Source organism: Nipponia nippon, unplaced genomic scaffold (genome assembly GCF_047370975.1).
Source record: "Nipponia nippon isolate SJK-2023a ecotype South Korea unplaced genomic scaffold, ASM4737097v1 scaffold_5, whole genome shotgun sequence".
Taxonomy (NCBI): Eukaryota; Metazoa; Chordata; class Aves; order Pelecaniformes; family Threskiornithidae; genus Nipponia; species Nipponia nippon.
This window is the reverse complement of record NW_028262369.1, coordinates 18,413,441-18,553,953: the sequence shown is the minus strand read 5'-3', so window position 1 is coordinate 18,553,953 and position 140,513 is coordinate 18,413,441. Positions and strand designations below refer to the sequence as shown.

The window sequence follows — 140,513 nt, the reverse complement described above, 5'->3', positions numbered from 1 at the left end:
GCTCACAATGCAGCTCTACAGACCTGAAAGCAAGGACAATGGTTCATCCCCCGGTGCGACCGCCTGTGATCTGTCCTCACGGAGGAGATAAGCTCTTTGCTGTAGGAAATGCAGAGACTTCACAGGTCCTGCCTGCTTTCTGATCAGGCTGTGCATTAATGACACGATCGATGCTAATTGATTGTTCAAGGCCATAATATCAGGATGCTATCAGCTAAAGTGGCAATTGCACAGAGACCCGGTGTCTCTGGCAGTCGCAGTGCAAAGCAGAGATAACAGAAGTCCCGTTCAGCACTGTTGAAATAATTGTTCAGTCTGTGCCGCGCAGGTGAATGTGCCGCTGCACTTCGTGGCTGTCTGGGTGAGTGATGCCGTGCTCCTTCCTGGCCGGGGGTCCAGGCACAGCAAAGGGACAGAAGAGGTTCCTGCTTCATTGGCGTCCTAGGGTGAGTTGCTGGTGTGCAGAAGAAGCAAGAGTCATTCAAGAGGTCACTGAAAGGAAATTTTTCTGCCTTGAAGCATATGGGGATTCTCCGCTTGGACACAGGATGCTCTGCAGTCTCCTTCTGACAGGAGGAACTCGTCAGCATTTGTCTCTCGCCCTCAGTTATAAGAGGTGGGTGAGGCAAAGCAGACCTCAGGGATGCGTTTGGGCAGCCGCATCTCCGGGGCCTGACTCCCACTGGAGGCTTGAGGGGGCGGCTGAGCCCCTGCCCCGCTCCACCGCACAGGGCTGGGCACTGCCCTCGCGCGGGGCAGCACCAGGCTCCAGGCGTGCTGCCTCCGCTTTCCCCCTTCCTCAGGTGCCTCGCCCGGCTCCCTCTCGCTCTCAGAGCATTCAGCAAATGAGGCGAGCAGCAAACAGCCTCGTTTACAAATACCCTGGGCATACCTGGAGCTTACACACAACTGGATCAAGAAAAAAATGCCCACAAATGTGCTTTTACTGTATGATTTCCTTGTAAGTTTTAGAAAACAGCCCCAGTTCTGTCCCTTCCAACAACAACAAACAGATCCTCTAGTAGGTAAGGCAAGAAAGCAGCAAATTGGAGCGATTTCCTGTAGAAATGGGCTGGTTTGAGGCTACAGATGTTGGCACCAGTCTGTCTAAAATAAAAATAATTGCAGACCATTAAAATAAAGCGATCTCTTCAGATGAGAAATGATTATGCTTTTCAAAGCCAGCACACATGTCTTTACACCTAGTAATTATCAATTGCACAAGATACCTACTCTGTTATCTCAACAGCATCTCCAGTTATCTTTTCAGGGCTAATTGCAATGGATTTAATTCAGAACTCAAACACTAATGATTTTGACCTTTACGCTTATTCCTGAGGTGAGATAACACTTTAAAGGCCACGCAAAACTGATCTGCCTGTTGTTTGCATGGCGCTTCCCCACCTTTTAACAGGGAGAACCCCCCTTCCACCCCAGTCTGTCCTCCCTGACGGCTCTGGCTGCTGCCGGGGCTGGCAGGGAGGCGGCAGGGGAGGCGGCGTGTGGGCCCCAGCCCGCCGGGGCGAGCTGCCAGCTGGTACCGCCTGCCCAGGGGATTCTCTGCTGCCGGGGCCCTGGAGCGGGTCCGTCCCAGCCTCCCCTGGGGTGTGCGGCCAGCAGCATCCCCTGCCGCCCCAGCCAGCCCAGGCTCCCAAGGGAGAGCTGGTCTAATGGCAACACCGCACAGCTATGGTCATTCCTAACTCCAGATTATTTACAGTGAAGTTTGTAAATGTCCCTGCAGACTTCCCCAGTCAAGCAGGGATGGAGAGAGGCTGGAGAGAAGCTCTCTCATTGCACTCTGTCACAACCCACAGCGGCCTTTGTTCATAAGTACTTCTCTTGTCACCATGTGATGTTTAAAAACCACCTTTTAAATCACTTTGAAAAGCATCCATTGAAGTCTGGTCAAGCAGCAGCTTTGGGGAGCAGAACCGTGCATGGTGCTGCAAAAGCTGCACACAGAGCAGTGCGAATCATTGATTTATTGTGTTTCACCGCTTTGTCTATGCATTAAACGTGGACAAGCGTCTCACGGGGCCCCACAGCATTCACTCCTGGACAGTGTTTACCAGCCTCTTCCTCTCATTTAAATGTTAAGAGGGTGGTATCGGGGGCATCAAGGGATGCGCAGAGCACCCAGTGGAAGATGAACATCCTCCGGGTATTGCTGGACTCCACAGTCTCTCCAGCTGGATACATCTGTGGGCGCACTGGTTGTTCCCCCGGGTGCCGTCTCCTGTGCCCCGGCGGAGGCCGGATCCTGGCTGCTGACGCATCCCTGGGCCCTGAGGCTGTGGGCTGCTCTGTGGAGCAGGCACTGTTGGCCGGAGCAGGGTGGCCCCGCGCTCTGCAGACCTGGGGAGGGCTCCAGGCTCTGGTGTGGCCAGGCAGAGAGGCACCCAGCCCCCGGCATCGGCGATGCAGCCAGGGGCCATGCGTGAGAGTTGCTGCTGGAGGCTCCACAGGAGGTGGAGGTGGTGTTACAGCTCTGTGTGGCTCGGGAAGCGAAACTTTCTCATCTGCTCCTTCTTTAAAGCAGATTTGATCTCCACGTTTAATAAGCACATGTCCTAGCTAAATTCCCTTTTTAAAGGGCCTGATTTCTTTTCTGTCTTTGAGGAAGATGCTTCCCTCTCACCTAATTAAAGCCTCATTTCCATGAGAAGCCTTAGAGTTAGCTGGAGTCTCTACCGGTGCTGTCCCCCAGCGGGTCTGCGGCTGCTGCTGGTGGCAGTGCTGGGCTGTGCCAGCCGGCACACTCTCCACTCGGCCCCACTCACGTGGGCAATGCCACCTCCGCATACGGCTCCTTGAGTGAGGCTGAGCCAGCTGCGGGAAGGGGAAGGGAAAGGACTGCAAGAAGGTCCCTGGGAGGCAAGAGGTCCCTGGGTGGGAAGGAGGTCCTTGTGGGGCAGGAGGTCCCTGGAGTGCAGGAGAAGCAGTGGGTGGTCAGGAGGTGCGGTGTGTCTCTCCCCATGCCTTGTCTGCTGCCTCCAGCACCTGAGGAGCAAATTCAAGCACAGAGGAATTGCAAAGCAGACAAATGTCAGGAGTAAGTGTGCAAGAAACCCCAAAGGTAGGTGGATTTCCATCACATCCTTAACACTGTCATTAGCATCGAATGTTTTCATTATAAATGAGCTTAGAAGTTCTTCTTTAATCTCCAATACAAATCGTCCTTATTACTTGCAGATGGTGCAAACCTGTTCACACTGGGTCGAGCGCTCAGCCCTGCCTTTGGAGCTGACGTGTGCCCCCTTCCCCTCTCCTGCTCTGCATTACATTTGTGAGTTTTAATATTTAATTGGTGTTTTTTGCTATTTTCGTCTTCTGGCACTTTGCCGCGGTTGAGAGCTGGAGGTCAGCAGCCTGGCAGAGTGGAAGGGAGGCTGTGTATTAGTTCATCAGGTTTTTATAATTTATTTGTTATGGATGCTACACCAGGCCTTTCCCAGAACCCTTGTCTGCCTCCGTTACCTGTTATTTATAGCCTTCTCTTTTCCTCCCCTTACACCTTGGCCTCTGTCAGCCTCAATGATGGAGCCTGCCTCGGGGGGCCGGGACCCCACAAACCTCCCAGCCGCTCGCCAAGACCTGTGGGGAGACCAAGGGGGAGACCTGGGGGGAGACCTGTGGGGACACCTGTGGGGAGACCCGGGAGCATGGGTGGTGCAAGCACTGCAAGCGTCCCCAAACGACAGCTCAGTGCCCAAGGGGACAAACGCCCTGCAGCTGGAGGTGCCACCGCTTCAGCCGGCAGCCCCCGAAGCGCAGCTGCTGGGCTGGCTCACTGGCGGGACTCGAGCGCCGCAGAGGCTCGTGCCGTGGCCAGGGGCTGAGCAAGGTGCCAAGGGCAGCGCGGGGGCTGTGGGCGGTGACTCACCGCACTTTCCCCACAGCTCAAGTCCGCACCGGAGCTGAGCTCCTTGCACCAGCCTGGCATTGTGCCTCTGTTGTCTAGGCAAAGGTTTCCATGACGCTAAATAAAGTGAAATATGATTTTGCACAGCTGGATTCTGTCTTAGATGCAGGTTAGGGACAAGAAATGTACATCCAGCAGAGAGCTGCAGGTAGCAAATTATAAGGGCTGTCATCCGTGATGGTGACAAGCAGAAAAATACCAATTTTTAGCAGTTATTCAGCTGGCTCCCAACCAGATGTTTACTTCCAAAGCTGCGCCTTGTTTGTTGGTCTTACGTAATTGGCTTATGCCGCAAGGAAGGAGAGTGTTCAAGCGATGTCATATAATAAATGAGGAACCAGAGGGGACGTATATCCATGCCTAGGCAACGCGCCGGGTGCCCCCACCCAGCGAGCCCATGTCTTGCCCAGGATGCAGCCAGCAGCCCCAGCAGTGTGCGTGTGTCTGGCGAACCTGGCCATGGGCACCCTGGGTTTGAGCTAAACTGGGCTCAAACTAAACCAGGCCCATCCATCACTTTTCAGCACCCGGGGCAGTCTCCAGGCTGCGGTGAGGGTGTCCCCCCAGCACCCCGTACTCGGGTGCCTGAGCCCCAGGGACCTGGCGGGAACGAAGGCAAGTTCACCTGCCCTTCAGCTCCTTGCCCCACTGCATTCCCCCGGCAGCCTCCGCCGAGCCCCGCCACGAAGGCAGCGCTGCTGCCAGTGCTCGCTGGCTCCTGGGGAGAGTGGGGGGAGCCGGCAGCAGCTGGCGGCCACATGGGACCTCCCCATGGGAGACACTCTCCGCTTGTCCTCATACACCCACTTGATGCCTGCAGGCTGATTAATCAGCCCAGTTTATTAACAGTGGTACCTGAAGATCACCTCTGCCGTGCTTGTGCACTTCCCTGCAGTAGGCTCTGAAACCGCTGCTTGTATAAGGATTTTATTTAAATACCTTTAAGGTGCGGAATCCAATGGGATCATCTCTGTGAAACTTGGAGGAGAGCTTTACAGATCTTATTTTAAGAGGCTTAATTAAATGTTATGGGATATCAAGTATACTGTGTTAATTGGTGTTAATTTGGAAGTTGTCTGAATTCTGGAGACTCAATTAGAAGTAATTAAAATCCATTATCATTTATTCTTGCATACAAAATATACGCTGCTTTTCTACTCCTCTTTTTCCATTAGAAGTAAAGGGTCTGCCTGGGCCCAGGGTGCACCCAACTTTCAGGGAAGAATTTGGTGGGCAAACCCAGACTGGGAGGAAAAATCAGAATAAAACTGCATTACAGCCTCACTGCTTAGGTAAGCAATTGGAAAAGAGCTTTCTGTGGTTACAGCTCAACCCATTTCCACCAGTTTGGGAATAAGCAGCAGCTCCACATGCCTGCCGGGCGGGGATGGGCTGGGCATTGGGTGGGCAGTGGCTGTGGAGGGGCTGCGCAGCAGAGGGGGACCTGTGCCAGCACCTGGCAGCCCTGGGACCCCGGTGGGGGGAAAGGATGGGGGGGCTTGGCTGCTTGAGAGCAGGCGAAATGGGGACAGGTGGGAAATGAGCAGGCCCCTCAATCCCCCCTCCTGCCCGGCATGCTGACAAACACCCGATGCTTGCAGAATAATAATGTGAAAGTGAAGAAATAAATATATAACCACAGGAGGTGAGCTGCGGGAATGCCCCGGCCGCTGGGGCAGCCTGCCCGCTGCCCGGCCCTGCGCCTGCAGCGCTGACGGTTACACAGGCGATGGCTCTACAAATTAGCCATGAAATTGGGACCCTGACGGGAGCTTTGAAATTAGGAATTTGGGGGAGAGTTTGTAAAATGTTTAAAAGGCAGAAGCAGCACAAAGCCTCAATTTTAATTATTGCTGTTTTAATCAGTGGAATAGTTTTTTCTACCCTGAATGGTAAAGTAATTGGAAATGTGAATGGAGTGTGATTATCGTGTAAATTACAAAATCAGAAAGAAGAGCAACGCAGCCCGAAACAGGCTCCTTGCTCAGGGGGAGGGAAGGAGTGCTTCGGCTGCACCGGGCGCAGGGAGGGGGCTGGGGGGCGGCTGACAGTGGGGTCACTGCAGCGGGGACGGTGCACTGGTGCTGGCCATGTGCCAGGGTGATGGGTGGGCATGGGGCCTCTGCACCCCTTTTTGGGGAGCTCTGCCAGCTCTGCCTCCTGGCACATGCAGCTTCTGCCTGCTGCTGTCCTCGGTAGGCTGGTGGGACGCGCACCTGTCCCGCAGATGGCCATGGGCGGCAGGTGGTGGCAGGGCTGCAGGACACTGCACTGCATTGCTCACTGCAGGACCTGCTCAATGGTCACGATGCGCTGCAGGCACTGGTTATCCCTGCGAGCTGCCAGCACAGGTGTCCTGGATGGAGACGAGCTGGGGCAGGCGGATCACATCCCTCCTCCTAGCCTGCCCACCCAGACAGCAGGGCTGGACTGCCCAGAGGCAGGATGGCTGCACTGCCCGGAGTGATGCTGAGCCCATCGTCCAAGGGCCCTGCTGGGCAGGGAGGAACCGGGACCATCTCTGTCCCCAGGTCCCCAGCGCCCTGGAGACCTGGTGGTGGGGGTGAGCTCCGGCTGCAGGCAGTGCTGCCCGGCAGGACTGGCCGCGGGCAGCGGGGTGAACAGCTTATCGGGATGAGCAATATGGAAGTCATTTGATAGTGAGGAAGGGACGTACCTGCTCTCAGTCATGTTTAGGTAATTGGAAGTAAATAACTCCTTTCATCCTTAAATCGGGTGACTTCATGCACTCGGTAAATGGAAGAAACAAAATCCCGATTTTCGTTCGCGTTCCATTCACGTAGTAAAAATGAACCTTCGTCTGCAGCAATTCTGAGCTAATGAAAAACGAATGAGGTTTTAAATCAACCCAAAACGCAGAGCTCTGCTGCCATAGTCGCACACTGCTGCTGTAGGACAGCCTCTATTTCCAAGGCTCCTCACAGAATCCTGAATAATTTTATTAGATTTTGAGCAAGGCTGTTGCCAAAACATTCATTACTGCACCCAGCAAACAGCGGGGAGACAAAGGGGTGTTTGAGGGGCTCGTGTCACGGGCAGTCATTGCTTTCTCTTCTCTTTCCGAAGTTTCAAAAGGCTGAGGTTTATTTTGTGGTGTTTGTACATCGCTCATCTGGTCCAGAGTGACCAGCCCTGCCTGCTCACTTCTCGTGGAGGGGTCCCTCTTGCGTGGCCTTTAAATCATGTCTGAACACGACATAATTCTCCCATGTGCCTGGTGACTTCTATGTATTTGATCAGTTCAGATTCCATAAAAATGTAAATAATCAAAGCCCTTCTGCTATTATTTATAACGCCTCACTCTGGGCTGTAATTTATGTATTAATTTCAGCTGCAAGTTTCTGAAGGGAGGGAAAAAAGATTAATAATCGGATGTGTGGCTGCCACTAAATGCCATTGCTGCCAGTGTCTCCTCCACTGCACACAGCAGAAAGCTCCACAGACCTGATTACCTGCTGCCAGGGGACTGGGGGGGCCAGTCCCTGCCCTGGGACCTGCTGGCAGGGCAGCTGCAGCGTGTCCCCGCAGGTGCTGGGAGTCCCTGCCAGCCTGGGCAGGGGGAGGTTCCTGCAGGCTGGGGATGCACTGCGTGGTCCCAGCTGTTCTGGGCGCTGCCTCCAGCTGTGGGTGCTCCTGGGCTTCGGGAGCCTCCAAGGGAGCGGGCAGGACCCGCCAGGGCTCTATCGGCGCGTCGGCACAGTACAGTACAGCCAGGGAGGAGGATCCATTCATAAGCACTTCTCTGTGATGTGTCCTATAATCTGCCGGCTTGTAGGCTGAAGCTCATGATGGTCTTTAGAGCAAATGATCAACCCGGAGCTGCTGGCAGGCAATGTAACACGGATCTGTTTAGGGCCGTGCCAGCAGCTTTCCATTGCTGCCCTGCGCACACAGCGCTGCCCGCCAGCCCTCCAGCCACCTGCAAGGGAAGGGAGCTTTTCCCTGTGTTAAATCTCCTCTGCAGCCCAGAGCAGGAGGCAGGACAGGGCTCTGCCCCCTCGGCCCTGGAGCCACCCAGCCCACTGGAGGTGCCCGGCCAAGGCCGAGGGCTGCGGTATGGGATGCTCGGGGCTGGCAGCGGCTGGTGAGATGAGCCCCACACAGCATCAAGGAGCTCCTGCCCTTGCAGAGACTGCTTTTCCTTCACCTGTCACAAGCAGCCCTTCCCTCCCACACACTCATGCACGTTGGACCCTCCGTTAGATTATATCGAAGCAGTCATAACTGGGTTCTGTGGAGAGCAGAGGGGTTGATTGGGATGTTAAGGACCAGTCCCACCCTCTTCCCAGAGGGAAAGGGGGAGATGAGGAACATGAGGCTGTTTGTGGTGCTGTGCTGGCAGCTCTGGGGCTGCAGAGGGATGGGACAGCATGACTGCATGGGATGTGCTGAGACCTGGCAAACTCATGCCACATGGGGCTGCCTGGGGTGCTGCTTTCACAGCCCCGTGGTTCCGCAGCTCAGATCTGTTGTGCCCGGGAGCAGACATGCCCTGCCAGGCCAGCGAGGAACTGGAGCAGAGGGATGGCAGAGGCGGCTGCCATGGGACCCCGGCCCTCCTGCTCTTGGTGCCATGCTGTGCCCCCAGGAGCGGGACCAGCACCAGCTGCTGGCAACGCCGGCTCTGCCCAGCCACACCAGGCAGGGAGAGGCAAGCTGGCCTGGCCACACTGGCAGTTCCTCAGCCCCCGCTATTAGCTATCTGTTAAGCATCGTATCTGATCCAGACATAGCATTATATGCATTTCTCTGGGAATAAGCTCCTGCTTGACACAGTCTGTGATTGCTTTTTTAAAACCATGCGGGGAGGATCAGTTCCTTCATCCACTGATAAGGTATCAGGTGACAGAGGGATCAGCATCCACCACATAAATCTGCAACTAATCCTTTGGAATCAATATTTTTCATTAAGAACCTGTGAGAGTTGGGCCATTATAGGGAAAAATCTGTTTAGGTTGACACCTTGATGAAGTTATTCAGTTCAGGGGCTTAAGTCATTGAAAGGTAATAAAGAGCAAAGAGCACAGAAAGATCGAGGTGCTGGTTATGAGAGCTTGCGACGGGAATAGGGGCTTTATTGCAGAGAGAAATTACCATACTGATTTATCGTGGAATTACGAGAACTTTAAAAGGCTGGCAGCACTGCCCAGATGTCAACACCGGCTGGGGACACTGCCCAGGTGTTCCCTCTCGCGCCGAGGACTCTCCCCTCCCACACACCGCATGCCTTGCTGTGCCACAGTGTGCTGCGGGTTTGCTTTGTCCTCCCAATGCGTTGGGTGCTGGCTGAGGCACCGGCTGTGCTGCCCCAACCGCTGCCGCCAGCATGGGCACTGCTGCGGGCTGGAGGTGGACGAGCCCAGGACTCCACGGCCAGAGCACAGGGACCCCCTTGCACTCAAAAGCTCCGGGTGGCTCCTCGGGGCTGTCAGCACCTCATCAAAGCCAGGGTCCAGGATGAGGTGCTGCTCCTGTCGCCCCGGACCCTGTGCCATCTGTGCCCTATGTCCTTGATGTTCCCCAGGAGAGGAGGTCTTGCTGCCTTCCCATGCTGCTGCAGCCAAGCGCCCCATGCCATCACTGCTGTCTCCGTGAAGGCCTTCCTGCCACAGCAGCAATGTCCACTGCGGCTCCCGGGTGGGATTTGCTCCCTGTCAGCTCCTTTCCCGGCAGCGTGACCATCCCTGCTGTGGCGTCTGGCTGAGCACGGCCCCAGCTGCGACAGGCACTGAGCAGTGGCGCCAGCATGGGGAACAGCCCCACAGCCGCAGGAAGGGTGCGGAGGCATGGGGAGCCGCAGGGGCATGGGGAGCCGCGGAGCCAGGGCTGCACGGGGAGCAGCGAGGGGCCCGGCTGGAAAGCAGAGTGCAGCCAGGCAGCGGGGGCCTCTTATGCCTCTTTGGGAGGAGAGGAGCAGCTGCCCACAGACCTGCCGCAGAGCCCCATTGGGCTGCTGAGCTCTGTCACAGCTCAGCACAGACATTTAATCCCTGGATAAACTGTCAGAGAACGAGTGTACACAAGCACGTACACAGCTGGGAGGCAGGACTGCTCCTAACGCACAGGATGCTGCTGGCTCCTCTGTACATGATACTTAATAGCGTGAGAGAGCTGGGGCACCACGGGCTGCCTGCCGCTCTTCCAATCCCTGGCTTTAATAATTGGAGAAGTCAAATTTATCCTGAAGTTTTCTTTATAGGTTAACCAAGGTTAATTGTGTGAGCTGCAAATGAATATGTCTGGCCCATAAATCCCCGAACCTCATTAAAGAGGATTAAATGATACGACTACTTTGTAAATCCTAAAATTTCATGCAAACCTCTCATAAACAATAACATGAGACCCCTGACATGCTCAGTCTCTGCTAATCCTGGTGCTCGCTCCAGGAGCGAGGAGGAAACGAGCATCCATCTCCCTGCAGCTTGCGAGAGTGGGTGCTGCCAGCAGCGGTGGCACGGAGAGGTCTGCTGCCCGCACAGCCAGAGAAGGACAGCCGGTGTCTGCATCCCAACCACCCCCGGCCAGCAGCCACTGTGCCTGCGGCACAGCACCCCGGACGGCCCGGTTCCCCTGGGCAGGGTGGGTGCTGAGACAGCACCCGGAGGCCTCTGCCGAGTGCAGAGATGGTGCCAGTTCTGCCCCAGCGCTGAGCACCCTGCTCCAGCCAAGCCAGCAAATGGAGGCAAATCATAATCCCTCAGATCTGGGTAATGCTGAAGAAATTCTGCAAAACTACCTTGGCTCTGAGCCACGACTGATGTATTTTGTCCAAGAAAGATTTTGTTTTGCAGCTCCTTCAGCAATCATTTGTTTCCATTCTCGCTGACTATCCCTAACCAACACTGAAATAAAGCAGGGAAGGGGAGATACGGAGAGAAGCACCCAAACCAGAGGGAAGCACTCAAGCCAGAGAGCAGCAACCCAAGGCGGGCTGAGCAGGCAGAGCTTTCCCAGCAGTGGGATCACTGCTCTCCGGGAAGAGCCTGGGTTTTCTGGCTGGACATCACTGAGGCCCTGCAGGGATGCTCCTCCTCTGCCATGCAGAAAAGACATAAACCACCCAAATCTTTATGAGCAATTAAAAGCTAATCAAAGGGAAATCTGTCAGATAAGGATTGTTGTGTGGTTTTATACTTGGCTTTGCATCTGTTCGTGGAACAAAACATATTGTCAGCGAGATTTGTAGCTCTGAGATTTGCATTGTGGTTCCTGGATCTAATTCAATTCAGAATTGATGGGTTGGGAAGGATGGGATTTTTATGTTAACAGCAACCTTTATCTTAGATTTAAGCTAACTGCTACGTGCTCTGTAAATACGTGCATGTGCTAGACACATTTCCTTAATTTATAATCATGATGAGAACTACTATCTGTTCATCTTCTTCTCTCCAAACATTCCCTTTCACCCAAGCACTGGAGTAGGGATTTCAGTGTCCTAGAGCACAGCTCGGCTCTGGCCATGGGCCTGTCCCCCCACCCTGTCCCTGCCTTGGCTTTCAGGGGCCAGAGTTGCCCCATTTCTGTCAGTGGAGATGAGGTGCCCCATAACAGTGGGGCACATTTCAGTATCTGTTTGATTTTTATTTTTGACTGACTGACTGAAAAAAAAATCTCAAAAATTTTCAAAACAAAAGCAAATTTTGCAGGCATTTTCACAAACCATTTCTCTTGCTCTTTGCCAGTCGCAGAACTGCTTTAGGAATGTTTTGGCTAAATTTCACATTTGGGAAAGGAGGAAAGGAGGAGCTGGGGTTGGCAGTGCCAATGCTCCTGGTTTAGAGTCCATGCAATCCCTCCCCAGCCTTTTTGGACCACCCTGAGGGATGCAGAGCTGGTGCATCCTTGCCTCGTGGGGCTGTCCCATGTGGCAGGAGTTGGGGACAGCCATGACTCCCCTAGGCAGCCTGGCAGCACCCGGCTGCAAGCTCTTGGGCTCTTGGCAGCTCCAGGCTCCCCAGCGGCCCTGGGTCCGGATGCCGACCTGGGACATCCCAGAAGGGAGATGCGGGCATCCAGCCACCAGTGCCATCCAGCCACCCAAAACCCAGGGACACAGGGGACAATTGCTCCCTGCAGCACTTGGGCTTCATCCAGCTGGCTCTGAAAGGTCTGCAAATGGTGCAATCACGGCCGTAATTACTTGCCAGGCAGGGAGCTGAGACCCGCCTGCATTATGCACAGTTAAACGCTTGGTGATTCCGCCCCAAGCCTCTCCGCTCCACTGCAGGCCACCCACCCTCCGGTCACCACGATTAACAGATTATGACATTCCCACTTCAGAAGACATTGGTATCCCCAGAGTTTTGCTGAGCAAATGCTGCTCTCAGAGATCTGAATAGAAACTAATTGTTCCAAGTGTCTTTCGCGTTCCTGATCTATTGATTAACCACTGGGAGCGGGAATCCCTCTAGAAATACTCTCCCAACTCACTCAGTCCACATCACTTCAGCTTCTTAACTAAATCCCTTCCAAATCCTTGCAAAAATCTAATTGAGAGCTCATGCTGCTGAGCGGAGGTGCTGCAACCTGACTCAACCAGTAAATGGCGTGTGAATAAGAGGGAGCCTATTGTTGCCTAACATGGTCCCATCAATAATAGATACCAGCAAACCTCCAAGGGAGCTAAAAATTTCTGCTTTAGGTATGAATTATGGATGCAGTTTAGTGTAATGTAGATGTATCTCAAAGGTTTTTCCCAGTTTATATGCTAGTAAAAGCTAGCAATTTGCTTGTGTTCCACCTATAGTTTTTTTAAAATAAAGAAATTCTCTCTTCTGCAATAAATTCCATCATTAATGAAGGTGAAGACAAATTTTTAACATGCATTTCAAGCACAGAATGACCGTGTCCAGGTGGGAGGTGTGCGGGGCTGCCAGGGGTGCTCCGGCACCACCAGAGCCATGTGCCATGGGCAGCTGGGGGCTGAGGGGCGCACAGGGCTGGGTCCTCCATGGCCGGAGGCGTCCCAGCCCCACGGTGCCCATCACCTCCTCCCCAGGGCAGATGGGCAGGGAGGATCCCTGGGCTCGGCTGCCTCTGCCTCCGGGTAGATTTTGGGTGCGGTGGGGCAGGGTAGTCAGGCGATCCCAAAGGGTGCTGAGCGCAGCTGGCTCCAGAGGGGCTGCCAGGAGCAGGAGGCACCATTGCTCCATGCAGGGCAAGGAGCTACTGGCAGGGATGGCCCCCAGTGCGGAGGCTCAGCTCCACAAATGAGCAGTGCCGGCACCCATTACCTGCGGCGCCCATCCCTGCCCTGATGAACAGCCTGCAGCCCTGATAGATCTGCGGGAGACACTTGAAAAGCCCATGTGCATCTCCCGGGGTCAGAGGGCTAATTTTTTTTTTAATATCCTCTGATAATTAATACTCTACATCTACAATGAAAGATCATTATAAAAAGATTTGCTATAACTACTGTAGCTCCTTCTCAAACACGTAATGAACAGCAACCCCGAGTGGTCAGCTTCTGTCAAAAAAAAATCCATAGCTGCAGATTCATGTTGGCGTTTCCTACAGCTCCAGCAACCACTGAGCGACCAGTGGTAACGAACTGACGCCGGTAGCCGCGGGCCCTGGTGGGACCGGCATGGCAGAGCTCCTCTGGGGCCTCCTCTGGGGTGCTGCTGGGTGCTGCTGGGTGCAGTGCAAGCCAAGCAGCAATGCTCTCCGCCTTGGCTCTTGCTCCGATCCCCAGCAGGAATCCCAGCCGGTCCCTCCACAAGGGGCTGAGAGAATTCCCTATGGATCCAGGGCATCGCGGTGCCACTACGGTGCTAACCCCAGCTCTGCCTCTGGATGGTTGTCCCCTCCTTGCTGGCCGTTGCCACCAAACTAGGGGGCACCAGCAGCTTTGCAGCTCCCCCAGCCCTGTCAGAGCAAGCATCACCTGTCCTGCTGCCCAGGGCAGCGGGGGGGACCCCGGCGGGTGCGCCGGAGCCCTGGCACCTGCTCTCGGGCACCCAGGCCCATCTGCTCTCTTCCATGGGAGAAAGCATATGGCAACTGCAGTGTTTCCACAATGTGGGACCTGAACTATCAGGGAAATTCCCACTTTTCCAAAGGCGTTGGCCCGAAACACAGTTTATACACAAAATCCCTGTCATCTAATGCGAGCGATAAAAAGGCTCTTTAAGCACATCTTTTGCAGACATAATGTTTCAATTTGCAAGTTTAATTTTTTTCTGGTTTTTTTCAGAGAGGCATTGACATATCTGTATTTATTTTTTAAAGAAAGAACAAACTTTTATAGACCTTCTGCAAAACCTTGTAAAAATATAATCTCTTCTTGTGCCAGACAACTGGTGCCTGCTGACTCAATTGCTTTTATATATGACAAGGCTTGAAAAAAATGATTGCCACTGCCTAACTCTGAACAGATTGGAGTGAAGTGCAGGACTCATCAATCAGAGGTGCCATGTCAGGCATGCAGAATACAGCACCCTGGTGCCGGGATCATCGTGATGTTTTTTTCCTAAATCTTCCCTTTGCTTCCAAGCACTCCTGGCTGTTGCTGAGCGGCTTGAGCACCATCATTGCAGGGTAATACAGAAAATGCGAGTGCTGCGAGCCAGACGCCACTTCCAGCCGATGGCGGCTGCTTGTCAGGCAGAGTAATCGCTGATACACTTTCATAGGAAGAAACTGTCTTCAATTTAATAAATATGTAAAACGGTGTTTAACAGCCCTGAAATAAACTGTTGAACTATGGGGTCCACAGAGCTCATCTCATCCACTGCTCCTGACAGCTCAGCCGTTTGCATCCCTGTTTAAGCGAGTCACACGCTTTGCACCTGCAGACCTGTCCCCACACCCCACTCCTGCTTCTCTCCACGTCCCCAGACTCAGTGTCTGTGATCAGTGGGCTCCTTTCCCCTGAACTGGGAGCAAGGCCAGGCTCAGGGGCAGCATCGTGCTCACACAGGGGCTTCTGCAGGGGCTCGTGCCAGCAGCGGGGGGCAGAGGAGCGGGGCTCTGCTGCTGTGGGAAGGGCCAGGGCTGGAGGCGGGTGTGATGGGAGCGTTGTCAATTAATAAATTTAGGAGGTGACAGCCCAGTGTTGTGCGAAAGTGTAGGGGTGGTATTTCTTGAAAGTTTTGTGGTACATGGACTTAAGCAGGATTATTGATTTGAGCACGTATGTGGCGCAGCATTGGAGCCAATCAATATGTGCATTATTAATGTGCTGTACTTATACCTAGTGATTACTCATGAAGAAGTGGCCTTCACTGGGGCCAGAGTTCAGACTGATCTGCTGTGATAGATGCTTTTTAAAATTGCTGGATTTGAATCGTCAGTGTTTCGCTCCATGGGTGCTGTGAGTTACCTGTCCTTCGCTTTCCGCTTTTCCACTGGCTTGGCTTGGCGAACAGAGTGCACAGAGCCACACTGTTGCTGCCACTTTCCACTGTCCCTCTGCCCTCAGAGCGGGGCTTGTGTCCCAGGACAGTCCCCATCTCCCCTTGGTCACCCATTCCTCCGCACAGGGCCATGGCTCTCCCGCTGCAACCAAGCGAACCAAGGGCTGAGCAGCTCTGCGGCATGGGTTGGCATGGCCACGGAGCCCAGCCCTGGGCTGCAGCCTGCTGTGGGGACAGTGGCATCTCACAGGGACTCAGTTTGGTGCTGAAGCAATCCCCCCTGTCACTGCAACTGCCTTCTTGCTCTGAACCCTGCAAATAGCAACCGCTCCAGTGTCGCCGGTGCCTGGCGGGCTGCTCACCCTGCCCTTGTTCCGGGACCAGAGGCATAAGGTATGGGGTGAGAGGGGGGATGTGAGACCACTCGGCCCATCTTTGCTGCTCTCTGAGGGGGGGGTAAAAATCATCCCTAGAAAGGCTACTCCCTGCTCCTGACCCCCGCCATGTCTGAAATTCAGTGTGCGAGAGGCCTCCCTGTGCTGGCTGAGCCAGCGGAGGGGAGCAAGGGCCACGCCAGGCTGACGACTACCTGCAGTGTGCAGTCTGGGCAAGGGGTGTCCATCCCACTGTTCAGCTCCCCAGGCTTTCAGCTCAGCCCTGCCACGAGCCCAGTGCCATCCTCTGTGCTTGGGGGTGTCTGCAGGGATGCGCAGCATGAGAGGACTTGAGTTACAACAAGCCACTCTGAACTCTGGAGTATTTAACTCACTAATTAAGCACAGACTTTGCAAGCTGGGACTTACTGAAAAGGGAGATGCCAGGGGGATATTTCTGAATGCTGCTTTACAGCTGAAAATTAATTCTTCGAGATGTTGCATGGATTAGAAGGCAGAGCCAGGCTGGAGCTAGTAATTAGCAGCTCTGGGATCCTGCAGTCGCAGTCAAAGGAGCAGCTAGTCCTGGGGTAGACACCTGCCTGGAAAGCAACTCTGCCCTGGCCAGCAAGGTGGCAGGGAGATCGGGGGCCGCTGGAGTCATGTGCCCACCATAGCCTGCAGTGCCCGTGATAAACAAACGCATGAGACCAGAGCTGGGCAAACCGGCAACAGAGCCCGGTCCCCAGAGCCCTGCTCACGGGGGGCTCAAACCCACCGCAACCGAGGGCAGGGAGCTGCCACGCCAGGCTGGCCGGGAGGGTGGCAGGAGCAGGCAGGAGACAGCCCCCTCCCTTTGGGGGTGAAGCACGCTGTCAGTGTCGGCTGGCGCTGCCACCAGAGCTGGTCGAGATCCTCTCGGCCAAACACCTCCCACCGCCAGCCCTGGCTCGCTGACACTGAGGTGTTCTGAAGGAAAGTGTCAGCACTGATGAAACTCTCAGCAGAAAAACTGGAGATGATTTGAAGTATAGATGCCATCTTTCATTACAGTTCTCCCTCGTTGTTTTGTTCCAGCTTTCCTGCAGTATTTTCTCTTCTATGAGACACTGTCACATTCATGTTACCCTGCTGAAATGTTCCAGTGGGATCCTTCCACAGCCTCTGAACTCACTTTCTCCCCAGCCGTCCAGTCCACAAGATATCTGAAAATTTTACTTTGTCCTGATTTGTGAGTACCAACAAGCAAGGAAGATCTTTGCCCGGGAAGGGAAGTCTGGGTTCCTCACCGGGGAAGCAGCCGTGCAGCGCTGGGGGCTCTGGGTGGAGCTGCTGCAGGGCTGGAGACGTCCCCTGCCCATGGGAGGAGAGGGGCCGCGGCAGCGGGGGCGTGAGGCAGGGTCAGTGGCTAAGCCACCAGCAGCCACACACGGGAGGGCAGTGGAGGCAGGATGGGAGCTGCCGTGGCCATGGCAGAGCTCCCACCCTGCCTGCCCGTCACCCATCACTGCCCTGCACTGGGCACTGGCAGGGCCCTGAGCAGAGCAGCCCCCGCGCTCCCTGCATGGGCAATAGGCAAGCTCTGGCCAGAATTATTCCTGTCTGCATTTGACCTGTGTTTTGTTGCTTGCAAAGCTTTGAAAAGGCAAATAGTTACCTCGACTGATCTCCTTTTCTTGTTAGTTTGGAAATACAGCATCAACCAGCAATCCAGGTCCTATCGCTTTGCAGCACATCCTCATTAGAAACACCAGTACAAGCTCAGACTCCTCAAATCAAAGGCACCAGATCTGTGCACACATCTGAGGGATTCAGCACTGTCACAGGTTCCTGCATGTTAAACGAGCACATGCAGGAGCTGCAGCTGAGGATGCTCACACCACTGCCGGTGGGGGACGGAGGTCCCCAGCCCAGCCCTGAGCTGACAGCACGGCACAGGACTGGGGCCTGCCGGCAACACAGACCTGCGTTCCCTGGTGCTTCGGGAGAAATATGCCTGTGTGCCATGAACAGCTCATGTTTCACCATTCCCGAGATATCCAGTGCCAGCAGCAGCCAGCAGCACTCATGTTCTCCTGGGGAAAAGAGCTAATTCAGCCTCACATTCCCCTGTGAGGAGCGTGGGATGCTTAGTGGTCCCGTGGACCCCGGGGTTAACAGCCACTTGTCTGAGCGTGCTCCAGGCAAAAACCTTCCTGGGAATTTCCATGCCAAGCAGATGATCACAGCTGTAAATCTGCTCCATCTCTCTCTCTCTCTGCCTCCCGTTTACATATTTTTTCTTTCATCTTGCAGCAGAAATACCAACTTTGACAAGCCCCTTCCCCAGAGGACAGCCTGATTAAAGTGGGAATATTCAGAAGTGGCTCTGGTTCACAGACCCAAGTCAGCTCAAATCACCCATGACCGAGGAGCTCAGCATGCCAGGGACTCTGCAAAGTGCTTTAAGCTGGAGCCCTGCAGATGCCTGCGAGGCCAGGGGTCTCACAGCTCCAGGCAGCCCCAGCACCGTGGCCCCACGCGCAGCATCCGCCCACGGGCCGGGGCAGCTGCGCCGGTGCTGAGAGGATGTCCTTGCACACGTGTGTGCATGCATGCGGGCACTTGCAACAGGGAGGGTTTCGCCACCCTCCAGCAAGACAGGGTTGCTGGGTGCCTCTGCTCCCCTCCTGGCTTCTCTGCTGCGGTGACAGATGGCAGTGTCACCCCCACCTGACAGCACGCAGCTCCCCATGGCTCTTGCCGCTCTGCCAGCGATTTGGGAAGGTGCCATAAGGTGCCCACTGCAAGCCCGGTGAGTGGGAATTTGCAAAGCTTTAATAGGCAAAGGAACCACAAGTCTGTGGAGCTGAAGGACAGAAAAAGAAAGGGGAAGGGTGTTTCAAAGCAAAGACTGGGGGATCCACTAACACCCACAGGGAGTACGGAGGCTGCTGAGCTGCTGCATGATGAATGAGAAACCCAGAGATTACAATAATTTTGTTAAAGAGTTCTTAGCTCTGCTCTGCTCTTCTGATTAATGGGATTTCATGGAGAGTGCAGGGAAAGGTCATCTGACACGTGTTCAACAGCTGATGACATTATTCAGCTCTGCCAGGGAATTGCTACTCCTAAATACCCGCAGATGTGCTTCACCAGCAGCTACAACGTGCTCTGCACAGCGCAGACCCAGTAGCATCACTCCAGCGGCACCGGAGCATCCCAAGCACTTTCACAGGGATAAGTAAACGTTTCTGACAAGGCTTGTACCTAGATCTGCAGAACGAGGTGGCACAGCCACCCTCACCACCCTCATTCCCCTTCTTGAGACAGGCCATTAAATAACAAACTGTCTCTGACTGTGCTTCCTATCACAGGCAGATGAGTGGTACATTATAAACATTATACAGGGCCAGTAAATGTCCGGCAGGTCCGTACCTGTTTGATCCCCTGCTGCAGCTGCCTGTGCGGCTCGACGGCTCAGCTCCCACGCACTGAATGCAAGTGGTTTGGCAGAGGGCCTGCCTTGGGCAGAGGGATGGGTGAGATGTCTCCTCGAGAACCCTTTGCCTCCCAGGGCCCCGCCTGGGGAAGTGAGTGCCCAGAGAGCCCCGGGCCAGCTCCCAGTGCCCAGGACTGCATGGGACATGGGCTGCAGAGCAGTCTCCAAGAGTGGGCAGCGGGTCCCAGCTGGGTGACCATGAGCCTGCAGCAGAATCTGCAGGGCCACAAGGCAGCGCCTGTCCTGGGGCTGGGACCGCAGCCCCTGTGCAGCCCAGCCTGGCCCAGGTCCCCTGGGGCCGGCCAGACCCTCGTCCTGGTGCTGCTCTTCCTGACCCAAGCTGAGCTGCTCCTGGGTCCCAGCCCCATCCCTCCTGATCCACGGAGCACCCTCCGGAGCACATCCCAAAAGTGTGAGGATATTAGACAGTTATCACCAGCCCTGTGTGTAAATCTCAGCTAATGACAGCCCTTGATGACTGCTCCTAGCAGAGCTGGCTGGGGCAACTGCCATGCCTTCCACACACTCAGTTAATCACTGCATTCCTCCACCTCTCCAGCCACTGCTCAGCCTCAGATTTATGAGTCGTGCCGCCAGGAAGCGCGGTGCCAGTGGAGCCACGCCTCAGTGCCAGCCACCGCGCAGCTAGTCCTCGCGCCAGGCTTGCGCCCTCAGCCCGCAGCCTGACCGCAGCGCCTGCTGTTTGGGTGGTGCCCCTACACCCTCCATCCCCTCCGTGGGGACGGGGGCACAGCCACGCTGCTGGGAGCAGGCACATCCCAGCCCTGCCCTCGCGGGGAGCCTGATGCAGCTTGGGTGCTGCTCACAGGGCAGCCGGGAAGAGGCCGCCGTGCCACTTGTGCCTGCTCACAGAGCCCACAAGTGCTCCATCAGCAGGTGCTGATGCCAGAGTATGTTCAAAGGCAGCACCAGCACAGGTTGGCAAACATATTAATTACGGGTTGTTTTCCCGGGGGTGCCCATTTCTCTGCAGGAATCAATGTTTAGCCTGAAGCCAATTGCAAAATCACAATAGCTCTTAAAAATGGAGCATGTTCGCTGTCTGGGAGTTCCCATTCTTCCAGGTCAGGACATTCTCAGCAGCTGGAGGGTTGCTGCCGCCCATCGCGTGCAGGGCAGTGCTGCAGCAGAAACAGCACGCAGCAGTGGCCCCCTGGGCAGAGGGCAGAGGGCAGCGGGCATTGACCGGCGTCCAGGCAGACTGATGGCATTATTCCTCATTTAGCCCATCCTGCACCCTAGGCTGTGTCCCTGAGGGGTGCTGTCCCCATCCCAGGGGCTCGGCACCAGCGTGGTGGAACGAGGGCGCCCCTTCCCCACTCTGCCCCCTTCATCTAGGTGTGCCATAGTTTCGACTGTTTTTCTAGTAATGAAACCTTTTTATTGTTATATTATAATCTGCTTGGTGTAAATGGCTTGTCCAGTCAGCCCTGCAAATCACCTGTTATCATTGCAGTCAATGGTCTGTGTCAACCCAATTTCACAGACAAACGCTTCTCTCCCTGACCATGGTCACTGACATGGATAACTCTGATTTACAAAGCCAATAAAAATAAATTCACTGAATTACTAAGAACCACTGACTTAATATAGGAGATTAAAATCTCCAAATTTAGGGTGACTGGAAGCCATTTAATACATGAACAGTGGCAAATGGGTTATAGAAATGTCAGCCTAGCCAGGGTCAGATGCCACAGTACAGTGATTTATTGGTGAGAAAAGGGCTAATTGATAAGTTACCTTTAATGTTTTTTTCCAGAGGCCAGGTTATTTATATCATGGTTTGTTTGTCATCTTTTACTTTTGGGGTCAACCAAAATTTTTTACGGTAAGAAAAATCTCAGTGTCCTGTTCATTAAAGTAGCAAGGTCAGGCTGAAGGGTGGAATTTAGCTGGAAATAATCAGGTTGGTGTGATTAACTACAGCCTCGCTGCCTCTCGGAGCAAGCCACCGGCGAAGCCAGCCTTCAGAGAGACAAAGTGTCGGCCACCGGCCACTGGCAGACGTGTCAGTAAATAAGTGGAGAGAAGGCGATGGGCAGTAACGAGATGAAGCGCCTGTCTTTCCTACCCCATTCCTTGCTGGGTGCTGCGGTTGGCAGCACCTTCCCCCTTGCCCTGTCTCTCAGGGGGCTGTGGGCAGCAGGCTGGCTCCCGCAGCCCCTGCCCCTGCCTGGGGAGGGTCCCCAGGGTCTCCCCGTGCACCCCGAGGGGGGTGAGAGGGCACCCAGGGGGCTGCAGCGAACCTCCGGGAGCTTCCCCTGGGCTCCCTCTGGGGCTCAGCCTCTCCCTATTTCTTTGCATGATTTTTGCCCTTAAAGATCTTCCCCGTTTGTGTCTCTGCCCCGCATGCTGTTTGCAGATGTTTGCAGATGTTGTTTGCAGTCACAGCAGGGTCTCCACGCCAAAGCCTGCCCTGGGTGCATGAGCCGGCGCTGGAGCAGAGCAGCCCTCCCGGCCCCTTGTTCACTCAGTCCTGCGCCGAGGTTGGGGGGCTGCACCCCCCCACGAGGCACGGGCACAGCCAGCAAAGGGGATTAAAGAGCCAGATGAAAGCACAGCTCTCAGAAGCCAGTTAGGAGGGATGTGAGATTACAAATGAAAGGCTTGTGTAGACTTTAAACTTCACTCTGCCTTCATAAAGGTGTCAGCTGGAATTATTTTGGGCATTTACTTGCGTGGTCTAGTGCATCACTAGCTAAAACAGTTTTTTAAATAATGGAATTTGCTGCTTGGCTCATGCATAAAAAATAGCAAGAACACGACCCAGTTGCATATTTTTTTAGTAATAAATAGCGTCAACATTGTTTAGCTCAGCTGCTGGCGCAGTGAGAACACCCTGTGCACGGGGACACAGGGCAGGGAGCCCCGGGCAGCGGGCAGTGCAGCCCTTCATGGCCTTGGGCCAGCGCAGAGGAGACAACGGGGGAGACCCTGGGAGATGCAGCACCTTGGCTCTTCGTGGTGGCCTGCTGCCTGCAGCCATGGTCCTGTGCCACAGGAGGGGCGCTTCCCCGCGGGGGCTGCCCCAGCCTCGAGTCACTCCTGCTGCGTCTGCGCGCCCCGCACAGCTCAGCCCCGGCACTCCTCGTGGTTCAGCACAGCAGCACTCCTCTTCCCGCTCCAACTGCTCCGTCTCCAGGAAAGCTGCTCTCCTTCTGGACAAATGCAGAGCATGAACTGTTTTACCTCCACACTGTTAAACAATTGGTGCATGAAATATGTTTCTATTGGAACCCCTACAGATGTTAGCTAAGCACAGTCCGGCATGGACAGGAGGTGAGTCACCAGAGCCTGCACGCAGGAGAGTGAGATGCGGCAGGAACGATGTGGCCAAGGCCTCAGGGCCCCTCTCCCGTGCCCGGGCACTGCTGCTGGGCTCTGGCTGTCAGACCAGGCTCAGCTGGGACCCACTGCTCCCAGCCCGCACTCCCTCTCCTGCAGGCCCAGGACTGGCATCGCTGAGGCTGCTGGGCTGCCTGCATGGGCTGCCAAGGGTCTCTGCAGCTGCGAATGCTGCGGGTGGACGCAGGACAAAAGGGACCCATTTACCAGCCTCCTGCTCACCTGACACCACCTCCTGCCCCAGCACACTGGGAAACGCGCTCCTGTTGTTTTTCTGACAATTAAAAAGGTTTGCAGCAATTAACATTACCTGTGATGAGCCTAGAGATAGGCACAGGAGCTGGTTATGGCCCCTGAAGAAGCCATCCCGTGCCTGGCCCCTGGAGCGGGGCTGGGGGCCAGGGCAGGGCGCAGCGGGACCCTCCACACGACACAGCCACCGACCCCAGTGCAGGAGCCCGGTGCAGGGCTGCCGGTGCCAGCTCCACACGGGACACGGGACAGGCTGGCCCTGGCCCTGGCCCTGCTCCCCTGCGCCGTGGGGTGCCCAGGATCCCGGGGGACCGCAGCTGGGGGGATGCCCTGCTCAACGCGCAGCACAGCCTTGGGCGCAGGGACAGAGCAGCCTCTCCTCCTGCACAGAGGCAGTTTTACAAGAAGTGGCATTTTGATTGATGCCATTTGACATACGGAGAATTCCCCACAGCAGGCAGTCACTCACCCGGCTGATTACGGGCTCTGACTTCTTTCTCTAATTAAAACTCTCCCTCACATTTTAATTCCTTTGCCCCCGAACTCCCTGTTCTGGATCATCTCCTAATGTGACACTAACTGCCTGCGACAGGCAGCCAGGGATGCCCCATGCCCGGACCGGCTGGGGCTCCAGTGCTGGCAAGCACAGCTGCATGGCAGCCCAGAGCCACGGGGTCAGGGCATGCGGGGACACCCCTGCCCACCCCTGCCCACCCCTGCTCCTGCACAGGCTGCCCGTGCACTGGGCAGCTGGGTCCCTGCCCTGGCCAGGTGTGTCTCAGCCCTGGCCATATGTGCCCCTACCCAGCCAGATGTGCTCCTGCCCCTGCTCCAGCAAAAGGCACGTCCTGATCTGCCCCTGACTGTTTTCCAGCTGTGTCCATGGGCACACACAGACTGCAGCCTGGTCCTTGTGAGTTCAGTCTCTGGATTTTTGGCAGGCATCCCTTTGCAGTGACCTGGCCAGGGATATCCTCACCTGCGTGGCAGGGGTCTGCTTTTCCCACGAGTCAGGTTTTCCTGACTAAGTTGCAACCGTTTCCCCCCCTCCCAAATCCCACACTGAATAGGAGCCATTCAAATGAAATCCCTTTCCTTAATGCATCCCACCAGACCACAGGCAGACACCTGTCTGCAGCTCGCTGCAGCCCCTGCACGGGCAGCTGGGCTGCCCGCATCGGGCAGCACTGGTGGGGTTTGCTGGACACAGGGACAGAGCCCAGAGCCCTGCCTGCACGTGCTCCCGGCAAAGCCATTTAGACAAGAGGGGCCACAGAGAGCACCCAGTCCCAGCAGGGCAGGGCAGGCAGGGTAGCCAGGGCAGGCATCCAGGCTCTCCTGCAGACCATACTCCAGCTTGTCTCTGGTTATAGCTGACCAAAGCGGGACGAGTAAAACGGGATATCTGAAGGAAGGCAATAACTTGCCCAGGGAGCTAATGAACATAAAAGGTCCCACTTGGATTTTCTTGGCACTCTGGGACTCATTTTTAATGTAACTGAAAGGAAAATATGTTTAAACACAGGATTTAACCTTCTGACATGAGCTTTATTCTGGATGAAAGTAAATCCCTGAGGAGCAGAGCCTGGCACAGAGGCGCGGGAGCTGCAGGGGAGCCCGGGACCGGGAGCAGGGTGCAATGCTGCTGGACCAGACCCCCCCCGCAGACCCCTCCCCAGGGATCCACAGTCGTCTTCTCCTCCCTCTCTGTGCTCGGCACCCGCCCCGGGCCTGGCTGCACACCTCCCTGGTGCCTCTCCTCTGCGGGGGATGTTTGCTGTCCCAGCTACATCTGTATTCAGTCCCGATACCCACCAGATTGGAAGCCGTTTGCCACAAAAACATGTGCAGTTATTTTATATAAACAAGTTACCAAGCTGGAGTTTTACTGCAGCGGGTAAATACTGGGTCAGGCCCTCTCGCAGCAATGTCTCTCTCACTGTAATTAATATTGATTTTGTGCAGCTGAAATATAGCTACAAAATTTAATTTTGCTGCTAAGATTTTTGACATTGCTGTTCTTAGAGATTAATGTGGGATTTAATGAAGGATTTGGCCTCTCATCTGTGATGTTCCCTCATCCCGTCGTGTGCTGCAGCCCCACTGCCGACTGCTCCATCGGTCAGCTTATGGCCGGTGTGCCTGTGGGTGGCGCGTGGCTCCGTGCCCGCCGAGCCAGCGGGGCTGGGAGGACCGGACTGGGCACATGGGTCCTGTTTTGCTGAGCTGCTTTAGAGGAGAAATAGGGCCCCGGGGTGCTGGGTACACCAGACGATGGGGTGCAGCCCCTGGGACAGCACCACGGCTGTGCCACAGGCAGGGGTGGTTTCATAGCCACTGCCACTGGCACGTGGCCAGTCGGTGGCTCTGCCCACCCCAAGTGGGACAGTGGGACAGGGAAGGCTCCTCTCCTCATGCTCTGAGGTGTTCAGTGGCTCCCGAACTCAGCCCTGAAACAGGAGTGGGAATTGTCCTGCCTCAGCTGCAGGTCCAGTGAAGAACAAGCTGGGGGGCACATGGTCTCATCAGCCTCTTTGCTCTGGGCTGGGACTGGGGCCTGACCCCTTTAGTCCTGTGCCTGCACCCAGCAGGTGAGGCCAGCGTGGTCCCCTGCACCTGCTCCAGCAGCTGGGCATGGCACAGCACGGCACGGCACGGCACAGCACAGGATGGCACGGCACCGCACGGCATGGCACAGCATGGGACGGCACGGCATGGCACAGCATGGCTGGGCAGGACCCCGGAGTCCTCTGCCCTAGGGAAGAGCAGTGTGACGGACTGGCCCTCGGGCTTGGGGACGCAATGAAAAGAGCACAGGGTGGCACCCATCCTTGCCAGTGCTTCCGAGGGGAGATATCGGATGGAACAAGGACCATGTGGCCAGAGCAGATTTTTTGCTTATCAAATCAAGGAGCAGCTGGATTAGAGGATTAGAAACCAAATTAATTACTAATGACTTCCCTGGGCCCCAGGCGGTTCTGACATGAGTCTCCCAGGCAGCAGCAGGCAGCAGCCATGCCCATAGCATTGGGCAGGCAGGGAGGGGACCATTTGTCAGCGGGCTGCAGGACAAGTGTGTGGAGCCAGAGGACGGGACCTGGTCCCCACCGGCAGCTGGTACCCTCCCGGTGGGCTGTGTGTCGCTCTGGCAGTGCCCTGCTGCCGAGCCTAACAGCCGGTGGCTGCTGCACCTGACCGGCAGAGCTGTGGTCGGGGGGAAAGTGCAGCCCCTCACCTTTGGCTCCTTCTTAGGACAAGCTGGAGCGTTTCTACAGGCAAATCTGAGATGTGCCCCCCCAGCCCGGAGAGAGGTTTGAGTTGGGGGTCTCACCATGGCCGGACCCTGCTCCTGCCCCCGGCACATGCTGCCCCACCTGCCACAGGATAAGTCCGTGCTGCTCCAGTTTCCCTGCAGGATCTTGCCCCCAGGGCAGTGCGTGGCCCAGGGTGTCTGTGCCATCCCTCCCTGTGCTGTGCTCCCCACGTCACCGGCCTGACCTGCTCAGCTCTGCCAGGAGACGGAGCAGGAGCAGGAGGGGGCGGGTGGCTGGTTTTGTTGGCGCAGTTAATTGACTCATTAAACAAGCGCTCATAAACAACTGTTCCTGTCCCCATTAGCCAGGACAACTGGGCTGGTTTCCATCTGTTTCCTGACCTGGATATTAAATTGCAGCAGATGATGAAAATATGTCAATGGGAAGAAAGTTTTCTTCTGCCTGCCAGAGCCTTTTGCTCAAGTGTGTAAGTGCCAGGCAGAAGGACGGAAGGACAGAAGGATGTCGTGGGGAAGCACGAGCAGGGCAGCGGGCTGACCGTGCGTGCCGTCCCTCTGCCAGGCACTGTGTCCCCATGCTCCAGCCACTGCTGGGGCACCCTGCGTTGCCACACTTGTGCCACAGCTGGGAGCTGCCAGCACAATGCTGGGGACATCCATGGGGACTCTGGGCAGCCAGCATGGCCATCATCTTGGCTCTGCCAGTGCTGCCTGGGAGGGCATTTCTGCAGTGGCTGCGAGCTCTAGGGGATGTCAGTCAATCAAAGAGTGGAAAGGACTTTTTAAACAGGATCAGACCCTGCCTCTCCCTCTCTCTGGATGGAGGCTGGGTTGTATTTTTAACCAGGCACATCACAGCTCGCAGAGGAGCTCCCCAGGGACATGGAACCTGCCCGGGGTCCCTGGGGAGGGGAAGGGCATGGGGACAGTCCCAGCCAGTGGAAGTGGCTGCAGCCACCCCTCACTGCAGCCTCCCGGCATCGCTGCGCCCCAGGGCCAGGCCCACTGCCACCACCCCGTGCATGGGATGTGGGACACACAGTATGAGGACAGCTCTGCACGGATGGCACTGGCTCACAGGGCCCTGTGCAAGGCTGGCTGCTGGCAGCCACCGCTGCCCACTCTGCCATCCCCATGGCACAGCCAGTGCAGCCCAGCCAAGCGCAGCCATGCCAGAGTGCCGTGGGAGCACCCCTGCCTGCTGGGCAGCTCCGGGCTCGTTTCACTTCTTATGCTGGGCTAATTGGTGTAAAAGAGATTGCTGGGTCACTAATTATGGAACCTATTGAACAGCACGTCTCAGCTTAGGGATACAATTAAAAGTTCACCCTAATTAATCAGGGGTAATTAACAGACCTTGCATTTCTCTGAGAGTAATTAATCAAGGAATCCAGAGCAAATCAGTGTGGGCAGGAGGGAAGCAGGGGAGGGAGTGAGCGGGTGCCGCAGGGGCGATACTCTGCCTGACCCACTTTTCTGGGCTGGGAGCAGAGCCGGAGTCCCCATACCGGCTCCCGCGGTCCCCAGGCTGTGTCACCCCTCTTGCCCACTGCCACAGCTGAGACCCCACTCTGCCCCCTCCTCAGCATGGGGGTCTGCACAGCCACAGTGACACGGGACCTGGCTCCTGCCGCGGGTACGGCCAGCGCCAGCACCACGGCATTGCTGCCAGCACCGTGGGGGTCCAGCCCCGCGGGGTCCTGTGTCCAGCCCGCTGGGTTCAGCCCACTGAAGCCTTCGTGCCCCACACTGCCTGGGCCTCGGCCACCGCACGAGTGTGACCGTGCACATGTGGGCAGCAGTGCCCAGGTGGGGCCACGTGCCCGGCAGACATGGGGACAGTGGCTGGAGCACTGCGGTGTCCTCAGCTGAGGGCTGCTGCAGCCGTGCCAATTGCTAACGGTGGTTTGGCTGCAACTGCTTTATCTCCAGCTCCCCAAGGAGAAGCATATTGAGATAATCCAGACAAAATGATAGATGTACATTGGTGTCTTGTGTATGGATCTGGCTCGGTGTTTGTAATATTTTGTTGCTAAGGAAGCCCTCGTTTGTGGTGTGATAGAGGACCCCGTGCCAAATCACGGAAATTGATGTGCTTGTAGTGGAAAACTTAATCACCAGAGGGGAAATGCCCACCTCGTTTTTCTCATGAAAGAGGAATGCAGTGCTTTGATTTTTGGCTCCAGTATAAACAGGGTGTGATTAAATATTGTTTCCCCTCTCTTTCTTGTCATTAATCAGGATATAGCTGTGAGCGCTGGGTGTGACGTGGGGACACTTGCTTTGATTCCTCAAGTTCTTAAATGGTTTTGTTCTCTTTTCAATCCCATTAAAAATAGAAGGCGGGGTGTTTCAAAGTGCTGCTGCTGGAGAGCGTTTCTGATCTGAAGGATGTGCGCTTGCCGGGAAACGCGCCTTCTGCAGCCGGTGGCTGTGCCGGCAGGTAGAGCACCAGCCCTGCGGCCACGCGGCTCCTCCTGTGCCTTGCACGTGTGGCGCTGCTGTGCCGTGCCACGACGGGCCCTGGCAGCCGGGGCAGCCTCAAGGCACCAGCATGAATCGGGGCTTGGGGCCATGCCCTGCAGTGCAGCTGGAGGGCGGCTGCCCCAACACCCACCCCATGCTGGCAAACGAGCATCCCTTAGCAGCTGTGGCACCACGAGTCCCCGCCGGCTCCTTGCGGCACAGTGCGGTGAAGCTGTGGCACCATGAGTCCCCGCCGGCTCCTTGCGGCACAGTGCGGTGAAGCTGTGGCACCATGAGTCCCCGCCGGCTCCTTGCGGCACAGTGCGGTGAAGCTGTGGCACCATGAGTCCCCGCCGGCTCCTTGCGGCACAGTGCGGTGAAGCTGTGGCACCATGAGTCCCCGCCGGCTCCTTGCGGCACAGTGCGGTGAAGCTGTGGCACCATGAGTCCCCGCCGGCTCCTTGCGGCACAGTGCGGTGAAGCTGTGGCATCATGAGTCCCCGCCAGCTCCTTGAGGCACAGTGCGGTGAAGCTGTGGCACCATGAGTCCCCGCCGGCTCCTTGCGGCACAGTGCGGTGAAGCTGTGGCTCCCCAAGCGCTGCCCCAGCTGGGGCAGTTCATGCTCGCTCCTGCAATACAGTTGCCCAATGCGGGGAGGTGCAGGGCAGTCCGTGCCCCCCTCAGCGGGGGCTGGCGTAATCGACGGATATGAAAGCAGCCAGAGTCTCTCATTTAGGTGCATTTACTCCCCTGAGCTCGTGTGGGCCGTGATGGGAATTAGCACCTGTAGCAGGGGAGGCCAGGCCATAGGGAGCTTTTTGGTCTCTGGCCACGCTGCCCAGCAGAGCTGCAGGAGGGTGCCGGGCTGGGGAAGCCTGCGAGCACCGTGGGCTGGGAGCCCCCTCGCAGCGAGCACTCTCCTCCTGCTTCCACTCCGCTGGCCACCACATCTGCCGCCTCCTGCACAGTCAGAGGACGCTGCAATGTCACCGGCGGCCAGTTTAGGCTGTTCCTGACAGCCAGAGAGGGGTGTCGATGCCGCTGGTTTAGCAATGAGGAGAGTGCAGACAGTGCGAGACATCGGGAGCCCTGCTCCAGGCATGGCCCATCACGCAGGACAGGATGGATTCAGCCCTGCAGCCCCCTCCTGCCCGCCCAGGCTGGCAGTGACCCGCAGCTCCGCGCTGCCAGCATGCTCTGCCCAGCAGCTGCCTGCACACACTGCACGTCCCTGCCTGCAGCTCACCGAGACGGGGAGCGCTTCGCTTGTTCACTCCCGCCTGTGTGCTTCGCTATCTCACAGCTTGGGCTCCCGTGGAAATGCACCAGAAACTGCTTTCAAATGAGTTAATTTTAGTGCAAAGCTGCCACAGAAGCTTCTGCTGTTCTGCCTGTCACAACCTCTTGCGTCTGGTATGGCCACACCGTCCCCCCCGGGCTGCCCAACGAGCCCAACAGCCAGGTCCCTAATGAGCATCCCCACGGAGAGACCTTGTGGGTGCAGGTCTTCTCTGGGCCCCTCCACAGCCCCATGTGAGGACCGTGGAAGTGACTAGTCAGGACCTTTAGACTGACAGTAGGTGAGGCTTTAAAAGCTTCCAGCAGTGGGGGGTCTATCAGGAGTGGGGTTGGTGCTGCCTGGGTCCCCTGTGTGAGCTGGCCTGGTGGGCAGGACATGGAGGCTCAGGTGGGTGCCCTGTGCTGTGCCAGGGTGGTCCCAGGGCCGCCCAGCACCACAGCCATTGGGCTGCTTGCCCAGAGGGGTCAGAAGAGGAGGGAACTGCTTGCAGGTGCCCAGCAGCCCCCAGGAGATGGTGCGGGTGGGTTGATGCTGGTGTTGGGGTGACTGCAGGGACACCTCTTGGGCTGGGGGGCTGCTCACCCTGGAGCAATGGCTTTCCTCCAGCCTGAGACCTTTGCCAGAAGACCCTGCTCTCTTGGCTTTGTGTGGATTTTTAGCCTTCCTATGGCTTCCAACATGGGGAGTGACACCTCCTGGCATGTGGAGAGGGTCTCCCCAATGCAGTGAGGAAGAAGAGGGCAGGCCTTCCTCCAGCCAGTGACGGTGCCAGAGGACACAGCAGTGTTGGGAGTGAGTGTGAATTGCCCACTTCTCTCCCATCAGTGTGAATAGGGCAGCTTGCTTCTTATTTTCTGCCTTAAAGTTTATGTAAGGCGAGGATGGGGTTATAAAGCTATAGATGAGCTGGGCTGAACATGAGGCAACACTGAAAACAAGCTTTAAAAAAAAAAAAATTACCAGCTTGTGTTTGAGTACAGATTCCTCATTTGCAGTTAAATATAATTGTGAAGGTCTGTGAGCCAAAGAGATATTTCTAGTTATTGGAGAACGAGCTCCTGGCCCTGTGATCCCCAAGGAATGATAATGAGATTTAGCCTAAGCAGCCGCTGCAGAGAGCCTGGGAGAGCTTCATGCGTGATGGTGTAATGATGAGGAGCAGAGGATGGTTCCAGGGTCCCTGTCTGCTGCAGAGTGCAGATGAACTCTGCCGACTGCATCATTTTCTGCACTGTACTGTTCATACAGCGGCTCCGCAGCACAAGACACAGACAGACCTGGCACGGCCACCCAGAGCCCACCAACACTAGGGAGGTACCTCTGGCTCCTTCAAGGGTAGGAAAGATGCTTGTGGTGGAGAGAGGGAGGATCCAGCTGCCCTCGGGGACCAGGACATCAGGAGCCTGTGGGTCATCCTTGCCCCACCTGCACTGCCTGCTCCTGGGGCCTTTCCCCTACCCTCCTCAAGGCAGGAGCTCATCCTCAGGCCTTTGTGCATCTCCAGCCCCAGCACAGACAGGAGGTGCCCAGCCCCGTGGGCAGGATTCAGCCCACAGTCCCACGGCAGCTGCCTCTTCTGCCCAGTCAGTCATGGCTGGGGATGGAGGGTCAGCCCGACCTGGCATCCTCACCTACCAGCTGCAGCGCTGGGGTCGGTGCCTGCTGGACCACATCCTGGCAGGAGCAGCCGTTGCCTCCGGCGTGGTGGGTGGCAGGGCCGTGGCATGGCCGCCCGCTATGAGGGGCAGGAACTCAGAGGGCACCAGTGCACCCCTGCCCACCTCCAGTTATGGTCTTTGCAGCGTCAGTGACAGATATGTAAGGATTAAATTGCAGTAATCTCTGTAATCTACTCAGCGAGATTAAAACCTTCCCCCACCCCCAGACTTTATCCCTTTCATTCCAGAACTCGGCTAGCAGTGATTACAGCCGGGGGAAGCCATTTAGCTTTTAAGCACTGCTCCATCCTGCTTAAAAATGCATTTCAGAATCAAATGAGTTTGTGCAGCATGGCCAGGGCTGGCTGCTGCAGCTGGGCAAGAGGCTCAGAATTAGGACCAAAGTAGCTTGAGTGAGAGTCAAAATTAAATTTATTGTTTCTGGCCTTATTCAGAATACAGTGCATTTACAACTGATTAATGAGGTTTAACAGGAGTTTCAGACTCAATTTAAGGCAGCTCGGAAAGTCTCCACTTCCACCCTGTGGTCTGACAGGCACTTTTGGACTCTGCTGCCCTTGGGAGACCCCCAGCTTCAGAGCTGGGAGACCTGCCAGGCAGCACTGAGTTTGGTGGTGATGAGCTGAGGGAGATGGGATCAGCCTTCGGAAGCAGCTCTGAGGCCAGGGCAGCTGAAGTGCCATTAGCTGATGGGCTCCATCTTCTACATCACCAAGCCCCTGGCTCTCACCAGGGCTGGGATGGTGCAAGGGCTGCACCAAAGAGGAGGGAGGGAGGAAGGGAGAACCACCCGAGTGCCGATAGTCACTGCAGTGATGCCAGAGCCTTCAGCACTGGCTGGAGCAGGAGAGAGTGGCTGGGTCCCATTGGCATGCACCCCATTGCAGCACCCGCAGTGGTCCCAGGGGACATGCAGCAGGTCTCTGAGCACCATCAGCCCTGACCCCTGTCCTCATGCCCTCCTGGCACCCCGCTGCTGCCCACAGATCTGGCTCGGCTGCATCCCTCGCTCTTCTGCTTCCCAGTTGCTAAACACTGGAATGTCCTTTTTCCAGCTCCAAGTTTCCTGCCAGGACAGGGAGAACTGGGAGACACTCAAGAGCAGCAGACCCTGCAGCAGAGGCTCTGTGCAGGCATTCAAGGACATTGCCAGGGCCATGAGGCTGGAGCAGCTCAGCCTCAGCTGCCCTGTGGTACTGAAGACCCCCCCCCGCCCCGTCCAGGTACATGTACTGCTCAGCCATCAATTCCCAGCACAAAGAAAGGTGGCAGTTTGTCAGCCCAGAATCAAAAGGCTGTTAATGACATACATATTAGACACAGAAAACTGGATTAACACTGACACTTTGGCCCTAAGGGCTTTTTTTGGCTCTGGAAATAAATTCTAACCTTGATCTCTTCTACCTACAACCTGAAGACATGAAGGGTAGAATATCACCTTTAATCTTATTTGCTATTTCCAGTATGCATTTTATTGCCTCTCTTTTTTTCTATAGGTTTCATATGCTCCTGGCACTGACTTTCTTTGTGTATTTCTCTAATAATCTTCTGATCCCTATAGTTCCGCAGCCTTTCTCTTTTTGCCTGCCCATCAGTTGCCTGTGCTTGGGATGAGCCCTTGGACTGGGTCCTCCGTGGCAAACCCACTGAGCTGGGAGCCCCTCGGCAGTGGTTCTTGCCTGCTGTCAGTTCGTGGCCTGAGGTGACCAGTGCCCCGGGGGGAAGCAAGGCAAGAGGGCTGAGGGACAGGGACAAGCTCCAGATCCCTTCCGTGGTGTCTGTGTCGTGAGTGCTGTCTGGCCACAGCCCCCACGGTCCTGTGAGCTGGGCGCTGCTCTGGGCAGGGTGGGAAGGGAGGAGCACGAGAGACTTCCTGGGGGCATTCAGAGAAACTGTCCTGGGGCAAACCAGCATCCAGGACTGTGCAATGAGCTGCAACTGGCCTGGGAGGGCCAGGGCTCTGTGAGGGGCCTTCAGGACTAATGCCAGGGTCTCAAGCTGCTTTGGTAAATCCCACCCCAGCAGGGAGATCAGAGAGCCTGGGAGAGACGAAGGAGGAAGGATGGGAAAGGTCAACTTAGGAAGAGAGCCAGGAACCCAGGAGAGGTGAGGAGGAGAGAGGGGCATTGGTGGGAGCCTGAAAAGGCGCTAACGGAGGTGGAGAAAAGCAGACACAGGAGAGGAAGGTGTAAGGCTGGCAGCAAAACGCAGTGCCAGCTCAGTTCAGGAATGGGTGAAGGGGAGGCAGAAGGGGAGGCAGGACCTTCTCCAAAGCTCGCAGCAGTGGTTCCTCCAGCCCCTGTGCTGCGAGGTGCTGGCTGATGGGAGGGGAATCTCCTGCAGGGATTCAGAGGGCTCCTTCCTCCCACTATGCCGGGGCAGCTCCTGCCACGGCACGGTGCCTGGCTCCCCACCCCGGGGGGGATCCCACTCGGGGGTGACTCCTGGGGCTCCTGTTAGCACAGGTGGCAGGGCCAGGAGTGTGCCGAAAGTGCCAGAAAGCTGTTGTTTATGTGGAGTCGGGTGTAAACAGCAAACGTGTCATGGAAAAGACATGCCCTGCAAAGATACAAAGACTGAAAGCAAAATTGTCAGCTTTACAAAACATTCCTCCCTTGCAAGTGCAGAAACCTGGAGGTGTCTAGGCATCGACACCAGCTTTATTTATCCAGACGCCTCTAATGTTCATGCTTAAGCAATGTGTTTGCTGCCGAGGCTGGATCACCACATGGAGGCAATAAAACGGCTAAAAATGGAAAAAGCAACTTTTCCACAGATCTACTTTGGCAGTTTGTCATGGAGCAGAACTGAGTGATGGACAACTCCAGCCGCTGGAAGGGCAGCCTGCTGATGCCCGGCCCCTCGGGTACCCCTGCTCCCGTGCTCCTGCCCTGCTATCACCACCCGGGCAGGGCAGCATCCCCCGGCTGAGGGGCTGAACCCCCGTGGGCTCTGTCAGTGCCACCTCCCTGCTCGGTGCTGCACCAGCTCAGGTGGGAGGGCATACAGCCCAGTGGAAGTATCAGATGTGGGTGAGTTTACACCAGCCAGGAATAGCCCAGTGCTGGTCTGGCTCCTCCAGGCTGACACTGGATGCATGGCTCCGTCTCCCTACCTTGACCCGCACAGGGGTGCTGGTGCCCAGCCTGCCAGGGGCTGTGACACAGAGCAGCAAACGTGGTACCAAATGTCCCAAAATGCAAAACCCCTGTGGGTGACTTTGGCACGTCAGGATGATGAGGTTGGCCCCATGAGGACTCAGCCCCTGTCCTCCAGTTCCAGAGCTCTCCTGAGCCAGCAGACTCTTTCTTCCTTAAGAAACTATTTTAAAATTCCCAGAAAGGTCCAATCCCACTGCTCCCACACCAGCACAGGTGAAAAAGACTGCGGAATGCACTGCTTTTCAGCCATCTTTTCCTTCTTTCTTTACATCTGCGCCGAGTTCCTGGGTGTTGCACAAGAGGAAACCTCATCCCCACCCTGGACTGGCTGCAGCTTGCAGCATCCTTGTTTGTGTTGGGCTGGCGCTTTTTGCCTGTCTCTCTCTATTATCATCCTTCTTCCCAAGTAACAAGGCAAGTAGTTTTCTGCAGCTGAACAAGCTTTCTGTGCTGAGAAAGCAGGGACAATGGCTGTTAATGTTTAAGCGGTGCTGCACGCGGCCCTTTGCCTTTAGCATGAGCAGCCAAGCAGAAGCCTGGGATGCCAGGGTGTGAGAGGGAAGAAGCCGTGTCAAGCAGAGGGAGCCAGAGGGGTAGGGATGGAGCAACAACCTGCACCCATACCCTGCAACAGCCTTGTGGTTTTCCTGGGTCACCCTGCTGGTAGGGCATCATAAACCATACAGGAGAGGCTGAGCAGCCCCAGCCTGGCAGAGAAATTTAATTCTTGCATCTTTTTCGAGCCTTTCCTTCTTACTTACTCGGCGGTACCACAGCGGCCGATGGCTGCTCTCCCGGCCCTTGCCGAGGACAGAAATCGTTGCTGCCGTGCGGGGCGGCCCCTCCTTGCTCCTGTCCCCTCCCTCGGAGGAAGCTGGCTGCAGGGCAGAGCGGCTCCGGCACCCGGGAAGGAGGATCCCTGGGGACGGGCTGGGCACGTTGCCTCGCTGGCAGCTGTGCCCGTGCACAGCTCCGAGCCCTGTCTGCCCGGCTCCCGAATCGGTGGCTGCTCACACCCGCTCCGGTGCCCGTTCGCGTTCCCGGCCTGGGGGCTGTGCGGCTGCGGGAGGCACCGCTCCCGGCCCGCCTGTCCCGGGCGGCCCCGGCCCCGCACCGCTGCTCTGGGTAGCTGAGGACTCGTTGCGGGTCCAGAGCTGCCCGGATGGCCGGGCAGGACAGCGGGCGCCTCCATCCCTGCCCTCCATCCCCAGCGGCACGGCGGAGCCCGGGGGACCGGCCGGGGCGGGGCTGGGCGGGCTGCTCGCAGCGGGGCCGCGCCCGGGCAGGGCAGAGCCGGCGGGGGAGCGAGCCCGGCCCCAGCCCCGCGGCGGCCCCAGCCCCGTCCCCGTCCCGGGCGGGAGGGCTGTGCCGGCGGGCTGGCCCGGCCCGGCTCGGGGGAGGCTGCGGCCGCCGAGCGATCGCGGGGGCTCCGGGAGGAGCTGACGTCAGGCGGCCCCTTAAATAGCAGCGCAGCCGCCTCTGCCCCGGCACTTCCCGCGGAGGCGAGAGCCGGAGCCGCCGCCGTCCGAGCCACGAGCCGAGCCGAGCCGAGCCGAGCCGCGCCGCGCCCGCCGGGGATGGGAGCCGCGGCGGCGGGGCCGCGGGCGCGCAGGGGCCGGGGCGGCGGGCGCAGCCCCCCGGGGCGGCCCGGCCGCGCCGCCGCGTAGCCGCGGGACATGCCGGAGCGGCCGCGCGGGCTGCGGGGCGCCGCCGCTGCGGGGCCCCGGGGGCAGCGGCGCGCCCCGCCGAGCCGCGCCGGGCCGGGCCGCGCCATGCCCGGCGGCGCGGCCCCATGGAGCCATGGCGCATAGGGCGCCGAGCGGGCGGGCCCCGGCTGCGGCTCCGGCTCCGTCCCGGCGGCTGGCGCGGAGGGTCCTCGTCCTCTTCACGCTGTCGCTCTCCTGCTCCTACCTCTGCTACAGCCTCCTCTGCTGCTGCGGCGGCCCCGCCGCGCCCCGCGCCCGCTGCGCGCCCGCCCGCAGCGCCGCCGCCGCCAAGAAACTTCTGCAGAAGTCGCGGCCGTGCGGGCGGTCCCCCCCCGCCGAGCCCCCGGGCAGCGCCGCGCCCGCCCGCCGCCCGCGGGAGCCCCCCGCGCCGCCGGCCCGCAGCCCCCCGGGGCCGGCCCGCCCGGGCGCCAAGCGCCTGCCGCAGGCCATCGTGGTGGGCGTCAAGAAGGGCGGCACCCGCGCCGTGCTGGAGTTCATCCGGGTGCACCCCGACGTGCGCGCCCTGGGCACCGAGCCCCACTTCTTCGACAGGAACTACGACCGCGGGCTGGAGTGGTACAGGTGAGGGCGGCGCTGCCGGGCCGGCCCCCGCCCGCCCGGGCGACCCTGCGCGGCGGCCCGGCCCCGGCCGGTCCCCCCTGCCCTCTCCCCTCCCGGTGGCGGACGCGGGGTGCCGCGGCGGGTGCTGCCACGTCCCTCGGCGCCGGCATCGGCGGAGCCGGCGGGGCGGGAGCGGGGCGGGAGCGGGCGGGCCGGTCGGCACGGGCGGGCTCCGTTGTGCTGCCGGCGGAGCCTGTCGCCCGGCCGCACTCCGGGAGTTTTCCCTCCTCCTCCTGCGGCGCCGAGCGGGGCCGGGGCCGGGCTGGCTCCGGGCAGGGCAGCCGTGCCCCAGCCCTGCGCGGCTCGTCCCTCCCGGCTGTGGGAACATGGCTGCTGGATCCCAAGCCAGCGCTGCGGCTGCAACCGCCCGAGCCCCAGCCCTGCCGGGAACGGGGTCTGGAGCCGGGACGATAACAGGTTTCCCATCCTGTCTGAGGAAGCGTCCTGTCCCAGTTGCCTGCGTGAAGGGGCCTCCATGAATGACTAGCCCACGGGACGTCTACCCTCCCTGCGGCCCCACTCGGTGTGCCTCAGCATCCTTCTGCCGTCAGGTTTTATCTCTGGCTCTGAGAGGGGCAGCCCCTGTCCTCTGCCGTCTTGTCTCTCGGAACTCAGATAAGTGCGGGTCTATCTGAGATCTCTAATACTTTGCAGAGAACAGCGAGTGCGTCTCCAGCAGGAGATGGTGGCATTTTAATGTCAGTAAAGGCTTTTGTGAGGAGCTCGGGGGTGCTCAGGGAGAGGCAGTGAGTACTGCGTGTGAGCAAGTCACAGCGCCCGTGGGCTCATCCCCTGCCCGTGGCCCTGCACTCGGTGGTGCAGGCAGTTCACCCCCTTCTCCCCGCGGTGTCCGACCCAGTGTACCGGTGGTTGGTTGCTCTGCTGTTGTGGAGCGCTGCAGGTGCTCTGGGCTGCTGTCGGGCAGGGCCGTGGCACTTCTGCTGGGCATCAGCCTCAGGAGGCAGAGGAGGGCTCGGTCTGGCCCCCGGGCACCTACGAGCTCGCAACAGCGGAAAGGATGCCTGGCACGGTCAGTGCATCGGAGCATCATGGCAGGTTGTGGGAGGCAGCTCATGGGGCCACGCACTGAGCTCGCTTGCCCCTCTGTCGCAGCAGCAGTTTCCCAGCAGAGATGTCTCCTGTTCCAGAGCAGGGCAGTGCTCGTCAGCTGCCAGACGTGTTGGGAGGCACCGCTCACTCCCAGCTCTGCTGGGGTCCTGGTTTGTCTCCTTGCTGGGCAGGTGTGAGTTGTGCCTGTGGCGTGAGGGTGCTGGTGTCTGACTGTGAGCAGGTCAGAGCTGCTCTGAGCAGCACCTGCCTGCTGGGCACGGGGCTGGTGCTCCGGCCCCTGTAACTGGGGTTCATGCCTGGGGAGGCAGCTCAGGCACTGCACGGGGAGGGCTGTCTGCAGACACAGGCAGGTCTGCTGCCTTGTGTTGTACTTGGGTCACAGCGGACCTTGCAGCCAGGAATGTTTGGCTCCTTTTGCAGCAGTACTGGTGGCCAGTGACGGGAGAGCCAGGACAGGTGTGGATGAAGCTGGCTGAAGTTGTTTCCCACTCCTAAGCTGTCCTGCAGCATGCGGAGTTCCTCCTGCCCTTTAGAGAGCAGCTGCAGCAATGTCCTTCACCTGCTCTTGCTCTCAGCAGGTCTGTGTCATTCCCCCACCCTCCTCCCTGACATCAGACACTGCCACCCATCCTACATCACCTAAAAGCAAACAGCTGGGAGCAGCTCTGCAATACAGGTGTATAAGGACAGGAGCAGCAGTAGTCTGTCTAAAGGGCATCCAGAGTAGCAGGACAGGCGGTGGAGCAGCACATGGGTCCTGGGTGAGCCTGTCTCTCAGCGGGGAGCTGCGTGTGCTCAGCACCTGGCTGGGAAGCAGCCCCCCCAGTCCTGAGCTGGGGTCCCCCCGTGCAGTCCTTGGCCCTGTGAGCTCTCCAGGCTCTTGTGCTTCCCATGCATATGGTCGGTGTGGGGAGTCTGGGGCTGGGACCCTCACAGGCAGCGCAGGACCAAACCTCGTGGCACTGCTCCTGCAGAAGTGATCGTGGCTCCCTGCAGGAGGGCTGGGGCCACAGAGCCCAGCCAGGGCAGCACTTGCCAACACCTGTCTGAAGGAAGGGAAGGGGCTGCGCCCTGGGACATACCCCACCTGGGGTACGTAAGGGCACCCATGGGCACCTAGTGTGGTGCTGGTCCAGGAAGCCCTGTCCCCCTCCCACACACACTTCGGCATCGAGGGGCTGCAGCAGTGAGTACCGAGCAGCCGACCTCCTACCCTGAGCTGTGGTTCAGCCTGGGATCCTCCATGTGAAGGGACTCGCCTGTGACCACGAGGGATGCAGCCTGTGACAGTGAGTGGCAGTGGCGACGGGCAGCTGCCGAGCGAGGCAGGGGCAGCGATGGGAGCGCGGCCGGGTGAGCAGCGTGCTGCCCGGGACCTGGCTTTGCGTCTGGATCAATGGAGAGATCATGCCGGAGCAGTGGAGCCTCCAAATTAGTTCAGCTAAAACAATTAAATGACACTTCCCTGGTTTTATTACTTTTTTTTTTTTAACCTCACAAATGTGACAAAACTTAAGCACAGAGGCTGCTAATGTATAAAACGTGGAATTGATTTTTCTCCTTGCAAGTGGAGCAATTAAATGTGGAACAGGTCTAACCTGCAGCGTGATGAGCTCCTGTCGCTCTGCCAAGAGGCCACGGAGCAGGAGAGCACAGTCCTGCTGATGGCTGTGTCCTGGGGAAGGGCAGAGCTGCTGCCGTGAAGAGCTGGCTGTGAAGGGCTGCCCCACTGGGACCGCGGGGTGCCAGCCAGGGAGAGGTGATGCTGCTGTACTTGGGGAGCACCATGGCGTGGTGAGGTTTCTGCAGGTAGCCCAGAGTGCAGACCCCTTGGAAAGGCAAAGGTAAAAGGCTTCCCCCATCAGCAGAGACTTTGCTTGCAGGAGCCCCTGGCTGATGCGATAGCCGAGTGCCCAGTCTGGCCCTATCCTTCCCATTTCGTGCCTCGGTGGGGAGCCGAGCGGAGGGACCAAGTAAGTCTTTGATGCAGTTGAGAGCAGCGTGAGAGCTGAGCCTCTCTGATGCTCTGAAAACATCAGTTCCTGTTTTTTCCACATTTTCCCCTGCCCTGGAGTTGGTCTGACGTGGAGGTGGCAGAACCAGCGGGAAGGGACATCTCCTGATCCGCCTGTCCTTGCCATCTCCAAATGTCGTGCTTGCTCACAGCTGCTGTTTTCATGGTGCCTCCTGTCTTAGCTCCTGCCATTGCCCCGGGCAGCCTTGGCTCCCTCCGCTCTGGGAGACGGCACGCTGGGCAGAGCCAGCCCCCTCTGCTTTCCCCTGTGCCAGACCACCACCCAGGAGCTGCCTGCTCACCCACTTCAGACCAAAAACACCCGTGCCGTTTCCAATTCCCATCAGCCTCTCTAATCCACCTCATTAGCTACAGATACACTACAGGAAAGGTATTTTTAGCAAGATCTGTTTTAAGACAACTGAAACCAAACAGCCAGCTACTGGGGAATATCGATTCATTACCAATCCTGGACTAAGTGTTCAATAGAGAGCTTTTCCTGCTGCAGGTAGTGCGTGCCAATAACCTTCAATATTTTCCAGAACACACGGAAGACAGTGCCATTTCATTTGGAGTTAACTTTGAGTGGTAACTCTGTAATTACAGCATCTCGGGATGCACTTTTCCTCCCCTAGGATTCCTCAGTAACCCTGTCAGATGCTCCAGCGTTATCTTCACAGAGAGGGGCTTTTCCTAGGAGGTCTGGCTGGCGGCTGAGCCCAGCTCCTGCCCAGCAGGCTCTCCTGTGCCTCTGTCTGCAGGAGCTGAGCCAGGAGGTGGGTGCCGGCACAGGGGAGAGCCCCATCTGGTTCTGATGTGCATCCACCTGCCTGAGTCCTGTCGCAGGGACAGCACTTGGGCCAAGCCTGGGCTTCCCCACGTGCCGGTGTGACAGGTCCCTGGGGGCACCCACGCTGCCGGGGCTCTGCCCTGTGCCCCCTGCGCTGCATTTGGTTTCGGGATGCTCCTGGGGCCACAGCAGTACGAGGAGCACTGCTGGCCTCTGAGCAGTGGGCCCTGTGGCTGTGCTGGGGGAGCAGACCCTGCCAGCTGGGGAGCATTGCTGTGCCATCCCTGCGTCCCTGTGCCTGTGGGAGGGAGAGGAGGGAGCGGGCAAACCCGTCTCCTGCTCTCCGCCTTGCTAATTGCTCTCTGCTAATGGCCAGGTTGGCTCACACACAAATGTGAGCCCATTAGGCTTTGCCCAACAACGTGGACTGTTTTGTGGGCTTGACTGACAGTGCATTTTGCTAAAGTTAATTAGTAAGAAGAGAGGAAGGCAGCAAGCTTCAAGGATGCTTTGAAATTTCCTTGACTTCAGAGAGTGCCCTGGCTCTGAGGAATGGGTACGGAACATCCAGCAGAGACTTTTGTGTGAAGAGCTGCCCTGCAGGCAGCGTGTTCCCTGGTCACTGCCTTGCCTACGTCTGCCCACAGGCAGCGGTCCTGCCTTGCTCTCCTCTGGGTGGGCCCAGGTGCCGTGGAGACCCTCGCTCAGGCCTCGGGAGGGCTTCCCCTGCTGAGGTGCTGGGAGAAACACAGGGAGGTAAATACACACAGGGCGCTAAGCCTTCAATATTAATGATGCATGTTCTTGCTCTGTCTTCCATGACCTTGTTTGTAAACGCTGCAATTTGTTCTAACCTTCACTTCGGTAGCACGAAATCCAGCCCATAACCTGGCATGGCCGTGGGCATGGATGCTTCACGAAGCCGACAAGAGAAGGACACCAGTCCCTGGTGACCTTGGGTGTTGGGTGTCCCTCACGGGGGTCAGGCACTGTCTGCGGTATCTGCACGCAGTGTGTGCTCCAGGGACAGCTGGGATGTGCATGCTGCCTGCTGCCGCCAGGCTGGGAGCAGGGCCCAGAGCAGCCTCCCGGGGCAGACAGTACCCGAGACCCTCTGGCAGCACAGCAGCCACCCAGGCACGCGGCCAGCAGCACCCGGCGCTTTTGGGTGTCTGCAGCCCTGGATCCTCCGCATGATGACTGTGTCCCAGTTGTGTCCCCAGCAGCAGGCACGTTAGACATGGATGGAGTCACTCTTTCTCAGTGCTGGCGTGTGATGTGGGGTCTGGAGGACCCGCTGGTGGGTTGGTGTGGTTTGTTCTTGGTGCTGGCACGTTGTCCCATCCATTTGCACACTCCAGAGCACTGGAAGATCACCAAGTGGGCAACATATCTCTGACACTAGCCTTTAACTAGGGAATCACTGCAGCAGCTGGGGCATATTAGGTGATTTTTTAAAATTAATATTCATTTTTAAAGTTTTACCTATGGAAGGAGTTGCCTTGAAAATGAGAGAGAGGGAGACCCTAGCCTTTCTCCATGAGCCACAGGGCCTCACCCAGTAGCTGGGCTCACGCTGGTCTGGGGTGCGTGCACTCTGGTGCGCTGTCTGCCCCGACCCAGCAGTAGTGGCAGGGCTGGTGAGCTGGGCTCTGCGAGCACTGCACTGGGAAGCCCTCGCCTCCCACCGCCTCCCAGCTGCGGTCCCATCAGTGCTGGCCTTGGGCTTTGTTGGGCTCTCAGTCGGTGCTGGACGGTTATTTAGGAAGAGGGGAGTTACATGACGGTTTGTGTGCCTGAAGGGTGTCAGCAGCATGCCCTTTGGAAAAGATTTTGTTGACTTAAAGGACACCGCAAATCTCTGGAGCATTTAAATGATTAAAAATGAATCAGCAACAAAGTTAATTACTGTGTTCACACTGCTTTTATGCATTGAAATGTCCCTCATTAGCTGTCTGTGAGCACTGGTATAAATTCTTTGAACATAAACATTTATTAAAGGCAGCCGATCCATCATTAAATCTGAGGCTGCATTAGCGGGGGCGATGGCAGCAGGGATGTAGGGCTGGGCTAGCCACTGCCTGGGCCACGGTCCCTTGGGGTGGTGTTTCCTCGGGGCGGACGTGGTGCATCTCTCAAACCGTGCGGGCTGGGAGGACGCAGCGAGTCCATCCCGCTCAGCATTGCAGGAGCCCTGCTCCCGGGGCCAGCCCTCTCCCGGACTCCGTTATTGTAGTGCTGCCAGCCTTAGCGGGTCAGGGGAGGGGATGTGGCAGCGGCACCAGGGGGACCCAGGCTGGGGGATTCCTGTTTGCCCCATAAACTCCTCGCAGGATTCTTTCACTGCGAAGCACCAGCTGTGCTGCTCTCGGCCGGGGTGTCCTGTGTCCTAGACATCTGCTGCAATGTCACTCAGCTGGGGAGAGTTTTTTGTCTTCCTCACACCTCAGTTTCTCGCATGGTTGACCCAGTTTTGCTTAAACTTCCGTGTAGCTTTGCTTGAGCTTTTGGCTACTGATGTATTCACAGTCCTGCTGAGCCCAGCAGGGCTGGGCCACCAGCTGAGAGCTGGTAGTGGCTGTCAGCTGTGTGCACCCGCAGCACAGCACAGCGTGGCATGGCATGGCATGGCATGGCACAGCCCCCATGGCAGCGGGCTGGGAGCTCAGGGCCAGGCTCCTGCTGCAGTGCTGACTCCTTTGCAGCAGCTGGGCTCGCTCCGCCATTGCCAGTGGGATTCTGTCTGTGCCTTCCCCTGCTCCTGCCAGGGCAGTCCGGCAGGCAGCCCTCCCACACAGCTCCAGTCGAGGGGGCGAGGGGCAGGCTGTGGCGTGGGGAGGGGACCTGCCACCAGGTCAAGGTGGAGTGGTCCCACGGGACCATCCTGATGCCAGTCTGCGCTCTTGGAAGAGTTTCTGTGCTCGTCTCTGCCACGTTGAGCTGCAGCTGGAGACACGCTTGCAGCCTACCGTTTTCCCAGCTCTCCGGTGCCACATGGAGCAGTGACCCTCGTCGCTGCCCCACCACCATTAAGCCCCAGCCAGTCCAGCCCCACCGAGAGGGCGGCGAGCAGGTGCTTGCTTGTGCTGGAGGATTTTGGCTCCCAGCCTGGTGGGCTCCCCTCTCCCTGCCTGCACACAGGCAGTGTTCCCAGATGCAGCCAGTGAGCCTGCGACATCAGCTGGAAGAGGGAAAGCGCACAACATCACAAGAGGCAGCACTTGGGTTTTTTGCCAAATTAAACAGTTTGTTTTTATGCCAATGAGTGGATGGAGTCCAGGATTACGCACACGTCAGTCTCTAGCCTCCGAGGAGAGCCCAGGATGTGCCTGCCACGTCCTTGCACGCAGCAAGCTGCAGCAGGCAAATATTTACCCGGGAGCTGCCCTGCTCTCCTCTGCGCTCTGCAAGCTGGATGGAGGGGCTGGTGCTGTAACGGGATTATCGGACGGGCACTCTTCCCACGCACGCTTATCTGCAATATCTCAATCGTCTGATGAATTTTTGTACAAATTCCTCCCTGGGAGAGTGTTTCACGCATGTTCGACATCAAAGCAGCACAGCCAGCGAGGGAGCACATGTTTCTTTAATGTGGGAGTGTTGTAGGGGCCGCAGGGTGCGCAAAGGCAGATTATAAGAAAATTAATAATTCAGGTCTAGGAAAGGTGCTGGTGAAAAGTTAACTCCTTCAGGGCGAGGTGCTGCCTTTGCACTGGCACAGCCGCAGCTGGGGCCAGGCTCTCTGCTGCTGCCGCCCCCGAGCTGTGGGGCCATGGGGGCTGCCCAGGGATGTGCCAGCTCCCAGGCACCGTGGGGCAAAGTGACGCTGGTTCAGCCACATCAGGGGACAGCAGCTCTCCTGGGGCCATGCCAGCGACTGGATGTACCTGACATGTGTCCCCTCTCCAGTAACGTGGGCAAATGCAACCTCTAAATCTGCCGGTTGGAAAGGAGCGTAAATGTCCATGTCAAATGGCACTAAACGGCTTTAAGAACTGAGTAACTATAATGAAAACAATCTCTAATTCAAGAGGAATTAATGCTGTCTCTCCAGCCAGAGTAATGCATTGAGCAGGGGATTTGGCTGGTGCCAGCGATGCCCGCTGCTCCCCCCAGGTATGCCCAGCAGGACCTGCTGCGTGGGAGCCCCCAGCCCCAGGGGAGCGTTTGTAGGGGCACCGTTGAGTACACGTGCCTGCAGCCCCCAACTGATGGACTGTCCTGGGGGGAGCTGTGATGCCCCTGATAATTAAATGCCTCTGTTGGTCAGAGCTTCAGCCTTCTTAACAAGAGCAATGAAAAGCAAATGAAGTGAAAAGCCTGTGGCTGCTGAACGGCATCTGTGGGGAACGAGGGGTGAGCTGCATCCCAGCATTACTGCTGGGAAGAGCTTCCGACACCTTCCACTGAGGCATGTCCCTCCTCGGAGGGGACCCGTCTCGTGCATCCCTGGAGCGATGCTCCACAGGCCAAGGCTGTGTCTCTGGTCTTGCAGCTGTGGGTGGGTGTGGGCAGCAGCGCAGGCAGCAGCTCTGATCTGGGCAGGGAGCCCGGGCTGGGGCAAAGCACAGCACCCTCTGCAAAGAGCAGCAGGGCTGGGCCGGTGCTGGGCATATTCATGACCCTCCCTTGTGGTTTTTCTCTCCCAGGCAGTCGGAGGGAGCCGGGTGCAGGGGAGGGACAGGCTGCTCTGCTCTCCAGCCCACAGCATTGCTGCAAGGACAGAGTGGAGTTTGCTCCACTACGATGTCCCTAATGATTTCTGTGCAGAGCTGCCCCAGTATTCACGCAGCATCAGCATTTTTGACCTCCGTTTCTGCTGCATCGCAGATTCCCATCACCAGGATACAGTGCGGATGGCTTGTGCAGAAAGCCTTGGTGTTTCTCCAGCCTGACCATGCTGATGGGGAGGGCACTGGTGTGACACCAGTGTGGGCAGCGCTGTCACGCTGCAGGGAACTGGAGGGGCCTTGGAGGGGAGGGCTGGGGCTGAGGGAAACAGCCTCATGCTGCCCTCCCAGACCACCAAAACCACCCCCGCCCCTCCCACGGCAGAGGCACCCCCCCCAGCTCCACCATCACAGGGGAACCCGTTATCTAGTGGGGTCGTGTGGGCAGCCGCGCCATCCCCCTCCCAGCAGCACCGTCCTCATCCCTGGTGCAGGAGGAGGCAGTCGCTGATCATCCCTCGGCACCCAGCAGCTCTCCCAAGAACGACAGCTTTGGTGTCTCCTCTCTGCTCCACACGAGTGCTCCAGCCATCCCTCCGCACCGATGTCGCTGGTACGTCACCGTGCTGGTGTCAGCTCTGGCACCGCCTGGCAGCAGCTCGTGCAGCATGTGCCAGGGGCTGGTGCTGAGGCTGGCTGGGGATCTTCAGCAAAGTCGCAGGCACCCAGGACAGATCCCCGAAGCAACAGGAGCGGCTCCTGCCTGAGCCCTGGCTGTGTGGCACCGAGAGCCGGCTACCGAGAGCTTTGACACCTAAACACACGAGCCTTGGGCTTAAAACTATGTGACATGCTATTTGTATGCAAATAACTCTGTGAATGCAGAAGTCCAAAAATATCATTTTAAAGTCAGCTGTAATTAAGTTTGCAGTGCATTCCCCCGCTCTTGCAGCCCTGGGGATCCCACCGTTAACATAAAGATGAATGCCTGGGTGACATTTCTCCCCCTTGCATGGTTTCACTGGTGATTTATTTATCTATTCGGGTTGTGTTTTGTTGTCTCAGCAGTCTCTGTTGTTCAGGAGCAGCAAACACTGGGAGTCCATTTATAAAAAAACAACTCTAGTCTCATTTCAGTAATTTACTATGCAGAGATTTTGTGTTTTTCATAATGGATTAGAACCTGTAATTTCATTTTTTGAATACATGGACCTAATAGCTCAGGTAATGAAAGTCTAACAAGCCTGAAGATGAGCCATTAATGAAACAGCAGGTTTATGATTCTCCACCAATATATTGTAATAGTGAATCACTTAAAAAGCTGTCCCGTGCTGATTTATGATGAAACTTGTTTGTGATACAGAGATACAGCTGTGGTGCGTGCCGCTAAATTAGCATTTCCTGACAGTCATTAAACAATGGGAATCGTAATCGGGATTTACGGGGTTTGAAGCAGAGCAGTGGGAGAGGCCAATTAAGCCACATCCGTGCTCAGGTACCTCTGTAAAACAGCCCTGTTAATTTATGCTAATGAACTAGTTCGTTCTCTTTCAAATGAGGAAACTGGTTAAGAGCGTGTGAGCGTGTGCGGGCTGGCTGCCCCAGGATGGGCAGCCCCTGTACCCTCACACAGCCCCCATCTCCCCGCCGAGGGGGCAGCAGGGTGGCAGCTCTGGGGCCACATGTGGCCTGGGGACCCTGTCCCTGTGCCAGCACCTGGGGGAGTGAGGATGGCCTTGGCCATCATCTCCTGTAGCTCTTCGACAGCCTGGCACAGACCTCTGGGCACGTCTCTTTAGTATCTCTCCACAGGTCTCTTCCAGCTGCTCATCCGGTCCCCCTGGACCATGGTCTCTACTTGTCCCCACGTCACCTTCACAGGGAGTGTCCTGGGTCCACTGGGGACCCACTGCCCTTGGCGCATGCTGCTGCCCCCTGCAATGCCCTGGGTCTTCCATCATGGTCTCCTTGTCATGCAGGATGTTGTGGGCTGCTGTCGTATCTCCTCCCAGTTAGGTCTTTCATGGGGTTTCTCGCTGCAGAGCAAGCCCCAAAGCTGGTGGCTGTGGACCGTGCTTTAGAGACCCTGCAATGACTTCTAGTTTCGGTCACTGGACTGATGCAGCTCTCAGAAACACCAGTGTTGCAGCATGCCAGCAAGGCAGCATGGCCGTGGCAGTTGTGCAGGGTTTATCCCATGAATAAATCAGTGCCTCGCTCTCTCCAGCTGAATTGCTGCAGCCAGGGTTGCTGATGTTTGCTTTCCCTGACTGCTTCTGTCCCGAGGCCTCGCTGGGCTACTCAGACATCCATAGCTCCAAGTCTATCAAAGTGACTGTTGTACCAGCTCCTCCCCAGCCTCCTTCCCTGAATCCCCTTGCAGGGGTGAACACCCGCTGCGGTGCCCAGCTGGGGCAGACCCTGTCTGGGGGATGTGCATTGTGGGGGAACGGGGGGCTCACAAGGAGTCCCACGAGCTGAGTTAACACCGTGCCTGCTCACGCAGCGGCTGCTGCCAGTGCCATGGGGCTGCCAGGGTGTGGACGCGGCTGGAGGGCGGCAGCCTCGCTGCCCAGTCCCCCTCGCCGCAACATGCTTACTGTGCACCAAAGCATCTCCCTGGGTCCGTGAGGGGAGCAAGCCAGCTGAGCTCGCCCTTTCCTCTTGGAAGAGCCGTCCTGTGTCCCCGGTAAGGTGCAGCAGGAGGTGACAGACCTGGGGACACCCCTGCTGCTCCCTGGGGTCCCTGTGGCCAGGCTGCCCATGGGCTCTCTGGCAGCCAGTGTGCTGCTCTGTACTGGGCATGCGTGGGCGCCTCGTGTTGAACATATAGGCTCTGTTTTAAAATGAACACTCCTGGAGGCACTTTTCACAATTCCCCATACAGCTCTCCCCAGGCAGCTCCTGACCGTGCCTCTCAGCCTGTGTTCTGCTGCACAGCTGAATCCAAACCAACCAGTTTATGAACACAAGCCACCAACTTGCACCACAAAGTGGGAAAAGTGGCAGATGCTTCTGAGTAATGAGCATAATTGCAATAGAAGGTGCCCTTCCACCCTGCGCTTCTCCCCGAGGGGCTGGGGCAGGAGGGCAGCAGCCCCAGGGCAGGCACCCGGCTCGCCGTGGCACTGCTGCTGGAAGGGCTCCTGTGTGCCCAGAGCTGCCGTGGTGGCAGCACGCTTCCCAGCATGGGTGCTGGTGCCAGTTGGTACCCACGGGGCGCTGGCCTTGTCCTGGCTGCCGGCGCTCCCTGCCCACTCCAGCCAGGTGCTCCCTGCCCACTCCCTGCCCATTCCCTGCCTGCTCCAGCCAGGGGACCTGCGGCACCATGAATCTGGCTGAGATGGATTTGATAGTTTACTCTAGTAATACAAGACCAATTTATAAATCTTTCCATCCCATTAGTTTTTATTTGATTCAGATGTTCACATGTCAAAGCAAATGATTTAATTAGTGCTAAGCTGGGCTGCAGGGATGCTACATTTTCCCCCAGTCTGGTGCTCCCTCCCTAGCCTTGCAGCCCAGCTCCCTGCACCAGAAACAGCTGGGTGTGTGCAGGACCCCATCTCGGAGCCACTGGGCCTGACCAAGTCCCCAGCAGGGTGGGTGATACCCTCATGGGCACAAGCCCCATGTCCCTGGGCAGCCCCTTGCTCCCAGGTCCCACCAGAGGAGCAGCACAGCGCCCAGGGATGCAGCCATCACTTCCCACAGCTTCTCGTGGTGGTGGCATCACACAGCCCCCACGCTCCTGCATCCCGGCCCAGCAGCCCTTGCCCTCACTGGGCACAAGGGTTGCGTGCAGGCAGCACTGATTTCCCGCCTGCCTCCAGGATGAGGGCAGAAGGATGAGGGGACTGTGCTCCTGGTGGGTGCTGGAGGCCAGCACCCTGGCTCCTGGGCTGGCACCCTCCTCTGCCACAGGCACAGTGCTCGCTGCGGTGCCGGCAGCACGGGGAGCATGGGAGCCAGAGTGCACCGTGATGTGATCAGGGAGGAGAGACGCCACGTAATTGAAGTAATTCCAGAAGGAGCTGCTGTAATTTCTGTTGCAAATGAGAACTGATGTAGGAATGGGGGGTGAAAGGCTGAGCACAGGCTCCAGCAGAGACTGTCTGCTGGGTAATGCATCCGTGCTAGCAAGCAGGGTGGGTGACAGGACCCGCTCCCCTTCCTGGCGGCAGACTGAGCTCCAGTGCTTTCCTTACATTGATAATGACTTTACCAACGATGGGGACGGAGCAGCCTGGGCTGCCTTGCAGCTCTGGGGTCCCCGGCAGTCTGGCTGTGCCCTTGCCCTCCATCCTGCCTGGCTTTGCCCTCCTGGGAGCCGAGCTTCTCTGCCTGCTGCTGTGCCAGCAGGGCTGCCGGTGCCCCATCCTTTGCGCTGGGGTCCCTTGGGGCTGGGATGGACCCGGGAGATGGTCATGGCCAGGGGCCCTCTGCAGCGCTGCAAGAGGGAGCTGCACCTGCCTGGTCCTGCCTTGTCCTGCCGGGAGGGGACACCACACCAGCCCCACACTGCAGACACCACTTCCCAGTGCCACGCCTCATGGCTCCTTTCTCACCATCACCCTCTGCTTCGCTTGCAGGAGCCTGATGCCACGAACGCTTGACAGCCAGATCACAGTGGAGAAGACCCCCAGCTACTTCGTCACCAAGGAGGCACCACGGCGGATCTTCAACATGTCCCGGGACACAAAGCTGATCGTAGTGGTGAGGAACCCGGTCACCCGGGCCATCTCGGACTACACACAGACGCTTTCTAAGAAGCCGGACATCCCCACTTTCGAGGGACTGTCCTTCCGCAACCGCAGCCTGGGGCTGGTGGACACATCCTGGAATGCCATCCGCATTGGGATGTATGCCGTGCACCTGGAGAGCTGGCTTCAGTATTTCCCCCTCTCCCAGATCCACTTTGTTAGCGGGGAGAAGCTGATCACGGACCCAGCCGGGGAGATGGGCAAAGTCCAGGACTTCCTGGGCATCAAACGGGTTATCACGGACAAGCACTTCTACTTCAACAAGACAAAAGGTTTTCCTTGCCTGAAGAAGTCAGAGAGCAGTGGCTTGCCTCGCTGCCTGGGCAAGTCCAAAGGCAGGACTCACGTGCAGATAGACCCCGAGGTGATCGAGCAGCTTCGGGACTTTTATAGACCTTATAATATCAAATTCTATGAAACAGTCGGGCAGGACTTCAGGTGGGAATAAGCGTCTGGGAGCAGAGCCGTGGTGACGTGAGGCTGCAGTCTTCCATGAAGGGGGCCCAGAGGGGCTGGCACCAGGACCCCCCCGGCCAGCCCGTCCTGCCCAGAATCTGTGAGCAGAGGCAGGCAAGGGGCTTTCCCGACCCTCGGGAGGCTGGGATGCTCCAGTGCAAGCCGAGACAGGGGAAGACACAGAGTCCTGCCGCAGCCACGAGGGATGAGTGCCTGGCAGGCACTGGTCATCGCGGCAGGTCAGTGGTGCTGTGGCTCGCTCCGTGGGGTCCCATTTGCTTTTACTGCCATGCGGTCCCTGGGGCCACGGTGATGGCCCTGTCTTGCAGCCCATTTGCAGGCTGCGCCCAGGCACATCCTTCCTCTGTGTCTCAAAGCAAACCGGTGCTCCCGGACACCCTCTGACTGCGAGCAGCGGCCGTGGGGCTGTCCCTGCAGGGCCACATCCCGCCACAGTGCTGGGGTGGGCAGAGCTCTGGATGCTCTGCTTTGCCTTTCATCACTTAAGCACAGCGTGTAACCATGAGGACAGTGAGATGTATCTGCTTGAAAAAGAAGTCTATGAAAAATGTTGTACCAATATTTTGTCCTGTGAATAAAGCACAGAATCCTGCTGTTACGGGTACTTTAGTGGCACTAGTTTCCTTGTTCAGCATGTGATCCCTTTGTGTAAATAAAAGCGGCTACCACTGGTCCGTATGCATGGGCTTTTCTTAGGGCAAGGCTGGGCAGCCCCGTGCTGCACCGCTGCCCGTGCAGTGCTGCCGAGGGCCATGCAAAGCCCCACTGCAGCCACGGGTCAGGCGAGGTGGCAGGCATGGGGCTTGGGGCAGGACAGCCTGGCATGGCGAGGAGGGGACCTGTGGCACAGCCCTTCACAGAGGTAGCGGCACCGCTCAGGAGTGGCAGAGGACCCCAGGGTTAATGCTGCCTCCTGCCAGGGGCCAGGGGCGGACGCTGCATTAGACGTAAGCAGCAGTAATTTATGGTTGAACTTAATGGGCTGTTCTACAGGAGCCCACAATTACACTGAAATGTCAAGTGCTGCACACTTTGCTAGATGGCTCCCCCAGCCTGTGCACACCTCCCGTTGCATTAGTCATGGTTGTCCTTTGATTTACCTCCCCAGTGGCTGCAGCCGGCCCCGGTGGAGGTGCTGCACCATGGGCAGGCTCTGCAGGCAGCCCCTCCTGCCTTGCCTCAGCTGCACGAAGCACAGCAGCAGATGCAGCACCTGCAGCCAGGCACTGGGGATGTGCTGCAAGGTGCACGTGCCCTGGGCAGCTCCTACACCGTCTCACCGAGCCACAACAGGACCGTGCCAGCCGGGAGCTGGGAGCTGCCGTAGCTTCTCCAAGCAGGGCTGGAGCAGAGCCCCCCATCCCTCCCTGATGCACCCCAGCGCTGCTCCCTGCGGGCGCACCCTCAGCACCAGCCCAGCCACTGGTCCCCAAACCCAGCCAATCTCTGCAACACTGCAGTGTCTGGCAGCGTGTAGGTGGGCGCCCCTCACCCCAGCCAGGTCAGCCCCATCGCTGCCCCTCCTGCAAGCATCTCTCCCCACACCTCGCTGAGCTGATCCCGGGACCAGCCGCCCTCTGACTGCTGGCACGTTCGGGGACGGGGAATTCTCCCAGCTCAGCATTCTGCCTGGAGCTGAGATTGATGGGCTGCATCCTCGGGTGCTCGGAGCCGGGTGCAGCATCACTGTGCTCCTGGCTCAGTGCTGCTGTGCTCCCAGCTCAGCACATGGCGAGCAGCCGGGGGAGTCGGGGACCCAGTCAGCTCCCACAGGGCTCGGCCACGGGGATGAGCTGCTGATCACCATGCTGGCACGGCCAGGCAGCGTGGGGTCCCAGCCTGCCAGGGGAGTGCCTGCTCTGTGGATGCACACACGTAGCTCCATCCCATCCTGCAGCAATCCATCTTACAAACCTGTGAGCAGGCCCTGTAATGAGCACCACTGTTCATGAATATCAATAACGGCTCTTGTTGGAGTGGTGTTATTTGCCTTTCCGAGTGCTGGACTGTTTGAATCATCTATTGATTTTCGTAGTAAATCTCAGGCATTTCTGTCAAAGGTTGCAATTTACCACTAGCATCTAAATCTCAGCCCAAGCCTTCAGCCTCTCCCCCATGCCTGTACAAACAAGTGTCGGTGCCGTTCTGCAGCCAGGCTGTCCCCAGGGCAGGGAGCAGCCCAGGAGCGGCAGGACGGGCTGGGAGGCTCCCACCGCATTTGCCAGCGCAGCGTGGGTGCCATGGCAGGGCCAGTGCTTCAGGCACTGATGGCTGTTAGGTCCCCATGTGCTCGGTGGCAGAACAGCCCAGGGTATGACAGGCCAGTGACAAAACCCCCTTCCCAGGCCCCCTCCACCCGCTGCCAGCATGGAGCTGGGCACAGCAAGGGCGATTCCTGGCCAGCCCCGCTCAGACTCATCCTCCGGTCGCAGCGGGGCCACAGGAAAAGTGCCTGGGTAGAGCGGCAAAGGGGGGGGTGTCCTCCCAGGGTGGCCGTGATCCAGCAGGGCATGGTGTCACCCCGTGGTGTGGTGGACACAGGCACCCCCAGAGCTGGTGAGTCACAGAGGCAGGCTTATGGACACATTTCACTCTGAAACCTGTGCTTTCTGCTGGGGCTGCACAAGGCAAACGCAGAATGGAGGGATCAGCCTGAGCCCAGCCTGAGCAGCCGCTTGGCTCCAGGCACCTTGGGGACATGCTGGTGCAGGGTCTGTGACAAATGCCCAGGAAAGGGCACACGTCTGGGCAGGACCAGGGGTTCAGTTTGGGACAAGGCTGCTTCCCCTGCCTCGCACTCCAGTGTCCCTGCATGCACCACAGGCTTCCCTGGAGAGGGGTCAGCTGTGGGGCTGCTGGAGACCCCAGGCAATTTGTCGATGTGTCTGGAGCCCCATGCCAGCAGGACCAGGGCACAGGTGACTGTGGGGAGCCACGGCCCCAGACACCCTCTGTCCTCTGGCACAGGGCTGGGGGATGCTTTGGAGTGATGCACAGTGGCCGTGTGGGGATGCAATACAACCACGGACCAGTTTAAGAGGCCTTACTGGAAGTGATTACTGTCCGGCAAGCTCTAATAGGAAAAAATTGGAGGTAATTAATGGACATCTAATAGAGCCCTATCTGCACTCCAATTTTGGAGCAGCAGCCACAGGAGCTGTGGGGGGACGCAGCAGTGGGGGGACGCAGCTGTGAGGGTACCCAGAGCCAGCTGTGGGCAGGCAGAGGGAGAGTAGGGGATTAACAGCTGTCTACAGGAAGATGGAATGTTTTCTTGTATGATTTTTCCTTTAAAGAAGAAAAACATTCACAGCGAGACTCACAAATCCCAGCCTCGCAGTAGAAAAGCCATTTCCAATCCACTCCAAGGAGGCAGAAGGTGCCGGGTTAGATTGATCCCCCTGACAATACTGTATTAGTGGGAAATTAGAGCTGGAGCCTGAGGAAACCACCGCAATATCAAACAATTACTTTACATTTGTCCTTACAAATGGAAGGAGCAGAAATGTGCTTAAATCAAGTATTAGGTTTCCAAAGGGTAAGCAAATGAGGGCTCAGAAAGGGCTGTACTGAAAATGCTTATCACATTAGGAGTTCTTAAAACGCAGCTTAAAAAGCCTCGGAGTAGACTATCTGCATTCTGAAGAGGTGGGGGTGGGGTTTGGTAAGGATGTGGAGCGATGCTGGTTTGGTGACGCTGACGCCAAGCACAGGGGCTGCCAGAGGCAGCTGCCCCGCTTGGCCAGCCTGGGTCCTCCCCACTGTGAATGCCCCCAGCGTGGGGGACGTGGCGGGCCAGAGCCCCTGCTCCAGCCACAAGAGCCAGCTCAGGGGCCCAGGGCCCCCAAAACGCCTCTTGCTGGCTCCTACAAGCCACACACCATCCCTGCCTTGCTGCCTCAGCCTCCCCGCAGGCAGGGGCTGTGCAGCCCCTGGGTGGGCAGTGGCGCCAGGGGAGCAGCCCAGGCAGAGCCGTCAGGCAGGGCTGTGGTGCTGCCCTCGCTCACAGAACAGTCACTCACAACCACACTGCAAAGAAGCAACACATCTGCTGAGCAGGGGTCCCGCGCCAGCCACCGCTCCCCGAGCACAGAGGCTCTCGGTGACCACCATAATGCATCACTGGCCTCCTCTACTGAGAGCTCCGAAATGTCAGTAGGTCCCACCAGATGCAACGATGCGATTTCAAGTAGACCGGCTTAGCTGGACTAATCCCCTCCCAGTGGCTAAATCTGCTCAGGGCTTTGGCTTCGCGAGTGCTGTGAGATCTGGCCAAGGCACGCAGGGCTGTGGTCAGGGGGGAGAGCCGTTGAGTGCAAGGGCGGGACTGGCTCAAGGTCCAGCCATGGTGTGTTTGGCAACACCTAAACCAGAGGATGGTTTCCAGCTGCCCAGGGAGGGGTCTTTGGTGCAGCCTCCCCAGCCAGGCAGGGATTAGCAGTGGTGCTCAGCATGCAGGGATTGCCACCATCACCTGTGGGGAGAAGGAGGGTCCTAGTGCAGGGCCGTGCATGCATCCCCGGAGGAGCAGGGATGCCAAGGGATGTGTGTTGGGGTCTTCCATCGCAGCCGTCAGTGACTGTTTGTGTCCACTCACAAAACGCTCCGTATGGCCCTGGGCAGGAGTGAGACCCACAGTGCAATCACAGGGAATTGGCTTTGTGAGGTGTGTCCTGCGTTATCCAGCTGCCGCCCCAAACGGCTCCTACACCATTAAACAGCTGTAACAGTCAGGAGGAAAACGCTTTCTTAAGTGCTAACTTTATAAGCCAGCACATAAATTGTAACAACCGCTGTATAATTTTTACTGGGCTGGAAAGTATGCGACTTAAAGCAACTATTTCTTCGTAAAGGGTGATGGAGAGCCTTGCTAGAGCATACTGCAAAGCCTTGATGAAAGTGTCCAAAGACAGGAGGAAAAGGGGACCTTTTGCTGACCTGATTAACATGCGTGCCAAGTTCAATGTGTTGAACCCAGCTCGCCCGTGGATGAGGGCTGGGCTGCAGTAACAAGATGCCAGAACTGGAGCTGAGCACGCAGGAACACAGCGCTGCCCTGCAGCCACCATGCTGGCAAAGGGGCTTGAGCTATGCATCACCTGCATGAACCCCCCGTGAGCCGTGGGCAGAATGTGGTGCAGAGGGACCATCCCAAACCCAAAGCTCTCCCTCCCGGGGGAAAGCCCCAGCCTGCACATCTGGCAGGAGCACTTGGCATGCCTGGGAAGCTGTCGTGGGTTGCACACCACAGCTTGCATGCGGCGAGCAAACCCCTCACACGCTTGCTCCTCCTGTGGGCACAGGCAAGGCACCTGAGGAGCTGCAGCCACCGGGTGCTGTGGGATATGGAGACTGGGCTCCACACCCAGACAGCAGTGGGACCCCAAAACTGGGAGTGGCAGAGGGGCTCTGGTGTGGCCAGGGACCCCGGGATTTCTGATTGCCCTCCCCAGCAGAGTCACAGCGGAGCATGAGGGGGCTGCATACCAGCTGTGCCCACACAAAGCAAGCCTGCAGCCGCCATGGGGTGACCCACGAGATTCACACTCCACCAGCGAAGCCAGTAGCACAGGCACAGGGTGCTGGCTATGCCAGGAGGTGCCAAGAGACAGCTGCCGCCGATCGGCAGGAGGCTGCATGTGACCGTGCAAAGCTGTCCCTGGTGCAGCACATCCTGCGGCCCCGGCTGCCCCAGTGGCATGGCCACAGCCATTGCATGCACCATGTTTTGATCAGTTCACTCAGGCTTGAGCCCTGGAGACTAGCTGTTTAATATTTATCAGCTCATAAATACTTAAATATAACGAATGCAACTTAAGTGGTCCCTGATCCTGTTCATGCTGAAGAGCTCTTGAGACACATGGGGTCAAGGAAAACCTTCCCAGGGCCCATTTATATGGCTGTCAAGTGCCCTGCTCTGCCCCACAGAGAGCATAGCAGCTGGCACATCCCTGGGAGCTGTGGCACTGCTCCTGCCCAGCAGCAGCCTCTTATCCCCAAAACAGCCCTGAACACCCCCTCCCCAGTGGGACCATCCCAGGACCCCCAGACAGAGACATTAACTTTGACTTAGCACCTCCATTAGTTATTTACCCTCCCTGTCTCCTGATGAGGAGATCCTGCCCCCGGGCATGAGCTGCCCTGGGAGCACCGCAGTTATTCTTTATTAGCAGGGAACTGCCCGGCAGCCCCGGCCAGGAGGAGCTGGCTCACCGGTGTGCTCCCCACCAGCCAGCTCGAGCTGCAGTGCTGAACCATCATGTTAAATTAAGCCCAGGTATTTCAGTTGCACAAGGAGCATCATTCATTTCTCAGACTAAGGTGGGACCACAGCGCCATGAGCACCAAGAAAATTTGATTAACTTCTTATTAATTAATATGATTCAGTTTCACTCCTGGTTCCATGTTTATTGGCGGCAGCAGGGATGGGGAAGGCAAGCGAGGCCCTGGGAGCAGTGGATGAGGGCAGCCCTGCGGTAGGGGAGCCCCAGCCCTATCCCCATGCTGCAATGCTCAGGAGCTGGACCCCCGGCTGGTGTTGGCTGTTACAATCCCCCCGCCACGGCCATGCCTCTGCACCGAGCTACACACATTTCTAACACACCCTCTCCCTCCACCCAACATGGAACTGGGCAGCAAATAAATATGATCATTAACAGAAACCTCTAACCTCTTGGAAATGATTAATGCTCAGGAAGAGCTGGGATGCTGATATATTCAAGTACGTCAAGTTTCCTTCTATTATTTCATCAGGCTGCAGCAAGGGACAGGAACATGCTGTCAGCTGAACCCCTGGGCTCTGCCACCGCTGCCCAGGACAGGTACAGCTGCAGCGTCACCCAGCGATGCTGGCACCCACCCGCCTGGGCAGTGCAGAGACAGCGCAGACACAAAACACGGGCTGCCTGGGGTGCCAGCTCTGCACTACAGGCATCCCTCTGCAGCACGGGTCCCATGCACAGGCTCTGGGAGCTGCACCCCACTGCCCGTCCTCCCCTTCCCCAGTGGGAAACCTCCAGCCTCTCCCAGCAAAGCCGTCTCCACCAAGTTCCCAGAAACCACCAGCCTCTGACCCCTGAATCTGCTTTCTTTCCTCCAGGCCCTGCTGTCCTGCCCACAGGCACTCGGAGCAGGGCAGGCAGCTGCCCATGGGCACCGAGTCCCCTGCCTGCCCTGAGCACAAGGGGGGTGGCAAGCTGTGCAGAGGAGGAGCTGACGTCTGTCCCTGCAGCTGCTAGATGAGCTGCTGGTACCAGCCTGCCCGCCTGCTCTCCCAGTGACTTGCCACCACACACAGCTGATTAACACGTTTAATTTTCTTTGAAAGTTTTCCAAGCTCTTCTACAAGCTCTGCTCAGCGCTCCAGCGAACAGGAGCATGTAGAAATGAGAGGAGCTGATGGTATCAATACTGCACTGAAGTCCAGGCATCACTGCATAATTCATTACCTGACAGCTAATTAGTCGGCTGGTCCAATTAGGGTGACTTCTCTGCAGCCAGGGCTCAGGGCACAGGGAGGGGGGGGCTGACGCTTGCTGGCACACAGGCGGCCGTGCCGACGGTTCGCAGGGCCCACGAGGATGTCAGCTGCCACGTGAAAGTGTTGCCAACAGATGGTGGCAGGTGCCGTGCACAGCGATGGCTGTGAAAGCACCTGTCTAAAGCACTTTAGCACTGACTGAAGAACGATGCTCCTTACATCCCTGCAAGAACACTGATTCCTGCAGCAGCCCCAAGGGCCCCGACGGCACAGGGTGGTGTGAGTGCGGCCACAAACGTGGAGGGATGTGCTAGGCCCCCAGGGAAGGGGACATCTCACCAGGGCATGCAGGCAGTGTTGCCTGCTGGCGCAGAGCCCTGCTTGGCCAGGGGGTCGGTCTCCAGCTCGCCCGGCAGAGGGTGGCAGCAGCAGGCAGGCTGGCCACAGGATTGCTGCTGCTGGCCTGGGGCAGCCGCCAACTCCAAGGAGGGAAAGGAAAGTTGGTGCTGGGCTCACACCGTGTGGCACTGGGTCCCTGGACAGTCCTGAGCCGCTGCATGAGGCTAGGCCATGCCGGTGCCCACAGGGTCAGCACAGCTCCCTGCTAACCACAGCCAGCTCCTGCAGCGAGCACAGCCATGAGGACAGCAACCCTGGCTTCTGCACGCTCCAGTGGCTGGCGATAAGGATGGCTTAGGTATAAATATTTACCCAGTGACTGAATGGATTCAACTGAGTTCATTCCTATTAGAGGATCTGTTAGTAATTATCTGAATACGCGTTATTACCTGGGGACCTATAATCTGCCACAGTAATGAGTTCAAGTGGCTCATGTGGCATAATAAGCAGGAGAGGGAAGGTGGGAAGGGGCCCGCTGCCATCCGCAGCAAGGGCAGGGCAGGGCTCAAGGACAGCAGAGTCGCTCAGCTTCAGGGAACTGCTGCCGCAGCAGCACCATGGCCATGGGACACGAAGCTCCTGCTTCGCCTCCCCGAGCAGCGGTCAAGGGCAAGCCCTGGGCAGGGTCCAAGGGCAACTCACCGAGCTCGGAAAGGCAAAAAGAAGCTGAGCCATGAGTGAAATCGCTGTTTCCCCGGCCAGGCGTTGCTGCAAGGGACGCGCTGCAGGACACAGCCCTTGTGCCAGGCACAGGGTGAATCCTGGCTCCTTGGGGCAGCCCTGGGGGCCAGCTGGGCTCTGGCACCCCCGCAAAGCCAGGCTGTGGCTCAGTAGCATCATCCCGATCCCACTTGCCATATGGACTCACCCTACAAACTTGAATTGACTTCATGTGACTCAAATAAAATAATAAAATAAATAAAGAGTAGGATGCAAGGCAGAGAGCTTATTATCCTCCTGCAGCCAGTATTGATGTATCCCCACAGCTAGCAAGGGAGAAAATCCCCTTCTGGGAGACGTGTCCAGGATCTGTGTGCATTTGCAAAGTGCATGGTCCACACTGCCATTGCCATTTGGTGCACGTCCATCCCTGCACACTGCGGGGCATGGCAGCTCTGCTCTGCAGGATGGGAAAGTCTGCAAGCAGGCTGATGCCCTGAACGGCAACACAAGTGGAAAAGTGCCCAGGAGTGACTGAGATTAATTACTCTGCTGCTAATTCCATGAATGATCCAACCTGCCAGCTGAAGTGAAAGCCCACAATCCATCTCTCGTTATCACACACACCATTTTCCTCTCGCTGCCATGCCATGCTCTGGGAAGCCAGGCTGCCAGTGCCCGGGCTCACACCCCAGCTCCGTGGCTGGCTCCAGGGAGGATGAGGGGTTTGAGGCCCTGTTCAGCCTGGCTGAGGGTGACCCACATCCCCCAGGGCAGGGTAAGGCCTGGCTGAGCCCATAGCACACAGACACCTGCTTGCCCCTTGCTTGCAGGGTGCAGCCGTCCCCAGCTGCCTGCTCCCCCCACAGTGGTCCCGCCCTGGGCTCACAGCTGGCAAGGAGCTGGTGCGTTCAGGCAGGGAGAGCTGCAGCCCCTGCTTTGGGCAGCCTCGTTTGCTTGTTAATTGTTCAGCGCTGGAGAGACACAGTTTGGCAATGTGGCAAGTGGAAGCCGCAAGGCCTGAGGGGGTTCAGGAGGGGGTCCCACCGCAGACCTTGCCCTGGCCCGGGAGTCCCGCTCCCCTCGAGCGCTGCCTGTGGCACCCGCTGCACGGGGCAGCCCCAGGCCCTCGCTCAGCCTCTGCGGGGCTCGGGATGTCAGGGCTCGGGGGCTCTCAAGGAGGGACAGGGCAGAGGTGCCCATCCTTGCGGGAAAGGGCATCGCTGGTCTCGGGAGACAGGGGCTTCGGCCCGTACCTCTCCTCTTTATGCAGCTCCTACCCTTTCCCACCTTCCCTGAGTGCTGGCAGGTCCTGCTGGATTTGTGTATTTTAAATATATTTCTTTATATAAGAAATAATGATCCGAGACCAGCAGATAATCTCTGTCCCATCTCTGCCCACTGCAGTGCTGCCATGTGATATTGCTGTATTTAGTCACAGTGCTGTTATGAGAGCAATACAGTCATTAAGCTCTAATTTCTAAAACAAAGATAAAATTACATGATTAAGATCTAATTAAAGTCTAACTACCAGCACCATGAATCACTTCAGCACACAGTTTAATGGATGTCTTTTGAAGCCATCATGCATTTTGTTTCCTTCTGTGGCCAGTGATTTCCCTGCAGGGACTGGGTTTGCTCAGGCTGATGTTTGCTTTTGCTGTTCCTGCTTTGGCTGGGGACCACTAAAAATGTTCACAAGTGAGCGAGTAGCTCGAAAATCCATTTCTAACCAGACAGAAAATTTCATTTGACAAGCTCATTCAGATGTGTGACTCTGTAGAAATAAACGGAGCAGGGAGGGTTCCTCACACCAGTGCTGGCCCCCAGCCCCAGTCTGGGAGCATCATTTCAGCAATGCCATGTGCTTTGGTGCAATTAGCACGAACCGCCGGCACGCTGCATGCCTCTGTGCTGAGGTGCCTTGTGGTTGGAGCAGCACTAAGTGCCATTAAAACTCTCCTTGTTAGAAAAAAAAAGCAAACAAGAAAACCTCCCTCACAGCTCTCAGACTATTGACTCTAAGGGACAGCACTATAATAATTTTGATGGAGAGTATTGCCATTTTCCTTTTTCCCAGCAAAACATCGCCTGTTGATGTCCCAGAGCTGCCTCTGCCAGATCAACACAAGCATTTTAATGCCATCGCTCCTGTGGCTGCAGCCTGCCAAGGCAGAGATGCTGCCAAGAGCTGCCTCCCCTGGAACCAGCAGCCCTGCACCTGCCGGACATGCCACACCATCACCGCCCCGGCTCGGCCACAGCGCAGCACCAGGCCACGCATGGGCATGGGCTCTGCCAGCAGCACAGGACAATTCCCCCTCTGCGCCAGCCCAGCTCCGATGAGCCTATCCTAGAGACCCTGCCTGCTCCTGCTGCCTCCGCGGGGCTGGATGGTGCGCTGCCCACAGGCTCTGCAGGCTCTGCTTCCATCCCAAAAGGCAGCACCTGAAAAAACACTCCTTGTTTTTCAGAACCAGCCCTGCATTTATGCAGCTCTGCAGGGGAGACATCAGAGCCAGGTGGCTCCTGGCAGAGGCAGGGGTGTAGCCTGTCCCTGGTGATGGCAGGAGCTGAAAGCCCCTCCAGCTCCACCAACTTCACTGCCAACACCTGGGGACCTGCCCGCACCCTGGAAAGTGGGTCTGGCCCCAGACATGGGCAGTCCCTCTCCATCCCGGGGGTGCCAGGCTCCCACCCCAGCCTGCAGGCAGGCGGCTATCCTGCTACGAGCTGAGGCAGCTATGGCAGATTCCTCCGCGCTGTGTTGACCCTGGAGGATTAGGAGCAAGAAAATCTTATCTTGACATGAATCCAAGGAAGCCCGATGGGGAAGGCCTGGCAGAAGTGCACGTCTGCATCATTAATGCAACAGCCAGACCGCTGCTCGCCGCAGCTCAGCCACGGGACCAGCCGGAGGGATCATCCCACCTGTGGCCTCGCAGCCCCGCAGGAGCAGCCGGAGGCATGCCAGCGCAGCTGCCAAGCCAGTTACATCCCTCTGCCCAGCCAAGCACTGCGAAACCCGTCCCCACAGGCCCCTGCAGAGATTGTCATCATCTGGGGCAAGACGTACTGCACCTGGAAGCCGAGGTGGCAGCTGCCACCCTGCCTGTGGCAATCCCGGCACTGGAGAGGTGGGCAGCACAGCCCCTACAACACCAACCACTCAATGGATTAATTACATCCACAGGAAAGTTTAAGATTAAGATAGCCTGGTATTTCCCCTGGGGAGAGCACACAGTGAAATGACTTCTTCCCTGTTGCTCACATGTGTGGGATGGATAGAAAAGGGTGTTGGAGGGAATCAAGATAAAGAAAACTTATAGCCCCATTTAGGTTTGTTTCATTGCCTTTTTTTAGTAGAGGAATGCCTTGTTTTCCCTGTGATGACACATTAAGTGAACACTCATCCTCCTGAGGATAGCTGCAGCTGCAACAGGTATCTAACAAACTGCTAAATGGGAAAGAAGATTTCCATCATTAATCACACACTGTGAAATGAGGTAGCTCTCAAAGTTGCACCCCCATATAATTGTTAGTGGATACAAACAAGGAGCAGTAAGTCAGGGTAATGTTCCCCAGATGACTCAGCCAGCCAGAGGAGATAAAGGAATTGAAATTCAGGAGTGGTCCTGGTTTACACTGTCAGAGGGATGAACTTCCTTAAAATGCTCCTTACAACACAGTGGGGCTCAAAACCAGGTCATTCCTTTTAAGAACTGGACAAACGCACCCACCTGGCATTGTGAAATATGAAATACCGGCAAGACAAGTCTGGGAGGGCAGGCAGGTGCATGGTGCCCGCGGAGCCGCCGTAGGGGAACTCAGTGCTGGCGGCTCCGGCCAGAGCAAAGGGGTCGCAGTGAGCCTCTGGGTTGACTCTGCTTCCCCTGGGCCCTGGGGCTGTCACCGGTGTGCTCGGTGCCCCCAGGAGGGTGTCTGGCTGGGTGCTTTACCGGCATCAAGCGCAGGCGCTCACGTGCATTTCCAGCCACCACAGTTGCAGTGTGGAAGGTTACTGCCACCCAAAGCAGAACGGCTCACGCCATAATGATGATTATTTATAATGAGGAAACACCAAGGAGCAAGCAGAGTTAGGCTGTTCCCCAGCCAGCCAGCACAGTGGGCCCATGCTTTCAGGAGCGATTAGCAGCTTTGGGTGCTCAGCTTGAAACAGTTTCCAAGGGGCCTAATTTCTGGAGAGCACTCTCCAGAGAAACGGATTCAGGACACGCAAGCAGAGCCCCGGGAACTGGAGGCAATGGGGCAAAGTCACTGAAGGTGTGGGGAGAGCGTGGGGACAGGACCACACCGCTGCAGTTCCCAGGTGCTAGCAGGGTGCCTGAGATGCTGTGCAGAATGACAGCATCTCTTATTGCCAATAAAGCAGATCCAAAATAGTGTGAGACACCATTCTCAGTCTCCTGCCATTTCCCCCAGCCCAGCTCTGTCCCTGTCTGCGGTCACTCAGCTTTGCCAGAGCACCAGAGCCACCATAGCTCCTGTGCAGTGGCTCATTCACTGGAATTAGTGAAACCAGCAGTTAGAGCAACGTGAGCTGAAAGCAGAGAAATAAGAGGGGACAGATTGCCAATGCTCAGGGTGCATGTTACTGAGCCTATGATTAAGACATTTCATGCCTCCAAATAACAGGAGTGCGTGCACCGCCAGCCACGTCCCAGCAGCAGAAGTGCTGTCGGCTGCCCCAGGTCAGCCAGACTGCACCCAAAGCAGAGATCGCCCAGCGCTGTAAAGAGACGAACTGCAGAAACTGTGATGGAAAACATGGGGCTGTATTTTACAGGCTGCACAGAGGACCTGCACTTCAGGCTCTGTAGAATGAGCCCACAGCGCAGCCCTGGGCAGGAGACGTCAGTGCCTCTTGGTGGAAATCTCATTTTTCCGCTAGCTGCCTGGGCTAATCCACCTGCAGAGAGAGCCGAGGCACCAGCCCCATGCCAGCAGCCATGCCAGGCTCAGGTGAGTCCCGCTGCCACTTCTCCTGTAGATGGTGCGAGAGCTGGGGCAGGTCCCACTGTCTGCATGCGCCCCTCCAGCTGCGCCCACCAACACCCGCAGCGAACGCCTGCAGCTTTGCAGGGCGCTTGGGAGGGGCAGGAGGTGCCCTGCCAGGAGGGTGCCCCAGGGGCTCTCCCGGTGGTGAGTCCCGCTGGGACACTGCTCGCGGGCACAAACAAACAGCCAATGCCCCATCGCCTGCACCCGGCCTCGCCAGCCTCCAAGCACCACGGCCAGAGCGGTCTCTGTCCTAGAGGGAAATTAGATTGGATGAGACGATTTGTTCGTGACAGATCCGTGTTGGCTGTTTCTCCTCTCCTTGTTTACTCCTAGGTGCTCACAAGAGGTTTCCTTGTTTGTCAGCTTGGCTGCAGTTCCTGGAAACACCCTGCGACTGCCAGCAGAGCAGTTGGTCCCCAACACTGCAGCTCCTGCCCTTGCTGCTCGTTAACGGTGGACTCCTTCGTCCCCGTCACCTGGAAGTGAGGGCTCACAGGGCCATTAATGAGCTTCTGGCTGCTCCAGCTACTTGCTTAAATCAATTTGGTCCAGCCTGCTTGAAAACATGCAGTTTAGCTGCATAGTCCAATCTGGCCTTTTCCCATCTCCTTGGGCTCTTACCCTGTGGCAGGGCTGGTATGATCAGTGTCTGTCTGTGAGTGTGTGTAAGCGTGAGCGGTGCTACACTGCATGTGACCAGCATTGGTGGTGGTGGTTCTCCTGGTTGCAGGCAACTGGTTTTGGGTAGTTACGGAGAGCATGGGTGGGGGTTTACACCTGGCAAAGCCAGGAGGACACCAACTGGCACTGGATTGATGAGGGGAAAGGAAGGGAAGAGCATTGGCATGGGAAGCGCGGCGCAGAGGATGCTGTGGGACAGCCACAGGACTGCGCTGGCACCGGCACCCGGCACCCCTCCCTGCCGGCTCCAGCGCGACATAGCTCACCTCCACACCAGGATGGGGGCTGCTGGGGGCAAACTTCAAAAGGGGGAGAAAATGCTGTTTCTCTGAGTTAATATTCCCTGGTGGATCTTGTTCTCCTCATTATTCTGGTCGTTACTTAAGCAACAGCCGCTCGTCACTTGTGGTTCAGCAGCTGAGGGAAGGGCTGAGTGCAAGAGGCTAATTTATTTTCTTTTAGTGCTTCTCATCCATGGCAGCCCCTGGCTGCTCCTCACCACTGGTAACCAACTGGAGGCATTTCAGATATTTCTAATGTATGACAGCAACTGGGAAACAGAAATTACCCTCTCTGAAATAATTCCTGAGACAGATTTCTTTTGGCACTTTGCAATAGATACGCAGAGGAGACGCGGGCTGCATGTACTAGCTTGCCTTTCCTGAGCAATTTATTAGCCCCACCATCTGTTTAAGACCTTGTTTCTTTCCCCCAGATAAACGTACCTCATCAGCAGAAATGGCATCTGCAGATACATGGAGAAGCAGAGGAGACAGCAAGGGCCTCTCCTGCTTTGCCATGCTGCGTGGTGCACCAGCCCGCTGGGATCTTTTGCCACGCAGGGCTTTGCAGAGCCAGGCTCCAGCCTCATTGGTGCTCGAATGGTGCTGGGGTAGCGTGGCGGCCCCACACAGCCCCACGGGAAGGACTGACAGGTCCCTGTCTGTGCCATCCTGCTCCCACCCTGGACCTGCCTCCGTTCGCTGAGCAGGGTCCTGCCCTGGAGCCCCAGCCCTGCAGCAGGGCACCGGGTGAGTGGGGCGGTGGGGCTCGGCTCCTCTCCTGCCCCAGCTCGTCCTGCCCAGCCGGCTCCCTGGCTCCATCAGTGAGGAGCCACCAGCATCATCTCACGTGCTGGGTCCCCACCAAGATCCGGAGCAGGAGACAAACGATCTGCTTAGGATGCGCTGCCTGCACTCTGCTTGCTCAGCCCAAATGAAATTAAAATATTGACAGAAACAATTTCCAGGGGGAAATTGGAAAAGTTAGCGGAGGTGCCAAAGCCGTGCAGCTCCTGCTGGGCGCTCAGCAGTCACCAGCCTGGCTGCCCGTCATCTTCCTGGGGAGTGTGCCTGTCATCTTCCAGCTGCTGCGGCCGAGCAGCCCTGGTGGGTGGCTGGGCAGGAGGCGGCGAGTCGCTCCAGCCGTGACATGCTGCCTGCACCACGGGAGCGCGTCACTTCAGACAGGGCAGGCCCAGCACTCGGTGCTGCTTTATTGCACTTTATTTAAGTCAGCCAGGGAAAGAGGAGCTGGGCCATTACCCACCGCACACCCAAACACTGCTCCGGGCTCCCTGTGCTATCCTGCGCAGACACCAGAGACCTGGGGCACTGCTGGTCCCAGTGTACTGACCCGTTACTGCCCCAGGCCACTGTGCAGATCTGAACATGCCCCAGCCATTGCACCCCATAGCATGCATGTCCCCCCCGACACTGCACCATGCCAGCAGCCCCGTCCTGGCAGACAGCATCGTGCAGCAGCGTGCAAACCCGCTCCTCTGCTCTCGCTCCAGCCTCCTGGAAGCTGGCGGGACCTGTCACCTCCAGACATGAGAGCCCAGGGCAGTGCAAGGGAAGCGGGTACATGGACAGGCAGCAAGATGGTTAGCCAGCAAGAGACTGAAAAACAGAAAGAAATTGTGCTGGAATAGCCCCACAATTGAGCCAGGGAGAGCACGAGCCCCACAGCATGGTGGAGTGCTTACAGGACAAGGCAGGGCGACAGCAAGGGTCTGCCTTGCCAGTTGAGCTGCTGGAGCTGGGGGGATTGCAAAGAGCACCCCAAATGCAGCACTCTTAGCACAGTCTTCCTCTCCTGCTGGAGGTGCAGATCCTGGCAGAGGAGCCCCAGCAGCACCATGATGCCTGCGGCAGCCTGCCAGCAATGCTGCTGGGACAGGAGCTGCCAGGAGTGCACCAGCCGGCACCTCCAGCAAAGTCCCCGCTGCTCAGCGAGCTGCTCACAGTGGCCACTCAGCGTTTCATGACAGCTCTTGTCGGCCCTGGGTGGGCTCTGACTTGCCAGAGCTGATCCAAAACAACAGACCTGCAGGAGATCAAGCCAGATGCAATAAAATTTTCATTACTGGTGTGTTTGAAAAGCTGTTGTACTATTTTAGACAAGAAAGGCAATCAGTCATGGCTTACTAATGCACCCTAATGGGGTTCTTTACACATGAAGGACACGTGGGGTCTGCAATGTGTACTGGGGGCTGAGCAGCCCCGGCAGAGCATGCATGGGGCAGTGCAGCCCCACCACGGCACAGCCGGAGCCCTGCCCTGGCACAGCCCTGCCTGCTCAGCCCTCCCAGCAAGTGCATCTGTGCCGGCTGGCCTCGGCCCCTCAGGATGCAGGGAGGGATGTGGGGAGGGACGGCTCTTGGCAGTGCACACTCGTGTGTCCCCACTGCTCTCCTGCCCTTGGCTGCTTACTCTCCCCCAGGCGCTCTGGTGCAGGGTGTAATTTGTACTTGTCTGCCAGTATGATGTGGAATCATTGGATTTTAAGAAAAAAGTGGTATTTAAAAAGCAGCAATGAAGGACTTTAGCAGGTCCTGTGTTCTCACAAGCAGGGGTCTAGGTGGCCCCTAGCATGCTTTCAGCGGTTACCAGCTGCAGAGCACCATGCCTGTGCCCACACACGGCTCCAGAAGCATGGCAGCCGACGCAGCAAACGGCCATGAGTGTGGGGCTGCGCAGTCCTCCAGCACCTGGCACGGTGGGTGGCAGACTGCATGTCCTAAAACTGCCTGAAAACTCCCAGAGGAGGAACCAAGTCCAGAGAGCAAACATCGTGAGCGGGGCGGGAGTCAGCTGCCCCCAGCCACAGTGCATCCTAAGCAAGCCCAGCCGCGGTGCCCACTCGGCAGCACCAGTGACTGCTCAGAGCTCAGCAGCATCCATGGCTTCCATGGAAAGAGGATCTGACGCTGCAGCACAGGGGCTGTGGGCACAAGGCCCTGCCCAGGGCTCTGGGTGCTGCAGACAACAGCAACCCGGGCAGAGCACAGCTTCCAGTCAGGTGCCTAATGAGCCAGGGACCTCTCCCTTCACCTTGAAATAGGCACTGAAGTGGTGAGGAGGGATGAGACAAGAGCTGCATAAATCTATCTGCTGCTAGAGCTCTGATAAAAGGGAATATGGTGGTTAATTAAATCCATTCATAATCAGATGGATTTGGGTTTTACTTTGGGCACAGTTTCCGCTGCTTTTGCCACACTCAGAATCATCTTCACGTAACAGTTTGTGAAAATAAAGCAAACTTGACATTTTCTGCAGGCGCGTTTTCCCCAGACAGCCAGTGCGTAACTTCAGGGCAGGCAGCACACACACCCCCGTGCAAGCTGGGCAATTTACTGCCCCAGAGCAGCGCGAATATTACTCACTTCTCTCCTCCGTTCACACTGCTACAGCACCGAGTGCCAGTGCCCCGCGGCACCATGGCATCGCAGCACCGCACACCAGTGCTCCTGAGACCCCAGCCAGGATGGGGCCGCTACCACCACCACCCAGCTGCAAAACGGCAACAGCAGCAATATTCCCTCCTGCATTCTTCAGCCTCATTTTCTAATCCACTTTCCACCAGCTTTTTAACCAGGGCATCGTGTCACTGAGTGAAACACTGTCCAGAGCCTGTTATTTCTGTGCCAATGCCTCCATCAACCAAACTCGTAATCTCATCACAGGATGAAATCAGGTTGGTTTGACAGGACCTACTTCTTTTCAACCATGTTGATAGGCATGAATTTATATTCCCAGGCTCTAATTCTCCCATTAATTGCATCTTGCATTGGTTTTTCCACCCGTTTGCCCAGGATTAATGTCAGGCTAATTGGACGTAGCTGTCCAAGCCATCTCATTCACTCACTCTGCTCTCTCTTGGTACAACGCATTCTCCTCCCACCCAACACTATTTTCTTGCTCTTCAGGATCAACAGGGAAGCTCCAAGGGCAGATGCTTCTGGCTCCAGTTTAAATCCATTTCTCCCCAAAAGCCCCTTGTGCAGGTCTCGGGGCCAGGCTGCCGCAGGAGCCTGCTGTAGCACCCGGCACTGGCACCGCGTGGTGTGCTCACTGCACACCCAGCACCCACCGCTGCTGCTCACCCATCTCAGCCTGGTTCACTGAGCACAGCTCCGGACGTGTCCTTGCACGTTTCCCTTCATTCTCACCACCAGCTGTGCAGGTTTCAGCTTCTGGAGGCCTCATTTCCCATTTTCTCGCTGCAAACACAAGAAACAACGATTCTCATCTTTTATTGGCAATAGAAATCTCCCAATTTTGTTTGGGTTGGAAAAGAGGGAGGTCACGCTGCTGCCTGACTAACGCCAGCCCTGCAGCCCCATTTCCAATGAGAGGCAGCAAGGGTGGCTCAGGCCAGAGGCTGAGGCTGGAGGAGGCCACGGAGGTACAGGGTCTGCTCAGGCTCTGCCAGCACTGCTGGTAACTCTGCGCCACTCGGGACGGCTCCGAGAAGCTGCCTGCAGGCAGGCTGGGGAACTCAGCATCCACACCTGATGTGTCCCTGGCGTGCAGCAGAGCAGGAGGTGATGCTGCCAGAGTGCGATGCTGCAAGCTTGCAAGACAGGGCAGGGGAGGAGGGGACGCCCAGTACCCATGGCCACGGCTGATCAACCATCCTCTGTAGAAATCCCCTGAGACCACAGGCCCTCCACGGAGGGCGCACAGCTGGTGCGGGGCACGGCTGCTCTGCATGGGGCTACCCTGGACTCACCCACACGGGACTGCCACAAGGGCAGCAGTGTCCCCCACGGCACAACCGGCAGGCTGCACCCTGGAGGTCTTGCGGAGCTGGTGCTTTGCTTCTGCCTTTTTTCCCCCTTAAAATCTTTTTCTTGAGCATTTAATAGGTAAATTGCATATTGCAGATTCATTTTTAAAAACAGTTTTAATGAAGGTGCTCCACTGCATGTGTATCTGCATGTGTCATCCATCCAGGCTCACACCATATAAATCACCACTACTTGTGCAAAAGCTAATTAAGGGTAATCATGAAAACCTCATTAGTCCTCATTTACATAACATACACAGAGAAATTTCCTAACCTTTAATCCTGGCCGTCACAATCCATTTAGATATCTCCTGTATGTTTAATTCAAAGGCAGAAGCACAGCCCCATCTCCTCTGTGCACGCTGCCCCCAGAGCTCTGCTCTCGGCCGCCGTGAGCCTGGGAGAAGATGGGCCCAACTGCTTCAAACGTGGCTGAAACAGGTCTGGGTCAGCCCACGCTGACCTGCATGGCGGGGTGAGCATGCCCTGCATCACAGGCAAGCACGAGCACGTCCTGTGTGCTGGGGAGAGCACATCTGCATCGCGATGTCAGCATGTCCTGCCTGCCCCAAGCATGTCCTGCCTGCCCTGTGTTGCAGGCAAGCATGTCCTGCAGTTCCCAGGACCTGGCCCTGCCCTGGCATCCCCTTGCCCCAGAAGTGCCTGTCACCCTATGCTTCTGCTGGTGCTGGTCGCTGGCACCAGGCACCCGCACCCCAGCCTTTACCACCCCCGCCTGGCACGGGGCTCTGCCCCCCAACCCGACAGCAAGCGGCGCTCACTGCACAGCTGCAGGAGCAGCAACGCCAGAGAGGAAAGAAAAAAAAACTAAGCCCTGGGGAAAACAAAGTTCCACTTCTCTGCACAGCTCTGTCATCTTCAGCACCAGCCTCGCCATTGCCGTGAGGATCATCTTACTAACAAGCGTTTATGGCAGCACCGGGGCTCGGCACAGCAGCTGGTGAAGGTGATGGTCACACTGCAAGGTCCCCATGAGCCGCCACGTGCCACGACAGCTTCCACCCCCTCCCCGGCAGAGTCCCGGTCTCCTACGCGCCTGGTACAAAAATGCAGCTCAATTAGGACCCATCGTGCCATAAAAATATTGGAACATTAAATGTATTAGATAAAACTCCTTGTGCTATTAAAGCAGATCACGTCCTGGAAATCTAAGTAGTAAGCTGTGCAATTTCACCCTGCGATAGGACTGGATTAAGTTCTTCCCACAAAAGCCTCTTATTGTACGAAAAAGACCATTAGCAACCTATGAAATCAATAGAAAACACAGCCCTGGTGCTGTAAAACACCAGAATTAGCCGCAGTGCCAGCAATAGCACCAATTAGGCTGGGCCCTCTTTTGCAAGCTCTCACAGGAAAGAGCTTTGCTGAAATCAGAGGATTTGTTGCAGCCCCGCTGCCGCGGCTGGGGGCTGGCCGGCAGGAATGAGCCATGAGCCTGGAGAGCTCTTCCCGGCGGGGGCGTGCAGCCTCCCGGCATGCGGGGCAGTGGCGCGGGCAGCGGGGGCTGCTGGGCACGTGTCAGGGTGATGGGGCAAGCAGCAGGAGCTGGCGGATGGAAGCCTACAAGACCGAGAAGCCCTTCTCATCCTTCTCCTGACGGTCTTCGGGGCTGTTCAGATTTTTTTGCTGTGAATTGCGCTGGGAGCTTTTACCCTCAGCCCCTCAGACTCCCACCTGCAAACAGCCACCGCCACTCCAAAGCCCTCTGCTCCAGAAGCCAAGCTGGTTTCCCCGGGACCCCTGGGGCCATCGCAGGAGGACCCCATGGCGTTAGCCAGCGGCAGAGTGGTAGCTGCACCAATGCTGTCAGGTTATCGCCAGTGCCCTGCCTGCCCTGCTGGGCCCTGGCATAAGTGCGGTGAGCCATGTCGAGTCCCTGCTGCTATTACCTTCCAAAGACATTGGGTTTATTTTTCAGTGGCTCAGTCTTGGGCAGAATTGGATGAAATGCATTAAAGCAACACAGAATGTTGCAAACCTCATGAAAATATATTTGCAAAATGGAATTCCCCTCAATTTCTGCAAAGTAGCGTCATTTGCTGTGATTCCCAAACTCAGTGAGCATGGAAACCAGTGTGGTGGGGACAGACATTATTCTGGTGAGCAGCTCCCACCTTCCCTCTCATCCCTGCAGCTCTGCAAATCCCACTCGGCTCCTGATCCTGAGCCCATGTGCCCAGGGAGCTGCCCTGGGGAAGCCACCCAAGAGCAGGCTGCGGCTGTCCTTCAGCCACAGCCAAGGCGGCGCTGCCAGGCAGAGGCACGCTGCAAGCGGCTGCAGCCCAGGGCAGGCGCTGGAGTCCAGGGGGATGAGAGGATGCCCCAAGAGGGGACTTTGCCCCAGCTGAGCCTCACAGCACTGGGGTGGCGGGGGGATCCCGGCTGGGGTCCGGGCTGGGAGGGCCTCACAGCGAGGAGGGGAGCAGGACCAGGAGTGTCACCTCGGCTCAGAGCTGTCCCCAGCCGCGAGCATGATGGGGACGTGCCAGCCCCTGGTCCAGCTGCGCATCCTCCAGGGCTGCCCAAGGACTCACGCGTCTCCTGGCAAACGCGGCCCCACCGGCACTGACAGGCACAGCAGCATCGGCTGGCTGGAGACCAGGGGTGTGCTCGGGAACATGGCCCCCTCTCAGCCGCGGCCTCTGCCCGACAGATGCCCCGGCCACCCCCGGGCAGCCGGCGGAGGGAGCACTCGACCGCCAGAGCTGGTCCCACCACTCCTGGCATGAAGCACAGCCAAACCTGTGAGCAGCGGCAGAGACGATTGGACCGTCACATCGGATTAGCTCCTCTGCTCCTCAGACTGACATCTAAGACTATTTGTAATTAGGATTAAAAGATGAAGCAAGAGAAGAAACAGAATTGAAAATGGGCTTTCTGTAATTAAGAGCACTGCTTTCACTGCCGTCACAGGGCCAGCTGGGGCTGGGGCTGGTCCCTGCCGGTGCCCATGCGCGGCTCCGTCAGAGTAACCGGGGCTGGCAGGAGGAGGAGACCCCTCGCCAACTGCGCTCAGAGCCTCCAGCTCTGGTGACAAGTATTTAAATATTAAACAAGCCCTTAAAGTGAATGAGAGGCTCGAAGCTGAATCATCACAGAAAGTAATATGCTGTGAAGGAGGGAACAAGAGGACAATCGTGCGAGCAGCTCTTTGCGGGAGACACATCTTGGAGCAGCCGGCGCGAAGACTCCCGCTCTCGAGAATGCACAAACCCACCGGGCTCTGCCAGCATGTTTACACAGCAGTAATTTAATAGAAACCAATCATGCAAAACAGACACAGTATGAGTTTGGGGATTCATTTCCATATATTACACTGTTCTTTATTGTATTCCCAGCTCCAGCCTGAACAGCAGCAGCAGCCAGAGAAAGCGACAGGCTGGCAGAAAGAGCTGATGCCCAAGCCGGCTCCAGCCCCAGCAAGCGGCGAGACATTCCTGCTCGCTGGCTTAGGGGGCCATAAGTTCCCCAGAAAGCATCATCACCCTGCTGGGGCCTCCCAAAGTCATCATTCACCTGCACTGGGTGGGCCGGGGGGAGCTATGCTGGGGGGAAGGGGCCAGCAGCACCCAGTCTCAGCCCTTGCTCCCTGCACGGCCGGCATCTCCCACCGCTCAGCCCCACCGGCATCGGTGCCTGCGGTGTCCTGCTGGGCAGAGCTGCCCCTAGGGTCCCTGCCAGCATGAGCAAAGGCTTTCGCAGCAGCTCCCGAAAACCTCCTGCCAGTTCAGGAGATGGCCTTGGAGAGGGATAAAGATTTCAAGCTGAGGCTAACTGAAGGCTACGAAATACTCCTTGTGATTCACCGCTGGCATGGAAGAAACAACAGCCCTGTGTGCCATGCCGCCTTCCAACAGGGTCACACATCACACCGGGATTGTGACAGACCCCACACAGAGAGGAGAGCCTGTCCTACAGGAAGAAAAATCCCCCTGTGGCCACCGTGCATCCCCAGCCTTTTACCGGCTATCCTGGGAACGTTGTGCACCGGCCTCACACCAAACTCTTTGCATTTACTCCCCCTCACTTTCCACGGCCCATAGCCTCACCTGGCCCTCTCTTCCTGCAGCACCTCTTGGGCAATAGCCATTGCCCCCAGGGCCAGTACTTCTAAGTGAAGGCTAATGGAAAGGCTCTTCAGCCATCACCGCACTGGAAGCCCTGGGTGTCGAGTAGCCCGGCAGGGACGCAGGCAGCGGGGGAGAGCTGGGTCCCGCTGGTGCACAGGTACGATAGCACAGCATAGCTGCACAGGGCAGCCTGTGCGAGCACAGCACGATGCCAAGGTGGGCAGACCATCCTGTTGGCTTGCTCCAGGCACCCATCACTGTGGTGTCGGTCCTAGGCAGCAGCACTTTGCCAACCTCTGCCCTGCAGTGCCTGCACTGTGGGTGCCGGTGCAGAGTAGCAGGACCATGAGCCGCAGGGGCATCGTGCACCCCAACAGCTCCTGTCGCTCAGCAAACACCGCTGCCCCACACGGCAGCCTTGCAGCAGCAGCAGGGAGAGGTTTCCTCATCTCTGGGCAACAGGCAGGACCTCACACAACTCCTCGTCCCTGGCCGCACCTCCGCTCAGCAGCCCTTTGCCCCCCCAAGTAATTGCTGTGCACGTACCCTAATAGCGCAGTCAAAGGGCTCAGCTGGAAGGCAGCAGTCCGACATGAAAAGCAACCTGGGGAGTTTGATGTAATATTTATACAGTGCCTCATCGCAGCGTTTGATGTGGCAGCACAGCAGGCTGGCTCCTGATGTGCAGGCGGGGATAACCCACCCCCCATCCCCAAATCCCTGGGGAGCTTGTGCCCAGCCCAGCCTGGGCGTTGGAGTCCCCAGAGCGCTGCCGGGTCCGGCCCACACCCCTACACCCCTGCCCCTGCCCATGCAGGACCTAAAAACCAGACCGAGCGGCAGCTCACGCTCCACAGCTCCCCCGGGGACCCCGCTGCGTGGCAAGGGCTGACTGCGCCGCTCAGGCGGCCTCCCCAGGGGGTGCCCGTGCTTTATGGAAACATGATTCAAAAATACCGGCACTTCAGGGAAAAGGGGAATGTATCTGGAAGGAACTTTATGGGAGGAATTTCTAGCAGGTTTAACATTTACCCAGTTTCATGTCTTCTTTAGCCCTTTTGGGAGAGCTTAATTTCCTGTGAAATTCAGGTTGCAAATGAGTTTGGCTGCTCAGCCAGCTGGGAAGGTGGCTCAAATAAGTGAACTCTCTCCAACTGACCAAGAGCACTGGCCCACAGGAACACCATGTAATGGGATGTGAGCACTGAAACCCTGATGGCCTAATAAATTCCAGGTTAATTTTGATTATAATATTTAAAACTTAGCAGAGTGCACAAGAATCTGTCCAACACAAGCACAGAAAGGAAAACATCTCCCTCGCCGCTCCGGACAGGACGCCTTTGCTTCACTGACAGTTCCCCTAATTTAATTATCCTTCGTTCAGCAACTTCTTATCACCATTTCGCAGGAGGTACAGTTCTTTAGAGGATGTTTTTAGGGGCTCTGTTTCCAGTGGTTCAAATTTAATTGCAATTCGCTGTCACTTGAATGCAGGACGGAGAGCTGCATGGCCAGCCAGGACCACGGGCACCCGCGTGGGTGGGAAACGGCTCCTCTGGAGCGACAGGGGCTGGATTTCAGCCCAGGCTCCTGCTCCCCATGGGGGATGCACCTGGGGGGCAGCAGCCACAGCTACGCCCTCGGCCACCCTCCGAGCCCCACTGTGGGGATGTCTCTCAGGGAGCAGGCTGGGGGCTCCGGGTGCTGCCCTCACCAGAGGTCATCCAGCATCTGTCTGCCTTCAGAGAGGTGAGGGGAAGGGACGAGATCCCTGCCAGCCCCATCTCAGCCATGCCAGTGATCCCCCTCGCTAACGGCTCAGAGCCGGGGATGCCACCCTCCCGCAGCCGCTCTCTCGCCTGTGAGGATGGAGGTCCCTGCTCCAGACCAGGTCAGTGCTGCGCTTCGTGTCTCTGACACAGGAAATGTAGTGTGATGCGCAACATCAAAATTGAGCTGATGGTCAGCAGCTCCTGCAGCTTTAGTGTGGCTGTTCGTGGGGGTTATAAGTCCACTGAGCAGACCTCCGGCAGCACAACAGTGAGACGCTTCAGGTGTGACTGCACATGAACATGCAGCACGTGGGTGCCCCCAAAGCTGCCGCTGCTCTGCGGTGACGCACCACACACCCCAAAGCTGGATGTGCCAGGGATGGTGGGTGCCCGATGCCGGTGCCCAGCCCCTTGGGCCAGCAATGAGCTGCGGGCTCAGGGCTCCTGCCAGTGGCGAGGCGGCCAGACTGCTGCTCGCCCACCTGCCCAGAGCCGCTCTGCACCCACCTCCTGCTGCAGTGCAGGCGGTGCCCAGTGTCCTGGCTTGCTGGCTGCGGTAAGGCTGCCAGGGCAGCGGCCTTGAAAGGGAATTTCTAATGACCCCTGCCAAGGGTATTTCATGGCCCCACAACAAACAGATGCAAATAGATAAGTGAGAAGGAAAAGTCCCTTGGATTTTTAAAACATTCAGTAACAGCAAGTGAGGGCAATACATTATTTAAGGGCTCTTCTAAGGAAAGAAAATAATTTCAGCTTAGTTAGCTTTTTAGGACAGCATAAGTAGAGAGCAGGGACAGCGAAGCCGCAAGCAGCAGCATGGGTAGTGGAGCGGGGAGATGCACACAGCCCACGGCTGATGGGTACGCGGCACCGGGCTGCTCGGCCATGCTGGCACAAGGCACCACAGGGCTGTGGGGTCCCTGAACCCCGAGATGACTTTTCCTGAAGCCCAGGCCCTCCTGAAGGCAGCACGGGGCGGCCGCACCAGGCTGCCAGGTGAAGCAGGGTCCAGTCCAGCACAGGCACTGGTGGCTTAAGCCAGAGCAAGCAGAGGACAAGGGGACACAGCACGTGGCATGCAGCATTCCCAGGGCCGCCTCCATGCACGGGTGCCAGGAGCACACCGACTGGTGGTGTGAGAAACCAGCAGTGATGGACGAGAGCAAGGCGTAATGGGCACTGCGGTGCAGGAACGCACTGATGAATTAGGTGTCACTGGGTTTAATCCAGAGTCATTAGCCATGCCGAACACTCGCATATCATTTGTTAAACTAATGGATTGCTGGAGGTCATTTGGTAATAAGAAAGAGAGAGAAGGGTTATTAGTTTTTATCAGACATTAATTGGCCAAAATCGATTACTTATTTGGCATTTGCAGTGTATTAGGGGTGTTCCCCCCCCGAAGCACTGTGGTTGGCAGAGCAGAAGGGTGGCAGCGGCTCCACAGTGTGCACCACGGCATCGCCCAGGCACAGGCTGGCAACCCCGGCTGCATCCTGGCTCCGTCCCAGGGTGGACGCTCGGGACAGATGCCATCACGAGTGGCTCCTATCCACACACTTCCCATCAGCTTGTCCTGGGCTGCAGGACCGAGGAGCGGCGGGGGGCACCCCGTACCCGCGCTGCCACCCCACACGCCCGGGTGCCCCATGCCCAGCACACATCCTGCACCCAGGGCTGCGTCTTGCCCCAGCCCAGGGCAGCACCACAGGCAGCAGTGCCTGCAGCTCCCCCACGTCCGCCGTGACGTTTGGTGTGGCAGGGAGCAGCAGAAATGATCTGGGAACTGCTCAGGTGATACCACATTTATCTAACAAGCTTCCAAATGAAAACTAGCATTTGGACTTATTGCATTCTGGCTGAAAATTTGATTACATTTTTCTACAGCTGTAAATCTGCCTTCCTTTCTGCAACATTATTATTAAAGCCAGTATTGAATTGGTGGTGTGATACGTAAAATTTCAATCCTGGCTTTGACATTCCAGGAAGTTAAAAACCAATTACAGTGTGTGCTTTGCCTCAGGACAGAATGAATCATTGAACACAGCCACTTCACCAAGAGAAATTAAAGGTTGAAGCAGCAACATGGGGAAGGTATTAAGTTAAAAATCAAAGGTCAATTAAAGTAAAACTGAGTCTATTTTATTTTTAATATTTTCCTTACATTTCCATTCCTTTCTGATGAACAAGGAGGCAAAATAAACCTGCACTTCTATTTATTTGCCAGGTAATAAATCTGGGCTGAAGTTGGTTTCAGGAGCTAAGAGGAAACATTCAAGTGATAAAACTCCCAACCCAATAACTAGCTTTAATCTCGCCATAACGAAGCCGGCATAGCAATGGGGCAGCACGCATGCCCTCCCCACACTGACGGCAGCCACCACACGGCAGCGAGGGTCCCACCTCACCTCCGCCTGCGACCACCGAGCCACTGCGGCCGCCCACGCAGCAAAGCGAGGGGTGCACGCAGGAGGTGCCCAGTGCCCAGCACCCAGGGGACACATCCCACTGCCACCATCATCCCGAGCCCATGAGGCCCCACTTGGCCCCAGAGCTCAGCCGTGCCATGCTGGGACGGGCAGCACTGACTGCAAAACGTGGGAAAGAGGGTCAAAGTCGGCACTGAGGTGTGCAAAGAGCTATGTGTCCCAAGCCAGCACCTCCCTTGGGACTGCTGAGCCCGCCGGGACATGAAGGGAGGGGGGTGCAGCAGGTCTTGGCAAAACCAGGCGACACGGCTCCTTCTGCTACTTTGGCTTTGCGGGAGGAGTGGGGGACTCCCTGTGCGCCCATGGGGGACGCCCCGCGCTGCGGGTCCTCTGCAGAAGGGAGCAGCCGGGGCCACGTGCAGTGTCACACCACGTGTCACACCATGCAGCGTCACAGCACGACAGCATCACACTGCGCACTTGCAGTTCTGCTCTTGGCTCCAAGGGGCACCCAGGGTGAACCTTAAGCCCCGAAGCCCCAGCCTGCTCTTTTCCAAATGTGGGGGGCAGCAGCTCTCCATCCCCATGCACATCATACCGGTGAGACCCCCCCGTGACCCTCAGGTCCCCCAGGCAAGAGCAGAGCAAGGCCTTTTCCAGCAGCTGATCCACCGGCCACGGGGCAGGCTGGCACCGGCGCGTTCCCAGGCTGGCACCAGCCCTGGCTGTGGCTTTGCCAGCCCAGGGCAGGCCCACGGCGGGTACCTAGGGCCCGGGTGCGCTGCTCAGCCCCACACCTGGGCATCTCCCAGTGGCAACGAGACACTCGTGCTCCCACCTGAGCACATACACACACATGCTCCCCCCAGCACAGTGTGCGGAAAGCATGACAGCGACAGCCCCTCCGCAGCCCCCCGGGCAGGGACAGCACCTGGCCCCCGGCTGCCCCAGCCGGGCAGGCTCCTGCAGGGCTGCACCCACCGCGGCACCGACCCGCCGGGCAGCACCCGGGCTCAGCCCCGCCACACACGCGTGTGCGCGGCGGCCTCCCCAGCTGCCTCAGCAGTGCATGGTGCGACCAGCCCCACTGTATGAATTGCTTCATAAATAAATAAAGCAGACGTCTCCCGCACTCCTTGGAGCACAGAGCGCCCTGAGAGATGATATCACAGCTCATAAACTCATCCAGCGGCAGGAGTGAATCAGCACCACCCTCCGCTCTTAAACAGGCACGAAATGAGCTCCGGCTCAATGGGCCGAAGCCTCCAAAGGCAGCACACGGGCAGGATCGGTGCCAGCATGGCACAGGACCCACCATGGCAGATATTTACCGACGTCATTAGAGCAGCGAGCGGGGAGGCTGGTTATCGCCTGAGCTGTGGCAGAAGCTGTTGACCCCTCCTGTAGAACAAAAGATAAGTTGTACTTTCCGTTTTCTGCAGCAGTATGTCATTTGCAGATGCCTTTTATGTGTGGACTTTAACAGATAATCCATACCCTTGAAGTGGAGTATATCATCTGCTCGTTACCAATGATAAATCATTTGCAAAATATTAAAATGCTTAAAGACTGTCATATGGGGTTCATGAATTGCTTTACAACACACACACTTCTGCCTATTAAAGGAGAAAATGTATTCATCGCGGACCCAGGCAGAGCTATCAAACTCTGCTTTATTTACAGTCTGGAGTACAAAGCTATTGGAGAGGTGCAGCGGTGGAGGGAGAACCACCTCCCGGCCCCGCCATTACCGCCTTTCTAGATAATCTGACACCAGCTATGGAAACTCATTAAGGTCGTTAGGAAACGTGCCAGTTCTCCCCAGGGAGCCAGCTTCTTTTAGATTAAAAAAGGGAGCGAGCGCGAGTGCGAGCGCTGCTAACTGTGCGGTTTATTCACATCTATACAAGTGTGCCAACCACAGGGAAAGAGTAATCTAATATGTTCTCAGACAATTTAAACTCATTTCAATAAAAAAAGAATTAGACGGAAGCAAATGGCAGGGAGAACAGATGTTACAGTATCGGTGACACCCAGAAGAACAAGCCGATAGCGCTGTGCTACACAGAGACAGCGCTTTCAGCCTCAGACGCGGGCTGGGAGGGAAGGCGCGGGAGGGCTGGGAGTAATGGGATGCCCAGGGAGCGACACGGCCCCGGAGCGGAAGCGGGGCTGCCACCGTGCTGCCTGCTCCCAGGAGAGTGCAGCCACCAACAGCTCCCAGGGGCCCCGCACCCCCGCTGAGCCTGCAGGGACACACCAGCGGGACAGTGGCCCACAGGTCTGGGAATCCACAAACAGCCTCAACCTGCAAAGCCACCAGCGTTCACCAACAGAGAGAGGCAAAGGGGCCAGGGGAGCTGGAGCAAGGACAAGCGAAAGGGCTTGGAGACTTCCCAGCGTCAAAGCCCTCTGCTTACAGCAACACCCCCTGTCCCTGCCATCCCCATCCCCGTCCCTGCCCGCTGGCCACCAGCTCCTTGAGCAAGGACACCAAGCTCCAGACAGCGGCATGCAGCCAGAGGCACATTAGGGACTCAGGTCCTGTGGCATTTGGGGCCAGGACACCCCAGCTGGATCCTCGGCCACCAAGGAAAGGGGCACAGGAGATGCCCAGGTTATCGCCCCACCAGGGGTTCCTGCAAATGCTCCAGCTTGTTTGGTAAATAACGACTTTGTTATAAATATTCCATAAGCACAGGAACTGCAGTGCATTAAAAAATGATAAGGTCCCTGCTTCCCAAGCAGCCGCTCCTCCATGCTGGGGCCTGGAAGAAGTGTTTAAAATCGGATGTCAGCTAGGGCCGACAGAGGAATTTGTCGTGGGGCTGATGAATAGTTTGAGAAATATTCAATACCTTCAGGAAGGATCAATTTATCACAGTTTGGCTCAGACTGTGTGGAAACATACAGCCATCCACACTGCATTCGTTTATTAAGAAATTCAGGTCATTATGTTAGACATGCGGTTTCTTATTATTTTTTCACTGGATGAAACTAATGTGGAAAAAGGGCCATGCGGTGCCTTGATAAATTGCTCCGGCAGCCAACGATGTGCTTGTCTCCCCAGTTTAAACATCTCCAGAAAAGATGCGGCAGGACTAGCGCCAACACAGCGAGCGCTCCGGGCTCGGAGGGATGGGAAAGGGCCTCAATGAGCGAGCAAACCCCAGTAGCAACAAAATCACTCGCTTTGTGGCAGTGGCCAGTCTCTGCTCCCCAAGTTTGTGGCTGTCACCCCATGCCACAGGGCAGATCCTGGGGTGCTGCTCATCCCAGGGGAGGTGGCGTGGGGGGGAGGAGCCCTGCAGGGTGCTCGAGGGCAATTAAGCACCACCAGCTCCAGCCAGCCCTCCGTCAGGAAGAGCCAAGGGCATGACAGCCTTTGCAAAGCCTCTACATAGCTTTGCATGTGCAAAAACAGGGGAGACGGAGCTGCTACCTCCATGGCCACAAAGGCACAGCAAGCTCCCAAGGACCAAGGGCCAGCACACTGAGGAACCCATCTCTCATCAGTATAACACCATGCTCTGGTGTTAATGGGAGGGCACCACAGCTCCCAAATATTGTCAGTCTCTTCTCTGCATATGACAAAAACCTGCCCGTAAGTTTCCCCCTGGCAGATGGAAGGAGCTATTTCCTCAGCAACCCAACCCTACAGCCCTATGCCTGCCCCCAGTAACCATCAGATAGACGCTGTGAGTGTCCACCAGCCAGGCGAGGTGCCAGGAGCGCTCTCAGGACTTCCTATTGGCCTCAAAGCTTTCAATTAGGTACATATGTATTTATGAAATATTATGACAATTGAAAGCCCGTTAAGTGTTACAGTAAAAATCCCTATGTGCAAAACAACCGGGGCATCAGCATGGCCTTAACTGCTAAATCCATTTGGTAATCAGGTTAGGCTGCCAGCGAGAGGCTGGTGTCAGCGGTTTTTATTAAAAGCTGGGTTTTTGCTATAAGAGGTACTAGTTTTATGTTACCATAAATTGTCAACAGTTGGTCAGATCCCCACAGAGAAAGGATCGATACCCAGCAGAGGGGAAAAAGTGCTGAGAAAGGAAAAGCGATACTCTAATTAGAACAAAATTTAAGAGTCCAGGGGTACAGATGACAGTGCCTAATATGTTATAATTTATTGATGGCCTCCAAAGATTGGGTTTTGTTCTGGCTCTCAGAGGCAACTGGGTGTTAATAAATATCCCAACAGACAGCAGCTGCCTGCAGGCAGCAAGCAGGCAGCTCCTCCACATCGATCCTCCGTGCCCTCGGCCCCTGCGATCAGCACAACCAGCAGCCGTCCTCACACGGCAGGGCCGCTGCTGCCGCCAGGTCAGGTCCTCCAGCCGAACAAGTGGTTTTCTTGGCTCCTCTGGTTTGTACATCTGCGGGATGTACAAACATCCCTGTGGGACAGGCACCTCGCCGGCCCCAAGACCAGGCTCCTGGGGCATGGGGACAAGGTGGAAAGCCTGCCCCCCCCCGCCACAGCCAGCGCTCCCCGGGGACACCCCCGCCTCCCCAGGGTGTCAGAAATCTGCACCTCGTTTCGCAGTAATCTAATCCTGGCTTAGCACAGCGGTAATCCCAGCCGAGGACCCGAACATCTGCAAGCCCCAGCTCTGTGCCCAGATGCAGCCTCCCCTGCTGACCCAGATTTAATAACCACTCGGGTCCTAACCTGCCCTTGCTTCATTTCACAGCGCACAAAGCACCTGCCATCGGACCCTCATAAACAAGGAGACAATAAAATTTAATCACTCGAAGATCAAAGTTCTCAAGTGTTTTCCAATTGTCCTCTTACTACCCTCCCAGCTAGGTTAAGGGAACTGCAGTGGGCTCTCTATTTAATAAGTGGCCATAAAAACCCATCTGGATTGAAGAAATATTGGCAAATATAATAAACAAAAATATATTAACTCTAATTCTGCGAAGCCTTTGGCTATATTAATATCTCCTTAATGTAATCACCTATAAATAAGTGATGACCCTATGATTTAATATGACATCTGTCATCCCCATTTCCATACAAGACATGAAGTAATTACTCTCTCTGGTATGCAACAGAAGGATGGGAATCGTGTGCTGTGACTGCCCAGTGTAGCCACCAGCTCCTTCACCCAATGCCTGTGGGCAGCCCCAGGAGGTTCGGCTCTGGCTCACCATTCCCGCTGGACGGGCAAGACGAAGCCCAGAGCCCCCAGCCACATCCCCTGGCCCCACAGCACGGGAGGGCTGGCAAACTGCTTTTTCAGTGCTGGGACCAGTCCTGCCCCAGGAAGAGCGAGGCTCCCCTTGAGGAGTTGCCGTGCTTTCTGCTGGGGACACCGGCCGGCCGCTGTGCCGAAACCAGAGTCAGTCTTGGCAGTCAGACCAGCAAACAGGCAGGGAGCGGCAAATGCCCCATGTCCCGAGCTGGGAAACACAAGAGACGGGAAGAAGCAGGTCCCAGGCTGCAGCAGGGAGCAGAGCCGGCTGTCACAGCCCCCAGGAATCCCTGTGCCCCCAGACTGGGGGGGGAACAGTGGCCCCCAGCGCAGTCCCCTGCAAGCACAAGGGCAGATGCAGTGCCTGTCCCCCCAGCCCTCTCTGGAGGCGGTCAGCAGTGCCCTGACACCCCAGGGACGTGCAGCCGGGGACCCCTCGGACAGCGGCTCTGCAGCTCCCGGAGCTGGGCCGTGGTTCTAGCACTGGCTGCTGGAAGACCACGGCAATCACAGGCACCAGCGCTGTAATTTAGGAAAGCTCAGTGCAATCAGGAGAAAGACAGAGCAATCTTTATATGCATATTTTTCACTTCAGCTGGAGCTCTGCTGTCAGGGGAGGTGCCGGGGTCCCGGCCAGGCTCCCGCCAGCTCAGCAGGGCAGGGACCAGCCCTGTGGCACGATCCTGCCGCCTTCGTTTGAATGGATGGCGGCTCTGCACCCCTCCAGCCAGCGCTCCGGGGCAAAGCTGCCCTTTCCCCGTTCTGTCCAGAGAGCTGGAGATTACCAATGCACCATGCAGCGTGGTGCAGCTTACTGCTCTCCCCAGGCTGCAGAGGTGACAATACTCTACAGCCCCGAGACAGGAAGGCTTATACAGGGAAAAAGCAGCTATTGCAGGCATAAGGAGGCTGGGCTGAGGCTGCCCTTCACACCAAAAGTATATTGCAGAACTGCCTCACCCCAGAACTGGCCAGAATAAAGCAGAAGAGACTCTCCGTCTTATCCCCACCCACCCCTGTCCTTGCTGACTTCTGGAGTAGACCAACTCCATGAGCAGCAGCTTGCAGACAAATCCAATGAAGGGAAAATGCCCAACCATCCCACCCCACACCCTGCAGAGCTGAGCATTTGCTCTAGCAATATAGCAAAGGTGACAACCAAGTAGCAGCAGCCAGCCACAACTCCACAGTAAGAGTCCACAACCAGAGTCATCTCTCTGCAACCCCACGAGAGCCCCACAGCCAAGGACGGGAGCCCAGATAGCGCAGCATGCGCTGAACTGCCTTGCCCCAGCCGTGCTCTCGGCCGACAGGACCTGCCCACCCAGACCAAAGCACCCCCGGCAGCAACACCAAACCCCTAAGCCTGCGTCTCCAGCTGGAGCACTGCTTTTGTGTATTTGGGCACGTACGTGATGCTGCATCTCAGAGTGGGAAGACAAAAATACGTACACAGGAGGGAGGGGGAGAGAGGAGGGGAAAAAAAAAAAAAAAAACCTTAAGAATCAAAACTTGCATTTAAAGGCAAGTTTGTGAAGCATGAGCACCAGCCCCTACAACACCAATCTGATCAGTCACTCAAGCAGGAGAAGATCAGAGTCTGCAGTGGAAATGCCCCCAGGCAACTCCAACCACGTCGTCTTCCATTTTTCCCTCCTGTTCTTCACCCAAGATGACACACTGGATTGCTAAAGCGTTTTGCACCCCATTTGCCCTCCAAGACCAGAGCCCGGGCAGCCCAGCAGCCAGGGGGATGGTTGCCCAGCCGTGCCTACAGCAGCCGCAGCTGGAGCGGCACACCCAGCCAAGGGTGTCCCCTGCAGACAACGCAGCCACCCATGTAGACAGAGACAGAGAGGTCCTCCCTTCAGCAGCCGGGAGCAACGGCCTGTCCCATCCTCCTCCCCCTCACTCCATCCTCCTCGTCCTCCTCGCTGGGCCGAGGTGAGGAGACGGCAGGAGCAGCCCATCATCATTCCTGCCCAGCAGCCCATGCTCTCCTCCATAGCCAGGGAGCCACCGCTGCACGCCCTGCTAAATGAAAAACAATATTTAATTAGGACAGAGCTACAGGAGCACACAATTAAACACTGTTACTATATCACTCTTGCACAGTTTAAGCCTCAGGTCAATAAAGAACCATTAAAAAAAGGCTACTATTGAACCAAACCTCAAGCAGTGGAGCTGCGCACTGCATCGCTACAGCAGCCAGGGGACAAGGAGCAGGCTAGAGCACGGCCAGCATCAGCACTGCACACGAGAGGGGATGCGGGGATGCTCCCACCAGAGCCTTGCACCTGCTGGCAAGGAGAGCGCAGCCCCGGGACACGGGACCAACGCAGACGGGAAGCCGCGATCAGAAATGCACAGACAGAAAGGAGCTGAGGCAGCTGCAACCTTCGAGTGGAGGCCTGAGCTTTCCAAAGGGCTTTAGGGGCAGGAACAGGGAGGCTGAGCCCAGAGGTGAGGCATGGCTGGGCAGACAGGGGACACCCCCACCTCTTCCTGGCCAGGTATGATCCCCCAAGCCTCAAAGAGGAGCCAGATCACATCCCCCTGCCCGCGGGGCTCATGGACCAAACTCACCAGCACAAAAAGGCTCCATCCAGGTCCTGCACCCCGCTCTCAGGCCATGCCGGCAGCAGGGACCCCAGCTGAGCACCAGCAGGACGTGGGCTGCTGGTCTGCAGAGAGAGAAGCATCAGGGACAACACCAGGGGATAAGACCGGGGGGTCTCTCCCTCCCCAGCACCCAGGTCTATACACAAAAACAGGCCTCCAGGTTTTTGTTTCCCAAGAAGAGCGGAGAGGAGCCCCTGTTCAGAATTCAGAGGGAAGTTACTAAGCCCTTGCCCCGCTCCCATGCCTGCGTGGGGAGGGAGCAGAGCCGCCACGGTGGGTGGCTAAAGCCGGCGCTGAAGCCCCCTGCGGTTACCCCCAGCGCACACCAGCCCTGCCCCGAGACGCTCTCCTCCTGCAGCAGGAGAGCAGGCAGGGCAGCGCATCCTGCAAGCGGAGCGGGGAGCACGGCGAGGCCAGAGCAGCGGGCTGCGCAGCTGCTGCCGCCTTCTCAGGCAATGATGTGGACCTGGAAAAACGCTCACTCAGGCAGGATGCCTAGTAATAAATTTATTGTATTTTATTACATATTCCCCTTTTTGCACTTAATTCCAATTCCTCATATTCAAACTCTTCTTTCTGAAAGAAAATGATTTTTAACATAAAAATATAAATTCTGCATATTAAAAGTGCATACACCTTGAATAATAAAACATACAAATAAATAATAAAAGGCATTGACACAGTCTCATGCACTTGTCCTCAAATAATTTAAAATTTATGGTACAATGTTCAATCCCAAGTAAAGACAGCCTGCTTTCCAGATTACTGTACAGTTCAAAAACATTAAAATACAGAAGAGAATATCAAAGGTGTGGGCAAGCCCCACGTCCCAGTATCAGTGTACAGTGATGTGACATGCAGTTTTTAGAACTGTAGATATTCCAGTGTAAAATCTGACATTGTGTCCAGAAGAGAAACTGCATTTGCAACAGGACTTAAAATTCAATTTTAACCAATGGTGAGGCACAGTTGGTGAGCAAATCTGTACAAATTAATACTTGGAAGGCCACAAGAAAATAATCTAGCCGCTTGTAGCCTGTATTCCCTTGTGTCACCCTACCCAAGGCAATGTAGCACCTAAAAACGGTTTCTTATTGCACTGCACAAATGCCATACAAACCTAACACTAACTTTCTCGCACCGCGTTTGTGCTGCAGGGCCTAGAGTGAAACGGAATTTGTGTTTACACTTAGTTTTAATCTGTGTCTTTTAAAAAACACTATTTGCAGATAAATTGAGTGCTATCGCCTTTAAAAAAATAGAAGATTCCCTAAGCCTTTAGACCTAATATAGATATTGTACAAGTCTTCAGGTACTTTTATTTTACAAAATAAAGCTCCTAATAGTAAATGCTTTACGGTGCTTTTATTAAGAAAACCATGTAGTACTTTCATCTCACCACAGATTAAAACTAAATTTCAGTTCCCTCCACAGATAACATTAGATACTGCCAAATTATTTTGGATTAGTAGGCAAATGACAAAGATACAAAAAAAGATAACAGTAAAATTATTTGGAATGTCATTTCCAAACCCTCTCCATGCTGTCTGACCAAGGAGGACGGGCACAGAGCCCGCGGGGGGAGCGGGGCCAAGAACCTGCCCAACACCCAGCCACTGCTCAGACCGGCTGCTCTGTGAAGACGAGGGTGCTGCAAGGTGGCATCTCGAAGGAGCACAGCCAGGCAGCCCAGGAGGAATCCCGGGACCTACACTTCTTGCTAACCAAACGTGCTGCTCGTGAGACCTTGCCAACCTGCCCCCAGGTCAGCCGCCCCGCGCAGGCAGCTGCCCGCTCTGCCCGGTGCGCCCCACGGGCTGCCGGCCCCGGGCTGCCTCCCGCCGCGCTGTGCGTACAACCAGCCCCGTGGGATCTGCAGTCGAACGGGAGCACGGCTCAGACAAGCAAACGCCGCCACGGTTTTGGAGCATGCACAGGAGCCACAGCCACCCCCCGGGCAGCTGGGACCGAGCACGGCTCTTCCCGGGAAGGCAGGCAGAAGCCCTGTTACCAGTACAGGCAGCACAGCAACAACTGGAAACTGCTCCCTTAGCATGGAAATTCAACAAAAACTCTTTTTTTTGAGTGCTCGTACGGCTACAGGTAACTGCCTCTTCTCACAATGTAGAACGTGTCATTAAAGTTACATGGAAAATGGCAGGCTACATACAGAACACTGATCAGGTTTTCCCTGTTAAAAAAACAAAAAACAATACAGAAAACCAGTTTGTTCGCGTTTCAACATTTCAGATCCCTTTGACATTATGCTACACTCCAGCCTTGTCAGTAATGCAGAATTCTGCAAAGGAAAGAATCAAAGATGTGCAAACAAAGCAAGAACCCAGGGACATGCTCCTATGTGCTGACACGCAGCTGCACCGAGAAACAGAAGTACAGACTCAAAGCAGCGCTCTGGAGTCTACCTAGCAGCTTCTGATACTGAAAGCACGGTCTATGGTTTGTATTAGATGCTTGCATAGTTAGTAAGTGCATGCATTTGGGTACAGCGAGAAAACTGCCATGCAAAACTGCCTTTATTACCGAGAAAAAATGGTTGATCATGCTCAAGTTGCAGCTTTGGAAAGCAAACATCCCTGCAGCTAAGACGGATGAGGGCACTTACAGTGGAATAAGTGTACTGTAATTAAGCTGCTAATTTTCTATCCTAAGCATCTTTTTTTATTTAGCCGTATTTGTTAAGTTTGAAAGGGTTAACAATTTATACACCCAAAGTGAGACACTTACAAGTTACAGAGAACTGCAGGCACCAAATTGTCTATCAAATGTGATTAATACAAATAAAAGGTGCCTCTTTAATACACATCATTGAAAATGTGCTTATAATTTGTATACTACTAAACACTATCCAAAAGACACAGCCCAAAAAGGGTAAAAATAATTTCTTTAGGTGACTCCAGCAGGAATCTAGCACTGGAATGAAGGCACTGCTTTCCTGCACCCAGAGGGCTGATTCTAGGAACAGGAGCAAGTGTCAGACTAGAGATATGGTGTGAAATGCAAGTTACACACGGCCGATGCAGGTGAGTTCAACCTAAAGTTGATTGGAAACACATCATAAAGCCCTTCAGACGACTTGAAGCCTGCTTTCCCTTGGAGCTTGCACAGCTGTTTGAAAACAGGAACAGTGCTGGACCTCCCCCTTTCAAGGCATTTCTCACCAGCGTGAGGCTACCCTGTAAACCTTTGCTTCCAGGTCATCGGCACTGGGGTCCTGGACTTCACCACTCCAAGCCAGGACAGCTCACCCCGCATGCGGCCGCACCACGAGCCGTTCAGCACACACCGTGGCTGTGCGTGACTGGCAAAGCAGACCCGGACAGCAGCCATTCTCATCCCACTCAGATGCCCCGCCATGAGACCTCCAGGCCCCATGTGCCATCACCCAGGGGCAGGTAGAGACCCCTGGCCAGCGGTGACCTTCAGAAGATGGCAGAACCCACCTCCTCCACAGACACAAGTGCTTCTGAAGCCAAATGTGAATTTTAAGAAAAGAGGTGACCATCTACAAGTGGCTGCTTCAGAACAGCCTCAAGCCTTCACTGCTCTAAGGATCAATACACAAAGCCAAGGTGGTGTTGATATCTAGGACTTGGAAGATCCCTCTCTGGAGTGTTCCCTAGTACCATGCCACATCTTTACATCTGGACAACGCAATACACATGGACAAGAATTCCTAAGCATGAAAGGGCTAAGAAATAAGTCTGCTTTAAAGCAAGGAGAGAAGACTGATGTTGCTTTTCCCCAAATCACTTTAAGCAGGGCCTGCAATAACCTACATTCAGTTTTAGAAAGATTTACTCTACATCACTGATGGAGCCATGACTTTAACAGCGACGAGGCTTGGTTTTACACTCACAACGAACGTTGTTGTTTCCTGGACCCACACCCTTCAACCCTCTCCTGTGCAAGGAAGTTCATATACTACTGGAAATCTGTGAGAACAAAAAGCAGAGATGCAGAGTGGCAGCAAACAGCTGCTTTCCAAACTGCTTTGTTACAGAATTGACGCAGCCACAAAACAGGGACCACACTTTCCAGGTCCTGCACGGGCATGCTTCGCACGTTTTGCCCGGTGCGTGCCTTATATTCAACACAAACTACAGTGCACCCTTGTAAGTCAAAGCATTTTGCTTGACGACACCCTAAGTCAAACCCTCCTGAGCCAGAAAACACACCACATGCTGGCAGCCCACCACAGAACGGCAGCATCCTATCTGATCTAAGAGGAGGGCGCTGTCAGTATGGCCTCTTCTGCCTGCTCCATGTTCATTTGAGGAGCGAGGAGTCTGTGCACCAGAGCTGCTGTTCTCGGAGGGACAGGTAGGAAATCCAGTTTGGCAGCATATGCAGAGTAGATAGTGCTGGAGCTGGCAGCAATTTCCGTCAGGAATTATGGGGAATACACAGAAAAAGAGCTAGATTACATATCACGGGATTGCAGAGGTTTGACTGCTTTTAACATCAGCTGCTGGAACACTTGGCACCCAGACCTCCCATTCCCATTTTGTCCAAATGACCATTCTCATACCCCAAATACAAACATACTGAACTGGCGTTCAGCTAAAACACCGATTTGGACATGGCTTCAAATTTCCTTCAGTCCAGGCATGCAATACAGGAGCAAAAAACACCTCAAAAACCGTACACCAGCGTCCAGTTTAAACTTCTTCAGTGAACGATGGCATGAAAAGAAAATGTCATTTGATAAAAATAACCTTTCACAAATGTCCCATGGTAAAATGCACAGAAAACTAGGTTCTGTATGTGAAAAGATACCAAACCAAGTTAGCACTAACTACCAGAATTACATTCTTGCTAGAAGAGTTGTTACAAGAGAAGAGCCAACACAGTGCAAGACCTTAATACAGATAAAACCTTAAACAAATACTTCAACATCAACATTTCAGGGAGTAATTTAAGTACTACAATGTGAAGCAAGTCTTATCTGCTCTGCTGGATATAACAAAAAATAATCCAGGAATAATCCAAGTCATACATTTAAGAAGCAAGTAATGCAATCTTTGCTTCTTGTTGCTGCAACAAATAAGACTGAAACAATACCCGGGAGAAGAAATGCATCAAGAAGATGGTCATGTTCAGGTTTAAAAACATAGTCCAGGGCACAGAGTCCAGCACATTGTAAAAACATGCAGGCTACTGGCATTGCTTCTGGGCTGCATGAAGGTAAGTACTGCAGAACGGCATCAGGACAGAGCAAGGGTTACACTGCAGGTGGGCTCACCGTCACACACCGACCAGAGCTCTGTGGCACCCCTAGCTCAGCTCCACGCACACGCTGCCTTTTCTCCAAGGTGTCAGGTACCCCCAAAACACTTCTCTCCAAAGCTTGCTGCAGATGTGTGGCGAGCCAAGTACAAAAAGTGATCAGGGAGCAGCAATGTGCCCAACAGACCTGGGGGCAAGGCTTCTTGCAGGGTTGTCGGCACATCAGCTCAAAAGAGGACGTGGAACAGACTAGCTCAGAGTCACTACTTGTTTGAGGGCTGTTTGTTACGGCGACAAAAAACACATACAAATAGGTCTGTCCACAAGCTAAGCCTGCAGAAGCTTTGCCAAACACAACTGTATGACAGGCAAAGACCTCATTCAGAAGACAAGCGTGCCCAGCACACTGCCCAGCTGCTGCATGTCGTGACCTACACAACAGATTGCTGCTGTACAAAAAGGATAAGCAGCACATTAATAAAAACTCATGAAATCAAAAATAAAAAAAAAATATTACACCACATGTATATAAGAGGACTTGAGGAATCCACCTTTTAAGAGGAATCTTAAAGAACTTGAGGAATCTCCCCTGTAAGAAGGGCATGTAAACAAAGACGTCACTAGATGCAGTGTTTTAACCCTGATAGAGACTGTCATCCAAACAAGAACGGGGATCGCTTTGCTAAGGGACCTGTGGCAGCCAGACCCGCCGGGGAAGGTGACAAGCATGCCGAACGGAGGAACGTAGCAGCGCTCTGGAGAATGTGAAAAGTGCTGCACGGTATTTTGGTACAGACCCTCCAACCCACACGAAGAGGTTTGTTCAAAGCATGCTCAGAGAAGGCAGAGAAGACAAGACGACACTTGGCTTATCTAAACATTACTTCTATAAATAACGGATGCTATATTCACACCACTACGATTAAGCATCTGAGCACATTAGGAAACGCTTCTTCTTAGGAGTTTGAACAGGGGTCCTAACAACACCACTGCCATTCAGGTGCATGAAGACAGCTCTCCTACGGCACTGCAACCATCTCCCGCCTAGCACTTTCACAGGTATGAGCTGGCAACCAGCTGCTGCTTACTGGTTTCTTCTGTTGCTTAGTGTAGTGTTTCAGAAGAAAGAAAGTAATTAAAGAGGACAGGGTAGAGGTCGCCTTAGGTATGGACAGAGTAAAACTCTTCATAGACATAGCAACGAAAAATGCACGTTACATTTCATGAAAAAACCCAAAAAACTTTCTGTTGTTGGAATGCAAAACCAAAAATCTATTACAGACACACGTACGCATGGACACACAGGTACCTTTCTGTCCATCCACTAATGCTAGTCCCTCCTATACTGGCTGAGTATATACCTGAGAAACAACATTAGTGTTGAAATATTGCCCTTTAGAAAGCTTGAAAAATGGAGGGGAGCAGGGAGAGAGGGTTGAGAGAGAGCATAAGAAGCGGCAGTCTCTCCAGTTTCCTTCGCATCGTCCACAGCTCAGAACAAGGCCATACACCAGCGTGGACACAGCCTGCTCAGAACAAGACCAAAGGAATATCAGTTCACAGCTCTACAAAGCACACTAGTGTCAGTACAACCGGGTTTCAGATTGCAAACCTTGAATCTGAAGAAAGTTGTTGCATTTTCTATAAAGAGACTCCTGTACAAGTGCTATGGGACAGCTGCATTCATGTTCAACAACGACTCCAGCTAGACTACTTGCATCAGTGCTGGCTGCCTGTGGCTATTTGGTTTGATGGCAGAATCAAAAGGCGCTTTAACAACTTGCAGTTAACTTCTCCTCAAAACATACATTAGGCACATGAACAAAAAAACAAGAGCTCAGAATAAATTAGCTTCTCAGCAGAAAAGACACCTGGATTGCAGCATTTCACTGAGGTTCCAGAGAAGGCCGTACAGACACCTGCATGCTGGAAGGTAATTTTTTCAGCGGCTTTTCAGCAGACTGCTTGCCACTGGAAGGAGGAGACTGGACTCCGGGATCTAGCTGGGAAGACTTGGACTTGCGACTGGATAGCAGAGAATGTTTGTTGGGTGTGGCATCTTTTGGGACAAGTTTTTCTTTTGCGGTAATGTTGGCATTGGTTTGAGAGGCTGGTGGGACAACACCTTTCTCCGATTTGTCTTCCAGCACATTTTTACTGCCTGACTTGGAACTGCCACTCGCTGTCTTTTTTGAGAGCATTGTTGTCTTCCCCAGGTCTGCGGACCTCCGGGTCTCCTTCTGCCTTAAGGCTGATTTAAAGAAAGACAATCCTTTCTCTTCTGACTTGCTGTCCCTCTTCAAACCAGAACGCACACCAACATTTGGAGACCGCAGGTTGGCCATAGAGGAACTCCGCACATGCTTGCTGTCTACTGCCCTGCTGTCACTCCTAGAGTGACTTATTCGCGGGGAGCTCGTTCTTGAACTGCTGGTAACGCTCGTTTTATCTGACCCCAGACTTATCTTAGAGCCCTCCCTGCTGAGGCTTCGGTCTGAAGTCCGGCTCTTCCCACTAGAAGAGCCCTTAGTCAATGAGCCTGATGGGGTTTTCTTGGCAGCTGTGGAAGATGGAGAAGAACCTGACTTTTGCTTCTGTTGAGCCGATGGGACAGCCACCTCAAGGGGCTTCGTGCTATGGTCCTTCCTAGCCTGAGCAGGAGCAGGAGACCCATGTCGCCCACTGGCCCTAGAGGAGTCCGTCTTACTTCTAGACCGGGAAACTTTCTGGGAACTCTTTAGTGGAGGAGGAGAAGAGTGAGAGACTTTGGTCTCTTGGGTAGATAAGACTGTCCTTCCCTTCCTTAAACTTTTGTCTGGCTCAGAAACTCCCTTGGAGCTGTGAACCTTCTTAGGGGTGCCATCTGCCTTCTCTGCAGCCAGCCCTGTCCCACTGGGGGCTTTCACCTCCTTGACCGGAGAGCTATCCACAGAATCACTCTGATCAACAAAGGCGATTTGATTGTTGTTATCAAAAGGGTCCAAAGCAGGGTGATTCCTGTCTGGCTGCACAGAGCTTTTACCATACCCATCTGAAAGATCTGAACTAGATGTCCTTACAACAGACTCTTCCCTGAATGCCCCTTCCATGACAGCCAAGGGGGCTCTGCGAGCCGTCCTGTGCTCTCGCCGACTGCCATCACAGGGCTCCAAGTAGCTGCTAGAGAGATTCCTCAGGCTGCCGAAGCAAGAGGTGGAGACTTTATCATCAGCAGCCTCCCCGATCTTCTCCAGAGTGGAAGCAGAGGTATGTACAGGGGAATCTCCAGAGAAGCGTGACGGAGAGTTGGAGCGCAACTGCAGTTTTGCAGAAAGCGACCACGAGGGCCTGACGCCATTTTCACTCACTGCCAGTGGGCTGGTGACAGAAGATCTAGATGACAAGCTCTGACGCTGGACACTCCTTACAAAGGGACGAGTTGAAAATCCTCCTGCAGAGAAAGAAAGAAACATCCTCAGTATGAAAGCCAAGCCTGCAGTCAGTTTATCCATCCACAGACACTATTTCTATAAGCAAGTCAGACAGCCCACCTACACCACATTGCATGCCTGTCTCTTCATGCCTGCTGCAGGCACAGCTTCTTGTTTAGAAGCTGAATAAGGAATTCAGCAACTGTTATTTGCTAGTGGTCACGGAGAAGTAACTCTCTCTGAAGCCTACAACTGAAAATCTAGATTTTCGTTTCATCCCCAAGCAGCAGGAGACCAAACACAGGTTTTGTATCTTGGAAGTCCTTGAAGCTAGCAATGAGTTCACTAGCTATGATTATGCTCCATTTTCCTGTATGAAAGAATATTTTCCCATACCATCCTGTAAAAGGCAAAGTAGGACTCCTAACTCTTTAAATAAAGCGATGTATTTGTATTTACAAACACAAAGTACAACAATAAGCATTTTAGAAATGCAACTACCATGGATAGATCTGACAGTTACCACAACACTGCTGCAGGGACATCTCCATACCTGCCTCAAAATGCCCAGAGTGACCCCTGAATCTCCACATTTTCAAGAGTTATAAGGCACTATGTGGAAAAACCAGGCAAAGCCAGGAACTGAATAGTTATTTGCACACGCAAGTGAATTTGTGTATCTTCACGCCTCCCTGGGAACAGTCGTCTACAGCACGGCAGCAGACAATGAGTACCTATATTAAGCTGTAGTGACATGTCAGCCTCCCTGCAAAGGTGCTGCAGTGAAACCCAGAAAAAGCACAAACCTAAAAAGTTCTTGATTGAGAGGTTTAGTTGATGGTATTTCCTTTCTTTGAAAGGATCCTTAAGGTTCCTGCCCTGCTCTTCTCCATCCTTTCACAGCAGAGAAAAGCTCACCTGTGCCAGAAGCCATCTGCTCCTACTGACACAATGCCTGCCTCCCCCAGCTGCTAGAGGCACTGTCCCTTGTAACTACATATTTTGTAGCTATCTTAGTTGGGATCTTGAAACAGAAAGACTAGTGGCCCAATATCCCACAAACACTGCAGTGCTGATACACACCATCATCTTCACTCCTTTCCCCAGTCAGCTCTACCGATTCTGAGAGCGAAGCCAGAGACGTGCGCCGCGATGATGCTGCCGAAGCAATGCTGGGCTGCTTGCTACCAGGAAGACGGCTGACCCAGTGCTCACAGAGTGAGGAGCTTGTGGAGCCTGCAAGGAATCAGGCACAGACATCAGGCCAGTAGTGGGCAGCTGCAGAACACGTGAAACCTTGGAAGGCCACTGAGAGTCAGGTAGGTGTTGCACTGCACTGGCTTCGACAGACACCCAGAGTCTGGAGCTGGCCCACACAGCCACATCATCCAGATACTGCTGAGAGAATAAGTCATTACTCTTATGAAATAGTTACAGTCATAAGTGAAAGACAGAATTGCACTTGTCCCAGCATGCTGTGAATCAAAAGAATCAGCGCAGCACGCACGCGGAGCGCAGTCCTTGAGCTGCCACAAAAATGCAGTGCAAATCCTTTCCTTTCCAACGGCAGGTCACCAAGCCCGCATCTGTCCCCAGCTCACCCCAGATTCAACCAACACGTTCAGTTGCTGGCTGCCTACCCGAGACCAACAGCACTGCTGGAGGGAATGAGCTAGTCACGTTTTTATGTCATGGTTTTGACAAGGGCAGCTCTGAGCAGAATTACCCATGGGGGTGGAGAAGGGTTCCCCCATCTCCACAGCCTCTTTGCACAACTAGCCTTAACAGAAGAGGTGGGAGTTTCCCACGGCCTCTGAGGCACAGCAGCAGACTGAGACAAGCCTCGCCGAGTTCTGGGACAGAGAGTGGGGGCTTAAGCAGAGCTGGGCAGAAAATTCTTCAGAAAGACAAACTATCCACAAAAGACAAACTACAACCACTCCTTGACAATGCCAGCGGGGCTTACCTGCCACAGAGCTGTTAGCAGACCATGATGGGATTGCTGTGCGTCTCTGGTAGAAAAGAATATAAGCTGTCTGCTTGCAGACTTCGTTTTCAGAAAGCTGCTGAACATCACTGTCATCAAAGCAGTACCACTGGCCATCAACTGAGTTTTTGCAATACGCTGAGAGAAAAATACATTACTATTAGACTTTCCTCACTCCTAGTACTCTCAGGTTTGCTGTGTGATAACTTAAACATGACCTTATCTGCTATGATGGACTCAGAGGAGAATAAAAGGAACAGATTCATTCATGCAACACATCCTCTTTCAGTCTGACTGGCAAGATGGAGGCCTGAGGCCACCGGAATACAAAAAACAGCTCATATTTCAGGATTTTCTTTGTCTAACACTACTGCTCAGAACAGAACACCATTTGGGGTGGCTCCATTCACTTCACATTCTGTTACTTGTGGCAGTCTGCCTCCATCAGTGAATCTCCTTCTGACTGAGCCCACCCAGGACAACACAGCCCAGAGACATATATCTGAGGGCAAAACCAGACACACATTTTCTGGGCTGCTGTGTGAAGTCATACAGATCCTAAGAACCACCAAGCAACTTTGTCTATCTCTGGCTGCTCTGGGAGCTGCTGGAACAAGCAGAGAGGAGTTCCTAAACTGGCTGTGAACATAGGCAATGTGCAAATGCTTCCTATGTTCAACAGCCTCTTGCAACCACAGAAGTTCTGCGTTGAGCGGCCAGGAGCATTTCTGAAACGTGAAAGGCCAGTTACATTACTCTGAAGGAAAAAGAAAGATAGCAGAGAAAGAAATGTACGGCAAAACATTTGGGGTCAACAGGCATTGTTCCATTCCTCAAAGTCATAAAAGTTACCCCTCCGGTATTAAGTTAGTTGGGTTAGGTCCTTTTGTCAAGAAAGATGAAGAAGTTATGAACACTCAATAGAAAGATATAATAGTTTTCTTTCTGAAAGGATCCAACATGCATAATGTTGCAGGATACTTGCCTGTATAGTGTCCCCCTTGCATGGTGCCATGATGATTGCAGACAGCATACAGGTCATAGATATAGTCCTCAGGATCCCTTCCGAGACCATAAGGTCTCCTCCAGGGTGACCAGTGAGACGGCAGACTCCAGCTGCTCTGACTGCGTTTCACAACATGAGGAGTCATGTCCAAGCCACTCAGGGGGAATTTAACCATGTTTTGAAGTTTCATCCTTCGGTCTCCTTCCTATGTAAACAGAGAATAGCATGAGCTGCAGTGGCAGCGAGGCCACCATGCTTTGGGAAAACAAAAACCCAGGAGAGGAATGCATAGGGCAGAACAGCTGCTTCTGAAGAGATGGTCAGGTCAGGTCACTCCCTGGCTGAGAAGCAGTCCTCCAGCATCACTGCAGACATCCTTACCTGTCTAAACCTTTTGAGATGTATGATGAGAACATCAGGTAAGGTCCAGAGGCTCAGTGTGATGCTACCCTGCTGCAGCTGCTTGCAGTGCGGGCATCGCCATGCATCATCTGGGGCAAGCTACAAGGAAGAGGCATGAGTGGATATTAGTTTCCAAATTCCAAGGCAGCTTTTACTACACCACTGTTCCTCTGCTGCCCCAGGCCCAGTGCAGGCACTGACCCCTGCACCCCATCTACCTCCAGCATTTATCAAGCTCATTGGAAATGCAGGGTTCCCAATGATGCTTTTCAAAACAGTGACAAGCAGAGAGGCACTTCCCACTGCAAGACAGAATTCAGCTAGTGCTGCTGTGCAGAGAAGCTATTTCCACCTTATAAACCCCAATCCCTTTGAAGTGCAGAAGAAAAAACAAAGGCAAAAAGCAGGCAGGCTTAGCAGCCTCAGTAAGAGTATTCTCACAAAAAAAAACAGCAACAAAGAAAGAATCAGAACAGAAAGAAGACAGGTGTACTTTGAATTTAATCTCTGACATCTCACTGCCCTCTGGAAACCCTCTTCCTCCCTATGTCCCAATGGCACAGACTTACAAACTGCAGAGCTTTTCGCTGTCCACCAAGGATAATGTGTCTTTTCAAAGACACAAACACAACATGCACTTCCCTCCACAGCCCAGTGCTCAGAAGACTCGGAAGCCAGAGAGCTTTAAGCTGTCAAACAACTTTTCCCTCACCTCTGAAAGAAGCGACAAGAGAGGCTCCAAAATTATTAAAGCTCAATCACGGGTCCGCAGTCCACCTCTAGGACCATCCCTTTTTACAGCAGATTAGAGACCTCTGGCAAAGAAATGCAGATTGCTTACGTGTTCCAGGCAAGGGCCAAATCAGACCCATCTCTAGTCCGCCCTATGGCTTACTATCTCTCCTGCCACATCGGCCTCCTCACACCACAAGCTGAGCTAAAGGAGGAGAGTGGCCACGCTTCAGGAGAACTGAGCTCAGCAGTCACTGCGCTGCCGTTCGGGGGGGGGGGGGGGGGGGGGGGGGGCGCCACTCAGTGGGGGTTGCCTTGTGCTCACCCCAGCCCTGCTCAGGCTTGGAAACACACAACTGCTCCAAGACAGAGCACTAAATTCCCATGAAGAAGCCACGCTGTTCTAACCCTTTATAATGTATGCCAGAAAAAGACATTGCTACTGCAGAACAGAGGAATAAGTTCTCCTATCAACACCTGGGGGACAAAAAACCCAGAAGCAGTACCTCCCACAACCTTCTCCTCACTGCAGAGACTCTGTTAGCAGGACTGATAACTAGTGTTGTGTCACAAATTCTCCTGTTTCAACAAATCATTGTTTGCAGAAAACAGCTACTCTGCTGAGTGTGGGAGTTCAGGCAACATGTGGACCAGCCAGACCTTTCGAGTCTTGGCTGCTACACAGTCTGGTCCCTACCTGTTCCTCTTTGGTGTACAGTTGGAAACACTGAGATAAAGTGCAGGTCTGAGGTTGATGATGAAGCTCTCTCTGCTGGCGGACGCTTTCGGAGTCTGGAATATACTCCTCTTCCGTATTCACAAACAAGCTGCATCAGGGAGACAACACAGTTAGCAGCACATCCACCCACTCCCCACGCTGCCGAGGAGCCATTCTAAAGGTTCAAACAGCAGCTCTTTCCTGGATTTGTCCCACTGCACGTGAGCAAGAGCTGACTGGCAAGAGATCCCCCCAGGGCAACACAGCTGAACACAGGGGTAAACAGCTTCAGGGAGCACCCACTCCAGTTTATCTCAGACAGAAAAAGATGACAAACTTTCTCACACAAATATGATTTATAGGGGAAGGAGCCACAGGTGAGACGCCTGCTCCGTAATACAAAACCCCAACTACAGAGAAAAGGACTCCAACTCTGAGCAAGTCTAGTGCACCCAGCCCCAGTCTGTCGCTGCAGACGGGAGCCAAGGCACAGGGTGGACTTTCTGACAGGTCTCATGTTTGCTGAAGGGTACACAATTCACACAGAGCCAAGCTGGCCACAAGCATTGCTCTCAAGGTGAACACACTTTAAGGCTTTCTACTTCATACTTACTAATCTTTAGTTTCTTTGTCCCATTCTACCACTAATTTCACATGAGCAGTTCCCCCCTGTCCACATGACTTCAATGCCCTGGAGAGAGGAGCAGACAGAAGTTAAACCACCTTTCAATCTGAAGCCTACGTTATCTTTTACATGCATATAACTTCTCTCCACTAGCCCTTCATCCTTCTTCCACTCCCACACAGTTCAAGTTTGCAAAAGAGTAAAAGGAATTCATACAGCAAAGAACAGCTGGCAAACTGCATTTACCCAAGTACATTAATTCTGTAAATAAACATACAGAACAGGCATCTACAAAAATTTCTAAAGAATAAAAATCACAAAAAAAAAAAAATGGGAGGAGTAATACTTTTATTCTCTTTCCCTTTCCAAGGAGGACAGACTCCAGATGGCCTGACACACAACTGAGCAATCCTCACACAGCTTCTTGTGGACACTCAGTTGTTTCCCTGCTCCTCAGGTCTGTGAAGTCCATTCCCCACACGCACACCAAGACTGTCCCTTTCTGTATGGCTACACACTGAGTTCCCAGCTGACAAACCTCTCTCCACTCCTGGGAGCAAGGACTAACCCACCTTTCCACTGTTGGATGGCAGAGGGGTCGCTCCTCCTGAGGTAGCAAGTACGTTATGCCCACAACACTGACCACTCGCAAGCTGAATGGGCAAACCTGCAAAGAGAGTAGAAGCCATCTGTGACTCAAACCCAACTTACCCATGTGCAAACCTGCTCTCGGCACCAGCTGACACATACTTTATCCCAGAACGTGTGTTTTACATGAGACAGCAAATGCACAAGGTCTCCAATATGCCTACGCCAAGCAGCTAACAGAGGGGTGAGGTACACCAACTGAGGCTTTGTGCTCAACAACAACTCTACGGTGACCAGAGAAGACACTCCTCTGCTCTCAGAGGGAGTTCTCATCAGAAACACGCAGTCACTGAGCAAACGTTTCAGCTTTTCTTTTAGGCAAACACCACCAACCAGCGGATTTCCAGTGCAGGCAGCAGCACTAATCTCTCAAGTATTTCTTGGGAGGAAGGAAGGAAGCGAAGCATGCAATTTCTTCACCTGGTCAGTCTAATCTTACTTGTACCTTTCAGCAAATAGACAAAAGCACCAAAGAGGTGGAATACCAGACTTGGACATTATTGCACAAAGACATATTGGGAAGCCTTCAGTTCATCATGTGCAGCATGTTTATCACTCCAAGTAACTGGCTTCCCCTTTAGTTCACATGACACAGAGCTGGAAGTCTCAAAACAGACAAACCATTTGCCTCACCTGCATGCAGGCTGCAGGCCGCAGGAAATACTGCATCTTCTCCAGAATTTCCTTCTGCAGAATATCCCAAGCAATTGTTTTTTCCAAATGCAACACAAAGGGCAAGCCAAACCTACAGGAAGGAGTAGCATTTGAGGAAGCAATTAAAAGATTAGTCTATTCAGCAATCGGATCCCCGAACTCTGACAGTGCCACTCTCCTCCTCACTCGGCACCTACGGAGCTCGGCACACTTTGGATGAAACTACCCAGAAACCAGGCATTTAAGAACTTGCCTCCAGAGGAGAGGTGCTTAACTTTGAGGAAATGCAGTTATGGCTGCCCATGCAGAGGGCCCTTTTTAATAGGCTGCACCCTTGCTCTGTGCTCAAGCAGCTTGCTTCAGGCTGCAGAGCTTTGCAACCTGGCTGGGATAACTTTTTGTGAAACAAACTTCAGCGGCTGAGAGAGTTCTCAGTCCACAGTTGGTACAAATGCCTTTGCCACGGTCGTTTCTCACTTCCCCCCACCCACTGTTTGCACTCCAATTAAAAATTTCCACACATCACAGGATCTGGTCAGACATGCTTGCTGCTCTCTGAAACCAGATACCTCTATGGAGAGGTGGTATGTCCTTCCGACCGGTCTGCACTCACCACTTTCCAGTGACACTGGATTATTTGAAGTTCACCAAAATTAGGAATATTTTGCTGCATTCATTAATGTTTTTTGATCAACATGTTCTTTAGCACCTAATGCAAGCTAGGAACACAAGCTGTCGCTCTTTCACCTTGTGTTTTCACTACGCGGTGAGTAAAACCCAGGTCGATTAAGGAAGCAGCCAGAAGAGTAACTCTAACTGTGAAGCTGCCAGTCACCTTTTGCTCTGCTGTCCAGTGCACGCTCTGTTACACACCAGCAAAACAATCTTCTCATTTGCTGCTGGTTTAGTAGAGGACTGTTCCAGTTTTCCAGACTTCACTGTTCCTTGCGAGTAAGATATTGTTCGGGAGTGCTCAGTGCCACATTTCAAGTTATTCAAGTTATTGTTCACGTGTATTCCTGAAAAATTAGGAGAAAGGAAACATTTTATGTCATGTGCCTTTAGTGCCCTGATGCCCTCCTCAAGAAACCCTCTTTCGGCTGCAGAGGAGCAGGTCAGTATGGAATCAAGACCATTTTTGTTACTTGTATGAAGGCTTCAAAGAGCAATTACTTTTCATAGTGACTGTTTCTTTACAGAAAGAAATTATATGTAAGTGCTCACCCAACTGATTTTTCACAGTAATTTCTACAAGTACGCATAGCTTTGTCTGCCCGCAAGAAAACCTAAAGTGACAGAAACTCTACTTGTTACCTCCAATAATAAAATTTGCCTTTGATTACACTCCGTCTACCCAGGATGCAATTATTCCCTTTCACTGAGAGGGAGATGCAGAGAAGCTGAGTTTTTTCTGCTTTGAAAGAGAAAGTGTTTGTTCATTCCTGAGACTGTTTATTCATCACTGTCAATCTGATTTTAAATAACACAATTTCAGTGGCTTCATCTGGTCCCTAGCAGATCTTTAAATTAAGCCTGACAACAGATTTCACATTAAGCCAGCCCAGCCTGAAGAATCAGCCCCGGGAAGAGGAATAAAGGAGTGTACATCGCTTCTTGATAACCTCCCGGCTGACAACACCATTAAGTCTCCTGGAATGATTATGGACAAAGTCGGAGTTGAAATCAATACACCAGAACATCAACTACTTGTGGTACTTTTATTGTCAAGTATATCCTTTTCCAAAACAAGTCTCCCTCACCTAGTCACCTGAGGTGTGCATTAAGCAGAGTCATCGGCTTACCTCTCTGACTAAGGATACCCTCAGGCCTAAATATCTCTGGGGTCTCAAAGGCAAAAATGCAGTCGCTTTCATGAATGGTGTCCAGGTCATCAGTATCGCAGAAGGAACGATGAAACCCATCATAGTACATCTCCGTCAGCACAATCTAGAGTCAGCAGAAGCAAACCAGAACCCATTAAACCACCCGTGCCTGGTCCAGTGAGCTGCCCCATCTCTTGACTGGGATTTTCCTGCTACAAAAGGACATTCCTCAAAACATCCTGGCATTGGCCAGGAGCAAGGAAGAGGGGAAAAGGACTACCATAAAGGAGAAGCTGGGGTAAAGGTGGTATGTGAAGAGGTTTTGGTGGGATCTGACAGCTTTCTTGAACCTCTTCCTATAGAGGAATTCCTCATAGGTGCCCAATGGTTCCCTCACTGCCAACATGCATGAATCACCGGGTGATCAGGCAGAAGGTCTGCACGCTCCACAGATGGCTATCACAACGTCACTAAGTTTCAAAAAGCCAATGCACAGGGAAAAGCATGATCCAGATCATCACCACTGTGCTTCCCCCATTCAATAATGGCCAGCAAATCTCAATTCCTACATATCCAACATGGGATGAAAGCCTCTGCACTCCCTCCTGCTGAAGGCAGGGCACATGGGTGACGAGACCAGCCCGTTACCTGCTCCGTGGGTATCTTGGTCTCTGAGGAGACAGCCTCCCGCAGCCTGGCCACTGTTCCAGAGATGGGCACTGCCACCCCGATCCGCATGCAGTGAGAGCACTTCCCCTGGTACACCACGGTGATGTAGAGCGGCCTGCGGAGAGCACGGGAGGCACTGCTGGGGCTGGGCTGAGCATTTCCTGGCAGTACCTTGAACAGAGTCAGCCTGACCTGGGTGCATCCAGGCTGCCCGTAAGCTACGGGGCCGTCTCGGCAGTCTGGATCCACCTGACACTGGAGTTACGCTTGGCCACAGCCAAATACATTCAATTTCCAAAGACTCCTTTGTTACTATGTGGACTGGTGTTACTTGTTCCCACAAGCAGAAAGTCCTCTCATAAAAGCCTCACAAAGTTAAAAATAAAACTCTCTATTACAAGGCAATCTTAATTTTCCAAGAAGAACCCTGTAATGCACCTTAGGGCAACCTGAGGCAGCACCTTAAAGCACTCGGAGAGAGCTGCTGCTGGGAACAGCTGCTCCAGGTTGTCTCTCAACACTCAAATCCTACCTCCACCAGCAACCAGAAGTACTACCTCAGGAAGAGAAGAGTGGGGCAGCTAGCCTACCACGGACACCTTCCCTCGAAAGCCTGCTCAGCCTCCACTCAGTGGTGGAGCAGGGACTTCTGAACCAAATGTGACATCACCATATTTAATATGTTCTTTCATTACTTTCTTCCATTACTTCTTGAACCCATACAAGTGTTCTGCATCCAAAACATCAGGTGAAGGAGTTGCTTATTTATACAACGGGTAGTTTTGCTGTGCATCTCTATCTTTGCTCTGAACTTTTTATCTGGATTTTTTTCTCCCTGGAGCTTTTTTCTTTATTGGCAACAGCTGTCTTTCAAAAGAGCAAAACATTTTGCAGGAAAGCTTTTAACTGCACTTTTTGAAATTGGAGTGATCAGTGAGACTGTTCTTAAGAAAGTAAAAAAAAAAGTGTTTCATCCTTTTCCCCTTCTTAATTTCAAAATGCTGTAAGTTAAGTCAAAAGCAAAATATTTTGGTTACCTGTATTAAAGATCTTTTTTCTCCAAAAAATTAATTCTATAGGAAGCTAAGGGTGGGGGCAAAGGGCCATTCTGAAATAAGTAAAAGGCTCAATTTTCCAATTTACCTGCAAAGCAAAAAAATTTAAGCCCCATATGATCCTATCTATCTTTTTTAAAGACTTACAGGAGAGATTTTGCTGCCATCTCTCTTCCTTCTGTAGCAAATTAAACAACACTATATGCATGGGAAACAGCCAACGTTAAGTTCAAGACAAGAAGTTAACAAGACAGTTACTTACCGTGTATGAGGCAAAGGAATCGGCAGAGAGATGCAAAGAAAAGGGTCAAAGGTGTTACTCTGCTTCTGGCAATGAGGGCATGTCAGAGAGGACCTAGTACAAATATCAATAATAAGACAAGAGTTACACCTCATTTCATCAGGAATGGATAATTCATCAAATCACAAATAACAGCCTTCGCATGTCAACCTGGCTGCCCCTTTCTACTCTTCTTTCTCCATACAGAGCAGCTCTGCACAGAGGCTGTATAGACATAGCTGCTCTAAATGATGGATTCCTGATTTCTAGATCCTTTTAAAGTAATTAGTCTCAAAGTTCATTACAGCGCATGTCAGAAAAAGACTTCACTCCAATCACTGAATTTGGCTTTTAATAAACATCACTGGAAAATTAATAATTCACCAACACTAGCTCCAACATGGAAGACTTGAAAGGATTTTCTCTTTGAAGAGAAGGGAAGTGATGGCGACAGTCAGCACTGCAGGTGTACAGATCTCTCTTACTCAGAAGGGAAAAAACTCCAGACAATACATCTCTCTCATTCAGAATTAACCTGCACCTTACACTGGCTTTGTGTTTTATACCAGGCTTAAGGCTTCTCCTTTGCAAAGGAAGCCTTGGCAAATACTGGGGAGAAAGCCCAGCAATTAAAATTCTTATAGTAGCACAGATAGAAGCCATCGAGGAGCACTAGAAATTAGGTTGTTTTCCCGTATTAGTTCTGAAATTAGAAAGCTCCCTTCAAAGGAAGTATGGGAAACTCATGGGAAAACCCTGAAGGGACAGGGAAAGATTCAGCTCAGAATTCCCAAGTGCCAGATAACAGAAACTCTGCAAGACTTGTTGGATCCATAACTCCCCAGCAGCCTCCAGGCACCTCCAGATCTTGCCACAGGCTCTTGCCTCTGAACAGCCAGCGTAAGCCTCACAACACTGAGTCGTGTCAAGCCTTTGCTCCATTGAGCACCGACTTGCTTTCAGGGCGAGTCAGGGCAGGTGAAGAGGTGGTACATACTGCAGATTTTCACAGAATATACCAAATTAGAAGTAGTGAAACTCTCTCCTCTGGAGCAAGATCTTAGTTCAGATTTCATTCAGCAGGAATTCAGAAACGGCTGTTAACACAATGACACCAGTCTCAATTGTACTGAGAGCTAGTGTCAGAGTAGAATTATACTGGGGTCATCAATACATGCAATAATGACTCAAAATTTGCAAAATATCATACCTGTACTGGGCTTGAAAGAGTTCCTGCACAAAAGTACTACTGATTGGAAAGGCTGGTCCCTCGAGCAGCACATCATCCTCCAGCGGTGGCTAAAAGAGAAGAATAAACCCTAGAAGCACATCCAAGCGTGGAGGTGCACCACATTAGATGGCTCCAGTACTCCTTATCAAATCTGTGCCCTCCTTGCTCAAAACCACCATAAAAATGTCACAAGATTTTTAAATAACAAGTGCGCTCTGCTCACACGGGTGGTTACGCAGGAATGTGAGGCAGCTAGGGCAGCCCAAAGAAAGGCAGGGATCTCACACCAGATGATGTGCCTGGCAGGCCTTCCCCTGTAATGCCTCCCAGCTCCGGCAGAGTGGTATGTGACCATTCACAAATGGTTGTATTGGGGAGCACTTGCCAGGGATTAGTGAAACGGCTAGTTATATTCAGAGGGCCAGAAACAAACAGTATGTTAACCTAAGCTTTTGTTCCATACAAACTGTCAGAGCTGAGAAGGCAACACGTAGATCTAATTTAAAAAGAAAGATTTTATGCAAAGTTACAGCTACTCTTCCACGTTGGCTCCCAGCAAAATCCCTTACCTTGAGTGGAGGCATGCCACTGTAATTCACTACATTGTTCAGATCTTCATGGACTCTGTCTAGTAGCCAAAGCAGGAACTCCTGCGCATCGTGCTGGGCATTCCCATGGTACTGCATAGCATTCTTCGACACAATGTTCTGCAGAGAGACAGAGATGGCGTAGAGCAAAAGCACAAGAATCAAGCTCTTTCCTTTACCAAGCCCTTATTATCGGACAGCCACAGTTAACAGCACACTCAAAACCAGGGACTGCTGACAGCTCTGGATGGGGCACTGCCTTCCCATACCACCTGGGGACAGGCCAGGACATAGCATTGCATGCCGGACACTCCACACAACTTGAGGTAAAGAAGCAGCCGATGCCTTGCTGGGCACAGAAACTGCCACCTGCTCTCAGAACAGACCAGAGGGGTTACGGCAGTGGTTATAAAGGAACTGCATTATTGTTTAAACAGAAATGTTTATAGCAAACTTGGGACTCAATGAGACGAGATGAGCACCAAAGCAATCAACCTACAATACTTTCACATAGGTCAAGAGCAAGGCAAGGTCACTTCAATCCACTGACAACGACAGGCAGTATTTCCCATGCTAACACAGAGCAAAGGGTATTTGTAATCATACCTATCCGTATACCACAGGGTCTGAAACTGTTCATTTCCTAAAAAAATATTTGTTTAAGCTGAAGCAAAACAAGCATTTAGTCTCCTAATGTCCACTCACCCTGTCTAGCTCATTCCTGCTTTGGTGAGGTAACAGATTTCCCAAAAGCTAGATGCAGATGCTCAGTGCTAATACAGGTATCCAGTTCCAGGAATCAGCCAAAATCAGTATATCAAAACTGCAGATGCCTCTACAAACTGATCATCTGAATAATATGCAGGTAGAGCAAACTTATATCAGACACTCTTAAGTACATAAGCACTACAGTCACCACGTAATTTTCTCCACTAGGTATCAAGTATCCACTATGCACAACTTGCTCATCCTAAACACCATCTTCCATTGCCACTACCCAAAACTTGCTTAGGATGGACCACCAAGCAGGAAGAAAAGCGCAGTTTGCACTGGCATTGCACACAGTTATGAATGACTGTCGCACCAGCCAGATGCAGCTTTCCCTCTAGCTGGAGCGAGCACAAGGAACTGAAGCACCACAGAACGACTGATGCCAGAGCAGTGTGGTACCTGATGAGTGCTGCTGGACCGGCGAACTCCAAACAAGAGAGGACTCGGACAGCCACAGGTGCAATGCACACAACTGGCACTACTTTGGAAACACGCTAAGAGCCTGGGGAACTTATTTAATTTACTCTTGAATTTCCAGAAAAGCCATCTCAGAAGGACACTAGCACACCTAAGGGATTTGCTCCAACCTGTTTTTCTTCTGGACGCAAATGGGAAGGGCTTCAGCTCACCAGCGACCGAAATCTGCACTTGGCAGATTGATCCTTGCCCTGCAGCTCTGGGGACACCTTTCATAACATTGAAGCTTGCACTGAGCCCTCCAGCTGGACCACGCACGCCCCTTCCTCAGGACGATGTCTCCTCCTCCTCCTTGAAAAGCCAACAGGAGCCCACAGCAGGGTTTGGTAGGGCATCTTCCTCACCAGCAACCAACATCAGGAAATGCTTTCTCTGGTCCAGCTCTCTGATCTCCCTTTTACCTGCACAACACCACCTGAATGGCCAGCCAGCACTCATCGCTGTGCACCAGGAGACATAGCACAGACTCTGGAGGACGGGAGCCAGGCACCAGCATCTGCATTCAGCAGGAATACTCTCTGGAGTAATGTGCCATGGTGGGCTGACCCCAGCAGCTGAGCCAGGGTTCCTTCCCAACCAGCAGATGCCACCACTGCTGTAGAAAAGCCATCATGTTCTGCTTCTTCAAGGAGGCACCAGGCTGCAGCCAGGAGAGCCAGCCTGATCCTCCTGCTGCTCGTGAAACAGGCAGGACATTCATCTAACACATGGTCACAGGTCAGCCACCCCCATGCTCCCACTCCACCGATTTTAACCACAAAGTCAACAGCAGGCTTTTCTTTGTAAGAAACAGGCTCATGGCAAAGCTCACATCAGTTGCACAGCTATTCCCCAACCTTCCTGTGCTGCATGCTACCAGGAAAAGCAATATTGTTTGGGATGTGCTGCACCTACGTCCTTCAGTACACCTGCAGAGAGACAGAAAGCGCTTACAAAGGACTCGAACTTGTTTGAGCAGGGTCCCCAAAAAGGGGCAGTGGCACCAGCAGAGACCAAACTGTACCTACAGGGCAAGAATCACGCAGAAAGGCTGCGGCAGACCAGCCACCCCAAGGAGCGCCGAGAGGAGCCAGGCAGGCTGCGCGCGCACACGGTACCAGAGCTCCTCCATTTCTCTAATCAGACTTCGCAACAGATTTCAGGAAATGAGGTTGGGCTGCTCGCTTTATCCCTCTAGAAAATGGGGTCACCAGAAGGGGGGAGTGATGAAAAAGACAGGAAAGGACCGATAAACATACACTCTCTATCCTCTATAATCTGTCCACCTGCCTCAAGGCAGCAAAATAAGAGAAAACAGAAATAATCTGCTCTCATTATGTATGTGCAAGCCCTTCTGACAACAGATTTACTGCCCTTGCCTGCACAGGGACCATCACACTCTCACATAAAATTTGTAAACACGGTTTTAAACAAGTAGCGGTCCACAGCGAATGCTCACCTCTGCACCACACAGGTGCGAGCCCAGCACCCCCCTGCTTGGTGCTCACCGTAATGTGAGTTTGGGATGCTGCTGCAAGCCAATTTACTGGGGAGAAAAATCTGAAGTAGTCTGCAGGGACTCAAAGATTAAAGGGGACCAAACAGCCTTCTCCACTCCTAGTTCCCATTAAACAAAACAAGATCCATTGGGAGGAAAAAAGTGACAAAACATGATCCAAAAAAATGATCTTAAGCCTCATCAGGTATCAGCCTGATACCTCTTGCCCTCCTTCAGCAGAAAGCCTAGTGAATTATTCGTGTTACACCAATTTATGAAATTTAACACTAACCCCTGAAAATACAATGGACATACTTGCAGATCCTGGTCTGATACCTAAACACTCGACATTCACCCAGCAGATATCAGGACAAGATGGCAACGACCTGGAGAAGCCTAGTTTAGCTGTGCTAGAAACCCACTGCCCCCGAGTCACAACCTTGTCGATTCACCTGCTGACACGGACTAGCCTAGACCACAGACACTCTCATAACCAGGTCTCTCCTTCGCATCACTAAACATCCTTCAGCTGAATACCGTGGCACAGGGTCCCGCTCCCACCAACTTTATTTCAATTCCTGGTCTTATACTTCTCCCATTAGATTTACAGAACACTAGTTTCTTCATCAGAGCACCCTGCACTCTTTTATTTTTAAGAAAGCTCCAGGCTGAGCCATCTCGGGGCGCTCACAAGGCAGCTCCTCGCTGTTGGATACCAGCAGAGCCCAGCAGCAGGTCTCAAGGAGCACTGCTCTGCAGACCCAGGCCCGGCATCAAGCAGGGGCATTGGAGCTGGTCCATGAGGCCATGACTTGAGTCCATGGTCCCAGCTAACAGTCAGCCATTGCTGACAGGATTTAGAGGGTCATCTAGAATTAGGAAAAATTAATATTCCAAAATATCCAAAACATCCAGAGCAAGGAGAGAAGGCTGATATTCACAGCAGCTGTGTTTAGCTGGACAGACCCAGACAACAGTGTAGGGAAGAATTTAAGACAGGCACATGGAGACTTCCTTTGCAAACATTACCTTTGTTAAAAAAATTACACTGAAAATTAAATTTAGGCCTTAAATTACTGTGTCGAGTTCCAAACTGAAAATCAATCACTGAAGCGTGAAGCAGAGATTTTAGTCCAGTCTTAAGTGGTTATCTCACTACATCTTTTCTCTAGAACTGCTATCCATGGCTCCACAGTAACACACCTGCCTTTTAATGGCCTTATTCATCCTTCCCATTCCCTCCTGCACCCAGCTTTGCATGCCAAGGTGACAACGTCCAGTACCACCACTGAGGAAGAAGGGCTCCAAAGGCAGTGCAGGTCGCAGCTCATTCTTCTCAGCAGTGAGTTGACCAAAGAGGGACAAGAGAAAGAGAGGTGCCGAAACACACACACACTCCTGCCCCCAGCAGTATATGGTCCTCCCTGCACTAAGATATAAAAAGGTATGCTATCATCAGGCCAGCATTAACACTTTTCAGTCGTCATGTTAAGAGCCAGCTGCCTTATCTGGTCTAGTTTGTTTTAGTGAAGTTAGCCAACAGGTGCTACCACTGCACTTTAAGTCCTAGTCTAGACAGAATTGAAGACAAAAGGGTCTTTAGTATTGCTAGGAGGAAGTGAATCTAGTATTTCAAGTAAAAAAGGGGACATAAGTAAGGACTTCAGGAACCCAGGCTAGTATTTCTTATCACCTCTCTCTCTCAGTGTCACCAGCGCATCACTCCAGTCTAGACCCTCACTAGCTTTTACTGATGTGTGTTGCTGGTGATGCGTTGTCCTACAGTGAGCCGCACAAGCCCGTAACACCCCACAGCAGAGCGAACCCCAGGGATTCGCAACAACCATGTGCCTTGGGCTGTAACTGTGTCATTCCTCGTCTCAGAAGCACCTCCATGATAACTGTTCTGGTTTCCTCGACACTCTCGCAGCCTGAGTGGACCAAGGATAAAGAGCTGCCTGTGGAGACAGATCACAAGATGTTGGAAGTGATTCAGGAAGCACTACAAAATATCAGATGCAATTCCCTCACAAGAGGCTCTGCTATAAAAACACTCCAGCAATAGCAGCGTGTTCCCAGCATTACTCATGCTTCCTGCCATCGCTGCTACAAGTGGGTTTGTTATTACTTAAACCTCTGCATCTGCTGCTCTGTGAGATGTTATGTGCTTTCCTCCCAATACACCCTGAGATGCTGGGGCAGCAAAGCAATCCGAGACAGGCAAGGTGTAAAGGAGGAGCAACAGACACGCAGTGTGGAACAGCCAGTACTAAGGAACACAATTAAATCCAAGTCAGAGGCGCTGACTCAAATAAACAATTTAACAATTTGAGAAAAATACCAGGAACTCCTAAAGCGCAGTCTCCACTCAACTAGATGGCTCAGCAATCAAATACAGTCCCACTCACTTCCCCATCTCCAAAGCCAGCCCCCTCACTCAGGCTGAGGGCAGCAGGCTGTATGAACAAGTGGCGGGGACCCTACAGCCCTGTGCAATAGATGGGGGACTGCAACCTCTTGGCAAGGCAGACTGGCAATTCCTGAACAGCTCCAATAACATTTGATGGGCAAGAAGACAAAGCAAGAAAGTATCTCAATATCATATTAAGCATTGTCCACCCTGAAGCTCCTTGTATTTATTTTCTGAGGCTCCCCGTATTTATTTTCTGAGGCTCCCCGTATTTATTTTCTGAGGCTCCCCTTCCAGCTTGTCAGCTGCAAATCTGCCACCCAGCTGCAGCCTCCAGGCCTCCTCAGCACAGGGCTAAGGTGGTTCAACTTAGCCCGTAAGGGTGCAATCCAGGTGACGTCCGCACAGCTCAGGCAGAAACCTCAGTTTAGATGAGGCCACAACTGCAACACCCCCTCCTCACGATACCTGTTCAGCCACCAGGCTGCAGAAAGATTACTTTACACAAGGACAGGTATAAGTCAAAACATAACCTCAAAGTTTCTCTCCTCTTTTGCTCATCAAGTAAGAGAAGACAACACATCGTTTTGCTGGTACTGCTTATGCTGAACACGCTGCAGTAAAGCAATAGCAATTACAACTGGCTGCAGATACAGAGTTAAGAAGCTATTGGTTTAAAAAACACATAAAAATACATTAAAACCACCACATTTGCCAACCCCCCATAGCCTTTAATCCTCTGCCCCTAATCTGAATCTACTGTAAGTATAGGTGGTGCATCTGAACAGACGCTGTCCATCACCAGAGGATATTAAGAACAGGTCAGGAACGATTTTGGTGCAGCTGTTTCAGACGCGAGACACCAGAAATGATCTCCAGAGCTCCCTTCCCAACACCTTTCCACAACTGTACAGCCGTGCACCTCCAGCCCCCTTCCTCGGCTCAGCCCCCAAGAGTCTGGCAGAAGGAATGAAATCTTCCCTTCCCCAAGATGTGCAAGCACGAGCACGCAGGCACCCTGAATGGAAGTGGCACCATCAGAAGAGATAAGAGGGGGAAAATCATAATTTCATATCGATTGCATACACTTATCTAACCCCCTAATGCAAGCACCCTATAACCAAACAAGTCCCTGTCCGTCTATAAAGCAGATTTACGGCAAAGACACATTATCATTTTTATCAGCCCACTGAAAGTTTAATAATCATTCATCTATTGCTCTAAATAGATGCAATAAATAAAGCCAAACATAGCTGAACTACTGACCTCTCCTTTGCTGCCGTTATTGTTCCAGATCACAAAGACAACTAAAGGAAAAATGTCAGTCTGCTATTTTCCAGTGTGCCTCTGGTAGGAAGCAGCTGTGGAAAGGTTTTTGTATGTGAACGGATGAAGCCAGCTCATTAGAGACCTGACACAATGACACATGCGAGCAGGAAAGAAAGGCTATTCTTTATCTTTCATTGAACATCATCAAGTTATGCTCAACCAGATTTTTTTTTTTTTTTAAACCCACAGACATGGTCCTGTGTTTGGGAAACTTCTGCAGCAGACATCTCATGAAGAGTGTGTATCTAAATTACTCCCTCCGCTCACACACAGAAACAGCAATTTCACCTCTCTGAAAAGAGATGTTCTTTTCTGGGGAAAGCAATACACAGGAAAGAGTGCGGTTCAGACCTTCGGTTTATTCCCAGGCCTGGGGACAAAGCCAAGGCCAGCAGTGACCCTTTGCCCAGGTGAAAGTGCCAGCAGGGAGGCTGCCAGCAGGGACCATTACACTCTTTCCTGGCCAGGGCCCTGCCACTGGCTGCCGCCAACAGACCTGCATGGCTTCCAGCACTCGGGACACATCGGCTCAGCTGCTGCAGGCTGCACACAGCAGAAAAAAATAAAACTAGGGAGACTCAGAGCAATGAGCCTCCCCCCTCCACTGAGGCTCTCAGCAACGCCGGCTACCTCCCCGCAGCAGCCCGCAAAGCACCGGCACAGCGGCACGCACAGCAACCCACTCTTACTGCCAGGAGCCGGGGATTCAGCAGCAGAGAGCCTCTGCAGCACCTCCCTGCACGCGTAGGGCCCAGCGTTGCTGCGGAAGGACAGCTGGGCTCCTGGCCCCCCGAGCTCAGCACCAGCCCAGGGTTGCCCGCCTGCCTCCTCTGTCCAGCACCGAGGACGAGGCGCTGGTCCAGCCTGGGACAGATGAGATCTCTGCTGGCTGAGTTTTACCACAGCTCTCCAAGGCAGAAAAAGGGAGTTTTGAAGACAGTGGGTCTGTCAAAGCAGCCAGGGCAGGACAAAACACTCCTCCTTTAAACCGCAGGGCAGCTGGGAGGTGCTGAGGCTCTGGAGGCAGCACCCCACGGGAGAGCATGGTGGCTCCACGGGCAGCCAGCCGTCCCCAGGGCCAGCACAGAACAGGTCCCCGTGCAGCCAGGCCCTTGCCTGCCGCAACAGGGGAAATAAGCACAGCCATTATTATTCCACTTCAAAAAGTGAAAACAAGAGGAGCATGGCAGAGTGCAGCACGCCAGAACTAGAGCAGGTTCTTCACCGCATTTAACAAGCCTGGACAAGAAGCATCACCCCACCGGCCCCTGCCTGACGTCTGTCCTGCACTAGCAGCTACTCTGACCCTTCCAGACTGAAGCCTTAGTTAACTCTGATTAACCACCTTTCTTCAACACATAAGGAGAGAGCGAAGTTTCTAAAGATGACACCTTCCAGGGCTGCTGTGCACGCACGCGGTGCTCCCTCCTCCACACAGGCACCAGCAGGCAGAGCCGCTGGCAGCTCCCCAATACAGCGGAGCACAGCAGGAGTGGGCAGAGGCCTCGCAGCCAGGGCCAGCACCCCTCAGCCGCCTCTCCCATGCAGGAAAGCGACCTGGACGCGAAAGGTGGGTTGTTGGGTACTGTGTTCCCAAATAGGCACACTCCTTCCCAGGCTCTTCACAGGAGCGCAGCCACGCCTGCCAGAAGGCTCTGCTGGGAGTCAGTGCTGACTGCCGGGACAATTCACCCTTATAAACAGCAGAAATACAATTTTCTTCTAGAAAAAGACTGTTTTCTTGCTACACTAGCAGAGCAATCAGTGGGATTCAAAAGAACGAGGGATGAAGGAGTGGGGGAATGCCACAAGTGTGAAGCAGTTCAGTAAAGGACAGTCAAGAAATGCTGGTGTAGTGGATAGACTCCAGGGCTGGGCTCAGGAGCCCAAGGAGCTCATGCTCCAGCTGGACACCCATGCCTCTGTTGCTCTCTCCAGGTTTTGCCTCAGGTCCCAAGTTAGAGCATGGGCCCCTGAGACAGGGATCTGGTCACTACTGCTCACACAAGCCTCCCCGTGCACTTCAAGGATGCTGCAAAACAAAATTATTTTCACTGACACAATCATATGCAAAAGAGTTCATTAAAGCAGTGCTTTGCAGCAGTCATGCATTCAGATGGAAGCACGAAACAGGTTTACTCACAATCAAGCGTGGCCATTTATAAATGCCAGCGTGCAAAGCAGGGCATGGAGCAACGCACAGATCCAATTAAGCTGCCTAAGAACAAGCATTCCCTCACCCCTTCCACAAGTTGCCAGACATGACATCATTTTCATACTTTCACCATTTGTACTTCTGTGGAAGCAGAGTGGAAACAAAGACCTCAGAGCTCAGAAGACAGAGAACATGTTTTGGCAAGCACATGCAGTCGCCCTTCCAGCCCCAGGGAGGGTCCATCCAGCCGTCAGCCCCCAGGGCCACCCCGCAGCAGGGCCGCAGAGCAGCTTTACATTGGGGTCTCTTCTCCTGCCTCCCCCCTTCCCTCTGCTCATCTCCTGGACTTCTGGAGATGAGCAGCCGCATCGCTTCTGCCTCCCCCTCCAGCAGAACCCAGTGTCCGACATCTGGACTCTGCAGCTCGGCTCTCTGCTCCCCTGGCCTTCGGCTGCACTTACTCATTTCAAAGTTTGAAGTACAACCCAGAAATCCCCAGAAAAGTCATTAGATTTGACAGGTAAATCAGACTGCTGCTTTAAGGCAACGAGGATCTTGCTGCAGGAAACCCTTCTCAGGGGATTGGGGGGGGGGGGGGGGGCAGGCATGAAGTAAAGAAAAATATGCTTCAATTGTAAGGAAATATACACAAAGAGAAAAGTAAAACAAAATCAAAAAACCCACACACACAATAATGGACTTGCATCTTATTGATCATTAACATTAAAGAAGAAAAGTCTAACTTGGAAAGACTGCCAAAGACCTTTGTGATCCCAGTGAACAGAGAAACATGTTCCCGTGATGTCAAGAAGTGTCACAGTAATGATGAAGAAAATTTATAACTTGCTTTTTGTTTCAAGTAAAGTGTGTCAATTCCAAATCCCAGAGCAGCTCTAGGACAAGTCTCCCCACTGCGATGCCACCACTGGGAGCACCTGGACTGAAGTGGAACAAGCACTTCAAGACCCCGTGTTACCTGGCCCTACTCAAAGCCCTTTCAGATGAACACAGGAACTGAAACACCAGGAGCCAAGAGACGAGGGAGTGGGAATGAAGGGTCTTGCATTTCTTCTTTCATGTCCCATTCTTCCACCTCTGTGTAAAGGGAGGAAAGTCTGCTCTCTGCAGAAATACTTTAGGAATAATCAGTTGACACTGACCAGAGTAAAATAACTCATCGCTGCACTAGCCAGAGAGCAAGATAATTAAACACGATCCAGGGGATCCCATTTCACATAAAACTGGCCCCATTAGCAAAGCACAAGGGCTCTAGTGAGTGGAATAGCTCGTGGCTAACAGCTCCGAGTGCAGGAGTGAAGACTTCCAACACCCAAACTGCACCAAGCAGCCCCATGCTGAGAACGGCTGTCATTTAATCCACAACAGGAGGCAAAGATACTGAGCATGTCAATACTTTGCTTCATAATTCAGAGGAGTTGCTTCATAATTCAGAGTTCCTTCACAGTTCAGAGGAGTTAAAGTGACTACAGTTGACAATTGCTTGTCCCAAGTGCAATATTTACACCAAGTGCATTTCCAAAACACCAGCACCTTGAACCTGTAAGAGTTACACACAGCTACTATGAAATCTTACACTAAAAACAGGGTTAAAAATAAATAAATAAAAATGAAAGCAGTGCTATTAACCTGGCACAATAATCCCTGCTCTACTAACAGGGACTCATTCTGGGTTCAGATCTAATTCTGATAATCCAACTTTATCCAGTTCTTATGATTTTACTGTATTTGCTGTACACACTGCAGGTCATAGAAATAAGGCAGTCTTCCTCTTGTAGGACAAAAAAAATTAATGCAGTTCTAGCATACAAAGGGTCTCGTTAAACACTTGACATGCTTCAGTGTGCGACTGCTTTAGCAAGAAAGAAGGCCTCAAAACACAAAACAGCCTCATCATCCACAGGAGATCAGAACTCCTGGCCAGAAGGCAAAGGTAGAGGATTTGGATAAGCATATACAATTTTTCAAGCCCAATTAGTTTAAATAAAAACCCTTCTCGCTCAAGACCCCCATCATCACCTCCGAGTGTTGCAGACCGATTCCCCATTACAAAGGGCGCTCTGTCCTCACTATCTGATGCTCCCAGGAACTTTGCAGGCAGAACGGGACAGCTCCCGGGAAAAAAACAAGCCCGGAGCACAGCTACTGCTTATACAATAGATGTTTGTCACCATTGTCACACCATCACAAAGGGGAAAGAGGAAGCACAAGCTGCAATATTGGCTCTTGTTATGAAAGCAGCAGCTCTGTTTAGGCAAGAAAATAAAAACCACGGAGCAATCGGAAGAAAGCGATTGTTAAAACAAACTGCAAACGAGTACAGAACCAACAGGAAAGTTATCCAAAGCAGAGATAAAAAAACCAACATCCATCACCTCCACCACAGTACTCCTGTATCGTCTCCCCGGGAAGGGCTCCCTTCTGCTCCCAGCCCCAGGGCTGCTACCCAAGAAAACAAACCCCGCTGCTTCCAGGTCCCAGCCAATTCCTCCCCTGACCTTTTCCTACTGCTACAGCCTTCTAGACCTCCTGCTCCCTGGCCGCTTCCCACCACCACCACCCCACTCTCACGAAGATGTGCCTCCGCACATCCTTTGCCTCCTGTCAGCTCAGCCTCCTGCACCCGCAGTAAGCAAAGCACGTGCCCCTGGGCAGCGAACACCTCTGTAGCAGGAACAGCGGAGGATACACACAGCTTTATACACAACTTCCACTGCACTTCAATCACAGAGAGCAAGCGCTCCCAAAGTCTTCCTTGGTGCCCTTTCCACAGCAGATCCTTGCCCTGAGGGTAAGCCATTGCAAACACTTCAGAGAGTGCTCCACACAGACCCACACTACAGACCGGGAAGAAAAAATTATTAAAAAAAAAGTATCTTGTGGCAGGCAGAAATGTCAGGTTTAAAATGCAGAAACTGGCAGAGATCCTTGTGTTTCAAGTAGATCTGACCAGAGATGATGTGCTAGCGGCTGGCCGAATGAACACTTCACCTCCCCTCACCGTGCATTAGCTCTCTTGCAAGGCTCTCTCTCGGCCCTGCAATTACAAGACAAACCATTTTATACAAACCACTTGTTTTAATTGCATTTTCCTTGTTTTCAGCAGCAGGACTACATGATTCATGAACCCGTGGGATGGGTTATTTCTTGAAGACCAACCTAAAAAGGGAGAAAATACTACCAGGAAAAAACAGCTAAGGGTAAAGAGCAACTCAAAACTCACCCCCTCAAAGGTCTCTGTCCACAAGAACTCAGAGAGACTGCCTCTTAGAAAAGAATTCCCTCTGCCCCAAGAAAAAAGCCTACAGGTATAAGAATGAGCAGGAGGATAAGTATTATCCTTTATCCTAAAATACGCTTAGCGCCTGCAGATATCAGGAAGTGCCTTCACTTCATATTCAGTGCCAAAACAGGAAAAAAAGCAAAAAAACCAACACACATGGATTTCGAAGCATGCTGACTAAAGAGCTTTGTGACCACCAAATAAACATTACCATCAATAGCTATTACTGTTGGAGTGAAAGCGCAAAACGACTCTCCTGAAAACACTTTTCACCCTTAAAAAGATTAAAGCAATGAAGACAGGGAACGTTCCACCCTCTACCCTAAATGAGCTTGGGGGGATGTTTTTCTTGTTTTGGGGAGAAGCAGCAGTTTCCAGAGTGAAAATGCCAATCTTCACCTTTCTCAAATCTAAGCCTGTTGTTTACATCTTTAAATTAACTGTGCAAATCTGCTGTTGAAAAAAAAATTAATTAAGAACACTGAATTTAATAGCAGGTTCAGGCTACTTAACTGTCTTTAGAGGCGTTAATTTACTATTAAAGGTAATTGACCCCGTAAGGAAACAGCCGAGTACTTGACATAATGACAAAGTCATTCCCAGTAAGACACAGGCTGTTGACATTGTGCAGCACTGAACAGGACCTACTGGGACAAGATCCCCCACAGCAAGACGCTTTTTAAAGTCCTCCAGAGGACCTGGCACGTAGAAGATTGTTGATGTAGCAGGAGCCCATCAACGAGTAGAAAAGCGTTCGCTTACCGTTAGTGACGCCTGCAATTAAGCAAAGAAAGTTCCACTATAAAAAAAACAAACTTGGAACACGGCCTTAATTTAATCTACAGAGCTGTTTCTCTTCCTCCTTCTGTCACTCTTATCTGAACACCTCTACTGCAGGCCTGCATAAACAGCATATCTTGGCCTAGAAAGTGGTCTGCTTTCCCTGTTATTTTATCAGTTACACTGGCAAAAGATGATTCTGCTTTCGCAACCTTTTATTCCTGTTATTACTCAGGAGAAATCCACAATTTCTCCTCCTGACAGAACACCTCTAGAGCAGTGAACGGTTATGATAAAGGCAAGCGCCCTGCGGTGCTGCCAGGACTGGACGCACCAAAACAGCAGCTGAGCAGCTTCCCAAGCGCTCCTCCATCAATAAACACTTCCGAAAACACCGGAGTCGCACATGGTCCCTACACAGCGCCCATACGGCCACCTGCACCAGGTGCCCTCGAGAGAGGGCAGGCACCGTCACTCAAATGCAAACAGCCAGGCTCCCCAGAAAACACCCCACACGGCAGGCGAGCCCCTGGAAACACACAAGGGAAGCAAAGGGAGGAGGTGCCGGCTGTGCATCAGTGCAAATGACTGAGGGTGCCAAAGACCACTGACACCTCAGAGGAGCCTCTCGGACATCCCACCATCCAACAGGCACCGAGGGAGAGCACATACTGGTACCTACGGTCTCTACCTGCTGCCGCGCCCCACCTGAACCAAAGGCGGAGAGCCCGAGAACGTGTGAACTATGTTCTTGCCGTATTTTCATGCATCTATGCATCCCCTCCCCAACTCATTCTGCAAGAAAAATTTCCCTAAAGCAAAGCTCGTTAAGTTAATAGTGTGGAAGCTACCACCTAACCTCTCATTCTTTCACACAGCCAGTTTTATATGCCAGGGAATCGCTGTTACAATAAAACTTCACAATATTCTTACTGCTTCAAGAAGCAAAGTAGGCCTGGAGCGCTTTTAAAACAGTTGTGTTTAATAATCATTCATCTATTGCTATCTATTCACCTATTTGTCCAAAAGCATTACAGGGAGTATTTAAACCGTAGGTGCAAAGACCATGCCCTCTGCTACAACAGTTCCTGGGGCGAGTGTGCCAGGCACAGCACTATATGGCGGGGCAGGGCAAGAGACCGCCACTGTCAGATCAAACCGCAGTGCGAGGGCTCCAGCCAGGAGAACACCACAGTATTAAACACAAGTTAGTTATGATCTCATACTCCTGCAACTCATTCCCCAAATCAGCCCAAACTCCCACGTGCTCGGGAAGACCAGGAAGCACACTGCTCAACAGCCTCCTCCTCCCATGCACACTCGCAGCTACCGGCTCCAGTGCTGCAACGACAATTAGCCACAACTTTTCTAAATGCAGCACGATGGAGGTATGAAGCAACAAAATGGACACTTTCACCAATAAAAAGCAGCAGAGCCATCAGCCGGCTCTCAACACCATCAGTAATGAAGAGAGCGGCAGCGCCCCGACTGCAGGTGCTCACCCCGGGGACAACCGCAGAGCCGAGGGGCGGCCACCATGGCCAATGACATGGGCACACAACACCGTCGCTTGGCCACACTGCACACAGGCTGGGCGTCTGCTTCCCCTGGAGGATGCCGGGAAGCCAGAGCAGCTCTCCAGAGCTACCGGCACACGGCTGGCAAGGCCAGAGGGCTTTTCACACCATTTAGGCGCTCAGACCAGCGACAAGGCCCCACCACAACCGATGACTAGAGCAGCCTGTGGCACCTGCGTGGCACAGGGGAACGCACGTTTTCTGGCGTCACCGCCAGCACAGGCCAGGCAGACCTCTCCCGCCGGCCTCCGGAGCGACGCACGGAGCCCAGCGCCCAGGCAAGGGGCACCGAGGGGCCGTGCCCTCCCCATGCCGAGGAGGAAGGGCACTCGAGGGCCGGTTCCGTGCCGCTCCCGGGCGGACGAGGCCTGCACGGTGCAGCTGTCTCACGCTCGGCCTCCCCGCCTCGAAGGGACGAGGCAGCTGTCCCCGCCGGGCCCGGCCGCCCGCTCACCTTGAAGTCGCGGCTGTGCTGCGGGGTGTACTCCAGCGTCCAGAGCGCCCGCACCAGCTGCGCCAGCTGCTCGGTGACCTCGCCGGGCGCGGGCGGCGGGCCGTCGGCGGCGGGGCCGGGGGCGGCGGGGGGCGGCCCGCCGCGGAACTGCTCCAGCGCCAGGAACTCGGCGAAGAGCTCGGTGTTGCTGAGGCACTGCAGGATGGCGTTCATGAAGCAGGTGTTGCCGTGGTTGCGCAGCCCCGCCACGCCGGGCACGGCCTCGGGGCCGCCGGCGGGCCGCGGCGGGGGCTCGGGGCTGCGCGGCGGGCCCGGCGGGAAGCAGCTGCCCAGGCCGCCGGCCGCCTGCGGCGGGGGCAGGCGCGGGGCGTGCGGGCCGCGGGGCTCGGGCTCGCTGCTGTAGTGCGAGAGGGTGGAGAGGGTCTTCAGCACGCGGCTCATGAACCCGCCGAGCGACCGCCCGGACGGGGCCGAGGCGGCGGCGGCGGGGGCCGGGGCCGAGCCCGCGCCGCCGCCCGCCGCCCGCCCGCGGAAAAGCCGCTTGCTGAAGGAGCGCTTCTCCTTGGCGCTGCCGGCCGGCCCGGGGCCGCTCACCCGCGACATGGCTGCGCGGCGCAGCGCGCATCCCCGCCCGGCCGCTCAGCCTGCCGGCCGCCGCATCCCGCCGCCCGCCGGGCCGCAGCCGCCGCGGCTCGCCGCCTCACGGCGCCGCCATGCAGCGGGCGGGGCGGGGCGCGCCGTCACCTGACCGCGCCGCCACCTTAGCGGCGGGCAGGCGCCGCCGCAGCGCTGCCATCTTTGTTGCGGGCAGGGCGGCCGGGATCCCGCCCCGCCGCTCTCCCGTCCCCTCCCCGTCCCCGCGGGGGCCAGCGGCGCCCGGGAGCGGGACGGCGCCGCGCCATGCCACCCACGGCGAACCCGCGGGGCTCCCGCCGGCGCTTGCTGCGGCCCGCAGGACCCTGCCCGGGGGTGCCGGCCCGGCCCCGCCGCTCCTGTCAGCCCCGCCGGCCGCCGTGGGGCGGCGCTGCGCGGCCGCGGAGCGGGGGCGGCGGGCGGGGGCGGCGCCGGGGCGGGCCGGGCCGGGCCGGGGCGGGGCCGGGCGGCCGGCGGGGGTAGGTGCCGGGGCGGCCGCTGGCCGCGCCATCGGCGGCGGCGCCGGGGCCGGGAGCGCAGCATGACTCCGCCGGGCCCGGAGGGCGGCCGAGGTGAGGCGGGGCGGGGGCGCCGCAGCCGTGGGCTGCCCGGGCGGACGCGGTTTCCTCTGGCAAAGGCTGTTTCACGGCCTGAACACCTGCCGCGGCGGGGCGGGATGCCGGTTCGCGGCTCCGCGGTCGGTAGCGGCGGGGCCCTGTCAGCGCGGCGGTCGGGGCGGGCGGCGGCGGCGGTAACGCGGCGAAGCGGTGGGCGGGCGCCGGGCCCCCCCGCCGCCGCTGCCCCCCCCCCCCGCCGCCGCCGCCGCCCCCGCCGCGCCGCGCTCAGGCGCCCGGTCTGTCCCTCCGCAGCTGCCGCCGGCGCCATGGCCCCCGGGAAGAAGATCAAGGCCCGGATCAAGAGGACGCTACCGGTGAAGGGCCCGCAGGCGCCGACGCTGAGCGAGCTGATGCGGTGGTACTGCCTGAACACCAACACGCACGGCTGCCGGCGCATCGTGGTGTCCCGGGGCCGCCTGCGCAGGTTCATCTGGATCCTGCTGACCCTCAGCGCCGTCGGGCTGATCCTCTGGCAGTGCGCGGAGCTCCTCATGAACTACTACAGCGCCTCGGTCTCTGTCACCGTCCAGTTCCAGAAGCTGCCCTTCCCCGCCGTCACCATCTGCAACATCAACCCCTACAAGTAAGGCGCGGGGTGCCGGGCGGCCGGCGGGCGCTGTCGGGGAGGAGAGGGTGGTCCCCAGCCGCCGGGGATTCCTGGCGAATTCATCCTTCCCTCACCAGCCCAGCACCGAACCCCTTCCCGGGCTTATCCTCCTGCCCCGCCGTGCTGCTCGTCAGCAGCCTTTCCCAGCCGTGGGTTTTCCCTCTATGGCACCTTGAGTAACGTATCCACCTCTGATGCTCTCCAGACACATGTGGATTATAATCGCACCCTTCACTTGCTGCCTGCTGAGCTGGACTCAGTCGATTTAGCTTTCTGCTCAAGGCAGTCCCTGGTCAGCTCTGCAGTTCTCTTCAAATTCCCTTCTTCCCAGGACCAAAGTTACAGGATTACAAACAACGGCATCTCCCGAAGAATGGAAAGGGAACATCCATCACTCCTCTGTTGCTTCTTTCTTTCCTTATAGGATGCTTTGACATTATCAATCAACAATACTTTTTCTCCTGCCAAATTACACTTGACATTGATGTCTGTTCTGCTGCCAGCTACCCACCTCGGTCCCTGCCGGCGATCCAGCTCTCCGGTGCCTCTTGGCACAGATGCAGAAATCTTACTTTCACATGCTCTGCCTCCTCGGGCTTGTTAACACAACCTTCAAGGAGCTTGGGAGTCTGCGAGGGCTTTCTCTGTAGATCAGTCTGCTTTGCTTCTTATGGTCCTTGCTCTGAGATCCCTCTGTGGGTGTAGCTGTGTCTGCCCACACCGATGTAAACTGATGTGGTAGTAAGAGAGATCGATGTGAGCCCGCGACAAAGAATTCTGTCCTGAGCGATAAGATTCACAGTGCAGCAGGCAAAGCGCTGCAGCTAGCTGGTGAGGTGAGATGGGATGTCACTTTCTGTCACATTGTCTCCAATGCAGGTACAGTTCCATGAAAGACTATTTATCTGAATTGGACAAAGAGACAAAAAAAGCTTTGGAGACTTTCTACGGCTTTTCAGAGGGCAAGTCCAAGGTGCGTCGGTCAGTGGATGAGTGGAACAGCACAGGGAGCGACTTCTTCAAACAGATCCCTCTGCTGAAGTTTGAGGACTTCTCTAAGACAGTGACTGACTTTCACACTGGCCAGAAGAGGAAAATAGAGGGCAGCGTCTTTCACAAGGATTCGTCCATAGTGAACTCTGGGGATTCAAATGATATCATCGGCTTTCAGCTGGTGAGTGCCACTCTTCCTTGGCCAGCAAGTTCCTTGTGGGGCAACAAAGGGGTGTTTTGGGTTGGTATCCCTCCGGACAGTTTTATTGCTTGCTTAGGTGGCTTTATAGTGAAATAACACTCCCTCTGCTCTTTTGCCCATTCTGCCATGCCTCAATGGCTACCTGCAGATTCATCTCCAGCTCTCTGGAAGAGAAATGCCTTCCTGAAGTCTACACAAATAGAGTTAGTGCCTTCCGTGATCTGTCCTGTGGGCCTGAAACATTTGATTTTATCACTTAGCCCTGAATGAAAGGTCTTTGATGCCCCTTTGTCCCCTTTGTGCTACTGTAATTTCATATGTGGTTGTTACTGTGGAAGAGAAACGGTATCACGCCTACCTTGTAGAATACCTAATTTCATTTCATCTGAAATGCTTTTTCCCCTTTGTAATTATCAGTGCGATGCAAACAACAGCAGTGAGTGTGCACTTTATACATTCAGTTCTGGTGTTAATGCTATCCAAGAATGGTACAAGCTGCATTACATGAACATCATGGCACAAATTCCCCTGGAGACTAAAGAAAAATTGAGTTATTCTGCTGATGACCTTCTACTGACATGTTTCTTTGATGGCCTATCTTGTGACAAAAGGTCAGTGCACAGAAAATACCTGCCAGCTTAACAGCTTATTTCCAAGTACGTAACACGTAGGAATCTAATATTTGGTATTTGCTGAATTCCAGCAGGAACTGTTTCCATTTTTAAATGAAAGCAAACATTTGTGTCTTCATGAACTTTAATTACATTCTTTAATTTAATTTGTCTTAGTGTTCTGCTCTCCACATTTCAGATAAACCCATGTGTTTTGACAGAATCAAATCTACCTGCTTATGATTGTGGCAGCACAATTCTTGTGTGGCCTGGTAGCTGGAGAGTCATCCCTTCATGCTGGGGATAATGGCAGAGTTCTCCTCTGCAGTTCTGGGGATAAGATTGCACTTGTACACGGGTTTAGCAGTTTCCCCACTGCCATGTGCAAAGCAAGCTGCACTGTAACTCTTATTACTGAAGGCATTTTGCTTGTGTCTGTAATCATGCAAACGCGTAACATCTTTTCTTGGAAAGAAGACATTTGCTTTAGTGGGAGGGGATGTTCAGAGGAAAGATATGAATGTGCTTGAATCACGAGGGTGTGTCCTCAGCCTCCCCGGCATGACAGTGGCTATGACATCTATTCTGAAAAATGAAGATTCGTGTTCCTTTAGACACTTGGCTGTTGAATGAAAGAGGACTCTGTCCCCTCCACCGCCTTCCTGCTAGTTCTGTAAATCCGCTTCCCCCACCCTCTCAGCCCCCATTCCCACAGGAAAACCTCCTAAACTTTTCATTTGCTGATGCTATTAAACCAGATCATATTTCCATGTAGTTTCAAGATATTAAGAAAAAGACCCACACTTTTCAGCAAAATAAATTGCTTCCCAAAAAAAAAAAAAAAGAAACATCTGGTCCTGCTATGTCTGTGCCAAAACAAAAAGCCCAAATCTGCTGATTTTCTCTGACAGACAGTTAAAACTGCAAAGGGCAATGTAACTATTTGATTTCTTTCAGGCACTTCACTCGTTTCCATCATCCCCTGCATGGCAATTGCTATACCTTCAACAGTGGGGAAAACGGGACGATCCTGAGCACCTCCACGGGAGGCAGCGAGTACGGTAAGGAAACTGAGTTTACAGAGGAACTATTAGATAACAAGTGGTTCAGCGAACTGGATCCTACTGGAGAGTGATTGATGTGTTGGCTCTAGATGTGCAAGCTGATTGGGGAAATGCTTGTTTGAACTAGTGCAAACTATTGCCAGAGAATACAAAGATAATATCGTTGCATCACTAATGTTTTCCATCTGAAATTACTGCTTCCCAGTTATATAACTTTTTAAAGTAGGTTTCAGCCACGTTCTACGGAGATGTTGTTTGTTTGCTGCACTGGGGGCCGCGGAGGGACATTGCTTGCTGCAAGGGTCTCAGTCTAGCACTGCAAAGGCTTTGCTTGGTTGTTACAGTTCTACTTAGGCCAGATAATATTAAGTAAACTGTGCTGCCGTCTCTGACCAGAAAAAATGGTTCTGGCTTCTGGTGTAACTCCGTTCCTGCCTTGTCTCTGTTCTTCAGGATTGCAGGTTGTTCTGTATATAGATGAAGCAGACTACAACCCCTTCCTGGTGACATCCACAGGAGCCAAGATCATTGTCCATGACCAAGACGAATATCCCTTCATTGAAGACATCGGCACAGAAATTGAGACTGCAGCGGCCACCTCCATAGGGATGCACTTTGTGAGTGACAGCAATCTTGTTTCCAGGTGCAAGGCACCAGTCCTTGAAACAGATGTAAATATGAACTGTGTGAAACAGATGTAAATATGAACGTAGCCAGTAGCTGGCAGGCATCTTAATACCTCACACTTGAGCAGCTGAAGTGCCCTGAGGAAAATCCTGTGATAGCACTTTTCTGAACAAAGTTTTCCTTTGCACAGAGGCTGTTGGAAATCAGGTCTTTATAAACCAAACAGCTACTGGGACTTTGTTTGTTCTCCCTTTTCTCCGACCCCATGGCTTTCCGGGGGATTTTTTTGTTCTGTTTTCGCAGCAAAATCCACAACCACAGAAATGTGTTGTCAAGCGCCCTGTTTCACTTTAGCAATAAGCAGATGAGTTTGCATCCCATGCAGGTTCCAGGGGCGGAAGAGAATGAGCTCGAGCTGTGGGTAACCAACCCACGTTAGGGTCAGGTCTGTAGAGGTGACTGCAGCGCAACCCGTTTAATTGTTTTGTGGGTATAAGTCTCGTTTTTCTGGGTTTCGTGCTATCCCAGCTGTAAAGAAAACCTCGTGGGCAGTGACTCTGCTTTCGCCAGCTTAGTGAAGCGTCTTGCAGTTGCTGTCAGCAAGGGCAGGGAGGGCTGCAGCCCCAGATTTCCCCAATTAGTGTAGTGCAGACAAGGCATTTGACCCAAGGGGCTTCTTTCCGTGGTAAGAAGTGAAAGCAGTGTGCCATCAGGCAAGCCAGACTTTCCCCTTTCATCTGGATGGGCTGTTAAGTGAGCATTTTAGTTCTGCCTTTTCTTCACTGATGGTTGGGTCAAATGCATCAGCCAGCCGGCTTATCTGTCCTGGCTGGGTGTGCCAGATCTAGATAGTCCATGCATTAGAAAAGATATTAAAAACAGGGCTGATAGCTTTAAAATGCGCAAATAGTTAACTGTATTCCAGCTGTCTTGAAAACTGTGGCAGCAACTGCTTGGTCTAACCAGTGGGGATAAATGCTACCTAACAAACAAAATTGAATAGAAGATATCGGAACCAGAACGGTGTAAAGGAGGCAAAGTCTCACAAGACTATTTCTTTCTTTTATAACTATTACACCGTACAGGAGAAAGTCACTGCAGGCAGAGTCTCAGTATTTAATGTAATATTTTCCTGGCACAGATTTGGACTGTTGCATATAGTATAAAAAACAAGACTGAACTTATCTCGGTGGCTATGTTTAAAAGATTTGGCATGAGGAAGTGATCTGATTGCATCCTAATGTAACAGCCGAAATAGAAGCTGGACACAATTTTTGGACTCAAAACAAACGCTGGGGATCACTGTACTGCTAGTAAAGGAAGACTCCAGAGAGCTTGCTGAGGGGCAGTCACGATTGTCAGGACAAGGCTGCACCACCGAGGTGCCAGATCAGCCCTTGTACCCGTATCCAAATACACGGAGGACACAGCAGACATGTGCCACACACAACGCTGCTCACTAGAGGCTTGAGCATGGCAATCATTGTTTTCCGAATGGGAACGTCAGTGTCTAGGTTATCGCTCACGTATTTCTGCTGTGTACTAGGACTTCCCCCCCCCCCCCAAATATTCCAAGATGTTTGGAATGCAAACAAGGCATTGCTTGGTAGGAGTTTCAGTGCTTTGGTTAAATATTTGGTTTGGAAATTATTTCAGTACCTGAATGAACAAGTAAGCTTTTGTAGGAGTATAAGCCACGACAAAAAAATTCTATACAAAGGATCTATCATCTGCTAGAAGATACAGCAGCAGACTGAGGCAGGTGTCCTGGCATTAGATTGTCTGCGGAAGTTAAAAGCATATGAAAAGCTGGTTTCATTCACTTTTCAGAAGTAATCTACCTCTAATATTGAAATCACATATTTCTATGTTCCCTCCAAAGAGAGATTTGAGCATCTTTCTAAAAGAGCTGACTTGCACCATACATGCCTGTAGCCTTCTATTGCTGCAGACAAAAATGGTAATGCTCGCTCTCAGGTTTGACCTCAGTAACCTGTAGATCTATAATCAGTGCCTTAAAGGTAAGCAGGCATTTCTCAGGTTCCTACTAAATTGATCCTTTGTAGGATCAGCCCCTAATTTTAAACTCTGTAGAGAAAGATGGGTGAATGAATTCTTAAATGTATGACATTTCTTGTGGTTTCAGGCCACTTTATTTGTTATAAAGTGGATAATTACTGCACAAAGATGGTAAGAGTTTAGGACTGAGCGAGGTAGGGCAGTCTGTAGGAAGCAGATGATGTAGCCTGAATCGGGTCTTGTGAATGTGAGGGCTCCCAGCCTGATTTCAGCAGACCTTGGAGGCACAGCGCTTGACATTTCAGAGCTCTTTTCTCCAGACAGAGACTGCAGAACAGGAAAAGGTGTTAGCATTCATCGGAGAGGAAGGGTCAAAGCAGTACCTGGAAAAAGTCCTGAAGGAGATACAAACATTTGATTTAGAGTGATTTTGGAGAGGTGCTGTTGAGCATTAGCGAAGCCTGAAGTGCTGTTTTACCCACAGAACAGGAGCAGCCCATGCAATAACAGCTCAGGAAGGTGTGGGTCTTCACAGAAAACAAAACAAAGCAAACAAACAAAAACAACAACAACCTCCCTTCCCTCAAAATGTAAACATGCATCCAGGATAAATGATGAATAGCCTCTAGCACTTTGCAATGCGAGAAAACATACATATGAATTACTCTGCTTTGAAAAATCCTCACTGTTATGATTATACTATCTCTGCATTTCTGCAAAGGTTTTCAACAAAGACAGCAGATAATCCAGCCAGAGCAGTGTTTTGGGAATGGACATTGCAAACCAAAAAACCCCGTTTTGACAAGTGATTGACAAATTATTTAGGATGGCAAAAGGTAAACATGCTGTTCAAACCTGCCCCATCACTTACAGTTTCAGAAGCAGGATGAACTGCCACTAAATCCTTTGGTTTCTCTGTGAACTCCAAAACCCAAGATTTGTTCTTTTCTCGTTCTCAGACTCGGTCTCGCAAGCTGAGCAAACCCTACAGTGACTGTACGGAGACTGGTGCTGACATACCAGTAGAAAATCTCTATAACAAGAGCTACTCACTCCAGGTAAATCTGTTACATTTGTTTTTATCAGTCGCTTGAAAATGACCTTCATAAAAAGCTTTACAATATTCTGCAGTTCAGGATCTGAGATTGTGAACAGTCCAGGTGTAGGGTCACTGCTTTTAACCACTGATGTAAAATACCAGTTTTTAAAAATCCAAGTTTTATTCCTAAGTGGTTCATGTTTGAAGTTCCCTTAGGCGCCCTGTTAGGTAAAGAGAGAACATTAGCTCATTAGGCAATTTTCAAGCAATGTGAGACTGGAAAATATTGGCCAAGTAAATGTTGCAGCTTAGTAACCCTTGAAGCCAGAAATTGTGACCTTTAGGACTCCAAGAATAACAGATACCATCTAATCAGTATCCAGATAGCAGGATGTTTGTTTACAGAGTAAGTTTCCACTAATTTTGCATGGTTTCTGTAATTGGGTCCTCTTGGAGAGTGTCAGTTGTTCTTGCACTCTCCACTTGAAGAATTGTAATTATATTGGCTGCTGCCTACTGCAAAGCCTGTGCCTAGGCTGGATTTTTATTTTATGGGGTATTATACCTGAAATCTGCTGTGATGTATTGCTGGGTAGGATCACACAGACATTATCTCAGGTGTTTAATAACAGTACTTCACCAAAACGTAGGCCTTAGGAGGGCTGGGACTGGGACCAAAAGGCTTGATGACTGGGATTTCAAAAAGATAAGTTCTTGCTTGTTCCAACTAATTAAGTGTTTTAGCACAAAACACTGACTCTACTGCCCCATTAATCTTTACAACTTCAGGTCTCCAAATATGCACCAACACAATTTGGTCAAAGCTGTGAACATTTTCACAGAATCGTAGAATGCTTTGGAATGGAAGGGACCTTTAAATTTCACTAGTGAATTGCATCCCACACCTAGCTGTTGATTCACGGACCATGTGCCATGGCAGACCAAAAACCTTCTCCTTGCCTGTGGAAAGAACAACTGCAACACTGAAGCTTTTGATGGCTATAGGGGAAGTGGGGGCATTCACAGAAACACCCCCTCAGAGAGGACTATATTCTTCTTTCTTGCACTAGAGCCTAAAACCTCCATGGCACTTTCTGCCTGTATTTGTATTCACTAGCAACAGAGCCTGAAGGCCCAGGGAAATGGGTTCCCATCTTATTGCTACTATCATAAACGGAAGATGTTTTTAGGTGCGTGTGAGCTGAAGCTTGCTGCTGCAGAAGTGCAGCAGCCTGTGCTTCTTAGACACCAGCTCTTGGTTTATCTCCCCCAGATTTGCCTGCACTCCTGCTTTCAGAAGGCCATGGTGGACTCGTGTGGCTGTGCCCAGTACGCGCAGCCTTTACCTGCTGGGGCAGAGTACTGCAACTACAAGAAAAATCCCAACTGGAGTAAGTGTTCAGGCGCCCGCTGCCAGCCACATCCCTCCACAGCACCGTCCCTGGTCAGCATGGCCCTGCCTGTGCCAAGCGCCACCCCAGCCGCACAGCGCTCTGGGAAGAGGCAAATCTGCCTTAGCCCACTCAAGGCCCCATACCACAGAGCCTGAAACTGCCTCTCTTGTTTAGTTTGACTTGTTTCTGACAGTTGTCCTAATTGCTTGTCCTTTGTGCACACCACAGAAGTGTCAAGTGGAGGACTTGACCGGGTGAGGCAATTGTTCATGCCTATAGCAAGCGACAACCACTTCTCAGAGTATTTTGCAATATTTATAGGGCAAATCTTTTTATCCTCACCATGTAGGTGATGGCCACAAAGGCCACCTTCACCCCAGAAGCCCCACTCCAGCACAGGTAGAAAAAGATCATTGCTTTTCTTTCCAGCTTCTCATACATGTGTCCTGCTCCCTTCTTGCAGTGTACTGCTACTACAGACTCCATGAAAAGTTCGTGAAGGAGCAGCTGGGCTGCCAGCAAATCTGCAAAGATGCCTGCAGGTAAGTCCTGTCCACAACCAGAGGCAGAACGCTGTGTGTGCCTGGGAGTTTGAGCTCACAACTGACAGCCTGCATCTCTCTCCAGCTTCAAGGAGTGGGCGCTCACCACCAGCATCGCCCAGTGGCCATCCACCGTGTCAGAGGTCAGTTCCTAATTGCGCTCCGCCATGACAGCAGCATGGCACAACAAGGCATTAAATAAACCCAGAGGTTCAGCGTGGAAGCAGGGGGCCCCTGGGGTATTTGTTAGCACTTCAATGATGCTTCTCCCACAGGCTCAGTCTGTAGTGTCCAGGTCAGTCAGGGCTTCCCCTCCAGCAGTTTACCATTAAACTAAAATTTGGCTTGTGGGCTGGGAGATCCCCTCGGGGACAGCTGGTCCGTCACACACATTCAATTCTGGCACCCAAGCTGGAGGTGTGGAGCGTGAGCTCCCTTTCCAGGGGATTTCTACGCAAGCACACACAGCTATAGCAGTATTTTCTGTCTTTTTTCCAGGACTGGATGCTTCGAGTTCTCTCCTGGGACAAAGGGCAAAAAATCAACAAGAAGCTGAACAAGTAAGTTTCCATGTATGTGTTTCTAGCTTGCACCTCAAGCTCAGATATAATCTCAGCAGCCCTAATGATGGCAATTGGGGAAAAAGCTCCCTTAGAGCGGCCCAGCCCTACTGGTCCAACTGGTTATTTGCATAGTTTTTCAGTATGTTTCATGTTATTGTTTTACTAAACCCTCAGCCTGCCTTCTGTTTCTCCTCTCAGGACGGACCTCGCAAGCCTCATGGTGTTCTACAAAGACTTGAATGAGAGATTCATTTCGGAGAATCCTGCTAACACAGTAAGTGAGCGCAGCAGTTCCCTGCTCAGCACCAGGAGGCCGCGGCTCTTCCTCCCAGACAGGCTGGAAGTTTTCGTCTTGCCAGGGGAGCGGTCCCATCCAGGCAGGGACAGGAAACCATCCACAGATGATGCACCCCAGGGCGCCCGGTCCTGCCCTTTGCAGCCCTTTCATCCAAGGCCACTTTTCAAACTGTCCAGTCCCAAGCCCTACACTGGGGTAGCCTGCGGGCTGCCTGCAGTAAGCGCAGCGCTGAGCTCCCACTGAAGCAGAGCAGGAGAGGATAACACAGGCAGCAGAGGAAGGGCCCACCGCATTTGGTAGCGCTCACAGCAAACCCTGGGTGCCCCAGCTTGGTGCAGCGTCCCTGCATGCTGTAACAGTGCCGTGGACACGCATCTGGCGCCTGCAGGAGCTGATAACCTTGTGCTCTCTTCTCTTTCAGCTCGTCATTCTTCTTTCCAACTTTGGAGGCCAGCTGGGCCTTTGGATGAGCTGCTCAGTTGTTTGTGTCATTGAGATCGTCGAGGTCTTCTTCATTGATTCGCTTTCCATCGTAATGCGGCACCAATGGCAAAAGGCAAAGAAATGGTGGAATGACCGAAAAAGGGACAGGTTGGGGAAGCCACCGCAGGCCGGTGATCTGGAGAGGCAGGGCCATGAGAACCCCGTCTGCATCGATGAGGACCTGCCCACCTTCAACACCGCCCTCCGCCTGCCGCTGCCCCAGGACACCCCCTTGCCCAGGACTCCCCCCCCCAATTACAGCACTTTGCGGCTAGAGACTGCATTCACAGAGCAGCTGCCCGATACGCTAGAGGTTGGGCAACACTGACGCTTATTTATCCACCCATCCAGGTGCCAAAATGAGAGGTGGGTGCTGGACCCACGTGTCCAGGGGTGAAAAGCACACATCCAAACAAGCACTGAAGGGCTGTTGGGCCAGACCCTTTTTCAGGGATTGAACTTGCAGTCAAAGCTTCTCTGAGCTAAGCTCAGACACAAAAGCCAAGGGCTCAGAGACATTAGGAACTTCAAGCAACATCAGTTCTCAAGTTAATCATTGCAGGAGATGGCCGGAGCAGGATGTGGCACTGAGCTGGGATGTCTTGCCAGACAGAGGCATACATTAGCAACCAACTGCACACACCCCATTGTAAGTGGGCAGGAGTTGCTCCACAGCAGAAGATTGATGCCACATTGAGTATTAACACTAATTGCTCTCTGCTGTGTGGCTTGACTTGTGGGAAAAACCCAGGGCTTTCAGGAATGCAGCATGACATTTGTAGGAAGGGGCATGATAGAGGCTTGGGAAGAGCACAAATTGGGTAAAAGGAAAACTCTCAAGTTGAATTTTGATTAGGAACCTGATTCCAAAGGTGGCTGGAGGATCTCTTTATTCGGAGGTGAAAAGTTGGGATAGCCATAGAGGTGCTTGTACAGCAAGTTATTACAGAGCTTGAATAGGAGAACTTAAGTCATCCCAAAAGAAACATCTGAAAAGGACACGAAATCTAATTCGGATTGCAATAATGAACTGCATACTCTGCAAGCTTGTTTCATTTTACATCGCTCAAGCTGGCCATTAAACGTAACCTCAGAGGAGCTCCTTAAGCAGTGCATGGCCTTGGCCACACGACTTCCCAGAAGCCTCAAAGGGAGCTGGCTGCTCCTGCTCAGACCCAGGCAAGGACTTCCCTCCTGCAACCACCCAGTTCACCACCCCAGCTGCCTGCCCCAGAGCTGGCAGTGCCGAGGGAGGGGATGGGAGCCACGCAGGGCTGCAGTGACAGCTGGAGCTGCCCTGGGCTCCGCACGCAGCCCTGAAGGATGGTGACCGGAGGGTACATCTGCCCCACTGGTATGTTGTCCACCTTGCTTATGCCCCCTCCATTCCACCATGCTGCATCAACACCCCACATCTTGCCTCCTGTGCACCGCACCGTGCTACTTCCACCACACCAAACCCTCCCCGCACCGCAGACCAGCCAGAGGCTGCTGCCTGCACCTGCACAGATGCTTGTGGAGGGACCTCCAGGGCACCCAGCTGCGGTGGCAGCACCCTTCCCCTTGCTCCTAGTCCTGCACCTAGCTTTTTCCTACCACAGCCAATTCTTAGCTGCCTGGAGCACACTGTATAGATGTTGAGGATGAATATAGCCTACACCAGGATGGCTGCTTGGGGTTTTTGTAGAGCAAGAGTGACTGAGAGTGTGTGCGCGTGTGTATAAGTATAAGAAAGTCTCTCTTTTCCTTTCTCTATATAAGCTTATTTTATATAGGACAGTGAGAATCCAGAAAGAGGACAGTGAGAATCCAGAAAGGTTCTTTAATGTGCAATAAAATATATTTTAACTGGATTATTTAAATAGCTGATAAACTGAAAAAAATAAAGATATATTTTTGAATAACTGCTTTTTTTTTTTTTTTTTTTTTTTTTTTAAATCCGCAATATGTGAGTTACTCCCATGCAGGCATCCCAAGAGATTATGGGACTTGCCTGTGCCTGCCCTGGGGCTGCCAGGTACATTGGGCTCCTCTGCAGAGGTGGGGCTGTGCTGCAGCGTGCCGCTAGACCTGGCTCCAGAGCAAGCTGGGGGTGCATGCGGGTGCATGGTGAAAATGCCTTTCGGAAAGCAGCATTAGCCAGCAAGGTGACTGAAAATGCTGGAACCTCAGGTGCCTCCAGACAGTTCCCCTCCTGCACAGTCCTTCGGGGACTGGAGGAGAAGAAAGAACCGGGTTTGCTCTGCCTCAGAGCCTCATCTCTAACACTCAAATGTGAGGTACTTGGAGCAAACTGTTGCTTGTCCCCATCACCTCTCTAACACAGCAGCAAATAACTCATTACACTGGACTCGCCCCATTTGCAACAGTGCCAAAACAGACCTAGAGAGAAATGCTGGGGTGGCCTGTGAAAGGCATGTGCACACCAGGGCCACCTGCCCCTTGGCGATACAGGCGTGAGCTGTCACAACTACAGCAGTGGTGGAAATAGCAGCAAACTTCAGAGCTAGATAGGGCCTTAGAATAAGCTCCTTCCTTTACAGTTTGTTGCTTCTTTATACAGGAGCTGGTTTGGCTCAGTAACACCTAACTAAGGACCTTCTTCCAGATGCAGGTAGTTGCTAGGGTCAATTTTGACTCAACTCTTAGAAAGCACAGCCTTCTATGAACATTGGGAGGGGAGGAAAGACAACATCTCCCTGGGAAAAAGCAAGCAAACATTGCAAAAAGTGGGACATACCACAATTCTTCTGTTCCTCATCAGTACCTGCGTGGGCAACAGCACACGACAGAGTAGCTCTCTGCAGGACCTGCAAGGTTTGCTCAATTCTGCCTGCAGGCAGCACCGAGGAGGGGCTGCAGGACCGCAGCTTGCTGCTGGGACAGCACAGCTCCTTCGCCACTGCTGAGCCGCTCACACAGGGACTCCTCTTCCTCTCAGGCTGCTCAAGTGACTCTGCCCCACTCCCAGCAACCCTCCAGCACCAACAGCTGGGTTAAATCAGCAGGTGCTAATCATGCAATCAGCCCCCACCCCCCCACCCACCCTCCCGCAGCTGCTGCCTGGAGCATCGCGCTGCACCCGGGTTCCGAGGCCGGGGAAGGTGCCGGCAGCCGGCATGGCTCGGCTCAGGACAGGCCAAGAGGGCACAGCCTCAGAGGGCAGCCATGTCCCCAGTGCTCATCAGTGGCCACGCTTCCCATCACGGTGGCAGCCAAAAGCTGCATCGTGTGGATGCCGCAGGCTGGCTCCCAGATCTGTCTCTGGGGTACCTGAGAATTCACAACACAGACAAAGCCTTGCAGTAACGCATTCGTTCAAGCAAAGCCAGACCTTGGTGGGAGCTGCAAAGCAGATGACACTTCAACCAGTGGTAATTTTAGAAAACCTTGTATTTTTAAAGGCTTCCCAGAGCAAAACAAGCCTTTTCAAATAAACTGGTGCCAATCCTGCAAGAAAGCAGTTGTATTGACTGGTCAAACTTCATACCCAATAACTGCAGTTCTAATAAGGAAAACATCATTTGATTGAGAGCAAGGCTGCTGAAGCGTAGCATTCCCCTGCAGCGTGCCTGTAAGGCCTCTCTGGTTGATAACCGGGGATGTGTGTCCTGCCGCACGCTTTTCGGCATGAACGCTCACTTTAAACTCTTTGGAAAAGCACAGGTTTTCTGTAGGTGCTTTTTGCATCTACTTCTCAGGGCAGGCACAGCACCTTTTCTTCTTGTATGAATAATCCTCGGGAGGCAGAAAGCAACAGAGTAGCTACAGAAACGTATTACTTCCTCATGAATTAAATACTGAAGTCTACTGAACACCTGAGTCATCTTCAGCACAGAAAACTACCCAGGACGGTATGAAAATCAGGTCTGACACACACTAAACATCATAAACTCAAAGCGTTTGAGAAACTCAGCTTGGAGTTTATGGGAACAACAGGCAGTAAAATTTGTGGTTCAGCGATCCCCTCCACCGCCGCTGCAGCCGCTGCTCTGGTGGGAGCCCCAATCTCTTCCCATCGGGACAGTATTCCCAGGAGACTCGTGGCGAGTGGTGGGAGCCTGGCTAGCCTCAGGCAGGGCTCAGGAGCAGGCAGCGCCCCGCTCGCCAGCACTGCAGGGCTGCAGGGGAGCGGCTGCGGTACGCGAAAACGCAGCGAAGGCGCAGGCAGCATCGCAGGCACAGTGCTGCCTCGGCACTGGGGCGAAGGATGGGCTGGGGAGAGGTGTTGAAACAAACCTGCAGCAGGCAGGTGCCAGTGACTCACCGGGCAAGGCTGCCTGCACACCAGGACCGGCCTTTTGGAGCAGAGGAGACGCAGCGGGCGAACCTCGCTCAGCATTTCCGCAGCTCGCAGCAGCAGCCGCTGCCGGAGGGGAGAAAGTTGCGGGTGCCGGAGGAGCTGCTGGGAGGGGGGGCTGAGGAGGAAAATCTAGCTGCACAGAGAAGGTTTGCTGGACAGCAGGAATCCACCGGTGCCTCTCCCAGCAAGTGATGCCCAGACAGAAGTGGGGTTTGAAAACACAGGGAGCCTTCTCCGTCCTGCTGGGAACAGACACCTCCGTACACCACGTTATGGAGCCTGCTGGCCATACCCAGGGCTAGCTTTGTCTCAATACACATTTGTCCTGTAACAGCCTTCAGGGACACAGACCAAATCTGTTTTTTTCAGAGAAATCTTCCCAACCAACCCTGAGCCAAATAGCTCAGGTGTTTTCCTTGTGGGTGCCTGATTTCTGTAGTTCCTGTCCTGGCCTAGCCCCCAAAGGAGCACTGCAAAGGCTACACGGGCTCTCGTCCTGCCACGAGGAATTTGGAGATTGGTTTGTCCGAGCTGTGGTGGAAGCACTTACGGAGCAGGCATCAGTCCTGCTGCTGTCCTCGCCTGCTGGTGGCTTTCCCAATGCTTCCAGCTCCTTTGACACAAGTGTGCCAACACCTGCCATGAAAACCATGGAGAGAGGGGCAGCTGTGCAGAAACAAAAAGTCCAGTTGCAGTAGCAGGACTTGCTGCTTAAGTACTTTTGAGAACCAAAACTGCTGGGCAAAGGCTTTTCCTGGGTGGAAAACAAGTCTCACCCTGACTCTGCTTATTTCACGGCTTGGCATGAACAGCCAGTGCAAAAGTGACTCAAAGACAGTACAGCCAAATGTGGGAAGGATGTGTGGTTTCCCTATCAGACAGAATTTCACCTGGTAATCCAGAGAAAAATGGGAGCATCCAACCTCCCAGTTGACCAGGATGAAAAACTTGCCCAGGATGTGACAGTGAACAATAAGTCACAGATTCCTTGGAAAACACATCTGAGATGCAGCCCAACCCCATCCCAATCCCAGCTGGCCAAGGCACCACCACCCCCAGCCGCACGGGATGCAACAACCCCGGGATGTCAGCCTGGAGGGCTCCAGCCTCTCTCAGGGCAAAGGGATGGCTGCCCAAAGCTGCTCCCAGCAGATGCAGCTGGGCAGCACTGATGGGGTTAAAGGCTACCAGGGGCCCCCTTCCACCTGGGTGACATTGCAGTGGTCCACAAACAGGTTTGGGAGTTAAATGCCTCATTAATGTAAATGGGGCTGGGCTGGGGAAGCAGCATGCCTATGGAAAACCCTTTCAGGCTCTGAGCCTCCACTTGTGCCCTGCAATAAGGCGCAGCTCTGGGGAGGCCGGAACACGGCTGCAGATTGTGGATGTTTTAATTTTACCCTTTCACCTTCAGGGCAGGGTGAGCCAGCACCGTAACTATCATCGGGGGGGGGGGGGGGGTAGGGGTTAGGTTCTCCTCCAGACACCCACGAAGGGGCTTGTAGGGCTACGGCAGCTCTGCTGCTGCTGTGTTCTCTAGTCAGACCTCCCAGGTAACACCCAAGCCAGGGGCTCTGCCCTGCAAGAGCCCACCCATGCCTCCTGCTAAGCCGAAGCCCCGCGGTCTGGGAAATCGGTGCTACCTCACCAGCAGCAGCCACCAGACCCCAGTAGCCCGTGCATGACACGCTAAAGCAACAGGCGTTCTCGACACGCAGCAGTGACTTCCCTCTGCTTGGAGCTGCGGCCAGAGCGCCCCAGACCAGTGCTGCTCCTGGGGCTCAGAGCAGCTCGGGAGGCTGCGGCGGCTGGGTGTGCAATACAGAGGGTGCTGGCAGGCAGGTACTTTATTGTACAAAATTGTTGCCTTGGCTTGAAAGTCCCACTGCCCATCTCAGGCAACACCACAGCAGCAAGCGCCATGCGGCCGGAGCTGGGCAGCTCCCTGGAGCAATTCCCCAGCACCAGATGCCGGGTTTGAGCCATCCCGGCCAGCCTGGCCTGTGCTCAGTGCTTTGCAGAAGCATTTTTGAGCAGCCTCAGCCCCAGGAGGGCTGCTGACAGCCAGAGCATCCCAAGCACAGGCCTGAGCTGTGGCAGTGCTGGAGCGGTTTCAGGCAAGCGTGAGTCAGAGGTTAACCCATGATTGCAGCAGCTGCCGTCTGCAGTGACATGCCATGACACAGCTCCAGCACTAATCCCGACGCCGGCATCTCCCTGCAAACAGGACGGACCGGGAGGTGCAGAGTCATTGCCGATTCCCCACACCTCCGCTGGCACACGCAGGTAACACTGTCAGAGGGGCTGGGCAGGCAGTGCTGGTTGCGGCTGACGAACCCCGGGAAGAGTGAGAGTTGGGGCTGAGTGTGACCGATGCCTCAGGAGGGGAAGGAGAGAAGAAATCCCAGGCCAGGCTGGGCAACCCCATCGGAGAAACCAGACTTCCCTCCTATGCAGGGGGAGCCTGGATCTGCTGCTCCAGCCACGGGGCAATGCTGGTCCTGGCTC

General features: G+C 54.1%; 3 protein-coding genes and 1 long non-coding RNA gene across 12 annotated transcripts; 3 read left to right on the top strand and 1 right to left on the bottom strand.

Moving 5' to 3' along the window:
* The first annotated feature begins 36,457 nt into the window (after positions 1-36,457).
* HS3ST2 (heparan sulfate-glucosamine 3-sulfotransferase 2) lies at positions 36,458-51,447 on the top strand. Its single transcript, XM_087734380.1, has 2 exons — positions 36,458-36,945; positions 50,122-51,447. Exons 1-2 carry the CDS (start codon positions 36,458-36,460, stop codon positions 50,738-50,740), a joined length of 1,107 nt encoding a protein of 368 aa, XP_087590506.1. The 3' UTR covers positions 50,741-51,447.
* Positions 37,154-41,707, top strand: LOC148052064 (uncharacterized). 2 transcript variants are annotated; one of them, XR_015699237.1, is made up of 4 exons: positions 37,154-37,535; positions 37,639-38,014; positions 38,101-38,225; positions 38,476-41,707. It is a non-coding gene; the product is annotated as an uncharacterized LOC148052064 (long non-coding RNA). The 2 variants fall into 2 exon arrangements; XR_015699236.1 differs by having other exon boundaries at positions 38,101-41,707.
* On the bottom strand, positions 51,221-122,913 carry USP31 (ubiquitin specific peptidase 31). 8 transcript variants are annotated; one of them, XR_015699234.1, is made up of 18 exons: positions 122,011-122,913; positions 107,262-107,399; positions 106,672-106,760; positions 105,444-105,536; positions 104,106-104,241; positions 103,437-103,581; positions 102,470-102,653; positions 101,614-101,725; positions 100,905-100,999; positions 100,321-100,398; positions 99,687-99,816; positions 98,237-98,356; positions 97,835-98,060; positions 96,829-96,987; positions 95,946-96,098; positions 93,324-94,882; positions 69,399-69,515; positions 51,221-51,337 (listed from the first exon to the last, which is right to left on the bottom strand). XR_015699234.1 is itself a non-coding variant. In XM_087734372.1 (17 exons), the coding sequence occupies exons 1-16, from the start codon at positions 122,611-122,613 to the stop codon at positions 93,339-93,341; spliced, it is 4,005 nt and encodes a 1,334-aa protein (XP_087590498.1). In that variant the 5' UTR covers positions 122,614-122,913; the 3' UTR covers positions 84,900-85,617; positions 93,324-93,338. The 8 variants fall into 8 exon arrangements, 6 of the variants coding, with proteins under 6 accessions (XP_087590498.1, XP_087590500.1, XP_087590499.1 ...); XR_015699235.1 differs by lacking the exons at positions 51,221-51,337; positions 69,399-69,515 and adding exons at positions 84,899-85,617; positions 86,170-86,267; XM_087734372.1 differs by lacking the exons at positions 51,221-51,337; positions 69,399-69,515 and adding an exon at positions 84,900-85,617.
* A 144-nt stretch (positions 122,914-123,057) lies between these two features.
* Positions 123,058-135,599, top strand: SCNN1G (sodium channel epithelial 1 subunit gamma). The gene is made up of 13 exons (XM_087734379.1): positions 123,058-123,215; positions 123,513-123,843; positions 124,747-125,041; positions 125,480-125,673; positions 126,631-126,734; positions 127,191-127,354; positions 130,343-130,441; positions 131,696-131,813; positions 132,280-132,358; positions 132,444-132,501; positions 132,857-132,918; positions 133,120-133,195; positions 133,641-135,599. The coding sequence occupies exons 1-13, from the start codon at positions 123,185-123,187 to the stop codon at positions 134,028-134,030; spliced, it is 2,001 nt and encodes a 666-aa protein (XP_087590505.1). The 5' UTR covers positions 123,058-123,184; the 3' UTR covers positions 134,031-135,599.
* Positions 135,600-140,513: the final 4,914 nt, after the last annotated feature.

Excerpts from the sequence above, each read along its gene's own strand:
- HS3ST2 (XM_087734380.1), top strand. The coding sequence starts at position 36,458 with ATGGCGCATAGGGCGCCGAGCGGGCGGGCCCCGGCTGCGGCTCCGGCT. Across the intron at positions 36,946-50,121 it reads CGCGGGCTGGAGTGGTACAG|GAGCCTGATGCCACGAACGC; the intron begins GTGAGGGCGGCG and ends CTTCGCTTGCAG.
- USP31 (XM_087734372.1), bottom strand. The coding sequence starts at position 122,613 with ATGTCGCGGGTGAGCGGCCCCGGGCCGGCCGGCAGCGCCAAGGAGAAG. Across the intron at positions 103,582-104,105 it reads CCAAGATACCCACGGAGCAG|ATTGTGCTGACGGAGATGTA; the intron begins GTAACGGGCTGG and ends TGCTGACTCTAG. Across the intron at positions 98,357-99,686 it reads TGTACACCAAAGAGGAACAG|CTTGCCCCAGATGATGCATG; the intron begins GTAGGGACCAGA and ends TCTTCCTTGTAG.
- SCNN1G (XM_087734379.1), top strand. The coding sequence starts at position 123,185 with ATGACTCCGCCGGGCCCGGAGGGCGGCCGAG. Across the intron at positions 127,355-130,342 it reads CCTCCATAGGGATGCACTTT|ACTCGGTCTCGCAAGCTGAG; the intron begins GTGAGTGACAGC and ends TCTCGTTCTCAG. Across the intron at positions 130,442-131,695 it reads ACAAGAGCTACTCACTCCAG|ATTTGCCTGCACTCCTGCTT; the intron begins GTAAATCTGTTA and ends TATCTCCCCCAG.